General features: G+C 49.7%; 7 protein-coding genes across 7 annotated transcripts; all 7 read right to left on the bottom strand.

Annotated features, from left to right (window-relative positions):
* Nucleotides 1-15,544: 15,544 nt before the first annotated feature.
* LOC102444874 (olfactory receptor 6N1-like) lies at nucleotides 15,545-16,498 on the bottom strand. Its single transcript, XM_006112292.3, has one exon. It carries the CDS (start codon nucleotides 16,496-16,498, stop codon nucleotides 15,545-15,547), a length of 954 nt encoding a protein of 317 aa, XP_006112354.3.
* An 8,070-nt stretch (nucleotides 16,499-24,568) lies between these two features.
* Nucleotides 24,569-26,365, bottom strand: LOC102444643 (olfactory receptor 6N1-like). The gene has a single exon (XM_006112291.3). The coding sequence runs from the start codon at nucleotides 25,969-25,971 to the stop codon at nucleotides 25,021-25,023; it is 951 nt and encodes a 316-aa protein (XP_006112353.3). The 5' UTR covers nucleotides 25,972-26,365; the 3' UTR covers nucleotides 24,569-25,020.
* Nucleotides 26,366-30,233: 3,868 nt separating this feature from the next.
* Nucleotides 30,234-54,658, bottom strand: LOC112547289 (cytosolic phospholipase A2 gamma-like). The gene is made up of 17 exons (XM_089774430.1): nucleotides 54,211-54,658; nucleotides 53,760-53,873; nucleotides 51,796-51,938; nucleotides 49,363-49,561; nucleotides 47,251-47,368; nucleotides 45,913-46,053; nucleotides 43,885-43,938; nucleotides 43,329-43,391; nucleotides 42,553-42,591; nucleotides 41,795-41,965; nucleotides 41,254-41,379; nucleotides 38,922-39,041; nucleotides 38,402-38,527; nucleotides 35,798-35,893; nucleotides 33,038-33,192; nucleotides 32,461-32,629; nucleotides 30,234-31,317 (listed from the first exon to the last, which is right to left on the bottom strand). The coding sequence occupies exons 1-17, from the start codon at nucleotides 54,508-54,510 to the stop codon at nucleotides 31,148-31,150; spliced, it is 2,304 nt and encodes a 767-aa protein (XP_089630556.1). The 5' UTR covers nucleotides 54,511-54,658; the 3' UTR covers nucleotides 30,234-31,147.
* Nucleotides 54,659-62,067: 7,409 nt separating this feature from the next.
* On the bottom strand, nucleotides 62,068-85,720 carry LOC102444169 (cytosolic phospholipase A2 gamma-like). Its single transcript, XM_075911982.2, has 17 exons — nucleotides 85,056-85,720; nucleotides 82,369-82,473; nucleotides 81,919-82,032; nucleotides 80,046-80,188; nucleotides 78,402-78,600; nucleotides 76,487-76,604; nucleotides 73,075-73,215; nucleotides 71,902-71,955; nucleotides 71,311-71,373; nucleotides 70,102-70,221; nucleotides 69,541-69,666; nucleotides 68,422-68,541; nucleotides 67,907-68,029; nucleotides 66,233-66,328; nucleotides 65,102-65,256; nucleotides 64,304-64,472; nucleotides 62,068-62,747 (listed from the first exon to the last, which is right to left on the bottom strand). Exons 1-17 carry the CDS (start codon nucleotides 85,116-85,118, stop codon nucleotides 62,563-62,565), a joined length of 2,094 nt encoding a protein of 697 aa, XP_075768097.2. The 5' UTR covers nucleotides 85,119-85,720; the 3' UTR covers nucleotides 62,068-62,562.
* A 9,097-nt stretch (nucleotides 85,721-94,817) lies between these two features.
* Nucleotides 94,818-95,988, bottom strand: LOC142821313 (olfactory receptor 14I1-like). Its single transcript, XM_075912189.2, has one exon. The coding sequence runs from the start codon at nucleotides 95,799-95,801 to the stop codon at nucleotides 94,818-94,820; it is 984 nt and encodes a 327-aa protein (XP_075768304.1). The 5' UTR covers nucleotides 95,802-95,988.
* Nucleotides 95,989-102,033: 6,045 nt separating this feature from the next.
* LOC102443939 (olfactory receptor 14A16-like) lies at nucleotides 102,034-104,147 on the bottom strand. The gene has a single exon (XM_006112288.4). The coding sequence runs from the start codon at nucleotides 103,198-103,200 to the stop codon at nucleotides 102,256-102,258; it is 945 nt and encodes a 314-aa protein (XP_006112350.4). The 5' UTR covers nucleotides 103,201-104,147; the 3' UTR covers nucleotides 102,034-102,255.
* A 6,264-nt stretch (nucleotides 104,148-110,411) lies between these two features.
* On the bottom strand, nucleotides 110,412-111,380 carry LOC102443701 (olfactory receptor 10A4-like). The gene has a single exon (XM_006112287.3). The coding sequence runs from the start codon at nucleotides 111,378-111,380 to the stop codon at nucleotides 110,412-110,414; it is 969 nt and encodes a 322-aa protein (XP_006112349.2).
* Nucleotides 111,381-116,747: the final 5,367 nt, after the last annotated feature.

Here is a 116,747-nt window from a genome sequence, read left to right as displayed (position 1 = left end):
CTTCTGGAGCTCATCCCCAGACTTCAGTGGGCCCCCCCCCCCCGTGGCCTGCAGGTTGTGGAGGTCAAGGTGAGGCCAGAGTTCAGGCTTCAGGTGTTGCTGCCGGCCTCCAAAATGTCCTGCAGACTGTTGGGGAGAGGGTGGCTTTGGGGCTGACCTTCAATGGCCCCTCCATGGCCTGATGGTTGTCTGGTGGTCCTGAGGCTCTAGGGGCTGCCTCGTCCTCCAGCGGCCCCTCCTGTGGCCAACAGGCTGTGGGTCAAGGGGCCAGGATCCAGAGATGGCTCACACCTCCAGCTGCCTTGCAGGATGTCTGGGGAGGGTTCTCTGTGGAGGGACAGCACTGGGGCTGCCCCCACTCCAGTGCCTCCTCCCCCACGGCCTGCAGGCTCTGGGCTTGGGGCGGAGGGGGGCTCCCTACCAGTGTGCTGGCAAGTAAGATGGCAGAGCCCCAGCCTTGGTGGCCACCTTCTTGGTGCTGCAGCTGCCCCCAAAAGGGACTCACTGATGCGCAGCCTGACAGACGCGATCTAGTATAGACCTCATGACCTCCTCACATGGTTGGTGGGTCTCCCTGAGCCTCTTCTAGGGTCAGTCAAGGGAAGAGTCGCTCACTCAAGAAAATACATCCATACAATCACAGAACCACAGAAGATCAGGACTGGAAGAGACCTCAGGAGTCATTGAGTCCAGCCCCTTGCCCAAAACAGGACCAACCCCAATTCAATCAACCCAGCCAGGGCTTGGTCAAGCCGAGACTGAAACACCTCTAGGGATGGAGATTCCACCACCTCCCTAGGGAACCCATCCCAGTGCTTCCCCACCCGCCTAGGCAAAGAGTTTTTCCTAATATCCAACCTAGACCTCCCCCTCCAGAACTTGAGCCCATTGCTCCTTGTTCTGCCACCTGCCCCCACTGAGAACAGCCTCTCTCCAGCCTCTTTGGAACCCCCCTTCAGGGAGTTGCAGGCTGCTCTCAAATCCCCCCTCACTTTTTTCTTCTGCAGACTGAACAAACCCAAATCCCTCAGCCTCTCCTCGTAGGTCATGTGCTCCAGCCCCCTCATAATTTTTGTTGCCCTCTGCTGGACCCTCTCCAATGAATCCACATCCTTTCTATAGTGGGGGGGCCCAGAACTGGACACAATGCTCCAGATGTGTCCTCACCAGCACCAAATAAAGGAGAATAATCACTTCTGTAGATCTGCTGGCAACTCTCCTACTGCAGCCCAATGCAGCAGTCTGCCATTAAGGAACACGTATAGATATTCTTCCTTTCGGTTAATGGAAATTCCTGAGTTGTTCTGACATGTTGTTCTAAAGTTAATATCATAGGTCCATTGAGAGAGTGCAGGGGGAGGGAAAGCTAGAAGGAGAAAGCCCATAGTCACGCATCTCACGTGCTAATTGTCGCAAAGTTTGCAGATGACACCCAACTGGAAAGCATTGTCTGCCCCTGGGAGGTGAGATGAGTAACCCAGGAGTCACTGAGCCTCGGGCCAACTTGATCTGGGTCAGTTTCCGTTAGCTTCTTGACAACCATCCATTCCACACAGGACAGGACACGCACACACCTATGTCTGTTAGGCAGCCTTAAGAACATAAGAACGGCCATACTGGGTCAGAGCAAAGGTCCATCTAGCCCAGTAGCCTGTCTGCTGACAGTGGCCAGCACCAGGTGCCCCAGAGCGGGTGGACCAAAGACAATGATCAAGCATTTGTCTCCTGTCATCCTTCTCCAGCCTCTGACAAACAGAGGCCAGGGACACCACTTCTATCCCCTGGCTAATGGACCTAACCTCCATGACATTATTTAGCTTTTCTTTAAACTCTGTTATAGTCCTAGCCTTCACAGCCTCCTGTGCAAAGGAGTTCCACAGGCTGACTGTGCGCTGTGTGAAGAAGAACTTTCTTTTATTAGTTCTAAGCCTTGAGAGCAACCCCATCTCTTTTTCCCCAATGGATTGTCACAAAGCATGTAGGGAAACCTGAGGCAAACTTAGGCCTCAGAAAATATTTCAACAATCGCCATTAGGGCATTAACGTCTTCTCATATCCATTTGATGCGAGCTGGGAGGCAGATTGGTCTGCTCCAGTCTGGAGAGGAAGCAGATGGAACGGCCACATTTGGGTGCTATGAGTTGAAGAAGTGGACAACTTTGGCAGCAGTGAGTGGGAAGGACCAAGGACTGGCAGAAAATTAGTGCTAAGGACTCATCTTGCAGCAAATTATGATCGGTGAGGGGCAAAGGAGAGCAGAGAGAAGAAACCGGAAAGTAGGGAGAGGGTCCAGACTGACCTAGACACATTGGAGGGTTGGGCCAAAAGAAATCTGATGAGGTTCAACAAGGACAAGTGCAGAGTCCTGCCCTTGGGATGGAAGAATCCCAAACATTGGTACAGGCTGGGGACCGACTGGCTAAGCAGCAGTTCGGCAAAAAAATTCCCTGGGGATTGCAGTGGGTGAGAAGCTGGAGATGAGTCAACAGGGCGCCCTTGTAGCCAACAATGCTAATGGCACATTGGGCTGCATTAGGAGGAGCATTGCCAGCAGATCCAGAGAAGTGTCGGCTTCTTTGCCATGTTACCAAGATGGCTCAGGTTGCCTGGCAACGTTGACTGTAGGTTCTCTTTGGGAACTATCCCCAAAGCACCAAAGCATATAGAGGAGGTTGTGATGTGGCACCCGGGGAATGGAGCTGGGAGGGGAATAATCTCTGTGTGTGCAGGTGCATTGGGCAGGAATTTATATTGGGACATTACACAGAAGAAGACAACGACGACAAAGAAGGCAAAGACAAAGACAAAGATGACACCAACACACTTTCCCCAGTTTTCAAGCCATTCGCCTCTGTTGGCTTCAGTGCAGCGATTCCCGATTCATATGGTGGTAAGTCAGGGCAGAATTGTTTCCTAATGAACTTCTTAAAATGCATCTTTGTTTGATTTTTCATGTTAACTCAATGCAGTGTTCAGTGTTATATAATTTGTATTGTGGTGACTTTCCCAACGAAATAAAACTACTGCAACAATAGACAGAGAGAAAGAAATACTGAAAAGTCTGGATGGAAGGGCAAGAGAGAGAGGAAAAGGAGCAGGTGGGGGAAACCGAGGCACATCCCAGGTTCCATCCAGGAATGATTTATGGAGTGAATTGCTCAAAACTGGAGTGAGTTCCTTCCTCTTCTAAACGGGACCTGCTCTGTAGCTGCCCTGTCCACGGACTCACTCCAGTTCCTGTAGGCAACTGCCTGAGCCCTTCTCTGGGAGGTGAAAACCCGTGCTGTCTCAGAAGGGTCGTTTGTGCAAACGGGGGTGTGCACTTCTATGTGACGTGTCACTTGGTTGTAGAGCGAATTCTAAAATGTTGGATGTTGGCTGCATCTCTTGATTGTTTGAGGAGCTCAGATTATGAGCAGGGGCTGAGCATTATCAGAAGAGTCCCAAGAAAGTGAGGTTCAAATAACAAGCCGTCACAGCTGGGCTTTGAGCAGCAAATCGCTCCTGCTCAGCAGCAGAGATACGTATGACTTTAGGAGGTGACTTCTCAGGTGGCTTTGGAGATCAGAAGATCCTCTAAGAGTTTGGTTCGGTTTAAGAGTATTAGAAGGGCCACTTGGTTAGAGCAAGTCCTGCAGAAAAGGCCCTGGGGATTCCAGTGGAAGAGAAGCTGGAGATGAGTCACCCGGGCGCCCTTGCAGCCAAGAAGGCTAACGGCACATTGGGAGGCATTAGGAGGAACATTGCCAGCAGATCCAGAGAAGTGATTATTCCCCTTTATTCAGCTCTGGTGAGGCCACATCTGGAGTATTGTGTCCAGTTCTGGGCCCCCCCACTACAGAAAGGATGTGGACGTACTGGAAAGGGTCCAGTGAAAGGCAATGAAAATGATTCGGGGGCTGGAGCACATGACCTACGAGGAGAGGCTGAGGGATTTGGGCTTGTTCAGTCTGCAGAAGAGAAGAGTGAGGGGGGATTTGAGAACAGCCTGCAACTTCCTGCAGGGGGTTCCAAAGAGGCTGGAGAGAGGCTGTTCTCAGGGGTGGCAGAACGAGGAGTAATGGGCTCAAGTTGCAGTGGGGCAGGTCTAGGTTGGAAATTAGGAGAAACTCTTTCCCTAGGCGGGTGGGGAAGCGCTGGGCTGGGTTCCCTAGGGAGGGGGTGGAATCTCCATCCCTAGAGGTGTTCACGTCCCGGCTTGACCAAGCCCTGGCTGGGCTGATTGAGTTGGGTTGGTCCTGCCTTGGGCAGGGGGCTGGACTTGGTGACTCCTGAGGTCTCTTCTGGCTCCTGGGATCTATGATAACGAAGTGAACAGAACAATGATTCTAGCCCGGAGGGCTGGAACTTCTAGTTTTAACAGGATCACTTCTTGCCTCTAAGCCCGTCTTTGACTTGGTTGTTGAGTCACATCTTACGTGAGTTATCCTGTTACGGTGCTTTTTGAGTTGTTAATTTTTGGGTGTGCATTTAATTTGAACCTTTATTCCGATGTGTGTGTGTGTGTGTGTGTGTGTGTGTGTGTGTGTGTGTGTGTGTGTATGTGTATGAAATCCATTCAGCTTGCAGGCTCTCTGGGGACTATTCTTTTTAGTGTTTGACCCACCAGTGTCCTCCATTTGGTGCAGCCCCCCCTTTCTAAACTTAACGGCTGCTGCGGTGGCCTTTTTGGTGCCACACACGGACGTAACATTTCATTATCTTGGGGTCGCTATTCCCGAGTGCATGAGTCACCTTGACAGCCCCTACACCCCACTTAGGACTAAGCCCAGACCTGCCCCTCCTCATGCAGCTTCCAGGACTGGATGCTCCAAGGAGCTGTCCTGGTGCCAAGAAACTTTCTCTGTATCCGCCCGAGGGGACGTGTTGATATGAGGACAATGGGAATCCTCCACGTTCGTGGCATTTCCTAGGTGTATGGTCTCTCTAATCTCCCGGAGCTGTTCACAGTGTCTAGCACCATCCTGCTCGGATGGCCAGTGTCCCTAGGGGTGGGGAGCCACCGGACACTGCCCCCTCCCACTCTCATCCATGTGACCCTCAACTAGCTGGGAGCACAGAATGGTTATTAGATGATGGACACAGCGTAGAACAGACTTGTCAGCCCAGGGACAAGCCCAGACAGGCCCATCCATCTTGGGAAGAGGGGGGCCCAGAGCCAAGACCCAGGACCCTCCAGCTGCCCCAACCACCCAAGACTAACCCCCATGCCTAGCAGCCTCGCCCCAATCTCCTTTTCTGCCCTTTCTTCTCCATCGCAGGCAAAAGGTGTTGCCCCAGGACAGAAGAACTCACAGGGCAGATAACAAAGAGACTGCAATCCCCACCTCTTCGTGCTTCCGACACTGTTGCAAAAAGAGCAGACGTGATTCTGGGAGGCATGAACAGGAGTGCTGTGAGCAAGACACGAGAAGTCCTTCTTCCGCTCTACTCTGCACTGATTCAGCCTCAGTTGGAGTATTGTGTCCAGTTCTGGGCACCGCATTTCAAGAAAGATGTGGAGAAATTGGAGAGGGTCCAAAGAAGAGCAACAAGAATGATGAAAGGTCTAGAGAACATGACCCATGAGGGAAGGCTGAAGGAATTGGGTTTGTTTAGTTTAGAAAGGAGAAGATTGAGGGGGGACATGAAGCCGTTTTCAGGTATCTAAAAGGGTGTGACAAGAATGAGGAAGAAAAATTGTTCTCCTTGGCCTCTGAGGACAGGACAAGAAGCAATGGGCTTAAACTGCAGCAAGGGAGGTTTAGGTTGGACATTAGGAAAAAGTTCCTACCTGTCAGGGTGGTCAAACACTGGAATAAATTGCCCAGGGAGGTTGTGGAATCCCCATCTCTGGAGATATTTAAGAGTAGGTTAGATAAATGTCTATCAGGGATGGTCTAGACAGTATTTGGTCCTGTCATGAGGGCAGGGACTGGACTCGATGACCTCGCGAGGTCCCTTCCAGTCCTAGTGTTCTATGAAGTAGTGAAATCTACCATCACTAGGATGTAGCTCTTCCCTGACCATTTGACTTAATTGAAGGGTCCTGCTATTTCCCTAGCCACCTTCCAGAAAGGCTCCTCTGTTATTGTTAGCTGCCTCAAGGTGGCTTTCCTCTGCAGGACCTGCCGTACCATTGGACAGCATGAAAGACTCTGTTGCCCTTGTGGAACCAACTCAGATTTCTTTTGGTCCAATCCTCCAACATGTCTAGGTCACGCTGGACTCTATCCCTGCCCTCCAGTGTATCTACCTCTCTCCCTAGCTTAGTGTCATCTACCAACTTGCTGGGGGTGCAATCCATCCCGTTATCCGGGTCATTCATAAAGATGAAAAAATGTAATAAACCGCGAATAGTCCTGCAGCACCTTGGAGATTAACAAACATGTAGATGGCATCATGAGGTTTCATGGGCACAACCCACTTCTTCCAATGTATAGAGTTAAGGGGTCCTGGTACAAAACCGGCCCTAGAACCGACCTTTGGGGCACTCCGCTTAAAGCTGACTGCCAACCAGACATCGAGCCGTTGATCACGACCCTTTGAGTCCAGTGATCCACCCACCCGGTAGTCCATTTATCCTTTATGCTGGCAGGAATACTGTAGTATTGAGGGTGACGTGTTCAATTATAAGTAATTACATTCCAGTGTTAATGAACTTGAACCTTTTTCTGAAACATTTGCCCCAAATGCCTCCACTGTCTGGCGACTTGGCTCATCCATTGGGTTGGTGATGAACAGGTAGAAGTGTTGGAACTGAAAGTATTATTCTTTTTATATTTGTAGTTTAGGGTTAGTAATATAGCAATGTAAGGTAATATATAATCATACTTAATATTGTAATAAGTTACATTCTTTAGTTAAGTATATATCTCCTATATTTCCTTGTTTTAAAGTATAGTGAGTAAAGAGACAGAGTTCTGGGTATTGTGACTGTGTAAATGAGATTAGAAATATTGAAGGCCAGGGCCTTCGATGTGAATTGTTTTGATTTTGCTGTTTACCTTTGAAGGATTCTGTGAGAAAGACTGTTTGCATGAATGAGCTAGGATGTGAAGGTCGTTGTTAGAGCCAGATGGTCAAGAGAGAAGGGGGAGAATGTGGGGTGAAGACCAACTGTAAAAGACAGACTGGGAAGACATACCGGTGTCAGAGAAACCATCAGTGCGTAGGCTGAGAATTGATCAGATTGGCAAAATTGACGGCTCTAACGGTGAAGGGTGGACACCCCTGAAAACAACTGATTCAATCCAGGACAGTATGAGCTGTCAAGAGATGTTTGGGAATGATTGGCATCAACAAGATAGCATTCCGGTCACAAGCTCACAGAGCGGGATCCATGGATTTCAACAGAGAAAAGGATGATAAAAGCATGGTGCTTTGCTATGGAACTTTGGGTTCGTCTTGCCAAGACACCATCTCCAGAGGAGCATCGGATCGCGACCAACAAAGGTTCCCCCCTGTGTTCGATCTAGCTGGCCGCTAGATTGACACAGACTCTGGATTGGTAACTATGACATCATCTGGCAGGATTGTGTATGCATGGTGTGTGTGTGTGATTGAAAAGCATATGCAACTGTTGTATTCTCAATCAATGCGGCGTACTGCCGTTTCCCCTACAAAAGATCTCGTGTGCTTCGTTTAAGCATAACACAAGTTGGATTCTCAATTGTGAAATTTGTATTATTGCCCCTAGATGAAACCCACGACACACATACCCGAGGGCAATGGAACCACCATCATGGAATTCATCCTGCTGGGATTTCGAGACCTCCCTAAACTACATGGTCTCCTCCTCCTGGTGATCTACCTTGCAACAATGGCTGGAAACCTCCTCATCATTGCGCTGGTGGTGGCCGATCAGCACCTTCACACCCCCATGTACTTCTTCCTGGGGAACCTGTCTTTCCTGGAGACCTGCTACAGCTCCACTATCCTGCCCCGGCTGCTGGCCAGTCTTCTTCCTTGTAAAATGAGGTTTTCCGTGGTCCAAAAAACTGCCACGTTCTTTTGATTTATTTTCAAAAGAGTGTGGCTGCAGTCTAGATGCAGGTAAACATTTATCCAAAAAAGTCCAGTTTTTTCAAACAATCCCTGTTGTCTAGACACCCCCCCCAGTGGTTTTAAAACTGGACTAGAGTGTGCGCTTCACAATATCCGGGGCTATAGTTGCAGACAGTTGGTTTGAATGCAGCTCTATGGTAAGAAGAATTCAGTCGAATCTTGAGATTCGGAATACGTTGTACTTGGTCCTCCCCATTGGCCTACAAGTGCGTCTTCACATTTAAGTTAGTGGAGGCTGCTTTATTTGCTTGGTCATCTTTCTTCAGAGAGCTGGAATCTACCACACATCACCAGTGTATATTCACATAGAATCACAGAACACTAGAACTGACCTCGAGAGGTCGTCAAGTCCAGTCCCCGGCCCTCACGGCAGGACCAAGCATCATCTAGATCAGAGTTACTCAACTTTGGAAGCCCCAGAGGCCACACTGATACTCACAGCACATGTTGAAGGCCGCAGCTTAAGTGTAGTTGTATATACATGCAAATATACATGCAAATATATGCAAATTGATTCTTTCACATTGACAGGCATGCATACAAAGATTAAGACAAGACTACGCAGCACACAGGCCCCATGTAAGTCAATTCTACTGATATTAATACAATGCAATATTTACCCGATTTTCACCCAAATTACAGCACTTTGAATGAGCCATGACAGGTCAGGAATATAACTATTAAAACTCATATGAACACAAGACCATTATAATGACGATTATTTTGTTTTGGCTCCCACCTGTAGGCCGTGTGTTGAGCACCGTATAAACCCCAAACTGCATCGCAAATAAATTGGCCTTGGGCCACATACGGCCCATGGACCATATGTTGAGTAGCCCTGGTCAAGATCATCCCCGACAGGTGTCTGTCCAACCCGCTCTTCAATATCTCCAGCGATGGAGATTCCACAACCTCCCTGGGCAATTTATTCCAGTGCTTAACTGCCCTGACAAGTAGGAAGCTTTTCCTAATGTCCAACCTCAACCTCCCTTGCTGCAGTTTCAGCCCCTTGCTGGCCGTACATTGACAAAACAGTCCGGTGACTCACTTCTCCACCAAAGAGGAGAGCTGGGAGTCAGCATGGCTGGACCATGCTCAGAAATGCCAATTGCACTCAGCAGTAGGACAAGTTTCTAGAGCTGAGAGATGTTCTAGGAGTGCTATGAAACTTTTTTACAGTAATTTTGAGGGATAAGGGCTTAGGGCATAAGGTCTAAAACCAATCGTCTGTGAATCCTGGCACCTCATAAGAACATAAGAACGGCCATACTGGGTCAGACCAAAGGTCCATCTAGCCCAGTAGCCTGTCTGCCGACAGTGGCCACCACCTTGCGTCTCATCTGTACAGCTCACTTAACTTCCCTGGACATTTTCCTTTCTGAGAATTCAGTGAGTCCCTCAAAGTGCTCCATTTTCCAAAAGGTTGGGGGTTGCCAGACGTAGCTCACACCCACCGGAGAGGCTCAGAATTCAAGACGTGTGGTGGCTGGCCGACACATACATTGCACGGGAAAGGTCTGATGCCGATGTGCTGGAACATCTCCACACACGTCCCATGTTGTCCCTGCCTGCCACAGTGCACAGCATGGTATGAACCTTGCATTGTCATGGGAGATCACCCCCCAGGAGAGCAGGAGGAAATGAAGAGGGGGGACACACAGCCAGGAGGTTAAGGAGATTAAGGAAACGCCTGCCTCCTTTCCAGAGTGAGGGAAAGCCTGTAACAGAGAAAAGGAGGAACAGGGAAGAGTTGATGAAGGACTCACCCCATCAAAGCCGGGGAGGAATGAGAAACAAAAGACAGAATTATGTAGCGCTTTAAAGACTAACAAGATGGTTTATTAGGTGATGAGCTTTCGTGGGCCAGACCCACTTCCTCAGATCAATATGTGGAAGAAAATTGGCGCAACCATATATACCAAAGTGATACCATCAAAAAAATGAACGCATGTGAAATTGACAAATCAAATTTTAGAGCAGAGTGGAGGTGAGGGGGGAAGGTTAGTTTCTGTGTGGTAATGACATAGGGGTGATAATTGGGGAAGCTATCTTTGTAATGGGTGAGATAATTAGAGTCTTTGTTTAAACCCATACATAAAGGCTGTGTCTAGACTGGCCAGTTTTTCTGGAAAATCAGCCACTTTTCCGGAAAAACTTACCAGCTGTCTACACTGGCCGCTTGAATTTCTGCAAAAGCACTGACGACCTCATGTAAGATTGCCAGTGTTCTTGTGGAAATACTATGCTGCTCCCGTTCGGGCAAAAGTCCTTTTGTGCAAAACTTTTGCGCAAAAGGGCCAGTGTAGACAGCTCAGATTTGTTTTCTGCAAAAAAGCCCCGATAGTGAAAATGGCGATCGGGGCTTTTTTGCGGAAAAGCGCGTCTAGATTGGTACGGACACTTTTCTGCAAAAAGTGGTTTTGCGGAAAAGCGTCCTGCCAATCTAGACGCTCTGTTCCGAAAATGCTTTTAACAGAAAACTGTTCCGTTAAAAGCATTTCTGGAAAATCATGCCAGTCTAGACGTAGCCAAAGTGTCAAATTTAAGCATGAATGACAATTCTGAAGCTTCTCGTTGAAGTCTGGAGTTAAAGTCTCTTTGAAGCAATATGCACGTTTTAAGGTCATCGAAGGAATGGTCAGTCTGGCTGAAATGGCAAGCAATGGCTTTCTCTCTGTGAGAGAGTCTTATGTCTGTTTTGTGTGGGATTGTATTTGCTCTGTTCACTTGCTACGTTGCATGTGATTTCTACTGTCCTGTTATTACCCCCTGTGTGCCTCAGTTTCCCTGTGCAGTGCACCAGGGCGGGGGCAGGCTTCTGAATGAGCAAGGTAATCTTGCTGCCTGGGGATGCAGAGATGGGGAGCGGAGGCCTTAGATCTGAGCCCCCCTCACCATCTAATGGATTGTACTGACTGATTCTGGTGTCTGAGCTGACAAATCTGGGCAATGCTGTGTCCTTGTCGACTAATAAACTTTCCCTTCTACGTGCTGGTTGAGAGTCACATCCAACGGTGGATGGGGGTGAAGGGCCCAGTGACTCCCCAAACCTCCGTGACACTGGTGGCAGCAGTGGGATATATTGCACCCGGTGCATGGAGCATCGGGCAGTAAGTGACTCCCACCCACACCCAACTTCCTCTCCTGAGACTTCTATCCCATTCTGTGACTCCTACACCCCCACTCCCTGCCCCCAGCCTCCCACACACCCAACCCCCTGCCCTGAGCCCGCCACCCCTGCCATGAGCCTCCCAACTCCTGTCCTGACTCCTGCATCTTCCACCCCTTGACCTGACTCCTAAATGGCACTCCCTCCCCTAATCCTCCCACAACTCCCAGCCCCCTTCCCTGTGGCCTCTGCCCTCCGCCATGAATCCTGCACCCCCACTTCCTGCTCTGAGCCTCCCACAGAACAATCACCCTGCCCTGAGCACCCCAACCTCCGCCCTGGCTCCGGCAGCCTCCACCCCCTGCCCAGACTCCCCAACTCCTTCCCTGAACCCCAAAGAGCTCCCTGCCCTCACTCCTACCCCCCACAGCCTGCCCTAAGCACCCCTACACTCAAACCACTGCCCTGAGACCTCTACCCACTGCCTTTAACCCCCCAACACAGAACCCTGCCTTGAGCCCGACACCCCCTCATCTGACTATAGCAACCAGCCCCCTGCCCTGCTCCCCCTAGACCGCCGAGTCCCACGGCCTGACTCCATGTGCTGAGCCCACAGTTACATCTCTGATTCTCAGCCCCCTGTCCTGAACCATACAACCCCGCCCCTGTCCCAACTGCCAACCTCCACCCTCTGCACCAAGCCCCCCCAACATACAAAACTCTTCCCTGACTCCATCACCCCACCCCTGAACCTCCAAACTCACCTAACTTCCTGCCCTGAGTCACTGCTCCCTGACCTCACTCCTGCACCACCACACCCTTCCCTGAGACCCCTACCCCCTGCCTTGACTTCTCCACCCTGATCCCCCTGTCCTGAGCTGCTCACATCTCCCAAGCTTAGACCCTGATTCCTACAGCTCCACCTCCTGATACAAGCACCTTATACCCTGCCCGGAGAGGAAAAACAACTGAAGACAGTTGGCAGTTTTTCAAAGGGACATTATTAAGGGTACAATATTCCACTGTGTAGAAAAGACAGGAAAATCTGTCAAGAGACCACTCTGGCTTAACCGGCAGATGTTAGAATCATCTAAAACTCAAAAAGGAATCATATAAAAAGTGGAAACTAGTCAAATTACAAAGGATGAATCTAAGCAAGCAATGCAGGCATGCAGGGGCAATTGCACAGAACAAGCTCAAACTAACTACTGACATAAAGGGTAACGAGAAGACATTCTATAGATATACTAGAAGCAAGAGGGAGACCAAGGAGAGGGTAGGCCCACTGGTCAGTGAGGAGGGAGAAACAATTACAAAAAACAAGGAAATGGCAGACATGCTTAACGACTTCTTTGTGTCAGTTTTCACCAGGAAGGTGGGTGATGACTGTAATCCTAACATAGCGACGGCTAGTGAAAATAGGGTGGGTGCAAAATAAAAAATAGGAAAAGAACAAGTTAAAACTTACTTAGAAAACGTAGATGTCTTCAAGTCACCAGGGCCTGATGAAATGCATCCTAGAATATTGAAGAGGTATCTGAGCCATTAGCTATTATTTTTGAAAAGTCATGAAAAAATGGGAGAGATTTCAGAGGACTGGAAAAGGGAAAATCTAGTGCCCATCTATAAAAAAGGGAAATAAGAACAACCCAGGAAACTACAGACCAGTCAGTTTAAATTCTGTGCCAGGAAAATAATGGAGCAAATAATTAAGGGATCCATCTTCAAATATCTTAAAGATAATGAGGTGATAGGGAACAGCCAGCATGGATTTGTAAAGAACAAATCATGTCAAACCAATCTGATGGCTTTCTTTGATAGAATAACTAGTCTTGTGGATAAGGGACGAGTGGTGGACATGGTATATCTGGACTTTAGTAAGGCGTTTGATACTGTCTCACATGATATTCTTATCAATAAATGTTCTCTGATAGAACAACAAGTCTTGTGGATAAGGGAGAAGTGGTAGATGTGGTATACCTACATTTTAGTAAGGCAGTTGATGCGCTCCCTCATGAGACTGTATCAATCGTCAATAAACTAGGGAAATACAACCTAGAAGGGGCTGTTGTAAGGTGGTTGCATAACGGGCTGGATAACTGTACTCAGAGAGTAGTTATTAATGGTTCACAATCCTGCTGGAAGGGCATCTTACGTGGGGTTCTACAGGGGTCTGTTTTGGGACCGGTTCTGTTCAATATCTTCATCAGTGATTTAGATATTGGCATAGAGAGGACACTTATGAAGTTTGCAGATGATCCCAAGCTGGGAGGAGTTGTAAGTGATTTGGAGGAGAGGATTACTCAGGGAACTGCTGCAAAGTTTCTTCACACTCCATCTTCCTTTGCCTGGAACCTCTAATGAACACGGCCATCAATGTCACTGGCTGCTTTTCCCGCAGCTCGAGCGTCTGTTGATGGAGGGGATGAAACATTCAGGCTGGGCTGTGTTGATAGACTTGTCCTCATGGGTCCTCGAAGAAGCTGACAGAACGGGGACATTTATAGGTGTGCGTGTGGGCAGTAAATTGAAGATCAGCAGTGAAAGGGCACTGCAGGAGAGAGCTTTCCTATGTCTGAACTGGCTCTGTTTGCAACCCATGGGAGTATCCGCTCAGGTACAGCATGGATAGCTCAGAACGCAGCCTGCTCCTAGCTCAATGACTCCTCGTGCATCTCTGCACAGCTCTTCCTGCTCAGGTCTAAGGGTGGGAATTTCAAATGGCTCCTAATGGAATGAGGTGTTCAAGGGATTTGAGCACCTAACTCTCCTAAAGTCCTGTGAAACCCCAGCCTTGCTCCTTGTCTTGTGGCTGTGATACTTGGGGTCAAAAGTAACTGTCAGGGTGGTCAAACACTGGAATAAATTGCCTAGGGAGGTTGTGGAATCTCCATCTGTGGAGATATTTAAGAGTAGGTTACATAAATGTCTATCAGGGTGGATCTAGACAGTATTTGGTCCTGCCATGAGGGCAGGGGACTGAACTCGATGACCTCTCGAGGTCCCTTCTAGTCCTAGTATTCTATGATTCTATGAAAAACTGACACCAATGCATTGCATTTTCAGAAGTCAAAGCCCTTTGGTCAGCTGGGAGGTCAGCGAGTATCAGAATGTCCAAGGAACGGGTGGGGAAACTGAGGCACATGACATTAAGAGACTTGCCAAAAATTACAGAGGAATTCACTGCAATTAGGATCCGGGAGTCTCTGACTCCCTGACTCCTGCTAAAGGCATATGATCGTGTCTGTCTGGTAAAAATTGTGATGGCAGGTTCTGAAAAGCACAGCAGCTGGGCCAAAAATAGAAACATACACACATTCAAAGCAGGTCGATTTTTGTCCGTTTTGGGTAGAACTTTCTCTCTCACACACAAACACGCACACCTCCCGGGTCAGAGTGTGGAGACGAAGAGGAGACGAAGGGGGATATGACAGAGAATACAGTTATTGACTTGTCCCCATGACATAAAAACTAGAGGTCCCCAAATGAAATTAATAGGTGGCAGGTTTAAAACAAACACAAAGAAGTTTTTCTTCACACAGTGCACAGTCAATCTGTGGAACTCCTTGCCAGAGGATGTTGTGAAGGCCAGGACTTTAACAGCACCATCTCAGTTACATGGTGTCCAGCCACAGCCTGCTTCCTGAAGTCCTGTTCCAGTCCTCAACATCCCCTCATCCAAACTCCTCCCCAAGAACTGAGTCTCCCTGCACCCAAACTCCTTCCCAGAGTTTGCACCCTGAAGCCCCTCCTGGACTCTAATACCTCACCCTGGACTAAACTCAGAACCTCTCCCACACTCTAAACCCCTGGGCCTAAGACCAGAACCGGCATCCCAACCCCCTATTCCAGCCTGATGAAAGTGAGTAAGGATGGGGGAGGAAGAGGGATCGAATGAGCAGGGGGAGGCCTCGAAGAAGCAGCAGGAAGGAAGCTGGGCGAGGGTATTTGGGTTGGAGGTAGATCATACATTGCATTTAAATTGAAAAAGGGTCTTTGTGGTTATAAAGGTTGGAAACAACTGATCTAGGCTACATGAAAAGGCCTTGCCCACACTGTCCCCTGTGGGAATTCTGCAGAATAACATCCCTCCAATCGGCCCCCTCCCTTTCCATGTGATGGAAAACAATCCCATTCCAGGCACTTCCCGTTTTCCAGGAACAATCGATCCCTAGAAATAGTTTAATTGAGGGGACGAGGATACTTCATACCAAATCTGGTGGCTTTAGTTCTTACCATTCAGAAGTTCTGGAAAAGACAACGGACCCACACTTGGACAGACAGAGACGGATGCATATTTCTAAACTGTATAGGTAGATGTTTCGCAGAATCAGGACTTCCTGACGCCAACTGTAGGTTCTGCGTGTTGCTTACAATCCCTGCGTTTATTTAAAAGATGAAAAAACGAAGGAGAGCTTTTCTCAAGGCTTCCTTTACCTCCTTGTTTCTGAGGCTGTAGATGAGCGGGTTGACTAGGGGGGTCAGGACCCCATAGAAAACAGAGCACACTTTGTGTAAATCTCTCAGTGCATCAGAGTCCGAGAGGAGATAGACAACTATCAGGGTCCCGTAGAAAAGGGTTACCACGATGAGGTGGGAGGAGCAGGTGGAAAAGGCCTTTTGCCTCCCACTGGTGGACGGGATGCGCAGGATGGTGGCGATGATACACACGTAGGACGCCAGTGTCAAGAGAAACGGAGGGAATGTGAACACGGAGGAATGTACGACGGCCGCAACCTTCAACCAGTGGGTGTCATTGCAGGATAGCGTGAGGACTGGACTGAAATCACAAAAGAAATGGTCAATTTCATTTGGACCACAGAACCTTAATGTTGACATCAGAGATATTAAGAAGGCCACAGACACAAGGGCACCGAGCCACGACACAACCACCATCTGGAGGCACAACCGGCCGTTCATTAGCGCCATGTAGTGCAGCGGTTTGCAAATGGCGAGGTACCGGTCATAGGACATCACGGAGAGGAGCCAGCATTCTACGCCCGCCAGAGAGCCAAAGAAATATAACTGAGTGATGCACCCAGTAACTGAGATGGTTTTCTCCCCGGTCAGGAGACTGGCCAGCAGCCGGGGCAGCATGGTGGAGCTGTAGCAGGTCTCCAGGCAGGAGAGGTTCCCCAGGAAGAAATACATGGGAGTGTGGAGGCGCTGGTCGGCCACAACTAGCATGATGAGGAGGAGGTTCCCAGCCAGGGTCGCCATGTAGATCATGAGGAAGAGGAAGAAGAGAAAGGGCTGCAGTTGAGGGAGATCCCCAAAGCCCAGGAGGATGAACTCCGTGAAGGACGTTTGGTTCTGCTGGCCTTTCTTTGCCGTGGGTTTCATCTATGGGTAAGAAAAAGGAATTCTGCCCTTTAGAGTCCATCTGCATCCAAATGTGACCACAAACAATGAGAATTCTTTGAGGCATCGGCAGCCATGTCGACAAGTCTGCTCTACGCTGTGTCCCCTTTGGGCTAATAAACTCTCTGTGCTGGCTGACAGATACATCTGACGGCGGATGGAGGTGGAGAGGTCGGTGACTCCGCACACCTCAGTGACACCTCGGTGATCACCTCAGTTATAGCCTTTGGCCGTTATCTTTGAAAACTCGTGGAGATCAGGAGAGATTGTGGATGATTGCAAAAAGGCAAATGTAGTGCCCATCTTTAAAAAAAGGAAGACCGTCAGTCTAGGGAACTACAGAGCATTCAGCCTCACCTCAATCCCTGGAAAAATCAGGGAGCAGACCCTCAAGGAATTCATTTTGAAGCACTTGGAAAAGGGGAAAGTGATCAGGAATAGCCAACATAGATTCACTAAGGGCAAGTCATGCCTGACCAATCTGATTAGCTTCTATGATGAGGTCACTGGCTCTGTGGATATGGGAAAGCCAGCTGATGTGATAGACCTTGACTTTAGCAAAGATTTTGATACGGTCTATCACAATATTCTTGCCAGCAAGTTAGGGTATGTCTACACTAACCCCCTAATTCAACCTAGGGAGGCTAAAGTAGGCATTCAAAGTTGCAAATGAAGCCCAGGATTTAAATATCCCAGGCTTTATTTTCATCTTCCTGTCCGGGCGCCATTTTTAAATCTCCTTACTCGAAACTAACTGCCCGCAGCTACATGTGGCAGTCAAACGTTAACTTCAGCTAAGTCCTTAGTTTGAGTTAACTGTTACACCTAATTCCACGAGGTGGAACAGTTAACTCGAACTAAAGACTTAGTTCGAGTTAACGTTTGACTGCCGCGTGTAGCCGCGGGCAGTTAGTTCAGACTAAGGGGATTTTAAAATGTCACCCAGACGGGAAGATGCAAATAAAGCCTGGGATATTTAAATCCTGGGCATCATTTGCAACTTCGAATGCCTACATTAGCCTCCTTAGTTCGAACTAGGGGCTAGTGTAGACATACTCTTAAAGAAGTATGGATTGGATATATGTACTATAAGATGTATGGGAAGCTGCTAGACTGTCAGGACCAATGGGTAGTGATCAATGGCTCGATGTCAGGTTGGCGGTCGGTTTCTAGTGGAGTGCCCCAAGAATCTGTTCTAGGACCAGTTTTGTTCAACATTTTTATTAATGACCTGGCTGAGGGGATGGATAGCTCCCTCAGCAAGGTTGCAGATGACACTAAGCTAGGGGGAGAGGTAGATAGGTCGGAGGGCAGGGAGAGGGTCCAGAGTTACCAGGACAGACTAGAGGATTGGGTCAAAAGAAATCTGAGGAGGTTTAATGAGGGCAAGTGCAGAATCCTGCACTTGGGAGGGAAGAATCCCAAACACTGTTATAGGCTGGGGACCGACTGGCTAAGTAGCAGTTCTGCAGAAAAGGCCCTGGGGGTTACAGTGGATGAGAAGCTGGAGATGAGTCAACAGGGCGCCCTTGTAGCCAAGAAGGCTAATGACGTATTAGGCTGCATTAGGAGGAGCATTGCCAGCAGATCTGGGGAAGTGATCATTCCCCTTTATTCGGCACTGGTGAGGCCACATCTGGAGTGTTGTGTCCAGTTCTGGGCCCCCCACTATAGAAACAATGTAGACACATTGGAGAATGTCTAATGAAGGGTGATCAAACTGATGAGGGGGCTGGAGCACATGACCTATGAGGAGAGGCTGAGTGATTTGACTTTGTTCAGTCTGCAGAAGCGAAGAGGGAGGGGGGATTTAAGAGCTGCCTGCAACTTCCTGCAGGGGGGTTTCAAAGAGGCTGGACAGAGGCTGTTTGCAGTGGTGGCAGATGGCAGAACAAGGAGCAATGGTCTCAAGTTGCAGTGGGGAAGGTCTAGGTTTGATATTAGGAAAATCTATTTCCCGAGATGGGTGGTGAAGCACTGGGATGGGTTACCTAGGGAGCAGGTGGAATCTCCATCCTTAGAGGTTTTTAAGTCTCGGTTTTACCAAGCCCTGGCTGCATTGATTGAGTTGGGGTTGGTCCTGCTTTGGGCATGGGGCTGGACTTGATGACCTCATGAGGTCTCTTCCAGACCTAGGATTCTATGATTCTATGACCCTGGTGTCAGCGGTGGGATGTGCTGCACCCTGTGGACAGAGCATGTGGCAGTAAGTGTTTGAGATGCAGCTGAAGGAAGAGGGACTAGCTAGAGCCAGGCACGTTGAAGGCCAGTAAGGGTTCCAGGGGGTGGAGGAGCCTGTATCTTATAGCATCATAGAATCCTAGAGCTGGAAGAGACCTCACGAGGTCATCAAGTCCAGCCCCCTGCCCAAGACAGGACCAATCCAACTAAATCTGTAGCTTAACCCAAGAGAGTGTCATCTCAAGGAAATAGAGGGCTGTGAGGCTCAAGGAGGCTGAAGCATGGAAGGGGTTGTTCCTGGGAACCATGGGGCACTAGAATCACTCGCTGGGGAGTCCACAACCCATTGGAAAGAGCAGGGAAATTGCCTAGACCCATCTCCTTAAGAAGGACGTTGTTGGGGAATCCCGGAAAGGCGCTCCAGTCTAGAGGTGGCCATAGAAAATGCCACGAACGTGGAGGATTCCCATTCTCCTTATATCCACACGTCCCCTTGGGCGGGGTGCGGAGAGAAAGTTTCTTGGCACCAGGACAGCTTGGAGCGTCCAGTCCTGGAACCCACACGAGGAGAGGCAGGCCTGGGCTTAGTCCTAAGTGGAGGGCAGGAGCTGTGAACGTGACTCATGCACTCGAGAACAGCGACCCCATAATAAGAACATAAACATAAGAACATAAGAACGGCCGTACTGGGTCAGACCAAAGGTCCATCTAGCCCAGTATCCTGTCTGCCGACAGTGGCCAGCACCAGGTGCCCCAGAGAGGGTTGACCGAAGACAATGATCAAGCGATTTGTCTCCTGCCATCCCTCTCCAGCCTCTGACAAACAGAGGCCAAGGACACCATTTTATCCCCTGGCTAATAGCCTTTTATGGACCTAACCTCCATGAAATTATCTAGCTTTTCTTTAAACTCTGTTATAGTCCTAGCCTTCACAGCCTCCTCTGGCAAGGAGTTCCGCAGGTTGACTACACGCTGTGTGAAGAAGAACTTTCTTTTATTAGTTTAAAACCTGCTACCCATTAATTAATGAAATGTTACACCTGAGTGGGGCACTAGAGAGGCCACCACAGTGGCTTTTAGGTTTAGAAAGAGGGGCTGCATAAAACAGAGGATACTGGTGGGTCAAACACTAAAAGGAACAGTCCCCAGAGAGCCTGCAAGCTGCATGGATTTAACACACACACACACACACACACACACACGCGCGCGCGCGCGCGCACGCACGCACACACACCGGAATAATGGGTCAAATTAAATGCAAAATTTAAAAATTTTTAAAAAATCGAAAAGCCCCGTAACAAGATAACGAACGTAAGCCGTGGCTCAGCAACCAAGTCAAAGACGTGATTAGAAGCAGGAAGTGATCCTGTTAAAACTGGAAGTTACAGGCTTCCAGGTTGGATCATTGCTCTGTTCATGTCATTATCATAGAATCCAGGGTGGGCAGAGACCTCAAGAGTCATCATAGAATCCTAGAACCATCAAGCTAGAAGAGACCTCAGAAGGTCACCGAGTCCAGTCCCCTGCCCTAGGCAGGACCAATCCCAACTCAATCAACCCGGCCAGGGCTTGGTCAAGCCGGGACTTAAACACCTCTAGGGATGGAGACTCCACTACTTCCCTAGGGAACCCAGCCCAGCGCTTCCCCACCCTTCAACCTAGACATTCTCCACTGCAACTTGAGCCCATTGCTCCTCTTCCCCCACTGAGAACAGCCTCTCTCCAGCCTCTTGGGAACCCCCCTTCAGGTAGTTGCAGGCTGCTCTTAAATCCCCCCTCACTCTTCGCTTCTGCAGACTGAACAAGCCCCAATCCCTCAGCCTCTCCTTGTAGATCACGTGCTCCAGCCGCCAAATCATTTTGGTTGCCCTCTGCTTGACCCTCTTCAATGCGTCCACAACCTTACTGTAATGGGGGGCCCAGAACCGGCCACAATACTCCAGATGTGGCCTCTGGGGAATAATCACTTCCCTACTTCTGCCGGCAATGCTGCTCCTGATGCAGCCCAATATGCCGTTAGCCTTCTTGGCTCCAAGGATGCCCTGTCTCCAGCTTCTAACCCACTGCAATCCCCAGGGCCTTTTTTTCCCCAACTAAAATTTCCCCTTGGATAGATCAGGTCCCGGAAGACAGTCTCATGCTCTGGGCTAGATGGACCCTTGCTCTAACCAAGTGGCCCTTCTAATACTCTTAAACCGAACCAACCTACTACAGGATCTCCTGATCTCCAAAGCCACCTGAAAAGTCACCTCCTAACGTTATTAATCACCCTGCTGCTGAGCAGGAGCGATTTGCTGCTCAAAGCCCAGCTGTGTCGGCTTGTTATTTGAACCTCACTTCCTTGGGACTCTCCTGATAATGCCACAAAGCAGAGCTCGAGGTTGCATTTGACAACTTGATTTAGCAACCCAAGGACGTATGGAAGGAAGTTTTTCATCTAAGAACTGTTACAACGTGGCTCATCCCGTGCCCATAATCCGAACCCCTTAAACCGAGAAATGAAGCTAGCACCCAGCATGTAGGAATTCGCTCTACAACCAAGTGACACACTCACACAGAGGTACACACACCCATTTGCACAAGCGACCCTTGTGAGACACCACGGGATTTCAACTCCCAGAGAAGGGCTCAGAATTTCCTGCAGGGACTGGAGTGAGTCAGTGGATAAGGCAGCTAACTCGCAGAAGAGGAAGGAACTCTCCCCAGTTTTGAGCAATTCACTCCATGAATCATTCATGGATGGAACCTGGAATGTGCGTCGCTTTTCCCCTCTCCTGCTCCCTTTCCTCCCTGTCTTGCCCTCCCATCCAGACTGACCGACCAACCGACCGACTTACTTACTTTCTTTCAATTGTCCCACTAGTTTCATTTTGTAGGGAATATCTCCGCGATACAAATAATTTAACTAAATAGGCACATTGAAAATTGTTGGGAAAGTCACCACAATGCAAAAAATATAACATTGAAAATTGCATTGAGTTAACATAAAAAAATCAAACACAGATGCATTTTAAGGCGTTAATTAGGAAACAGTTGTGCTCTGACTTACCACCGTGTGAATCGGGAATAGCTGCACTGAAGCCAACAGAGATGCACGGCTTGAAAGCCGGGACAAGAGAGAGGAGAATAGCAACAAAAGGCAGGAGGTGTCGTCTTTTTCGTCTCCTTCTTCGTCTCCTCCTTTGTCTTCACTTTCTTCTTCTTCTTCTGTGCAATGTCCCAATGTAAATTCCTGCCCAGTGCACCTGCACGCACACAGATTATCACCCTCCTGGCTTCATTCTCCGGGCGCCGTGTTGCAATCTCCTCTATATGCTTTGGTGACCACATGGGGATGGTTCCCAAAGAGAACCTACAGTCAACGTTGCCAGGCAACCTCAGCCATCTTGATAACATAGCCAAGTCGACAACTCAAGGGGATTAATCACTTCTGTGGATCTGCTGGCGATGCTCCTTCTACTCCACCCCAATGTGCCATTAGCCTTCTTGGCTACAAGGGCGCCCTGTTGATTCATCTCCAGCTTCTCATCCACTGCAATCCCCAGGGCCTTTTCTATGAACCACAGTTTAGCCAGTCGGTCCCCAGCCTGTACCAATGCTTGGGATTCTTCTGTCCCTAGGGCTGGATTCTGTTTATCCTCCTCAGATTTCCTTTGGTCCAATCCTCCAATGTGTCCAGGTCACTCTGATCCACATCCCTCCTTTGCAGTTTCTTCTCTCTGCTCCCCCTTGTCTCCTTCCAGTCACAATCTGCTGCAGGACAAGTCCTTAGGAAAACATTTCTGCTACTCCTTGATCCTTCCCACACCCTACTGCCAAAGCAGTCCCCTTCTCAATCTGTGGCACCCAAATCTGGCTGCCTCCTCACAGTGCCAGAGCAGACCAATCCACCTCCCAGCTCGCATCAAATCCCTATGAGAAGATGCCAGTGGCCAAGTGGGGATTTCTGAAATATTTTCTGGGGCCTAAGTGTGTCTGAGGTTTCCCTACACGTATCCCGGTGGGGCAAAAGAGATGGAGTTGCTCTCAGGGCAGCGCATACAGAGAGCATGTGTGTTGCATCCTGTCTGGAAGAAGCTAACGGAAATGGACCCAGATTGAAATGGGCTGGAGACTCATTCACTCGTGGGTTCCTCATCTTGCCTTCCGGAGGCAGAACACCCTTTCCAGTTGGTGTCATCTGCAATCGTTACAACAATTAGCACGCTAGACACGTGAGCATGGATAGGCCTTCTCCCTCCCTCTTTAAACACCGTATGCTCCCTCAATGTCACTATGGAATTAACTTCAGAGTAACATGTCAGAACAAATCAGGCCTCTCCATGAACCTAAAGGTAGAACATCTGGACCTGTATGGGAGTGGTGGATTGCTCTATTAGACTGCATTAGGAGGAGCATTGCCAGCAGATCCAGAGAAGTGATTATTCCCCTTTATTTGGCTCTGGTGAGGCCACATCTGGAGTGTTGTGTCCAGTTCTGGGTCCCCCACTATAGAAAGGATGTGGATTCATTGGAGAGGGGCCAGTGGAGGGTGATGCAAATGATTCAATGGCTGGAGCATTTGACCTGTGATGAGAGGCTGAGGGATTTGGGATTTTTTAGTCTGAGAGCAGCCTTCAGCTCTCTGAAGGGGGGTTCCAGAGAGGCTGGAGAGAGGCTGTTCCCAGTGGTGGCAGGTGGCAGAACAAGGAGCAATGGGCTCAAGTTGCAGTGGGGCAGGTCTAGGTTGGACGTTAGGAAAAACTCTTTCCCTAGGCGGGTGGGGAAGCACTGGAATTGGTTCCCTAGGGAGGAGGTGGAATCTCCATCCCTAGAGGTGTTGAAGTCTCGGATTGACAAATCCATGCCTGGGATGATTGAGTTGGGGTTGGTCCCGCTTTGGGCATTGGGATGGATTCAGTGACTCACAAGGTCTCTTCTGGTCCTGATCATCTATGGTTCTGTGATTGGAGAGAACTTGCAGGCTGCTGGGGGCAGCGGGAAGGGGGCAACCCCAGAGCCTGGCCCCTCCCCAGATGGACTCCTCCCTGGAGCCAGAAGTTGTGGGGGGCAGCTGGAGATGGGGCAGCCCCTGGATCCTGGACCCTTGCCATAGAGCCTGTAGGCCATGGCCACTAAAGGATGAGGCAGCCCCGAACATCTCAACACCCCAGACAGCCTTCAGGCCATGCAGGGACCATTGACGGTCAGCCCCAAAGCCTCCTCCCTCCCAACAACCTGCAGGACAGATGGGATGGGGGGAGAGTTCAGAAGGCTGAGAGCAGCACCTGGATCCTTCCCCTCTGACTTCTTGCAGGTTGGCCTCACCTCCACAGCCTGCAGGTCACGGGGGGGGGGGGGCACTGGAGGCTGGGGGCAAGCTCCAGAAGCAACATGTCTCCCCAGATCACCTGTAGAGCCCCACCCCCCTGACAAGCTGCAGGCCATGGGGCAGCAGTTGCAGGCTGGGGCCAGCCTTTTGAGCCCCAACCTCAACTGGACAAGCGTACAGTCCTCTCTGGGGTGAGATACGGGCTGGGGAGCACAGCCCTAGACCCCAGTGGGAGAAGCCATCACCAGGGCAGCCCCACCCTCACCATCACAAGTGGCCCCCCCACCTCTCAGCCCCCTGGCATGAGGAATGCACCTCCCAACTCCTTCCCTATGAGCCCCACACACGTCCTTCCCCCTGCCCTTAAACCCCATTCACTACCTTGAACCCCCTACACCTCCTAACCCTCTATGCTAAGCCACCCACCCCCTGCCTCTCGTTACCCTTCAACCCCCTTGCTCCAGCCTCCATTTTCCTTCGTGTTTTCTTTCCTTTTTTTTAAAAAAAATAAAGGCACGGAAATAGCATGGACATTGTTCATTTATTCTTTAAAAAATGACTTCAGGTAACGATCTGAGCAATGCAGCTGATGCATGTGACATCCTGTCTTCTTGCTGGATATCTGCTCTGAGATATACAGAGTGCAGGCAACCCAGGATATAGTTGTCCCCAGCTCTCGCTGTCCCCTGCAGGAATTCTGCAGTATAACACCCCTTCAATCAGACCCCTCCCTTTCTGTGAGACGGAGACCAATCCCTTTCCAGGCATAACCTGTTATCCTGGCACAACCAAACCCTGACACTGATTTAATTGAGGGGAAGAAGAAACTTCATACCAAATGTGATGGTTCTAGTTCTACCATTCACGAGTTCTGGAAAAGACAACGGACCCACACATGGACAGACAGAGACTGATACATATTTCTAAACTGTATAGATAGATGATTCGCAGAATTACAACGTCCTGACGCCAACTGTAGGTTCTGCGTGTTGCTTACAATCCCTGCGTTTATTTAAAAGACGAAAAATCGAAGGAGAGCTTTTCTCAAGGCTTCCTTTACCTCCTTATTTCTGAGGCTGTAGATCAGCGGGTTGATCAGGGGGGTCAGGACCCCATAGAAAACGGAGCACACTTTGTGTAAATCTCTCAGCACATCAGAGTCCGGGAGGAGATAGACAATGACTAGGGACCCGTAGAAAAGGGTTACCACGATGAGGTGGGAGGAGCAGGTGGAAAAGGCCTTGTGCCTCCCACTGGTGGACGGGATGCGCAGGATGGTGGCTATGATACACACGTAGGACGCTAGGGTCAAGAGGAAAGGAGGGAATGTGAACACGGAGGAATGTACGATGGCCGCAACCTTCAACCAGTGGGTGTCACTGCAGGATAGTGTGAGAACTGGACTGAAATCACAAAAGAAATGGTCAATTTCATTTGGCACACAGAATGTTAATTGTGACAGAGATATTAAGAAGGCCACAGACACAAAGGCACCGAGCCATGACCCGACCACCATCTGGAGGCACAACCGGCCGTTCATTAGCGCCGTGTAGTGCAGCGGTTTGCAAATGGCGAGGTACCGGTCATAGGACATCACGGAGAGGAGACAGCATTCTAGGCTTCCCAGAGAGCTAAAGAAATACAACTGAGTGATGCACCCAGTCATTGAGATGGTTTTCTCCCCGGTCAGGAGACTGGCCAGCAGCCGGGGCAGGAGGGTGGAGCTGTAGCAGGTCTCCAGGCAGGAGAGATTCCCGAGAAAGAAATACATGGGGGTGTGGAGGTGCTGGTCAGCCACAACCAGCACGATGAGGAGGAGGTTCCCAGCCAGGGTCGCCATGTAGATCATGAGGAAGAAGAAGAAGAGAAAGGGCTGCAGCTGAAGGAGATCCCCAAACCCCAGGAGGATGAACTCCGTGAAGGTCGTTTGATTCCCCTGGACTTTTTTTGCCGTGGATTTCATCTATGGGAAAGAAAAACAAATTCTTCCCTGTAGAATCCAGCTTCCATTTCAAACAGTCAGCATTGCTGGTTCAACTTCTCTCTGTGGGTTGCCTCAGGCTGCACTTGGCCAGCAGAGGTTCATAAAAGCTGGGTTTCCCCTCGGTGAAGCTGCGGTGGCTGGAAATCAAATGAGAACTAAGGATGCAGGACCATGAGATGGAGTGGCAGGAATATGAGAGTGAACGCGAGGGCCGGGAGAGACAGCGGCAGCATGAGGAGGCCATGTCGGAGCTGAGAGGCAGAGATACCCCACTAAGGGCTATTGAGAGCTGCCACTGGGCTCTCATGCCAGGCCGAAATCGGCGTTCATCACCCCTGTGGGACTCTATGAGTTCCTGATCCTGCCTTTTGACTTCAAGCAAATTCTAGCTCCTGGTGGACCAGCGCTGAGGGGTGGATGGAGAGTTTCGCCCTCGCGTACATTGAATATATTCCTGTCTTTTGGTGGACCTAGCAGGACCAAGTGTCCCAGGACTAGCAAGTGCTGGGCCGGCTGCAGGGAGCTGGCCTGGCTATAAAGGCTGAGAAGTGCAAGGTGGGGATGGCGGAGGGGTCTTACATGGGCCATAAGGTGGGGAGCGGCTGCTTAAAACCCGAGCCAGCCAAGGCGGAGGGGATGACAGACTGGGCGGTTCCCCAGACTAAGAAGCAGGTCCAGTCTTGTATTGGGATGGTGGGGCCTTGCTGGAAGCTTGGGTCCCACATTAGCTGCATCACCGCCCCCATCACAGAGCTGTGTGAAAAAGGGGAACCTGGCGAGGTGGGCTGGACCGAGCCGGGCCAGGGGCTCTCTGTGCACTGAAGGAAGCCCTGACCAGAGCTCTGGTGCTGGTGAAGCCAGACTTTGACAAACCCTTCATGGTGCTCACCGACGGCTCGGACACGGGGCTGGGACCGGTGCTAATGGTGCATGTGAGTTCTGTCCTACACGAACCCCCCGTGTGTGCCACACGTTCCTGGGACACTGCACCAGTAACGATATGGTGATGGGACATTCGGGAGTGACGCTGAGGGAGCCCTACCGAGTACACATGGATGCAGGGCACGGGAGTTCATCTGGGGAGGGTGAGGGCGTTGGGTGCAAAGAGTGACACAAGGTACTGGCTTTGGGCCCTCCTTTCCCAAGATGGATTGTACTCACGGCTTCTGAGTTTCTGGACTGAAAAGTCTGCTCTGCGTTGTGTCCCAGTTAAATAATAATCCTCCTCTTCTACCAGCTGGCTGAGTCTCCTCTCACTGCGGAGGGGGGTGCAGGACCCGGTGACTTCAGTGATGCTGGTGGCAGCGGTGGGATGCACAGCGCCCCATGGATGGAGCATCCGGAAGGAAGTGACAATTGGTAACTGGACACAAAGGGTAGGAATAAATGGCCGGGTTTTGGAATAGAAAGAAGTAAATAGCGGTATCTCCCAGGACTCAATACTGGGACGAGGGCTTTTCAGCACACTCATGCATGATCAGGAGAAAGGGATTAACAGCAAAGTAGAAAAATATGTGGACAATAGAAAATTATTCCAGGTACTGAAGTTCAAAGCAGAATACAGAGGATAGAAAGAGCTATAACAACACCGGGTTGTGAGGCAACACAATGGCGGATGAAATTCAGTGTTGGAAAATGCAGAGTTATACACGTTGAAAAACATAATCCCAACTCTACTTGGACAATAATGGAGACGGAGATAGCTATCACCACGCAAGAGAGAGATCTTCGAGTCACCATGGACACTTCTCTGGAAACAGCCACTCAATGTGCGGCAGCTGTCAAACATGCAAATAGACTGTTGTGAGTCATTAAGAAAGAGATAGAGAATCAGACAGACAATATCATATTGCTTCTCTCCACATCCACGTTACGCCCACATCTTGGACACTGTGTTCAGGTGTGACAGCTCCTTCTCCAAAAAGATCTCTTGGCATTGGAAAAGGTTCAGAAAAGAGCAACAGAAATGATTAGGGGAGCAGGACGGCTACCTTGTGAGGAGAGGTTAGAAAGACTTGGACTTCTCAGCTTGGAAAAGAGACGATGAAGTGGGGGATATGGTAGAAGTCTATAAAACCATGACCAGTGTGAAGAAAGTGAAGGAAGTGTTATTTCCTCTTTCCCATAACACAAGAACTAGGGCTCACCTAATGGAATTAACAGACACTAACCCGTCAAGAAGATCATTAGCCCAGCTGAGAATTATGACCTCATACAGAGTGCAGCAGGTCAGGATTGTGACATGCTGACAGAAATTTCAAGGGGTGTATTTGCCGAATAGCCACAGAGAGAAACTTTCCATGGGAAAACCGGGGCAGGCTCGGTCGAAGTTCCAAACGGTGCCCAGGAGTGGCTAGGTGAAATTTACTCGAATACGATCCCAGGGTGGTGACTCCATGTGTCATTCCGCAGCTTCCAAACCCCGAAGGAATCCCGCGCAAGGTGGGACCTCAGGCAGAGCGGAGGAAGGGGACAGACGAACAGCTCAGCACATCAGGACCACACCCGAAAGGCTGAGGCACAGAGTGAAGGGCAAAAAATGAAGGACATCAAACCCAATGAGCCGAGGAATGACATTCGCTGCGGGCGTGAAAAAAGGGAACATCCAGAATGGTGACAAATCAACACAACCACCTCACAATAAAACAATTCTCACACACAAATACCAATAGTACAGCCCCCCCAAATCAACTTATATCAGTCAGTGTAAGACAACCCCCACCCAAATCATAACTACCTCTCGTGCTGCTCCTCTGTCAGCCCTCAGAATCCTTCCCAGCCCTTTCCAGTCTCCAAGCAGAACACACAACCCTTGTGCACCACACACAATTATCTGCACACATGTCCCAGCGTAGCACGATCCGCACAGAAACCAACATAAAGAAACAGACAATGGAGCTAGCACCCACAAGCCCCAGCCTGCACCCCAAGCACCAGAATGTCCATCGATAGTGAAAGCTCCTTCTCGTGAGCATGGCCCCTGTTTTCACAATCACCAGGATTCGCAGCCCGTTCCTGGCCAGTTTGTAAGTTGTTAGCTATTTTGGGTCTTTGTAACACCTCTAAGTTCCCAAACAGCCCTGGTCTTCTCTCTTTTCTCCACTTCCCCAAGATTAGAAAATTTACACACTTACTAACGACTTACAGTACCAGAGGTAACACGAGAAATGCAATGGAGATTTCCACATCTTGAGGAGTTAATTAGGAAACAATTCTGCTCCGACTTACTCCAGAAGAAATCAGGAATAGCCGGGCTGCAGCCAACAGTGATGCACAGCTTGAAAACTGGCTATGGGAGAAGAGAATGACACTTAAAGAGAGAGAGTGGTGTCGTTGTCTTCTTCGTCTTTGTTATCTTCTGTTTAATGTCCCAATATGAATTCCTGCCTAATACACAGATTACCCACCTCCCATCTCGGTTCCCCGGGTGCCGTGTCACAGTCACCTCTATATGTTTGGTAGCCCCATGGGATTGGTTCCCAAAGAGAACCTATAGTCAACGTTGCCAGGTAACCTCATCCACCGTGGTAACACATGGCAAAGAGGTCACCCTTCCAGACAACCCAAGGTGGCCTCCTACGTAGGGGAGAGGGATGGGTTGGGAGCAGACGGCTGCGACCTTCGGGGTGTGGGACAGTGGAGAGTGGGTTGGGCTGCTCTTGGCACAGAGTTGCTGAGAGGCCCCGTGTGTTGGCGGTCCCCCGGGTGTTGCTTTACCGGGGCAGAGAGGTAGCATGGAGGCCTAGCGCTGCCGTAGGAGGTGGACATGCGGCTGCAGCCTCCAAGTGCTGGTGTCAGGGTAGCCAGCCAAGGCCAGGGGTTAGAGGTGACTCTCCATCACCTTCACGTCCTGTTGTGGAGCACACTCATTCCCGCTGTACTTCCCCCGGCTTTGATGGGGTGAGACCTTCAGCGACTCTTTCCTGTTCCTCCTTTTCTCCAGTACAGGCTCTCCTTCACTCTGGAGAGGAGGCAGGTGAATCCTCACCCTTGTCCACCTCCTGGCTGTGTGTCCCCTCTTCGTTTCCTCCTGCTCTCCTAGGGGGTGACCCTCCTACCGCTGTACCTGAAGAGTTCACAATGTTCTGTGCACTGCGGCTGGCAGCGCCACTGAAAGGCCTTGTCATGTAAAACAGAAAGTCCGTGTGAGCAAGGGGATCCGAAACGGAGTGCAGTCCTTTGTGCTCTCGCTTACTGGGCAGCCCTCCGAAGGTGGTGGAGCAATGCTGGTCTATTGCTAGCGACAAGGCTCATGGAGTGAAAAATGACAGGGCATTCCAGTTTATTTATTGAGTATTCATCTCGCGTAAGAGGGTTGCCAAGGGCTATTGTTACACATGGCACAAAAAATAACTTGGAAATTAACAAGCAATAAAAAAACCTCAGGATTGTAAATAGCAGTCCAGAGTCTAACCTCCCTGTGAATCATAGAATCATAGAGCTGGAAGAGACCTCAGGGGTCATTAAGTCCAGCCCCCTGCCCAAGGCAGGACCAACCCAACTCAATCATCTCAGCCAGGGCTTGGTCAAGACAGGACTTGAACACCTCTAGGGATGGAGGAACATCATCAGCTGCAGTGAAGTTACTCCACATCTATCTAGGGTGTAAATGAGATTGTTAGATGCCTCACTGCTCACCACAAAACTCCTTTCTTATTTCCTTTCCTTCCCAAAACTGGGAGACACCACAGAGAGCTCTTGCAGACACACATACTTCCACACAGCTGCAATGTTAACATTTTGCACAGTGACAATGTTTGCGCGAAAGAGATGTAGGGTAACCAGATAGCAAGCGTGAAGGAGCTGAACTCTTTTTTGAGGTGTGGGGTGAGGGTAGATTTGAAGAAAAAGCCCTTCGTATCTGAATGATCTCGGGAGTATCACGATGTTGTCAACCAAGGAGGCTGGCACGTGAACATTGATGTACCAACATGTGTGAGTAAGTATCTTACAAATTCTATCTACATTTGTAATTTTTGCATAAGAATTTATCTATAAAATAATGAGTAGTCCTGTGGCACCTTAGAGACCAACAAATTCATGTATGTAGATATATAGTATCATGAGTTTTCCTGGGCAAAACCTGCCCGCCCGCCCGTCCGTCCATCCCCAAGTTTTCTGTCTTTCTTGAATAAAAAGAGACGTGGTTTTAAAATTATTTGGGGGTGGGCGAGGACATAATCTGCTTGATTTCCTTCAGAATCTTATCCAGGTTATTGGACACGTTCTTCTTCGCTTTGGTGAGGAGTTCTTCGATATCTTCCTTTGAGTAGCATGGACGTATGGTGGCAAACTTGTCTCTGCACTGCTGTATCTCGTTTGCTCCTAAAAGAGGTGGGGAAGTGCAGAAGAGAGGAGAACAGCGGTTTTGTTTATACACTTCTCCAGCACCCAACAGCACAGAACCCTGCACCTAAAGAGGCGGGGGAGCAACTCCTGACGTTTTCATAGAATCACAGAAATGTGGGGCTGAAAAGGAGCTTGGGAGACATCTCTTCCAGTGTCCTGTGCTGAGGCAGGACCAACTGAATCTAGCCCAACCCTGAAGGGTGGTTCTCCAACCTGTTCCTAAACCATCTCTTGGGGATTCCCCTACATCCCCTGGAAGGCATTCCACAGCAAAACTACCCGGGACGTTAAAAAGGTTTTCCTAATTTCCCCCCTCCACAAAAAACAAACAAACAAACAAAGATGTGACTGGAGAACTAGTGATGTTATCATCGTCTCTCTATGTATTTTAGAGAGTTTGTATATTTGTCTGTCTGTCTGTCTGTAAGTCCATCCAGCTGTCTGTGAGTGCAAGAATTCCTCCTAAATTTTAAGAGTTAGGACCCCAAAATTTGTTAGGCAGCTTCCTCTCACCCTAACTTATAGCAAGGGCAGGGTTTGGTTGTGCCGGGACAATGGGAAGTGCCTGGAATGGGGTTGTTTTCCCTAACACAGAAAGGGAGGGGCCTGAGAGCAGTGACAGGTTTTGACCACAGGGGGCAGAGAGTGCAGGGGAGAGCTACACTGCAGAGTGACCACAAGGCAGCAGCCGCACCAGGCACTGAGTGGCCAGCTGGGGTCGGTGCTCTCCATGCCGCAGGCCACCAGCCTGGGTAAGTGGCCTCCCGCCCCCAAATCCCTCCCCAGCTTTCGGCCACAGTGCCAGAAGGGGGGGGCGCACTGGCCAACAGCTCGTTCAAACAGTAGTCCTGTCCCCGTGACGGGCTGCTTAAGGAAGGGGGTGGCCAGCCCTGCCCCATCCCACCATGAGGAGTCTCCCCCGGGGGGACCAGCCAGCCCAGCCCAGCCCAGCCCCGCACCTTCCACTAACAAGGAAATGCCAAAGTAGCACAGTACTGGCCTCCGACAGGAGCCGCCATTCGAGAACCATCACCCTCAGTGCAACGGGCAGTCCTGGTAACCCTCCCCTGCTCTGAGACCTGTGGAGCCCACAGAGTTGCAGCAGAACGATTCTCTTACCAGGGCAGTTTTCTGTGTTGAAGAGTGGGAAGTGCATGACGGTGGGAGTATCCGTTCCACTGAAGATGTAGCAACTGGAGGGCTTGTCTTGGTCCTTAATCACCTGGGGATCTACTGGGGGAAATGGGATCCGATTTTCCTGGCAATACTCGGACGCTCTCCTGATGGTCTGGGGAGGAGGGAAAAGAGATTGTAAAATAAACTGTCAGCATTTCCACTCGCATCGTATGATCCCACTAATGTGGCCAGGCTAGAGCGTTAGAGGTGCACCTAATCTGAGAGACACAAGCATTCCAAGGAACCAAGGTTGGACATGAGGAAAAACTTCCTACCTGTCCAGGTGGTAAAACACTGGAATAAGTTGCCTGGGAAGGTTTCAGAATCTCCATCCCTGGAGAAATTTGAGAGCAGGTTGGACAGACACCTGTCAGGGATGGTCTAGATGGTGCTTGGTCCTGCCACGAGGGAAGGGGACTGGACTCGATGACCTCTCGAGGTCCCTGCCAGTTCTATGATTTGTGCCCTGCTCTATCTCAGTTCAGGCTTTGGGCGACATCACATAAATTACAGACGTTACCTCGAAGGGATCCCCCGAGCTGAAGTCGAAGGAGAGGATCAGTTTCACATTCCTTGCTGGACGCAGCACCAGGGGGTAGGCAGAATTGATTGCAATGCCGGCATCGATCAAGGAGATTAATTCTTCGTTGGCCAAGCCAGTGTTTTGGGCATCATCTGCATAAAATGCATCCAGGTCTTGTTTTCAAGTGAGGATTAAACTCCTCGTGGAATTTCCTAAGGCCCTGTCAGGAATAAGGACCAGCAACTAGCCTGCTTCTGGGCTAGCTTAATAGTCTAAGGCCTTGTCTACGCTGGCATGTTTGTCACCAAAAACTGCCTTTTGTTGAGAAAACAGTGAGAGCGTTTACATGGCCATGCGACTTTTGTTGGGAAAAACACCCAGTTTTGCAACAAAAATCTTCCACGCCGTGAAAGACTTTTGTGTCCCTCCCTTTATTGCTGACAAACAGCCAGTGTGGACTCTGCTGTTTGTTTTGTCAAAAGAACTGGCTTCCACCAGTATCCCACAGTATTTGCTGTGATGGCTCTGCTTGGCGTTCTGTGATCTCCGCTGCCCTGCAGGCCAGCGCCCCTCCCCCTTCAAAGCTCTGGAAAGTGTCTGACAGCAGAGTGAGTGGCTCTCTTTGGGGAACAAACAAAGAGCAAATCATTGGGATGCTTCTGTTCTGCCCAGCTAGAAACCCAGCGATGGGGCAGCTGCTGCAGCCGGGGGCGGGCTGGAGAGGCGGCCGTGTTCCTTGGACATTCCTCAGCACCAAGCGCTCCTAGAGCCACCAGGGAATCTCAAGAAGTGCACGGATCAGTTCGGCCTTCCCATCACACTGCCCTGTGGGATTCTTACCCACACTGCTTTGCTCTCTCTCTCCCCAGAGAAGCTAGCCACGTGGCCAGGAAATGCCGACAATGGGAGGCAGAAAAACCAGTTTGACCAGTTTTCACTTTTGCCTGTGGACAGCATCTTTGTCGCCAAACATTCTCCGTGACGATACAGCCTAAGAGCCGCAGCCTGGCAGTCATCCTGCCCTGCTCCAGGTCACCGGCTCTGATGGCTGGCCTCTGATGCTGCTTTCAACCCTCAACACCGGCCCCGGGCTTTTCACACCAGCTCAGACTAGGCATGACTCCTGCTCCAACCACTAGGTATTAGGGTTGCCAGATGGCTTAACAAAAAATACCAAACAACCTCCCCCTCAAAAAAAACCCGTGGCAGAAAAAAATTCTGTTGAGCAAAAAAAAAAAAAAAGTCGCTGCACTTTTAAATTCCCACGCTCCTCACTCCCCCCACCCTCACCAGATGCAGCAGGACAAAAATGTCCCCACCGGCCTTCTGTCTGAGGAAAACAGAAAACACCCAAGATTCTACATGTCTGGTATTTTCCGGGTTTTTTTACCAGATGGAAGGTGCAATTACCAAACGGTCTGGGTGAAAACCGGACACCTGGCAACCCTATGTAGACAGGGCTGCCCCATAGTGGTCACTGACAGGCCCTCATTCCAAGTGAAATGAATGGAAATTAGGTGCCATACCTGCTTGGATGCAGCGCCTAAATACCTTTAACAATCTGGGCGCAGGTGTCTAACTCCCATTAACCCTACGTGTCTATTGATATCTGTAGGCACCAGAACCATGCCTGGAAGTTTCTTGAAAACCCTCAGCTCTAAAATCGAGAAATTAGCCTCCAAACTGGCTCAGCGGCTTGTGGGCATTGTCCATAAATAGGGATTCCAACCAGGGGTTGGTCAGTTTCCATCCTCGCAGAACCCGGCTGCCTTATTTGGAAGATCCGACCCAGGGCAAATTCCGACTCGTATTAACGCTCAGCGTTGACCCTGGCTCCCAGCTGCCAATCGCCTGTCCACATAACCCCCGCCCCATGTTCCTTTCAGTTTCCACATGGAGTCCCTTTTATTTACATCTCAGAAACACTCAGAAAGGCAACGGGAGCTGGTCAAAAAAGAAAAATACCTGCTCTACCGCCAAAAAAATGAGTTGAGATTTCAAAGTTGTTTCAATTGCACCATTCATTTACTGTTTCTCGTGAGCGCGATTTCATTGCAAGACTTTGCTGGAAAATCATGACAGAGTTTTGGTTTGGTTTGGGGTTTTTTTTGTGTGTGTGAAAATGTTGATTTTCAAAAACAATCTTTTCCCGCTGAAAATAAAACTATTTTTGACAATCATGGACCAGCCTTAAAGAGGATGGGGAATGCTTTGAAATTTCGTTCTAATAAAACCAGGCAAATAACATTTCCACCCCAGCTTCCCAGCTCTCAGGAGAATGCAAAACAAAGAAAACCAAATATTCAGAGAAGTTTGTTGGACCCCAAAGCAGAAATTCTCTTTTTACCACCCTTCTCTTCTCCCTCTTGAGCACAAGAATATTCAGACTGCTGTAGCCCTCACCAACCTTGCTCTGTGACCTAGACACGATCGTTTTGTAGTTTGGCATCTCAGTTCACCTTCAGTTACACGGAAATAAAAACATTGGTCGGCCTTGCGGGCTGTTCATAGCTGTCAACAGGCCCTTGGATCGTATGGCCACAGAAATGGGGCGATCGGTAGGTTACAAGAGACAGAATTTGTGAGATGTTCCATGATGTTATCTTCACAGAGCTTTTGGGGCTATAAGAATGCTGCCCCTCCTCCAGGCCTTCCCTAGAGGTCTCCCTCCGCACCCCACTCTCTGCTCCCCATAGTGATGGTGCCACGGGGGTAGGGCCCCGCGTGGAAAGGGCCAGTCCAAAGGAGGTTGCTCACCGCTTCCGTAGAGGAAGTTGTGGGTGGTGCCCCACGTCCAGAAGCAAAGGCAGCATGCGATTTTCCACAAGAGTTTCGCCACGCTCCATATGAATCCTGGGAAGGCAAGAGCAAGAGGAAGGGGACCCGAAGGAGAACGTCAATTCAAACAAAAAGCTGGGAGGAATCTGTGGACAGGTTCGGCCTTTCCCCCCATGGACAGTAGTCAATGGGTGGGCAGAGACGGGTTTTATTGATCCAAAGGCCCCCAGGTAGCTTAGTGCCCCTAGCTGAGTAACTGCTATGAACCCAGCACTATGGAGTCCTCACCCAGGCTCAACAAGAGGCGTTTCTTTGCGTTCCCATGGCTACAGGAGGGTGAGCGGAGTTGAGGAAAGAGCAGCATTCGGGAGTGGGTGAGCAGTGACCAGACAGGGCCAAAAACTCCTTGGGGTCAGGGGGAACTCGCGGGGAGAGGGTCTTTTCCCACAGAAACTGGACAGTTAAATTCCCTTCCCCAAGAAACACAATCACCTCTGGCCAGCTGCAGCCCAAGTGAGGTGGGTCAGAACAAACGGTGATGGGACTTTTCAGGTTAGAAAAGAGAATCCTAGAATCCCAGGGCTGGCAGAGGCCTTGGGAGCCATTGAGTCCAGCCCCTGTCCAAGGCAGGACCAACCCAACTCAACCATCCCATGCAGGGCTTGGTCAAGCCGGGTCTGAAACACCTCTAGGGATGGAGATTCCACCCCCTCCCTAGGGAACCCAGCCAAGTGCTTCCCCACCCGCCTAGGGAAATGGTTTTTCCTAGGAGATAATAGAGGTCTGTAAAATCAGGACATGTATGGAGAAAATGAGTAAGGAAAAGTTATTTACTTGTTTCCGTAACTTAAGAACTAGAGATCACAAACTGAAAATAATAGGTAGCGGGTTTAAAAGAAGCAAAAGAAGCTTTTCTTCATGCAGCACACAGACAACCTGTGGAACTCCTTGCCTAGGGTGATCGTGGAATTTCCATAATTGGAGATATTTAAGAGCAGGCTAAATAAACATCTGTCAGGCATGATCTAGACCAGGGGTGGCCAACCTGCGGCTTATGAGCCACATGCAGCTCTTCTCCCCCAAAAATGCAGCTTGAGAAGCCCCTCCTGGGACCCCCCACGGCCTCTGCCTCCCCCCCACGCCGTGTTCACTGGGGCAGTGATTCAAGATGGTGCCCAAGATGGTGGCCATTGAACAAAAAGCCTAAGCTTGCTTCTTAAAGGGTCATAGAATCATAGAACCACAGAGCTGGAAGAGACCTCAGAAGGTCGTCAAGTTCAGCCCCCTGCTCTAGGCAGGACCAATCCCAACTAAACCAACCCGGCCAGGGCTTTGTCAAGCCGAGACATAAACACCTCTAGGGATGGAGACTCCACTACTCCCCTAGGGAACCCATTCCAGTGCTTCACCACCCTCCTAGTGAAATAGTTTTTCCTAATATTCAACCTGGACCTCTCCCACCACAACTTGAGACCATTGCTCCTTGTTCTGCCATCTGTCACCACTGAGAACAGCCTCTCGCCAGCCTCTTTGGAACCTCCCTTCAGATAGTTGAAGGCTGCTCTCAAATCCCTCTCCCCGCTCTTCTCTTCTGCAGACTAAATAGACCCAACTCCCTCAGCCTCTCCTCATAGGTCATGTGCTCCAGCCCCCTAATCATTTTGGTCGCCCTCCGCTGGACCCTCTCCAATGCGCCCACGTCCTTTCTGTAGTGGGGGGCCCAGAACTGGACACAACACTCCAGATGTGGCCTCATCAGTTCCGAATAAAGGGGAATAATGACATCTCTGGATCTGCTGGCAATACTCCTCTTAATGCAACCTAATATGCCATTAGCCTTCTTGGCTACAAGGGAGCCCTGGTGACTCGTCACCAGCTTCTCATCCGCTGTAACCCCCAGGGCCTTTTCTGCAGAACTGCTACTTAACTGGTTGGTCCCCACCCTGTACCAATGTTTGGGATTCTTCCGTCCCAAGTGCAGGACTCTGCACTTGTCCTTGTTGAACCTCATCAGATTTCTAGTGGCCCAATCCTCCAATTTGTCTAAGTCACTCTGGACCCTCTCCCTGCCCTCCAGCGTATCTGCCTCTCCCCCCAGCTTAGTGTCATCCGCAAACTTGCTGAGGGTGCAATCCATCCCTGGGTCAGCCTTCTTTTTTTTCCTCAACAATTCTGATGCAGCTCTTTGCAGTTTTTCCACAGTTGTTCCTGCTCTCTCTGTTAAGTGCGTTGGCCACCCCTGATCTAGACGGTGCTTGGTCCTGCTGCGAGGGCAGGGGACTGGACTTGATGACCTCTCAAGAGCCCTTCCGGTGCTCGTGTTCTGTGATTCTATGAATCTTTGTTTCCTACCCTTTAACCAGATCGTGGTGATTTTAACTTTTTATTTTTACCGCTTAATCTGAAGGGGAAACCAGTGGAAGAAAGAAGTGAAATGCCTGAAATGCTGAATTACACAGGGATATAGTGAAACGATCAATTTTCTCCCTATTAGGCACATCTGGTTCTTTGCTTCCGCATGTGAAGCAGGAATTTGAACATCTGGAAGCCCGTCTACATGACCAATGTTTCTAGAAGACTTGCCTGCAACTGCCAGTTCACATTCCCAGATGAATTCAATGATCTCCCCACATCCTTCTGCCACGATTGTCCAATACTGGAACAAATCTTTATCATCGCACCTCGGGTAAGAAATTCTGATACCTTCTTCTGCATAAATAAAGGACAAAATGAGCTTAGATGGGAGATAAGTCAGAGAAGGCTCATTGGATCCGTTTCGGGGCACAGGGATGTTCAAAGGGGGCTAAGGCAGGTGTGGCAGCCACTAGAAAGCAATAGGTTTTAGGGTCTAATTTCCTCGGGCCCTTTTGAAAACCTGAGCCTGTGTGTACTGGACCAGCCACGGGAATTTGTGGAACTACTGGCAAACACACAGATATTATCAGCATGGAGCAATTCATTCATTCATTCTGCAATTTATTCATTCAGCAGTTCATGACATTGGACATTACCTACGGCACCACAGCCGGTAGGTTTTGAGACTCCCGGCTTACATGGTTAGACAAGGAACAGGCAGTAAATCTAGTCCCGCCGATCCACTTGCCTCTCTGGATTTCTATTAGCTTCCTCACAATTCCCTCGCAGTCTTTCCCAGCTGAGACTTGCATGTGAAGCTCCAGGAAGAGGACGATGCCTCGGCAGTGGCCACAGGAACAATCAGTACCTGGATGGAACAGGAACATGATGTGGCCTGCAGCCTGCTGTTAATCCTGGTGGCCCCACAAGCGCAGAGGGGAAAGTCTGATGTTGCCAGACCCCAAAGTCCCCTGGACACAAGGATGCAACAGCCTGTGGAGGTCAGAGCCGTGGTTGCTGAGTGTGTCTGTACGTGGTACATCAGGCACACCCGTGGGAGGAGCACTGATTTCAGACAGTAGGAAGACAGTGTTCTTGCGGAAATTCAAGTGGCCAGTGTAGACAGCAGGCTGCTTTTGCGGAAAAACTTGCCAGTCTAGACACAGTCCACGGGTTCCCCCAAAGACCACAGACTCTGATAAAAAACCGAGTCAGGTTTCTTGTCATACAAAGTGCATTACTAGTCATCAGTAGCCAGACAGCCTCTGAGCCCCGATGCGTTTGAACCCATGCCAATGGACTTGGCTTGGTCCCTAGTATGGGTTTCACTATTGCACCCTAGGCTGGCCAAAGAGCTAAGATGAATGGCCCCCACATTGCTAGATGATTGCAAAGGGGCTCAGACTCCTTTTTCCTAACAGGAATCAAAATAAATAAATGAAGAATACGTGCATATTAAAAACATATTCTGAGAAGATACAAAATAAACATAAGAACATAAGAACGGCTGTACTGGGTCAGACCAAAAGTCCATCTAGCCCAGTAGCCTGTCTGCCGACAGTGGCCAACACCAGGTGCCCCAGAGGGAGTGGGCCGAAGACAATGATCAAGCGATTTGTCTCCTGCCATCTCTCTCCAGCCTCTGACAAACAGAGGCCAAGGACACCATTTTATCCCCCGGCTAATCGCCTTTTATGGACCTAACCTCCATGAAATTATCTAGCTTCCCTTTAAACTCTATTATAGTCCTAGCCTTCACAGCCTCCTCTGGCAAGGAGTTCCGCAGGTTGACTACACGCTCTGTGAAGAAGAACTTTCTTTTATTAGTTTTAAACCTGCTACCCATTAATTTCATTTGGTGTCCTCTAGTTCTTCTATTTGGGAAACTAATAAATAGCTTTTCTTTATCGGCCCTCTTCACACCACTCATGATTTTATAGACCTCTATCATATCCCCCCTCAGACCGCTATCCTGACATCGAGCCGTTGATCACTACCCTCTGGGCCTGGCCTTCTAGCCATCTTACCATCCATTTATCCAATCCACATTCCCTTAACTTGCTGGCAAGAATATTGTGGAAGACCGTATCAAAAGCCTTGCTAAAGTCAAGGTCTATCACATCCACTGACTTCCCCATGTCCACCGAGCCAGTTACCTCATCATAGAAGCTAATCAGATTGGTCAGGCACGACTTGCCCTTTGTGAATCCATGCTGACTATTCCTAATCACTTTTCTCTCTTCCAAATGCCTCAAAATGGATTCTTTAAGCATCCCTTTCATGATTTTTCCAGGGACTGAGATAACACTGAGTGGTCTATAGTTCCCTGGATCATCCTTCTTCCCTTTTCTGAAGATGGGCGCTACGTTTGCCTTTTTCCAATTATCCAGGATCTCTCCCGATCTCCACAACTTTTCAAAGATAATGGCCAAAGGCTCCTCAATGACATTTGCCAACTCCCTCAGTACCCTCGGATGCACTAAGTCCGGACCCATGGATTTATGTACGTTTAGCTTTTCTAAATAGTTCCTAACCTGTTCTTTACCCACCACGGGCTGTCCAGCTTCATCCCATCTTGCGTCACTTAGCGCATTAGTCCGGGAGCTGACCTTGTCCGTGAATACAGAGGCAAAGAAAGCATTGAGTACTTCAGCTTTCCCCACATCATCTGTCACTAGGTTACCTCCTTCATCCAGTAGGGGCCGCACACCCTCTCTGATCACCTTCTTCTTGCTGACATGCCTGTAGAAACCTTTCTTGTATCCTTCACATCCTTAGCCAGTCGCAATTCCATTTGCGCTTTCGCCTTCCTGATAACCCCCCGGAATTCTCGAGCTAGACCTTTAAACTCCTCCCTGGTCATTTGTCCAAGTTTCCACTTTTTGTAAGCTTCCTTTTTGTGCTGAAGTTCACCAAGGATTAATTATGCAGGGAAACAGTGAAATGACCATTTTTTTCCTCCATCGTGGGACACATCTGGTGCTTTGGCTCCCACATCTGGAGGAATAATTTGGAAAGTCTAGACACCATCTCTCTTTGGAACACCTCGTCTAAGAGACAGCAGAGTCTGTAAGACTCACCTTGAAATTCAATTTTAAAAACCACGATGAGTTGAGTGAACTCTGTCTTTCTTTCTTCCCACGTCTTTGAAGTCCAGGCCTCATGCACCTCACAGCACTTCAGGTAGGAATTCTTGCTTTTCTCACCTGCTCAGAGCACGGGAAAAATTAGGTTAGATTTGAGACGACCAATGGGAGACTCATTCAATATGTTCTGGAACTCAGGGATGTTCAACGGGTGCAAATGCAATAATGGTGTCCTCTAAAAAGCAATAGGATTTAGGGGTCAAATTTTCTCAGGCCCTTTTGCAAACCTGAGCCTGTGTGCATCTGAATGGCCATGGGAATTTGTGGAAATACTGGCAAACACCAGGATATTGTTAGCATGCAGCAATTCATTCATTCACTCATTCAGCAATTCATTCATTCATTCATTCATTCACTCACTCACTTCATTCATTCGTTCATTCAGCAACTCATTCAAAACAATTCATGCCATCTGACATTACCTAATGCGCCAAAGGAAGGAGACTTTGGATCCCGTTTGAAATTCCCAGCTTACGTGATAAGACACAGGGACAGAGGATAAATCTAGCCCCGTTGATCCACTTGCCTTTCAGCGCTTCCTTTAGCTGCCTGAAGACTCCCTCGCAGTCTTTCCCGGCTGAGCCTTGCATGTAAAGCTCCAGGAAGAAGACAACGCCTTGACAGTAGCCACAAGAACAATGAGTAGCTGGAAGGAACGAGGACATGATGTGGCCACCAGGCTGCTGTTAATCCTGGTAGCCCCATGGGCACAGAGGGAAAAGTCTGATGTCGCCAGACCCCAAAGTCTCTTGGGTGCCAGGATGCAACAGCCCGTGTAGGGTCAGAGCCCTGGTTGCTGAGTGTGTCTGTACGTGGTACATCAGGCACACCTGTGGGAGGAGGCATGGAATGGTCAACTCTCCCCCTGACACCTGGCTTCTGGCATCAGGTGTTCGGCCGGATCTGGGCCGGTGCTGCTTGATGGGGTCTGAGCTTTGAAGAGGTTGTGTGGGCAGCCTGGGGTAAATGCAGCCACCACGACTAGCCACACCCCCGTCTGGTCCTGGATCCTCAGCTCTACAGGAAATGTCCCCTCCCTCGGCCAGGCGGCAGCGGGGGAGACATAACCACAGCCCCGCTGCCCGACCTGCCATCGCTGGGTTTCCCAGAGCTCCCAGTGGTGACGGGAAGGGAGGGATTCCCCGCACAGGCTCAGCTGTGAGCTCAGTTGGGTTCGGCAGCTGAGCCCGCTCTAGGGAGGGAATTTGTGCACGGTGGGATCAATCCACGTACCTCTGAGAACCACGGAACCTGAGAGACCTCGCAGGCCTTCTGCAAGACACAAACAGCTCATTAGAACCATCTAATTGCCCTGCCTGCCAAAATATTCATCCTCCTCACCTGTCTGCCTCATTATTCAACACCCTGTTTGGTTTCCCCCCAGCTCTCACTTGCATCGGGTTAAAATTTCTCTTCATCGCCCATAACTCCACCCCCGGCAGATGCTCAGGGTCTCCGTGTCAGAAACTCCACCTGGCGTTGGACAGCAATGGTGGGTAGATAACTTGCAGCTCACTCTACCCTGCCAATGCGCAGTGGCTGGATCTCCCCAGAGAAAGGCTCTTCCCCCTGTGGACACTCGGTGCATCTTGGGAATTCTCTTCCATTGAAACAAGTTGTGTGGCGGGCAGGTGTTAATAACTGAAATTTGGGATTTGGGCTGGTCATGACTTCCCAGCAGGCCTGGCGATACTTTCCTAACAGCACTTCCTGCATTAAAAACTGCCAGCTGGTCATCCTTTAAACTTTCCACAAGAAACAGATAATTTTGACAAGCTTTTGGAATGGATGAGTGCTGATTTTAAGGACATTTATCTAACCTGCCCACAAATATCTCTAATGATGGAGATGCCACAACCTCCCAAAGAGCAGCCCCTCCTGAGAATTGAACTCACAACCCCTAGTTTGACAGGGCTATGGAGTCTACCTCACCATAGCACCCTAGAACTGGAAAGGACTTGAGAAGTCCTCAGGCTAAAGAAAAACCAGCCAGAAATGCAATGACTCACCTGCTATAGACTGTGCATATTGCCGTTCTCTACACAGTCTTTGGTATTTGTCCTTAATAAGATCTCAGAAAAGGAAAACAAAACACAGGCATTAGGAGTCATTTCTTATAGCTAATGTGAGTGAGTGAACCGTGTAATCTAGGAAATCTCGTCCAGGGTCTGAAATGTGAGGCGGAGTCATTTTTTTTTTCATTAAATTTGGGGTTGTGTTCGATCTAGGTGTCAAGGACCTGATTTTGATCTGGCTTCCGCTGGTGTAACTCGGGAGGAGAGTGGCCAAGAAAACAGAATTTCTACCGCGTGGGAAATTTTGGACATTTGAAAGTCAAAATTTCAAAAGATCTTGGTGAACTGAAATATAAATATTCCATCTCCGAATGCTCATAATCATGCTGCTGCCAATGCAATGACTGGTGGCAGGGGATAATGTCACTGGGATGAATGGTAAGGAACTGGGACCATTGCTACAGAATGGTGGGGTGGCTCTTCCATGAGGGACCTGTTCCAACTCAACAGATGGCCCAACCCTACCTTCAATAAGCAGAAATGTCAGTACCTAATAAATATTTTATGTTTTCCTTCATGCTTCCAGGGGCACTTCCCCAGAGACCTGAAAATGAAAAGGAAAAGACCTGATTTGCCTCAGTGGAGTGACGATGGCATCAAGGCCCTCTCTAGATGGCAGACCATTGGTAGAAAAGTCCAGTGGGCGCTGGCAGATCAACTTCCGATGGGCTATGTCCTTTTGCAGCTTGGTTCAATCATTGGTCCTGGCTGAAATCAGTTATTTTAAGTAGAGGTGGGCAAACGTTTTCCCATGTAGTGACAGGTGGCAGAACAAGGAGCAGTGGTCTCAAGTTATAGTGGGGGAGGTCTAGGTTGGAGATTAGGAAAAACTCTTTCCCTAGGTGGGTGGGAAAGCACTGAGATGGGTTCTCTAGAGAGGGGGTGGAATCTCCATCCCTAGGGGTGTTTCAGTCCTGGCTTGACCAAGCCCTGCCTGGGATGGTTGAGTTGGGTTGGTCCTGCTTTGGGCGGGGGGCGGACCATGGGAAACAGAGGAGACAGCAGTGTGATGGGGTCACGTTATTGGATTTTAAAGATCACTGTTTGCCCCAACGTCTATCCCAAGGGGGCCATGGGAGGTGTTAAATGAAAGCTCATGATCTACTGGTTCTGTATATGCTTGTCATGTACTTGTATAGTTTCTGTCTGTGGAGTTATAAATATGGACTCTGTGTTGATACTGGAAAATTCTCTGTCTGAGGCAGAGCAATGGGCAAAGTATGTTCAGCCAGTGACTGTGCTAATTAGCAAGGCTCCCGGGACAATGAATCTCCAGGTGCCAACACACACCTGAGGAATGTGTCTGGAACTTGCAGACCAGCCAGAATAGTGATTGCTGACTTAGGACAGAAGGATAGGCCACTGGGCCATGTCACCTGCTCCAACTTGGAAGAGACCAAGGATGGATATAAAATGCCATGTGGCAATCTCTATCTTGTCTTCAGTTCAGCTCCTGATCCCAGATGCAGCCTTGCGAGGAACAGCGGGTCAGAAAGAACCGTGGACCCATCCTGACATCGGATGTACACCAGAGACTTTTAAGCCAGCAGTTATAACTGCTCTGCGAAGAGCCTGTATCGAGAACTGGGGGATTCGATGGCTGTAATGTATTCTCCTTCACAACCTCACTCTCATGCATTTCTTTCTCTTCTTAATAAACCTTTAGATGTTAGATTCTAAAGGACTGCCTCAGCATGATCTTGTGGGTAAGATCCAAAGTGAAATTGACTGGTGGCTGGTCTTTTGGGAGCTGGCTGGTCTTTTGGTCTTACGTGTGGCTGGTCTTTTGGGAGCTGGTCTTTTGGGGTAGGTGAGATCGGGTTCTATAACCCCTCACCTGTGGTCAGACCTGGGGCTTTTTGGGGCATGGAGAAAGCTGGGATGTCCGAGGGGTTTTGCTCTGTGGGACTGCTTTGTGCCCTGTTTGGAATGGTCTCCAGTCTGGGGCTGTAAGGAGCCCCGAATTTGACCAATTCGCCCGGAGTGGATGCCCTCAGCCGTGCCCAGATCCGGCCCGGTCCGTCACAGATGAAGTGAACACGGCTTGGCGTTTTCCTTCTGACCCTTCTCAAGAAGAGGGGAACTTGTACGGATGCGCCTCTGAAGTCTGGGTCTCTGCTGGCCATGGGCAGGAGCTGTGAGTGGGGTGCGGAGGAAGAGGAGGGAGGGGTGCGTTAGAGGGACATCGGTCTGTGGGACAGGGTGGGGATCGGTGCCCGAAGAAACCCCATAGACTTTGTTGGGGGGAGTTTCACTTGTGGTCAGATGTGCTCGAATCCCAACAGTGGAGTTTTTTCTGCTCGACACCAGCTGGGTGCATGGGAGGGGGGACGTTTTGCCTCTGAGCTGCACCCAGGGGTGCTGTGTAATGTTCAGGGTAAAGACTGGAGCTGGTTCTCTGTCGTACTGTGAAACAGGAGCCCCAGGTATTGCACCGAGCCCTTCCCACTGCCAGCCCCCCCCCTGGCAGAACAGTTATATCTCGCCCAGCTGGGAATCAAGGGACTTTGCAGCTCACCTTGCAAGTATCCGATGTGTTTCTCTTCCCTCTGTTCTTTCAAAGTCCCACCCTGGAACTTGCTTCCCAAGGCCTTAGTGCTCACGAATGCCCCCAGGCCAGGGAAACCAGACTCGTGGGGGGTGAATTCAAACCAGGTCCCTAGGAAATATAGACAGGGAAAGAGCATGAGAAAGTGAGAACGGCCAGGTGGATCAGGCCAAAGGTCCATCCAGCCCAGGGTCCTGTCGGCCCACAGTGGTCAGTTCCAGGTGCCCCAGAGGGAATGAACAGAGCAGGGACCATCACATGACCCCTCCCCTGTTGCCCATTCCCAGCCCCTGATAAACAGAGGCCAGGGACCCCTCCCTGCCCATCCTGGGTAATAGCCATTGATGGACCTGTCCTCTGGGAATTTATCTAGCTATTTTTTGAACCCTGCTAAAGTCCTGGTCTTCACAACATCCTCTGGCAAGGAGTTCCACGGGTTGGCTGCGTGCTGCATGAAGAAAAACTTCCTTTGGTTTGTTTTAAACCTGCTGCCTACTAATTTCATTGGGTGACCCCTAGTTGTGACGTTACAGGAACAAACAAATACCTTTTCCTTATTCACTTTGTCCACACCAGCTCTCTCATATCCCCCTTAGTCTCCTCTTCTCTAAGCTGAAAAGTCCAAGTCTTTTTAATCTCTCTTCACACGGCTCCCGTTCCAAATTCCTAACCATTTTGGTTGCCCTTTTCTGAAACTTCTCCAAGTGGTGTGTAAAATGGCCCCTTTGAAGTGCTAACTTTTTGTTCCCTTTTTATCTGAGGGCAATCAGTTCTCAATCCAACCTCTCCTCCAATCTATTGGCTCCATTCAATTTTTCAGTCTCTTCTTTCATCCAAGGTCATTTTCATTCCGTTTTCTCCTGTGACCACCTCCTCCTAGTGTTTCCCTCCTAAGCCATCATGTGCTGTCCTTGCATATCCAGCCCCCCCCCCCTTCACCAACCCATCCCTCAAGCCAAAGAAAGGTAGAAAGGGAAAACGTGTCATAACGAGTCAAATCTAAAAATGATACATTTAATGGTAGAGCCTATCAAAAAAGGGAAAACAATGAGACGTTCTGAAGTTTCTCACCTTCTTTTCCTTTTCCAGAAAGGATTCTTTTCTTAAACACATTGAGTCATTTATCAAAAATGTATGTAATAGATATTTGCTTTGTTTTCAAAGTCACTGTTGAAATAATCATGGGAAATTTTTTTTTAAATATTTTTTGGACAATGAAGAACATCAATAACCATTTTGGTAAAGGAGGTAATGAAACTTAAGGAGAGACACAGGAGAGGTGTATGAAAAAAATCCACATTTCTTTACCTGGGCTTGTTTCATGTTCTTTATTAAATTTGCTCTTTTCTATTCCTGCATAAATGGGGTAAGGGTTAGTCCCTTTTGTGGAGGCATCCGTGTGTTGAGATAACTTGGTCGGATCATGCTGAAAAGGTGAGAATTAATTAGTTCTGAAAGAGAAGAGTTTTGGTGAAGTTCCCAGAAATTCTGTCCCTTGCTATAGATTGAACCTCTCCAGTCTGGCACACGTGGTTCTGAACCAGAGAATTTTCCTGACCATGGAAGCTCAATATTATCTAACAGCATCACCAACACTTCCTCTGCTTGCTGGGCTCTTAGAAGACAGTTTGGGGTAAATTAGAGCTAAATAACAGCACAGAACACTGAGAGCCAGGCTTGGTAGCTGCAAACAAAGTTGATGAGACCTTTGGAAACTTGGCCCCACCCATGATAAGTGGACATCCAGCTAGGGGTTCTGGACTGGCGAGGGTCAGCCTGTACTTAGGTCAGGCTGCCAGTTAAACCCTTTTCACCGAAACTACCATCGTCATCATCATTGTCCCCTCCTTCTAGCATGCACTGTGCAGACAAACAAGCAAGTCTGTATAGACCATTGTGGAGATTTTCAAATGGGCCTGTGGGAATTGGACCCAGAGTTTTGAAAATATTTGGCACCTAACGATGCAAAGCAGCATCTAAAGGGCTTTTCAAAAGAATCTAAGCAAGGTCAGTGCCTTAGGACAGTGTTTCTCAACCGTTTTTTTATCAAAAATAAAAATAAAAATAAAAAGAAGTACCCCTGTACCTATATTTTCAGACACAAAACTGTTTCTACCATTGCAACACATTGTTTAAACAACTTAATCGTAGCCAGATGGGTGATTAAATTTTGGGTGTAAAAAGTACAAAAATAATCACGTGCTGTAAAACTTAAAACAAAAAATCGGTTTTCTCCATATTTCAGTTGTGTTGACATGCCCCCAGACATCTGTCAAGTACCCCAAGGGTACTCGTACCCCTGGTTGAGAAACACTGCCTTAAGACATGTCTATGCTGGAGAAAAAGTTTGCTTATCTCTTTGAGGAAATAGCATGTGTTAAGACGATAAGAATATCAGTGTAGCTGGAGTGGCAGAGGGGAGAGGCTCAAACCTCACATAGGTGAGTCTCCTCCATATAAGAACTACACTTCTAGCACCATTACTTAAATTAAATTCAAATTACTAGGAATTAGGGAGTGGTCAATCCTGGCGAAACATTTTTTGTGAGTAGTAAATTCAACCAAAACAAATATTTTTGGAGTTCTGAATTTACTTGTAAATTTGAGTCAAATGTGGTGAATTCTTTCACCTGAGTCAAAATGCAAATAAAAAGTCGAAATTCTTTGTTGGGCCTGTTTGAAATGAAACATTCCAACTTGTGTTGAAATGGAATTTTGTTGGGAAGTTTAGCTAATGGGGAAAAAAAATCTCAACTCCAAAAATGACCTGAAATATATCAAAATAGTTTTGAGTTAAATAATCTTTTGGAAAAAATTCAATAATGATTTAAAAATGGTCAGTGCTGAAGAATCCACCATAAAATTTGATAAATTGTTCCAATAGTCAATTACTCTCACTGTCAGTAATAGATGTTTTAGAGTCTGAATTTCTCTAACTTCAACTTCCAGACACTGGACTGTGTGAAGCCTTTTTTTCCCTGCAAGATAGAAGAGCCCACTGTTAAAAATTCAAGAGTATGACAGAATTTTATTCCTTCTAGCTCTTTTTTACATCAGTTTACAGTCCAGAAAGCCAAGGATTTGGGGAACAGACGCTAGGGTGAGATTGTCACCAACAACCAACGGGATTCAGTAGTCAATTTCCCAATATGTTTAATGGGAAATGTGTCTCCATATCCCATAAACAGCCTGGAAGACCGCACTTTGGAAATGTTGAAATACCACAGTGATCTTTGGTAGCTTCAGGGAAGAGGCTGAGACCTACAAAATTACCAGGAGGGGTCAGAAAGCTTTAAAATGTGAGCAGGAGTTATTCATCCTTCCACTCTTTTATTCTTGAATCCCAAGTACTGGGGGGAAGGGGAAGGGGAAGGGGGGGAAAGAGAGAGACACACACTCTGGATTTACATGCAAACCTACCAGTTTCAATACACTATAGACAAAGAAAATTTCCCACACATTGGTCAGAGAGAAGAGTTCATCTTCAGCTGCCTGTATTGCCAAATTCAACTTTTTTATAATATCACAGAAATTCTTGGAAAGTTGGTCTCGCAGGCGTCCTTCCAAGCCCTCTATGTTCTCTGCCCAGTCCTTCTCCTTGTAGAGAGTTGACATGCACCTTGGAATGAACCAGAGAGGGGTGCGGCTGAGACTAAGGATGTAGAAGAGGGCACCTCCCTCCTCCTTTTAATCTTCAACCTTCTGTTTCCCATGCAGAACGATCGTCCGGGCAAGTTCTAACACCACTGAGACTTCACAAGAAATTCATCCATGGATGCCTGTCACCATGGCCACTGGGAAGTTCATGCCAGTCAGAGGGAGAGAGCCAAGACCCTCTGCTGAAAGCCAAGGCTAGGGGGAGAGATAGATACATTGGAAGGTAGGGATCAGAGTGACCTAGAGAAATTGGAGGGTTGGGCCAAAAGAAATCTGACGACGTTCAACAAGGACAAGTGCAGAGTCTTGCCCTGGGTATGGAAGAATCCCAAACATTGGTACAGGCTGGGAACCGACTGGCTAAGAAGCAGTTCTACAGAAAAAGGCTCTGGGGGTTACAATTGATGAGAAGCTGGACATGAGTCAACAGGGCTCCCTTGTAGCCAAGAAGGCTAATGGCACATTGGGGTGCATTAAGAGGAGCATTGCCAGCAGATCCAGAGGTGTCATCATTCCCCTTTATTCGGCTTTGGTGAGGCCACATCTGGAGTATTCTGTCCAGTTCTGGGCCCCCCACTACAGAAAGGATGCGGATGCAGTGGAGATGGTCCAGCAGAGGGCAACCAAACTGATGTCTGCTGTCGATGACCAAAGCTACTAAGGTTAAAGATTATTCAGATGGAGAATCATCAGTGCTTCTATATCGTGTTGCCAACTTTTCCCAGGCCAGTGCTAAAAATTTCCCAAATCTGATGAAAAATTCCCAGATTATTTTTTATATGTAATAAAGGCTATTTTATGTATAGTTAAGTCATTGGTTTTATTACTTTTATTTTGACATATATAACTATTAACTCGAAATATATGACAATAATTTTAATGATTACATGATGCTCCCTATAATTAAAAATATAATTTTATTAAAGCTGAACTTTTCAGACAAAATGACAGAGGGTAAAAGTCACGTGACAACGTTGACCAATTGAGAGCATATTTAGATGAATTTGACTTGTCCGCAAATGTTTATTCCAAAGGAACGACAAAATGAACCAAAAATTTAATTTCATTGAAAATTTCCCAGGATTTAACAGATTTCAAGAAAATTCTCAATTTCCCATTTTGACACATTTTACTCAAAAACTCCCCAAATTCGGGAAATTTCCCAGGATATAGAAGCACTGAAAATCATAGAATCAGAGAACCCCAGGGTTGGCAGAGCCCTCAGGAGTCATCGAGTCCAACTCCCTGCCCAAGGCAGGACCAACCCAACTCAATCATCCCAGCCAGAGCTTTGTCAATCCGAGACTTAAACACCTTTAGGGTGTGTCTAGACTACAGAGTTTTGTCGACAAAAGTCCACTTTTGTCGACAAAACTATACCTGCGTCTACACTACCGCCGAGTTCTGTCGATATAACGTCGACAGAACTCAGCAGTTTTGTCGACGCTGGTAAACCTCATTTTACGAAGCATAACGCCTTCTGTCAACAGAGTTCTGTCGACAGAAGGTGTTATTGCATCTAGGGTTGTGTCTAGACTACAGGGTTTTGTCGACAAAGCAGCTTGCTTTGTCGACAGAACTGAATGTAGTCTAGATGCTCTTTGTCGACAGAAGCTTTGTCGACAGTATCTGTCGACAAAATTTCTGTCGACAAAACCCTGTAGTCTAGACGTACCCTTAGGGATAGAGATTCCACCCCCTCTCTAGGAAATCCATCCCAGTGCTTCCCCACCCGTCTAGGGAAATCCATCCTAGACCTCCCCCACTGCAATTTGAGCCCATTGCTCCTTGTTCTGCCATCTGCCCCCACTGAGTACAGCATCTCGCCAGCCTCTTTGGAACCCCCCTTCAGGGAGTTGAAGGCTGCTCTCAAATCCCCCCTCACTCTTCTCTTCTGCAGACTAAACAAGGCCAGATCCCTCAGCCCCTCCTTGTAGGTCATGAGCTCCAGCCCCCTCTTCACTTCTGTTGTCCTCTGCTGGACTCTCTCCAATGCCCCCACATCCTTTCTGTAGTGGGGGGCCAGAATTGGATGCATTACCCCATGCTCCCTGAGTGTGGAGTGGACACACCCCTAGGTGCTTCTGAAGACGTAACTCACAACGCATGGAAAATGTTCAGGATTGAATCATCATAAGAATGCTCCAACTCTTCAGGAAAAGTTGTTCATTCTCCCTTCTACAGACATGCACCTACCAGGTGGATCCCGACACCCCGCACAGGTACATGGCAGCATCCAGCAGGCTCTGCTTCTTCATCTCCACCAAGGTTCCCAGAAGGGCAATCGTGGCCCGCAGGCCCCCGCCCGATCCTAGCACGGCAATATTGGGCATGGTCTCCTGGGAAAGGAGAAGAGAAAATGACAAATGAAAGAAGAACGCCGAGACCTCTCTGGTGCCCAGCTCTGGTTACAGACCCGTTCGAGAAAGGGATGCATGTGAGGGCCTACAGGGCACTTGAAACCCCCTCAGCAATGCAGGTTCCTAACTCCCTTTGGTTTCCATTGGACATGGAATGTGGCTCAAACTTACTAGAACTTTTTACTGTTCTCCGTGTCTATGACCCTTGGTCTCCATGATTCACAGGAGCCATAACTGTTTGTATCTTGGAACAAATTGTTTGGATTAGTCCTGCCTAGCGCAGGGGGCTGGACTTGATGACCTTCTAAGGTCTCTTCCAGCTCTATGGTTCTATGAGTCTATGAAATGTGTCATGTAGAAGGACTCGTCTCTGTGCCCTCAAAATGTAGGAAAGGCAGCTGCTCAGGAAATGATTTTTATTCCTATAAAATGTGGCTCTTTCTTTCTTGGAGGAACCAAACTGTTCATCAAACAGTTAGGGAGTGGCCACCTCCAAAACCCAAAAATGATACTCCTGTTGCCTACCTACCCCCTTAATATCAAAATTTTAAGGTTGAAATTTTAATTTTTTGTCCGTAATGGACATTTTTTCACAAAATCGAAAGGTTTCATCCAAGAGGCATTGAATGCAAAATCAGCCCGTTGTGGAAATAATGCGCTAACAGGGTCAGTGAGCACTAGAGAGACTGACCCTTGAGCACCAAAAAAACTAAGGTCACTCTCCCTTGAGAAGACGGCTGTAAGGAGGAAGCAGGAAAAGTTTCTTAAGCTGGATCTGCAAGGCCCAAAGAGAGGAGACGTCCCTCAGGTGTGTTGGGTGTGTAGAGCTCCCTTCCTTCCAGGATTACCACTTTTTAATGCTAGGTAACTCTCCTGGGGGGTTCCCCACAGCTCCACCATGTCAGTAAGGGTGTGTCTAGACTACAGGGTTTTGTCGACAAAAGTGGACTTTTGTCGACAAAACTAAACCTGCGTCCACACTACCGCTGAGTTCTGTCGACATAACGTTGACAGAACTCAGCAGTTTTGTCGACGCTGGTAAACCTCATTTTACGAGGCATAACGCCTTCTGTCAACAGAAGGTGTTATTGCATGTAAACTGTCCTTTGCGTCCACACTACCATGTCGACAAAGCAGCTTCCTTTGTCGACAGAACTGAATGTAGTGTAGACGCTCTTTGTCGACAGAAGTTTTGTTGACAGTATCTGTCGACAAAACTTCTGTCGACAGAAGCCTGTAGTCTAGACGTACCCTTAGAGAGGCACCACAGCAGGTAGGCAGCAGTAGTTGGCTTTTACCCTGTGTGCAGTTCAACCAGCAGAGGGCGCTGTGATGCATGTAGGAAGCATGTTACGCAATCCCCATCCATTACGGTATTAGCAATCTGTCAGTCAAGGATCAATAGTGCACTCCACCCAGCTCTCTCTCGCTCTAATGGCCCCTTTCCATCTGTCCTCTGCTGCAGACATGGTCAAGCTTCACAATCACACAGTAGAAAGTTTTCAATGAGCACTCACTGAATACATGTGCACCTGAAGCCCTCAGCCGCAGACAGCCCCTTCTCCCTCCCCTGCACAGAAAGCAGGAGGCTCCTGAGGGCAGCTCCAAGGCAAAGGGCAGGAGACGCACAGCAGAGCGGGAGAGGCATCTGAAGTATTGGTACTTGACAGCCTCTTGGCTAAACCAGCCAGGATCCCCAGTCAGAGGCTCCAAGATCTACTGGTAGATCCCGATCGACTGGTTGGTGACCACTGTACTGGAGCGTTCTCCTTAGCACTGTAGGGCATGACGGAGGCCTACCTCATTACAGGCAATACCAAGGCTCTGGAGACAGCTCTGGACTTTCCCCTTTCTGTTCCCACTGGCTTCCTTCTCGCCCTCTGAGAGCTCCTGGGAGAACCGGACAGCGTCATCCTGCCAAAAATAAAAAGCCAAAAAAATCCCCCAATTGATCTCTTCAAAGGCTGCCGGGAAGTGGAGATACAGGGGATGGGTGCAGCTAGCACAGGACCCTCTGAAATTACCTCTTAATATTCGTCTCATGCCTAGAGATCTCAGCCAAGATCCCAGGCAGAGCTGGGCAAAAGATCAATTTTTGTGTTCACTGGACGTTCTGAGAAATTGCGGGAGGAGGGGAGATGGAACCAGTTTGAGTTGAACCCGATTCAAACATGGTAAAAAGTTTGGTCAAATGGAAAGAAAGCGACTCTGGGCTGAACACAACACACTTCTCGTCGAACAAATACTTTACCATCCTTGACTCGGACATTTTCACCGCTTCTTCCAGGTTTACTTGCAGAGCTTGTGGGGAGATGGATTTCTTCCGGCAGCACATACAAGTGTTCATACTCTTTAAGGAGTGTCTAGATGGGAGGGACAGGGCAAAATCAGACAGCTGTTTTCTTCTTTCTGTAATTGTTTCATAGAAAAGGAACATTGAATATAGTAGCATTGGGATATTGAGCAGAAATTGAAAAAGTAAATAAAGAAGGTAGGAGCCCAAATCCCACTGAACCTCAAGCTGGAAAAGTAAAAGAAAACAAACTAACATTGAGCTTAGTTAGTTTAGAGGTTCCACTTTCCAAATGTAAAGGTAGTACGTAGCTTGACAGCATGCGTCATGTTACAGCTTTTGAAAGGTTTTAATGCCCCCTTATGTTCTGCCCTCCCTCGACAGAAGAAAGGGACATTTAAAATATTTAACGAAGTGGAGATTGTTTAGAAAGTGCACGACAGAAAACTTCATCGGGGAGTCTTATGTCAAGGCAGGTAGAGAGAGAAACACGTCGAAAACTTTCACTCGTCCGTATGAGGAAAGGTAAAGAAGAGAGTTCTTTTGAAATATTAAAAGAGCACGAGACATTTAAAAAGGGCCTCAAAAGAGAGGGACAAAGAGCTAACTTACCCTCGAGGCCGTCCGGGGAAAGACAGAGGCTCACAGCACCACGGGGGTAGTTATCCCACCTGTGTGCTGGACCAATCTGTGTCACAATACCCACGTCTTTTTTTAAAACCAGAACTGTCTCCCTCTACTCCGCCTCCTCCCCTCCCTTGAACCATCTTGTTCTTATCTAAAAAAAATAGTCCCCAGGTATTTCCCCATGATTTAGCTCTTTTACATCTGCGTTTCAGTGAAAAACCTGCACAGACAGACCATGGTCAAAACCTCAGTAACAAACCATTTATGAACAACGAGGAGTCTTGTGGCACTTTATGCACTAACAGATGTATTGGAGCATAAGCTTTCGTGGGCAAAGACCCACGTCGTCGGATGCATGAGGTGGAAATTCCAGAGGCAGGTATAAATATACAGGCACATGAAAAGAAGGGCCTACCAATCAAACCATGTCTAGAAATGTTTCTCTCTATTTCTTAGGGAGGGGAACTGGAAGCTGCGCGCTTTTGCAGCAATGTGGGTGTTTGCAGAAATAAAATCTGTGCATGTGTGGGCCAGAAATAAGAAGGTTGCATCTTCCTCATGGTTTAACAAATTCAGGTGAAAGCTAGGTGACATTTTGCACAGGGATGAGTACTTAAAAGACAAGCCCATCTGAAGATACATGCACTGAAAACATTTCCAGAGTGGTTTCAATATTAACTTGCAGAAACACCTCCAATGGTGAGTAACCGCCGGTTTATATTCCCCTTATTCTGTACACCAGTGGCTCAGAGAGAAGTTTACTTCTTCCTCCTGTGTTTTAACAAACACATGAAAAATTCTATTAAGCTTCGTAAAGGAACAAACCTTTTAAAAGCTATTTCGGAGGATTTCTTCCAGAAGATTTCATTACAAAATTAGCCTGCAGTGTAAACACACCCGAGTGATTCTCTGATTCTACGATTCTCAGTGCTTCTATATACTGTATAATATATATAATGGGCACTAGGGGGCAGCAGAGGGTGGGCGGGGAAGGGGCAGCTATACTGTATAATGGGCACTAGGGGGCAGCAGAGGATGGGGTGGGGAAGCGGCGGCTATACTGTATAATGGGCACTAGGGGGCAGCAGAGGGTGGGTGGGGAAGGGGCGGCTATACTGTATAATGGGCACTAGGGGGCAGCAGAGGATGGGGTGGGGAAGCGGCGGCTATACTGTATAATGGGCACTAGGGGGCAGCAGAGGGTGGGTGGGGAAGGGGCGGCTATACTGTATAATGGGCACTAGAGGACAGCAGAGGGTGGGGGTGGGAAGGGGCGGCTATACTGTATAATGGGCACTAGGGGCAGCAGAGGGTGGGTGGGGAAGGGGCGGCTATACTGTATAATGGGCACTAGAGGACAGCAGAGGGTGGGGCGGGGGAAGGGGCGGCTATACTGTATAATGGGCACTAGGGGCAGCAGAGGGTGGGTGGGGAAGGGGCGGCTATACTGTATAATGGGCACTAGGGGGCAGCAGAGGGTGGGTGGGGAAGGGGCGGCTATACTGTATAATGGGCACTAGGGGGCAGCAGAGGGTGGGTGGGGAAGGGGCGGCTATACTGTATAATGGGCACTAGGGTGCAGCAGAGGTTGGGCGGGGAAGGGGCGGCTATACTGTATAATGGGCACTAGGGGGCAGAGGGTGGGTGGGGAAGGGGCGGCTATACTGTATAATGGGCACTAGGGGGCAGCAGAGGGTGGGTGGGGAAGGGGCGGCTATACTGTATAATGGGCACTAGGGGGCAGCAGAGGGTGGGGGGAAGGGGCGGCTATACTGTATAACGGGCACTAGGGGGCAGCAGAGGGTGGGGGGAAGGGGCGGCTATACTGTATAATGGGCACTAGGGGGCAGCAGAGGGTCGGGGAAGGGGCAGCTGTTGTATAGAAATGTCAATGACCCCCAGTGATGGGTCCCCCTCGGTTTGAATCCTTCCCTGTTGCTGCTTCCCCTCCCCGTCCGGCCCCCAGACAATGCCTGGAGTTTTCGAAGTCGGTAGCTGGGCTCTGAGCTGGCATTCGAAGGGGCTTCCAGAGGAAGGTGCCCAAATCCCAGAGGGTCCCTAACTCCCCCGGTCCCGTGGCAGCCCAGCCAGTGGCCCCCAGCCGGCGCAGCCCAGGCGCTGGGCTCCGGGGGGTCTGTGTGTCCCCCAGCGACCCAGGGAGCTCTGGGGGGAGTCGCTCCAGCTCTGCCCATCTTGGGAGGCTGAGTCGCCCTGAGACCATCCCTGCCGAGCCATGTGCCGGTGTCCCGAGCTGGGAGTCTCCCTCCCATAGGGCCTGGCCCAGCCTGCCCCTTTCCCCGCCCTCCAGTGCCGAGAGCATCGGCAGCCGGCAGGTAAGAGCCCAACAGTTGGGAACTCCTGCCCCAGGACTCAGCTGAGTCCTCAACTCCCACTTCCGGCGTCATGGGCTGTTATGATTCCCAGCTCCTGCTCTAACCACTAGATCCTGCTGCTCTCCCAGGCTGGGTCTAGATTTCGGAGTTTTTCGGGGATACCAGAACTCCACCGCGTCCAGGGAAGGCATCTGCTCTTCTGCTTTGTTTTTTTTGAGGAAGAGCGGACTCACTCTTTTGGAAGCCCCCGTCTTCCTCGCTGCGCAGGGGAGAAGGGCTCTTCCGACAGAGGAGGCTGTTCCAAAACTCGGCCCCGTGGAGACGGGTGAAAGTTCGGAAAAGCCTCGTCCGACAAAACGATGAGAAAAAGGCGCAAGATGCAGAGCCATTTGGCAAATGTTTCCCTGTAGAACTGTGTGGTCTAGGGGTCCCCTCCGAGAGAGCCCAGGACTCTCGGTCCCTCACTGCTCTGCCTTGAGCCTTGAACTTCAGGCGACCCTCAGACCAACCATTGGGAATTCCTCCTGCCCCCCTGGCAGGGTCGTTCACTCACCGTGTGCTGGGGTGAGACGTCAGCGGGAGAGACGGACGGGGATCCCTGCAGAGGTGGAAGCAGCCGAGCCTCGTCCTGCGCCGTGGTCAGTTATATGGGGTTGGCTGGGCAGGCAGCCAGAGGGATACAGGATGTGGCACACGGCCAACAAAGCCAGTCACGGGGTTTCTAAGAGCTGGGAGTGAAAGGAGATCACCTGCCAGGGGTGGTGGAGAGCGGAGATGGAACCGGCTATGAAGTGCTGCTCGGCAGGGGCAAGCCAGCCACAGCGCTCCTGGAAGGTGACCTTCTGCATGGGGAAGTTTTGCACCCATTGCTGGTCGTCCCACCGCTCCAGGACCAGCCCGTCCCACCACGCCGAGCTAGTCTCCAGCCTCCAGATTCTTCTGGGTATGGTGGGCCGGGACACTACATAAGAACATAAGAACGGCCATACTGGGTCAGACCAAAGGTCCATCTAGCCCAGTATCCTGTCTGCCGACAGTGGCCAGCACCAGGTGCCCCAGAGGAGGTGGACCGAAGACAATAATCAAGCGATTTGTCTCCTGCCATCCCTCTCCAGCCTCTGACAAACAGAGGTCAAGGACACCATTTTACCCCCTGGCTAATAGCCTTTTATGGACCTAACCTCCATGAAATTATCTAGCTTCTCTTTAAACTCTGTTATAGTCCCAGCCTTCACAGCCTCCTCTGGCAAGGAGTTCCACAGGTTGACTACACGCTGAGTTGGGAAAACACCCCACCCAGGGCTCATAACCAAAGCCACAAGTAAACATCTCAGCTCATGTCGGTTGGGCACTGTCCTTTGCCCCTCAGGTTCTTACATCCTAACTAACAACATCCTAACAAAGGCTAACAACACATGTCGATGGGAAAACGAGCTTTCATGGGCCCAGCCCACGTCTTCAGATGCCCGGAGGGTTCATCTGAGTGTCCACGAAAGCTCACGATCCCATCTACAAGTGTTCTTATTCTTTGGGGTGCTACAGGACTATTTGACAATTCACATAAGACAGAGGCACCTAAGGAAGCCTTCTTAGCTCCACTCTTTGAACAGTGGAGCAGGGGGAGAAACAGGTCAGACCAGTCCAGGCAGAGGAGCGAGCAAGATTTCAAAGGGCTGGTCATTCAATCAACTAAGGGCTCATCAGATCATCATGAAAACATGGCCAGGTCCCCCACTTGAAAGATGGGGGGAGGGTAGGAAGAACTAGTGGAGCGAGGTAACTAGTGGTGGGTTCCAGGGATCTGTAGTGGAACCAGAGCTGCTCAACGAATCATAAATGGTCTTGAATAAAGAGTAAACAGAGAGTTGGCAAAGTTTGCAGATGAAACAAAATTACTTAAAATAGTTAAAAGTTGCCTGGGCAGAGTTTACAAAGGGACCTCGCAAAACTGGGTGATTGGGCAACACAAGGGCAGATGGAAATCAGTGTTGATAAATGCAAAGTAACGCACGTGGGGAAATACAATCCTTGCTGTACAAACAAAAAAGATAAGGTTCAAATTAGCTGCCACCACTCGAGCGAGAGATCTTGGAACCGCTATGGTTAGTTCCCTGAAAACACGTGTGCATTGGCAGTCTGAAAGCAAACAGAAAATTGGGAATCCTTAGCGGACCACAAGCTAAATAGGAGCTAACACTGGGATGCTGTTGCAAAAAAAGCAAACCTGATTCTGGGCAGCATGAACAGGAGTGTTGTGAGCAAGACACGAGAAGTCATTGTTCCGCTCTGCTCTGCGCTGGTTAGGCCTCAGCTGGAGTATTGTGTCCAGTTCTGGGCACCGCGTTTCAAGAAAGCTGTGGAGAAACTGGAGAAGGTCCAGAGAAGAGCGACAAGAATGATTCAAGGTCTAGAGAACATGAGCTAGAAGGGAAGCCTGAAAGAACTGGGCTTGGTTAGTTTGGAAAGGAGAAGACTGAGAGGGGACATGAGAGCGGCTTTCAAGTTTCTGAAAGGGTGTCACAAGGAGGAGAGAGAAAACTTGTTCTCCTTGGCCTCTGAGGACAGGACAAGCAGCAATGGGCTTAAACTGCAGCAAGGGAGGTTGAGGTTGGACATTAGGAAAAACGTCCTACCTGTCCGGGTGGTGAAACACTGGAATAAGTTGCCTGGGGAGGTTGTGGACTCTCCATCCTAGAGATATTGTTGAAGAGCAGGTTGGACAGACACTGTCAGGGATGGTGTAGACGGTGCTTGGTCCTGCCGTACAGACAGGGGACTGGAGTCGATGGCTCTCGAGTCCCTCCCAGTTCTCGTGTTCTAGGATTCTGTGATTAGGAAAGGAATAGATAATAAGACAGAAAATATTAAATTTCCTCTCTGTAAAGTCACGGCGCCCACATACCGTGTACAGACACGCTCACCCCATTTAAAAAGTTAAAAATTGGATTTGGAAAAGGTGCAGGAAGGGCCACTGAAATGAGGAGGGGTGAGGAACAGCTTCCATCGGAGGAGAAACTAACAAGACTGGGACTGTTCAGCTAGGACAAGAAATGACGAAAGGGCGGGATGGGGGGTGGGGGAAGGATTTGTTAGAGGGCTAGAAAATCAGGAATGGTGTGGGGGAAAAGAGACCAAGGAAATGTTATTCATTCCAGCACTAATGGAGCACAGGAAAGCACACACAGATGTGTACGGGCTGCAGGTGTTAAACAAACAAAAGGAACGATTACTTTATAGTCAACCTTTGGACTTTTTTTCGAGGAGCTGGGGAAAGGCCCAAACTATACAATTAGAGCAGGGTTCCAGTAAGAAGTAGATGCAGCCACGGACTTACCCACTAGATCGGCCCATCAATACTTATTAGTCGGGCTGGGCAGGGAGGGTCCCTGGCCTTTGTGTGTCAGGGGCTGGGAATGGGCGACAGGGAGTCACTGGATGGTCCCCTGTTCTGTTCCCTCCCTCCGGGCACCTGGCTCTGGCCTCTGTGTCCAGACAGGACACTGGGCTGGATGGACCTTTGGTCTGACCCCATCTGGCCGCTCTGATGTTCTGACATAGAACCCAGACGTATCTGCCCCTGCCCCACTTCGCTGTAACCATTAGACCCTGCTGCCCTTCCTGACAGGGTCTCTCTCTCTCTCTCTCTCTCTCTCTCTCCAAAAAGTAAGAATTCCCATTACAATTTTAAGCCTAACCAGTGCCCCTGAAGTGACTGGCCACAGGCCGTCAGAGCACGTCGGGGGTAGAGCTGAGTGGGTCTCATGTTTATTTCCTTTCCTCTCTGTGATAACGGAATGAGATAACGTGCTCCTGCCAGCCAGTTGCCGTGCTACCTGCATTCTCAAGGGCCGTAGCGACCCCTGGGAAGAGATGTGGAGGGGGATGCATGGACGGGGTTATATGGACACATCATCCCTCCCCCACCAAAACCTGAAATGACACCCGGGCCAAGCGGCTGGTGCATTCTGGTCCCGTTCACAGCGCAGAATGGCCCCGATGAGATTTCATGTTACAACGTCTCTCAAGGACCCGGCTCCAATTTGCCATCTCTGTCCCCTCTGCCCTGGGCTCTGCCCGTCCTCTCGTGCACGTCGGAGACAAGCTCCGGAACTGGCTCCCAGAAAAGCTGGTGTCCAGATATCCCCCCCGGCCATGGTCCTGTGCTGGCTGCAAGAGACCCCCAGAGCTGTGGGGCAGGCTCCCGACGCCCGTGGTTCGCTCACGGCTGCCATGGCATTTGGGTTCCACGACAGACTGATGTCTCTGCGAGCTTCCTGTGGGATCTGGACATCATGGTTCTACTCAGCAGCCTGGGCACAGGTGTTGGGCGCAGAGGGGCAGGGGCCAGGGCCTTGCGCAGGAATCTGAATTTGGCGTTGGAAGAGCACTTTCTCTGCCTTCTGTAGCCAGAGGATGTGGGTTCTCCCAGCTACGTCCCAGGGCCATAGAAAGGGATGTCTTCTCAGTGCTGCCCTGGGGCCGTTGGCGCTGGACTCTCTCCCTCTCCTCCTACAGCCCATGGTCCGACACGTTCACGCTCCCTTCCCTGGTCCTGCAGGAATTCTTGCTCCTGCTGATCCAGTCCAGCTCCCTGCCCCAAGCAGGACCAACCCAACTCAACCATCCCAGCCAGGGCTTGGTCAAGCTGGGACTTGAACACCTCTGGGGATGGAGGAACATCGTGAGCTGCCGTGAAGTTACTCCGCATCTACCCAGGGTGTAAATGAGATTGTTAGATGCCTCACCACTCACCACAAAACTCCTTTCTTATTTCCTTCTGTAAACTATGAGAAACCACAGAGAGATCTTGCAGAGACATGTACTTGCCAGGCAGCTGCAATGTTAACATTGTGCACAGTGACAGTGTCTGCGTGAAAGGGATGTAGGGTGACCAGATAGCAAGCGTGAAGGAGCTGAACTCTTTTTTGGAGTGTGGGGTGAGGATACATTTGAAGAAAAAGCCCTTCATATCTGAATGGTCTCGGCAGCATCACGATGTGTCTGGCGTGTGAACATTGACAAACCAACATGTAAATTCTATCTACGTTTCATAGCTTTTGCATATGAATTTATTTAGAAAATAACAAATAGTTCTGTAACAAAATACAGAACTTTTGTTTCAGCTACACCAGAGTAACATGGCTACATTTCTATCAAGTAGTTCTGTTGCACCTTAGAGAATATCAAATTCATGTACGTAGATATATAGTATCATGAGCTTTCCTGGGCAAAACCTACTTCTTCAAGTGGGATGATCTTGAGATGATCCGTTTATGTTACCGTTAACTACTATTGATATATTTATTCACCTAATAATCATCATTCTCTCTCTCTCTCTCTCTCTCTCTCTCTAAGTTTCCTGTCTTTCTTTAGAGGGAGGCAAGGACACAATCTTCTTGATTTCCTCCAGAATCGTCTTCTGGTTGTAGGATACGTTATTCTTCGCTTTGGCGAGGAGTTCTTTGATATCGTTTTCTTTGTAAGACATATGTATGGTGGCAAACTTCTGTCTGGACTGCTCTATCTCGTTTTCTCCTAAAAGAGGTGGGAAAGTGCAGAAGAGAGGAGAACAGCGGTTTTTTTTATATACTTTACTGGCACCCAACAGCATAGAACCACGCACCTGAAGAGGCGGGGGAGCAACTCCTGATATTTTCGTAAAATCACAGAAATGTGGGGCTGAAAAGGAGCTTGGGAGACATCTCTTCCAGCATCCTGCGCTGAGGCAGGACCAACTGAATCTAGACCAACCCTGAAGGGTGGTTTCTCCAACCTGTTCCTAAACCAGCTCTTGGGGATTCTCCTACATCCCATGGAAGACATTCCACAGTAAAACTACCAGGATGTTAAAAAGGTTTTTCCTAATTCCCCTCCTCCCCACACACATACACACAAAAAACAAACAAAGAAAGAAACATGTGACTGGAGAACTAGTGACATTATCATCTCTCTATGTATTTTAGAGAGTTTGTATATTTGTCCGTCTGTCTGTGACTCCAGCTGTCTGTGAGTCTGTGTGTTCAGGAATTCCTCCTAAATTATAAGAGTTAGGATCCCCAAATGTGGTTGGCAGTTTACTCTCATCCTACTGTACAGCAAGGGCAGGGTTTGGTTGTGCCAGGACAATGGGAAGTGCCTGGAATGGGGTTGTTTTCCCCAACACAGAAAGGGAGGGGCCTGAGAGCAGTGACAGGTTTTGACCACAGGGGGCAGCGAGCGCAGGGGAGAGCTACGCTGCAGAGTGACCACAGGGCAGCGGCCGCACCAGGCACTGAGTGGCCAGCTGGGGTCGGTGCTCTCCATGCTGCAGGCCACCAGCCTGGGTAAGTGGCGTCCTGCCCCCAAACCCCTCCCCCAGCTTTCGGCCACAGTGCCAGAAAGGGGGGGGGCCACTGGCCAACAGCCCCCTCAAGCAGCAGACCCTTCCCTCCAGGAGCTGCTGATTGGAGGGGGCGGCCAGCCCAGCCCCATCCCACCATGGGGAGTCACCCAAGGGGACCAGCCAGCCCAGCCCTGCACCTTCCGCTAACAAAGACCTGCCAAGGTAGCACAGTGCTGGCCTCCAAGAGAAGGCACCATGGGCATCCCCAGTAACCCTTCCCCCACCACCCCATGACGTCTCAGCCACCCAACCTGACATCTCCCTTCTCTGTCCTGGATCTTGCCCTCTGCCCTCCCCCCCGCCCTGACGCCTGCACGCCCACCCTCTGCCCTGAGCCTCCCCACATCTCGTGGACTCCTGCCCTGAGCCCACCCACCCTGCCCTGATTCCTGCACCCCCACAGCCCTAGCCCTCTGCCCTGAAGTACCCAGCAACGCCGGGAAATCTTCCAGCATTTGTCTGACAACAGGCCCGGGGCCGATCCTCCTGGCCTCCACTCAGCACATCCTCCTGCAGCCAGGGGAGGCAGAGGACTGTCTCCCTTCCCCCGCTCACACCTCTGGAAGCCTGGGATGGGACAGCAGAGTCTGGTGGCCCCTCTGAGCAGGGATTCTGTCCTGGCGGTGGCTAACCCAGAAATGAGCCACCTAGCCCCTGGGGGGAATCCAGCCCGCAGAGTGGCAGAAGAACACGAGCATGACTCACTTACCAGGGCAGTTTTCTGTGTTGAAGAGCGGGAAGTGCATGACGGTGGGACCGTCCGTTCCCTTGAAGACGTAGCAACTGGAGGGCTTGTCTTTGTCCTTAATCACCTGGGGATCTACCGGGGGAAATGGGATCCCATTTGCCTGGCAATACTCGGACGCTCTCCTGATGGTCTGGGGAGGAGGGAAAAGAGATTGTAAAATAAACCATCAGCATTTCCACTCGCATCGTATGATCCCGCTGATGTGGCCAGGCTAGAGCGTTAGAGGTGCACCTAACCTGAGAGACACAAGCATTCCAAGGAACCTCTATGGAACTGACTGACAGGACCTCCCCAGGCACGACCCGATTGCCACATCCCTGCAGCCAGAATCGTTGTGTAACAGCACTTACACTATGGCTGTGGGATTCAAAACCTCCCAGGCTGGTGTCACAAAGAGGAGGGAGAAACATTGTTCCCCTTGGCCTCTGCGGATAGAACAAGAAGCAATGGGCTTAAACTGCAGCAAAGGAGGTTGAGGTTGGACATGAGGAAAAGCTTCCTACCTCTCAGGGTGGTGAAACACTGGAATAAATTGCCTGGGGAGGTTGTGGATGGAGATATTTAAGAGCAGGTTGGACAGACACCTGTCAGGGATGGTCTAGACAGTGCTTGGTGCTGCTGTGAGGGCAGGGGACTGGACTCAATGACCTCTCAAGGTCCCTTCCAGCTCTAGTGTTGCAGGATTCTATGATTCTATGGCTTGTGCTCTACTGTATCGCAGTTCAGGCTTTGGGCGACATCACAAACTATAGACGTTACCTCAAAGGGATCCCCCGAGCTGAAGTCAAAGGAGAGGATCAGTTTCACATTCCTCTTTTGGCGCAGCACCAGAGGGTAGGCAGAATTGTTACAAAGGCCGGCATCGATCAAGTAGATTAATTCTTTGTTGGTCAAGCCAGTGACATGGGCCTTATCTGCGAAAAATGCATCCAGGTCTTGTTTTCATGTAAGGATTAAACTCCTTTGAAAACATGCAACTTTTGTTGGGAAAAACACCCAGTTTTGCAACAAAAAACTTCCATCCCCATGAGAGATGTCTGTCTCCTTCCCTTTATCATCATCAAAGAGCCAGTGTGGACTCTGCTGTTTGTTTTGTCAAGAGAACTGGCTTCCGCCAGTATCCCACAATGCTACCCTGCTGGCTCTGCTCAGTGTTCTGTGATCTCTGCTGCCCTGCAGGCCTGTGCCCCTCCCCTTTCAAAGCTCCAGGAAGTGTCTGGAAGCTGAGTGAGTGTCTCCTTTGGGGAATAAACAGAGAGCAAATCACTGGGATGCTCCTGTTCTGCCCACCTTGTAACTCATGGACCAGTGCTCTCCTGCCTTAAAGAGGATGGGGGACACTTTGAAATTTTATTCTAATAAAACCAGGAAAATAACATTTCCACCCCAGCTCTCAGGAGAATGCAAACCAAACCAGACCCAATATTCAGAAAAGTTCGCTGGCACCAAAAGCAGAAATTCCCTTTTTACCACCCTTCTCTTCCCTCTATGGAGCTCAGGGACGTCCAGACATCTGTGATACCTGCTGTAGCCCTCACCCAACTTGTTCTGTGACCTAGACACGATCGTTTTGTGGTTTGGCACCTCAGTTCACCTTCAGTAACACGGAAATAAAAACATTGCTTGGCCTTGCTGGCTGTTCATAGCTGTCAACAGGCCCTCGGATCGTATGGCCACAGAAATGGGGCGATAGGTAGGTTACAAGACAAAATTTGAGAGACGTTTCATGACCTTATCTTCATAGAGTTTTCGGGGCTATAAGATTGTTGCCCCTCCCCCAGGCCTTTCCCAGCACTCTCCCCCCGCACCCCACTCTCTGCTGCCCACAGTCATGGTGCCACAGGGGTAGGGCCCCGCGTGGAAAGGGCCAGTCCAATGGAGGTTTCTCACCGCTTCCGTAGAGGAAGTTGGGGGTGGTGCCCCACGTCCAGGTGCAGAGGCAGCGTGCGATTTTCCACAAGAGATTCGCCATGCTCTTTATGAATCCTGGAAAGTCAAGAACAAGGGGAAAGAGTCCCAAAGGGGAACGTCAATTCAAACAAAAAGCTGGAAGGAATCTGTGGACACATTTGGCTTTCCCCCACATGGACGCTAGTTGGTGGGAGGGGCAAAGTCAGAGGCATTTCTTTGTATTTCCACTGGTATCACTGAGGGCCAGTTTTGAGATGAGCGGCTGTGGGATGGGGAGCAGGTTTGAGGAAAGAGCAGCATTTAGGAGAGGGGATCGCTGGGTGAGCAGTGACCAGACAGGGCCGAAATCTGTTTGGGGTCAGGGGGAGTTTGAGGGGGCAGGGTCTTTTCCCAAGAAATTGGACATTTAAATTCCCTTCCCCCAGGAAACACAATCACCTCTGCTCAGCTGCAGCCCCATGGGGGGAAGTGAGGTGGGTCAGAACAAACGGTGATGGGACTTGTCAGCTTAGAAAGGACAGGGTTGGCAGAGACCTCGGGAGTCATCGAGAGTGGGGAAAGAGAGAGGTGGTAACATTTCATAGAACGATAGAGTCTGAGGGTTGGAGGAGCCATCGAGTCCAGCCCCCTGCCCAAAGCAGGACCAACCCAGCTCAATCATCCCAGCCAGGGCTTGGTCCAGCCGGGACTTAAACACCTCTAGGGATGGAGATTCCAGCCCCTCCCTTGGGAACCCAGACCAGCGCTTCCCCACCCGCCTAGGGAAATAGCTTTTCCTGGGGGATATAATAGAGGTCTGTAAAATCAGGACATGTATGGAGAAAATGAGTAAGGAAAAGTTATTTACTTGTTTCCATAACATAAGAACTAGGGATCACAAATTGAAAATAAGAGGTAGCAGGTGTAAAACAAATGAAAAGAAATGTTTCTTCATACAGCGCACAGTCAACCTGTGGAACTCCTTGCCAGAATAAATTGCCGAGGGAGGTTGTGGAATTTCCATGATTGCAGATATTTAAGAGCAGGTTAGACAAACATCTGTCAGGCATGATGTAGACCAAAGGTGGCCAACCCGCAGCTCATGATCCACATGCGGCTCTTCTCCCTCAAACCTGTGACTCGCAAAGCCTCTTCTGCCCCCTCCCCCAGCTTTTGTATTCACTGGGGCGTCAATTCAAAATGGCGCCTGAGTTTGTTTCTTAAAGGGGCAGTCTCCTGTTTTTTGGGGTTTTTTTGCTCAACAATTCTGATGCGGCTCTTTGCATTTTTTCCACAGCTGTTTCAGCTCTCTGTTAAGTGGGTTGGCCACCTCTGATCTAGACGGTGCTTGGTCCTGCTGTGAGGGCAGGGGACTGGACTTGATGACCTCTCAAGATCCCTTCCAGTGCTCGTGTTCTGTGATTCTATGAATCTTTGTATCCTACCCTTTAACCAGATCGTGGTGATTTTAGCATTTTATTTTTACCCCTTAATATGAGGGGGAAACCAGTGGAAGAAAACTGAAATGCCTGAAATGCTGAATTACACAGGGAAATAGTGAAACCATCAATTTTCTCCCTTTTAGACACCTCTGGTTCTTTGCTCCTGCATGTGAAGCAGGAATTTGGAAATTTGGAAGCCCGTCTAAGTGACCAACGTTTGTACAAGACTTGCCTGCAGCTTCCTGTTCACATTCCCAGATGAAGTGAGCTATCTCCCAAAATCCTTCTGTCACGATCTTCCAGTATGGGAATGAAGCCAGGTCACAGCTCATCAGGTGATGATTTCTGATACCTTCTGCATAAATAATGGGTGAAATGAGCTTAGATGGGAGCTAAGTCATAGAAGGCTCATTGGATCCGTTTCGGGGCACAGGGATGTTCAAAGGGGGCTAAGGCAGGTGTGGCAGCCATTAGAAAGCAATAGGTTTTAGGGTTCTAATTTCCTCAGGCCCTTTTGAAAACCTGAGCCTGTGTGTACTGGACCAGCCACGGGAATTTGTGGAAATACTGGCAAACACACAGATATTGTCAGCATGGAGCAATTCATTCTGCGGTTCATTCATTCATTCTGCAATTCATGACTTTGGACATTACTTATGACGCTACAGCCAGTAGGCTTTGAGAATCCCGTCCTACATGATTAGACAAAGGAACAGGCAGTAAATCTAGTCCCGCCGATCCACTTGCCTCTGTGGGTTTCCATTAGCTCCCTGAAGACTCCCTCGCAGTCTTTCCCAGCGGAGTCTTGCATGTGAAGCTCCAGGAAGAGGACGACACCCCAGCAGTGGCCAGAAGAACTGTGAGTAGCTGGAAGGAACGAGGACGTGATGTGGCCACCAGGCTGCTGTTAATTCTGGTAGCCCCATGGGTGCAGAGGGGAAAGTCTGATGTTCCCAGACCCCGAAGTCCCCTGGATGCCAGGATGCAACAGCCCGTGGAGGTCAGAGCCCTGGTTGCTGAGTGTGTCTGTACGTGGTACTTCAGGCACACCCGTACGAGGAGTGTAATGGTTAGAGCTCCCCTCTCCCAACACTTGGTGCCAGCCACCTGGGACTGACCAGGGCAGTAGGTTGGGACAGGGATGTACTAAATTCAGGCTAATCCTGCTCAATCATGGATGATAAACGTTCGGCTGTGTGCATTTTTGTAGGCTTCCTCAGTAACTCATGCTGGCTCAGCGCAGGGAGCTAGCACAATAGATGTCATGGGAGCCCCCAAAGAGCACAGGCTGCGATAAAAAACTGAACCAGGTGTATTGTAAAACAAAGTGTATTAATAGTCGTCAGTAGCCAGACAGCCCAGAGCCCCGATGCGTTTGAACCCATGACAATGGACTTGGCTCGGTCACTAGTATGGGTTTCACTATCGCCCCCCAGGCCGGCCAAAGAGCTGGGCTGAATGGCCCCCACATTGCTAGATGATTGCAAAGGTGCTCAGACTCCTGTTTCCTAACAGAAATCAAAATAAATAAATGCAGAATAAATGCTTTTTAAAATCGTATTCCTAGAAGATGCAAAATGATTTACTTTCCTCTTCATGGCCGGGCACAATGTTGAAAGGCCGCTATTTTACTGGACGAATGAGCATCGCTTTTTGCCTTTACCTCTTAAAGTTGGGGGGAGGAAGAGAAGAAGTAAGAACTGAAACACTCAGAAAGATGAAATAGTGAAATGACCATTTTTTTCTCCCACGTGGGACACATCTGGTGCTTTGGCTCCCACATCTGGAGGAATAATTTGCAAAGTCCAGATGCTGTCTGTCTTTGGAGTGCCCCGTCTAAGGGACAGCAGAGTCTGTAAAACTCACCTTGAAGATCAGTTTTAAAATCCTTGATGAGTGCAGTGAACTCTGCCTTTCTTTCTTCCCACGTCTTAAATTTCCAGGCCTCATGCACCTGACTGCACTTCAGGTAGGAATTCTTGGTTTTCTTAACTGCTCAGAGAACGGGAAAAATTAGGTTAGATTTGAAATGAGCAATGGGAGGCTCATTCAATATGTTCTAGAGCTCAACAGGATGTTCAATGGGTGCAAATGCAGTTTTGGGGGTCACTAAAAAGCAATAGAATTTAGGGGTCAAATTTTCTCAGGCCCTTTTGCAAACCTGAACCTGTGTGTATCCAAGTGGCCATGGGAATTTTTGGAAATATGGGCAAACAGGGATATTGTCAGCATGTAGCAATTCAATCATTCATTCAGCAATCCATTCATTCAGCATTTAATTCATTCATTCATTCATTCAAAGTAATTCATGCTATCTGACATTACCTAAGGCGTCAAAGGAAAGAGACTTTCAACCTGATTTGAAAATCCCATCTACATGATTAGACACAGGAACGGGGATCAATCTAGCCCTGTCGATCCACTTGCCTTTCAGCACTTGCTTTAGCTCCCCGAAGACTTCCTCGCAGTTTTCCCCGGCTGAGCCTTGTTTGTAAAGCTCCAGGAGGAGGCCAGCGCCCTCGCAATGGTCAGAAGGAGAGTGAGGAGCTGGAAGGATCAAGGACATGATGTGGCCACCAGGCTGCTGTTAATCCTGGTGGTCCCAGAGGTGCAGAGGGGAAAGTCTGATGCCGCCAGACCCCAAAGTCCCCTGGGCGCCAGGATGCAACAGCCCGTGGAGGGTCAGAGCCCTGGTTGCTGAGTGTGTCTGTACGTGGTACATCAGGCACACCCAGGGAAGCTCTCCTGTCCCTGACCCCTGGCTTACAGCGCCAGCCACCTGGGGCTGACCAGAGCAGCTCCCAATTGCATTTATTGTATGAAAAAAGGGAGTTCGGACGGATCGGGGCCGGTGCTGCTTGATGGGGTCTGAGCTTTGAAGAGGTTGTGTGGGCAGCCTGGAGTAAATGCAGCCACCACGACTAGCCACACCCCCGTCTGGTCCTGGACCCTCAGCTCTACAGGAAATGCCCCCTCCCTCGGCCAGGCGGCGGCGGGGGAGACATAACCACAGCCCCGCTGCCCGACTTGCCGTTGCTGGGTTTCCCAGAGCTCCCAGCGGTGACGGGAAGGGAGGGATTCCCCGCACAGGCTCAGCTGTGAGCTCGGTTGGGTTCGGCAGCTGAGCCCGCTCTAGGGAGGGAATTTGTGCACGGTGGGATCAATCCACGTATCCAGCTGCAGTGGCTGGATCTCGCCAAGGAAAGGATTTTCATCTTGCAGACTCTCAGTGCGCCTGAAGAATTCGGTTCCATTGGGTACAAGTTGTGTGGCGGGCAGACGTTAATAACTGGACTTCGGGATTAGGGCTGGTCATGACTTCCCAGTAGGCCTGACGATACTTTCCTTACTGCCAGTTGATCACTATTTAAACTGTTGACAAGCTTTTGGAATGGATGAATTTTGACGGTAATTTGGAACATGCTGAGTGAGGACATTTATCTAATCTGTTCTTAAATATCAATAACGATGGAGATGACACAACCTCCCAAAGAGCAGCCCCTAGTGAGATTTGAACTCACAACCCCTAGTTTGACAGGGCTAAGGAGTCTATCTCACCATAGCGCCCTCGAACTAGAAAGGACCTTGAGCAGTCCTCAGGCTAAAGAAAAACCTGCCAGAAATGCAATGACCTACCTGCTGCAAAATGTGCATGTTTCCGGGTTTTTTTCAGACTTTGGAATTTTTTCTTAATAAGATCTCAGAAAAACAAAACAAAACACACGCGTTAGGAGTTGTTTCTCACAACTACCGTGAGTTACTGAACCGTGTAATCTAGGAAATCTCATTAGGGGTTTGAAATGCAGCACGGAGTTGTGCTTGTGTTCAATCTAGGTGTCAAGGACCTGATTTTGATCTGGCTTCTGCTGGTGTAACTGAATACCATTGGTTCCATTGGAAACAAGGAGAGCAGCCAAGAGAACAGAACTTTCATGGGAAATTTTGGACATTCTGAAATTTGTTTTCATCTCAAACGGGAGTTCAAAAAAAGTCAAGATTTCAAAATATCTGAGGGAACTGAAATGGAAATATTCCAGCTCTGAATGCTCATAATCATGCTGCTACCAATGCAGTGACTGGTGGCAGCGGACGGGGTCACTGGGGTGAATGGTAAGGAACTGGGACCATTGCTACAGAATGGTGGGGTGGCTCTTCCATGAGGGACCTGTTCCAACTCAACGGATGGCCCGGCCCAACCCTACCTTCAATAGGCAGAAATGTCAGTACCTACTAAAAAGTGTATGTTTTCCTTCATGTTTCCAGGGGCACTTCCCCAGAGACCTGAAAATAAAAAGGAAAAGTCCTGATTTTGCCTCTGTGGAGTCACGATAGCATCAAGGCATAAGAACATAGGGCTCTCCTGAGATGGTGGACCATTGGTATAAAAGCCCAGTGGGCGCTGGCAGATCAACCTCCGATGGGCTATGTGCTTTTGCAACTTGGTTCACTCATTGGTCCTGACTGAAATCGGTTATTTTAAGTAGAGGTTGGCAAACGTTTTCCTGTGTAGTGGCAGGTGGCAGAACAAGGAGCAATGGTGTCAAGTTGCAGCGGGGGAGGGCTAGGCTGGAGATTAGGAAAAACTCTTTCATTTTCTTCATACAGGTCATGACTTTATTATATCCCCTAGGAAAACTATTTCCCGAGGATGGTAGTAAAGCACTGGGCTGAGTTCCCTAGGGAGGGGGTGGAGTCTCCATCCCTGGAGGTGGTTAAGTCCTGGCGTGACCAAGCCCTGGCTGGGATGGTTGAGTTGGGTTGGTCCTGCCTTGGGCAGGGGGCCGGACTTGATGACTCCTGAGGTCTCTGCCAGCCCTAGGATTCTGGGATTCTTTGCATCCACAAATACTTTTTCCCCCTCAAAATTGATTCTATGAAAAGGACCATTGGAAAGAGGAGGTGACAGCAGTGCGATGGGGTGAACGTGGCCTGGCATTTTCCTCCTGCCCCTTCTCAGGGGGAGGGGAACTCGTGCGGGTGCACCACTGAACTCTGGGTCTCCGATGGCCACGGGCAGTGGCTGTGAGCGGGGTGCGGAGGAAGAGGAGGGAGGGGTGCATTAGAGGGACATCATTCTGTGGGACAGGGTGGGGATCGGTGCCCGAGGACCCCCCGTGGACTTTGGAGGGAGAGTTTCGCTTGTGGTCAGATGCGCTCGAATCCCGACAGTGGGGCTCTCTCTGCTCGACACCGGCTGGGTGCATGGGAGAGGGGACGTTTTGCCTCTGAGCTGCACCCAGGGGTGCTGTGTAACGTTCAGGGTAAAGACTCGAGCTGGTTCTCTGTCCCACTGTGAAACAGGAGCCCCAGGTATTGCACCGAGCCCTTCCCACTGCCAACTCCACCTGCCAGGACGGTTACACCTCGCCCAGCTGGGAATCAAGGGACTTCGCGACTCACCTTGCAAGTAGCCGATGTGTTTCTCTTCCCTCTGTTCTTTCAAAGTCCCACCCTGGAATTTGCTTCCCAAGGCCTTAGTGCTCACGAATGCCCCCAGGCCAGAGAGGCCAGACTCATGGGGGGTGAATTCAAACCAGGGCCCTAGGAAATAGAGACAGGGAAAGAGCATGAGAAAGTAAGAACAGCCAGGGAGGGGTCAGACCAAAGGCCCATCCAGCCCAGTGTCCTGTCTGCCCACAGTGGCCAGCGCCAGGTGCCCCAGAGGGAGTGAACAGGGACCCATCCAGTGACCCCCTCCCCTGTCACCCATTCCCAGCCCCTGTCAAACAGAGGCCCTGCCTGTCCTGGCTAATAGCCATTGATGGACCCAACCTCCATGAATCTATCTATGGGTCTGTCTACACTACAGCGCTAATTCGAACTAACTTAGTTCAAATTAGTTAATTCGAACTAAGCTAATTCGAACTAACGGATCTAGACTTAAAAACTAGTTCGAATGAGCGTTTTGCTAATTTGAACTAGCATGTCCACACTGAGTGGACCCTGAACCGAGGTTAAGGATGGCCGGAAGCAGTGCCTGCAGGCATCAGAGGAGGACTCAGAGCGTGGAGATGCTGTCTCAGGCTAGCCGAGGGCTGTGCTTAAAGGGACCCGACCCCCACGCTGGACAGACAGTTCTCAGGGGTGCCCCGCTTGCAAAGCAGTCCTGGCTTGGAGTGCCCTGAGTGCCCACACTCGGCACATCACAGCACTCGGCCATCAGACCGGCTGCACTTGCCGCAGGCTGCCATCCGGATGGGGGGGGTCAATCAAGGGGCTTCAGAAGAGCTTCCACCCCCAGAAGCCCGCAGAGCCAGCCCAGTCCTCCCCATCGGGGGCTCGTACCCCATTCCCCCCTCACCTCCTTCCACTTACCCCTCCCTAGCCCCCCTTCCTGATGTACAAAATAAAGGACAATTGTGTTCAAAAATAGAAACTCTTTTTATGGAACAAAACTGGGGGAGACTGGGAAAAGGAGATGGGAGGGGGGAAGAGAGAGGGTGGGAGAGGGGAGGGCAACTAAAATGATCAGGGGTTTGGAACAGGTCCCATATGAAGAGAGGCTAAACAGACTGGGACTTCTCAGCTTAGAAAAGAGGAGACTGAAGGGGGATATGATAGAGGTCTATAAAAGCACGAGTGGTGTGGAGAGGGTGCATAAAGAAAAGTTCTTCATTAGTTCCCATAATAGAAGGACTAAAGGACACCAAAGGAAAGGAATGGGTAGCAGGCTTCAAACTAATAACAGAAAGTTCTTCTTCACAAAGCAAATAGTCAACCTGTGGAACTCCTTGCTGCAGGAGGCTATGAAGGCTAGAACTAGAACAGAGTTTAAAGAGAAGTGAGATCAAGTCATGGACGTTGGGTCCATGGTGTGGTATTAGCCAGGGGGTAGAAATGGTGTCCCTGGCCTCTGTTTGTGAAAGGCTGGAGAGGGATGGCACGAGACAAATGGCTTGGTCACTGTCTTCAGTCCACCCCCTCCAGGGTCCCTAGGGATGGCCGCTGTCGGCAGACAGGCTACTGGGCTAGATGGACCTTTGGTCTGACCCAGTACGGCCGTTCTAAGCTCAGGGCTCAGGGTCGGGGGTCTCAGTGGACCACCCTGATTTTCATGCCAACCTGCTCCTGGATGGCCAGGCTGGCAGCTATCCTGCCCTAGACGGCCGCTTTCCTGTGCCTAGTGCGGAGGTCATGGATGAGGTCCATGATGTCCGCACTAGCCCAGGCGGGCTCCGACCTCTTGCAGACCTGGGCAGGCTCTCGGGAGCCGCCAGCCTTGTCCTGGGAAGAGGCGGAGGGCTGGGTGGCAGCGGGTGGCTGGCTCATCCCGTGCCAGATGCAGGGTCTGCTGGCTGGGTGCTGGCAGGCTTGCACCTGGCACGGGCACCGTAGCCAGCCCGTGCCCCTTTAAGGGCTCCGGGGCTGGGAGGGGGGCAGAAGAATTTCCCTGGTGGTGCCCAGAGTGGCCACCAGGGAAAGCTGGGGAGGGCTAGCCTCCCACTAGTTCGAATTAAGTGGCTACACAGCCCTTAATTCGAACTACTTAATTTGAACTAGGCTTTAGTCCTTGTAGAATGAGGTTTACCTAGTTCGAATTAAGCGCTCTGCTAGTTCGAATTAAGTTCGAACTAGCAGTTTGCATGTGTAGTGCCTAGCAAAGTTAATTCGAACTAACGTCTGTTAGTTCGAATTAACTTTGTAGTGTAGACAGACCCTAGCTCTTTATTTGACCCCTGGTCTTCACAACCTCCTCTGGCAAGGGGTTCCGCAGATTAATTTTGTGCTGCATGAAGAAAAACTTCCTTTGGTTTGTTTTAAACCTGCTATTAATTTCATTTGGTGACCCCTAGTTCTTATGTAATGGGAACAAGTAAATAATTATTCACTTTCCCCTCAGCAGTCATGACTTTATAGACCTCCCCTATAGTCTCCTCTTCTCTAAGCTGAAAAGGCCCCATCTCTTTAATTTCTCTTCATATGGCTCCCGTTCCAAATTCCTAAGTATTTTGGTTGCCCTTTTCTGAAACTTCTCCAAGTGCGACGAGGAGTCCTGTGGCACCTTATAGACTAACTGAAGTGTAGAAGCATAAGCTTTCGTGGGCAAAGACCCACTTCGTCAGTCATGCATCTGACGAAGTGGGTCTTTGCCCACGAAAGCTTATGCTTCTACACTTCAGTTAGTCTATAAGGTGCCACAGGACTCCTCGTCGCTTTTGCAGATTCAGACTAACACGGCTACCCCTAGGATACTTTTCTCCAAGTGGTGTGTAAAATGGCCCCTTTGAAGGGCCAATTTTCTGTTCCCTTTTTGTTTGAGGGCAATAAGTTCTCAATCCCCCTTCCTCTCTGATCTATGTGCTCCATTCCATTTTTCAGTCTCTTCTTTCGTCCATGGTCATTTTCTCCTGTGACCTCCTCCTCCTAGTGTTTCCCTCCTAAGCCATCATGTCCTGTCCTTGCACATCCCAGAATCCTTCTTGCTGTGGGGCCCCTTCACCAACCCATCCCTCACTCCATAGAAAGGTGGAAAGGGAAAACGCATCATAACGAGTCAAATCTAAAAACGATACGTTTAACGGTAGAGCCCATCGAAAAGGGGAAAACAATGTCACATTTTCTGAAGTTTCCCAACTTCTTTTCCTTTTCCAGATTCTTTTCTTAAACACATTGGGCCATTTATAAAAAGTGTATTTAATAGACATTTGCTTTGTTTTCAACGTCACTGTTGAAATAATCATGGGAAATTTCCATTTTTTTGACTTATTGAAGAACATCAATAACCATTCTGGCAATGGGGGTAATAAAAATGTGATTGAAACTTAGGGAGAGAGACCGGAGAGGTGTATGAAAAAAATCCACATTTCTTTACCTGGGCTTGTTTTACCTTCTTTACTCAATTTGCTATATTCTACTGCTGCATAGATGGGGTAAGGGTTAGTTCCTTTTGTGGAGGCATCATTGTGTTGAGATAACTTGGTCGGATCATGCTGGAAAGGTGAGAATTGATTAGTGCCGAAAAAGAAAAGTTTTGGTGAAGTTGCTAGAAATTCTGTTCCTTGCTATAGATTGAGCCTCTGTAGTCTGGCGCTTGGTTCCGAACCAGAGAATTTTCCTTACCATGGGAGGTCAATATGGTCTAGCAGCATGAACAACACTTCCTCTGCTTGCTAAGCTCTTAGAAAACATTTTGAGGTAAATTAGAGCTAAATAACAGCACAGAACACTGAGAGCCAGGGCTGGTGGCTATAAACAAAGTTGATAAGACCATTGGAAACTTGGCCCCACCCATGATAAGTGGACATCCAGCTAGGGGTTCTGGACTGGCGAGGGTCAACCTGTAATTAGTTCAGGCTGCCAATTAAACCCTTTTCACCAAGACTACCATTGTCTTCATTTTTCCCTCCTTCTAACATGCACTGTGCAGATAAACAAGCAAGGCTGTATAGACCATAGTGGAGATTTTCAAATGGGCCTAACTGAATTAGATCCAGAGTTTGGAAAGTATTTGGCACCTAACGATGCAAAGCAGCGTCTAAAGGGCTTTTCAAAAGCAGCTAAGCAAGGTCAGTGCCTTAGGACAGTGTTTCTCAACCTTTTTATATATAAAGTACCCTTAAAAAAAAAGTACCCCCTGTACCTATAGTTTTCAGACAAATACAAAAAATTTCTACCATTGCAACACATTTGTTTGAACAACTTAATCGTAGCTGGGGGAGCGATGAAATTTTTGAGTGTAAAAAATACAAAAATAATCAAGCGCTGTAAAACTTAAAACAAAAATTCAGTTTTCTCCAAATGTCAGTTATGTTGATTTACTCCCCAGACATCTGTCAAGTACTCCTAAGGGTACTCAGACCCCTGGTTGAGAAACACTGCTTTAGGACATGACTACACTGGAAAAAAACAGTTTGCTTATCTCTTTGAGGAAATACCAAGTGTTAAGACTATAGGTATATCAGTGTAGCTGGCGTGGCAAAGGGGAGAGGCTCAAACCTCACATAGGTGAGTCTCCTCCATATAAGAACTACACTTCTAGCACCATTACTTAAATTAAATTCAAATTACTAGGAATTAGGGAGTGGAAAATCCAGCCGCAACATTTTTTTGTGAGTAGTAAATTCAACCAACACTAAATATTTTTGGAGTTCTGAAATTACTCAAAAATTCGGGTCCAATGTGGCAAATTCTTTGATCTGAGGTAAAAAAAAGCAAATAAAAAGTTGAAATGCTTTGTTTGGGCCTGTTTGAACTGAAACATTTCAACTTGTTGTTTTGCAATGGGATTTTGTTGGGAAGTTTAGCTAATGGGGAAAAAAATCCCATCTCCAAAAAGTGACCTGAAATTTAAGCATTTTTTTCCCTGCAAGATAGAAGAACCCTTTGTTCAAAATTCAAGAGTATGATTGAGAATTTTATTCCTTCTAGCTCTTTTTTATATCAATTTACATTCTAGAAAGCCACGGATTTGGGGATCAGATGCCAGGGTGAGATTCTCACAAACAACCAAAGGGCCAAATTCCCAAGAGTTTTACTGGGAAATGGGTCTCCAAATCCCTTAAACAGACTGGAAGGTCTCATTTTAGAAATGGAAATACCACAGTGATCTTTGGCAGCTCCAGGGAAGAGGCTGAGACCTACAAAATTACCAGGAGGGGTCAGAAAAATTTAAAATGTGAGCAGGAGTTATTCATCCTTCCACTCTTTTATTCCTGAATCCCAAGTACTGCCAAGAGAGAGAGAGAGAGAGAGAGAGAGAGACACTCTGGATTTACATGCAAACCTACCAGTTTCAATACACTATAGACAAAGAAAGTGTCCCACACATCGGTCAGAGAGAAAAGTTCATCTTCAGCTGCCTGTTTCAACAAACGAAACTCTTCCCTAATATGACAGGTATCCTTGGAAAGTTTTTCACACAGCTCTTTTTCCAAGCCCTCTATGTTCTTTGCCCAGTTGTTCTCGTTGTAGAGAGTGGACATGCACCTTGGAATGAACCAGAGAGGGGTGTGGCTGAGACTAAGGACGTAGAAGAGGGCACCTCCCTCCCCCTTTTCATCTCCAACCTTCTGTTTCCCAGGCAGAACGATCATCCGGACAAGTTCTAACACCACTGAGACTTCACAAGAAATCCATCCGTGGCTGCCTGTCACCATGGCCACTAGGAAATTCATGCCAGTCACAGGGAGAGAGCCAAGACCCTCTGCTGAAAGCCAAGGCTGGGGGGAGAGGTAGATACGCTGGAGGGAAGGGATCAGAGTGACCTAGACACATTGGAGGGTTGGGCCAAAAAAAATCTGATGAGCTTCAACAAGGACATGGGCAGAGTCCTGCCCTTGGGACAGAACAATCTCAGGCATTGGTACAGGGTGGACAATGACTGGCTAAGCAGCAATTTGGCAGAAAAAGGCCCTGGGAGGGACAGAGGAGGAGAAGCTGAGGATGAGTCAAGAGGGCGCCCGTGTAGCCAAGAAGACTAATGTCATATCGAGGTGCATTAGGAGGAGCGTTGCCAGCAGATCCAGAGAAGTGATTATTCCCCTTTATTCAGCTGTGGTGAGGCCACATCTGGAGTGTTGTGTCCAGTTCTCCCCCCCCCCCCACCCCACTAGAGAAAGGATGTGGGTGCATTTGGAGAGGGTCCAGTGGAGGGCGACCAAAATGATTGCTGCTGTCGATGACCTAGCTACTAAAAGTAAAGCGTGCTCAGATGGAGAATCATGGAATCCCAGGGTGGGCAGAGACCTCGGGAGTCACCGAGTCCGGCCCCCTGCCCAAAGCAGGAACAATCGCAACTCAACCATCCCAGCCAGGGCTTGGTCAAGCCGGGACTTAAACACCTCTAGGGATGGAGATTCCACCCCCTCCCTAGGGGACCCATCCCAGTGCTTCCCCACCTACCTAGTTTTTCCTACTATCCAACCTAGACCTCCCCCTGTGCAAGTTGAGCCCATTGCTCCTTGTTCTGCCATCTGCCCCCACTGAGACCAGCCTCTCTCCAGCCTCTCTGGAACCCCCCTGCGGGAAGTTGAAGGCTGCTTTCAAATCCCCCCTCACTCTTCTCTTCTGCAGACTAAAGAAGGCCAGATCTTTTAGCTTCTCCTCGTAGGTCTTGTGCTCCAGCCCACAAATCATTTCTGCATTTCTCTGTTCCACCCTCTCCAGTGCACCCACATCCTTTCTGTAATGTGGAGCTCAAAACTGGACACGATACTCCAGATCTGCCCCCCCCCCACATCCTTTCTGTAGGGTGGGGGCCGGAATTGGATGCATTACCCCCATGCTCCCGGAGTATAGGATAGACACACCCCAGGTGCTTCTGAAGACGTCACTCACAACACATGGAAAACGTTCAGGGCTAAATCATCATAAGAATGCTCCAACTCTTCAGGAAGAGTGGTTCCTTCACCCTTCTACAGACCGGCACCTACCAGGTGGATCCCGACACCCCGCACAGGTACATGACGGCGTCCAGCAGGCCTTGTTTCTGCATCTCCGCCAAGGTTCCCAGAAGGGCGATCATGGCCCGCAGGCCTCCGCCCGATCCTAGCACGGCGATATTGGGCATGGTCTCCTGGGAAAGGGGAAGAGAAAACGACAAATGAAGGAAGAACGCTGGGCCTCTCTGGTGCCCAGCTCTGGTTACAGACCCGTTCGAGAAAGGGATGCATGTGAGGGCTTGGAGGGCGCTTGAAAACCCCTCAGCAATGCGGGTTCCTAACTCCCTTTGGTTTCCATTAGACATAGAATCTGGCTCAGATTTACTAGAGCTTTTTAGTGTCCTCTGTGGCTATGACCTTTGGTCCCCATGATTTACAGGCGCCATAGCTGTCTGTCTGTTTGAAACAAATGTGTCATGTAGAAGGACTCGTCTCTGTGCCCCCAAAATGGAGGAAGGGCAGCTGCTCAGGAAATGATTTTTGTTGCTCTAAATTTGGCTCTTTCTTTCTTGGAGGGACTGAACTATTCATCCAAAAGTTAGGAGGTATCCACCTTCAAACCCTCCCTCCCTCCGAAATGATTCCCCCGTTGCCTGCCTATCCCCCTCAATTTCAAAATGTTTGTGTTGAAATTAATTTTTTGTGCATGATGGACATTTTTTCACAACACAGAAATTGTTCATCCAAGAGGCATTGAATGCAAAGTCAGCCCGTTGCGACACTAATGCGCTAACGGGACAATGAGCACTAGAGAGAGACCGACTCTTCAGCACCAAAAAAACTCCAGGTCACTCTCCCTTGAGAAGACGGCTGTGAGGAGGAAGCAGGGAAAGTTTCTTAAGCTGGATCTGCAAGGCCCAAAGAGAGGAGACGTCCCTCAAGTATGTCGGGTGTGTAGAGCTCCCTTCCTTCCAGGGCCTCCACTTTGCAATGCTAGGTAACTCTCCTGGGGGGTTCCCCACAGCTCCACCATGTCAGTAAGAGAGGCACCACAGCTGGTAGGCAGCAGTAGTTGGCTTTTACCCTCCATGCAGTTCAACCAGCAGAGGGCGCTGTGATGCATGCAGGAAGCATGTTACACAATCCCCATCCATTACTGATCTGAGCAATCAGTCAGGGAGCAATAGCGCACTCAACCCAACTCTCCCTCCCTCTATGCTCCCCGGGGATGGCTCTAATGGCCCCTTTCCATCTGTCCTCTGCTGCAGGCATGGTCTGGCTTCACAGCCACATGGCAGGGCCTGGTGATTCCAAGGGGCCCAGTGTTTCTGGCTGCTGTTGCTGATACCGTGACAGCAGGGTGGCCGGAGCCCTGGGACCTTTAAAGCGCCACCGGAGCCCTGGGTAGCGCTTAGGGCTGCCTGGAGAGACAGAGCTGCTGAAGCTTCATGGGGGAGGGAGGTCAAGGGCAGGGGAGCATGAATGGCCCTCTGGGTGGAACAATGCATTCTGGGAGGTCCTGAGTGGAGGTTGCCCCTGCCCCTTCAGCCAAAAGCTCCGCCCCTTCTGAGGGGTCAGAGCCAGCTCCACCCCATCCCAGTTTGCCAAGGGCCCTGCAGAGGCTGTTGTCTCCCCTGGTTTCCCAAAAGCCCGATATGGCACTTACAAGCATGTGACCCCTCTGGCGGCGTGTGTCAGGGCTTGTGCCTCTAGCAGTGAAGGCCAAAGGATAGAAGCGGTGGATGTCTGTGGCCACGGGCTGCCCCCCTGCGGTTCGGGAGTGTCACGCTGGACGGGGAGCCCCTCCGTGGGGCCCGATTTGTGAGGGATTTCCTGCCACTGAACCAGGCACCTCAATCACCACAGCCCTGCCTGACGGGCTAGACCATTCTCCTTAGCGCTGCAGGGCATGACGGAGGCCTACCTCATTACAGGCAGTACCAAGGCTCTGGAGACAGCTCCGGACTTGCCCCTTTCTGTTCCCACTGGCTTCCCTCTCGCCCGCTGACAGCTCCAGGGAGAACCGGACAGCGTCATCCTGCCAAAAATAAAAAGACAAAAAAAATCCCCCAACTATCTCTTCAAAGGCTGCCAGAGAGTAGAGATATGGGGGATGGGTGCAGCTGGCACAGGTGCTTCTGAAATTCCCTCTTAATGTTCGTCTCATGCCTAGAGACCTCACCAAGATCCCAGGCAGGGCTGGGCAAAGGATCGATTTTCCCATTCACTGGACATTGTGAGAAGTTGCGGGGAGGAGGGGAGAGGGAACCAGTTTGAGTTGAACCCAGTCTAAAAACTGTAAAAATTTTGTCAAATAGAACAAAAGCAACTCTGGGCTGAACACAACACATTTCTCATCAGACAAATAATTTACCTTCCCTGACTCAGACATTTTCACTGCTTCTTCTAGGTTTCCTTGAGGACCCTGAGGGGAGGTGGAATTCTTCTGGAAGAGACAAACGGTCTCTTTAAGGAGCGTCTAGAAGAAAGGGCTGAGGACAAATCAGAAAGCTGTTTTCTTCTGTCTGTAACTATTTCATAGAAAAGGAATGTTGAATATAGGAACATTGGGATATTGAGCGGGAATTGAAAAGGGGAAATAAAAGAGCTAGGAGCCCAAATCCTACTGAACCTCAAACTGGAAAGCAAGCCCCAACCACGGTTAGTTTAGAGGTTCCACTTTCCAAATAAAAACGTAGTATGTGGGAAATAGGAGAACAAGAGTGAGAGGCGGGGAAGGGGCGGCTATACTGTATAATGGGCACTAGGGGGCAGCAGAGGGTGGGGGAAGGGGCGGCTATACTGTATAATGGGCTCTAGGGGGCAGCAGAGGGTGGGTGCGGAAGGGGCAGCTATACTGTATAATGGGCACTAGGGGGCAGCAGAGGGTGGGCGGGGAAGGGGCGGCTATACTGTATAATGGGCACTAGGGGGCAGCAGAGGGTGGGGGAAGGGGCGGCTATACTGTATAATGGGCTCTAGGGGGCAGCAGAGGGTGGGTGCGGAAGGGGCAGCTATACTGTATAATGGGCACTAGGGGGCAGCAGAGGGTGGGCGGGGAAGGGGCGGCTATACTGTATAATGGGCACTAGGGGGCAGCAGAGGGTGGGGGAAGGGGCGGCTATACTGTATAATGGGCACTAGGGGGCAGCAGAGGGTGGGCGGGGAAGGGGCGGCTATACTGTATAATGGGCTCTAGGGGGCAGCAGAGGGTGGGTGCGGAAGGGGCGGCTATACTGTATAATGGGCACTAGGGGGCAGCAGAGGGTGGGCGGGGAAGGGGCGGCTATACTGTATAATGGGCACTAGGGGGCAGCAGAGGGTGGGGGAAGGGGCGGCTATACTGTATAATGGGCACTAGGGGGCAGCAGAGGGTGGGCGGGGAAGGGGCGGCTATACTGTATAATGGGCACTAGGGGGCAGCAGAGGGTGGGTGCGGAAGGGGCGGCTATACTGTATAATGGGCACTAGGGGGCAGCAGAGGGTGGGCGGGGAAGGGGCGGCTATACTGTATAATGGGCACTAGGGGGCAGCAGAGGGTGGGTGCGGAAGGGGCGGCTATACTGTATAATGGGCACTAGGGGGCAGCAGAGGGTGGGGGAAGGGGCGGCTATACAGTATAATGGGCACTAGGGGGCAGCAGAGGGTGGGCGGGGAAGGGGCGGCTATACTGTATAATGGGCTCTAGGGGGCAGCAGAGGGTGGGTGGGGAAGGGGCGGCTATACTGTATAATGGGCTCTAGGGGGCAGCAGAGGGTGGGTGCGGAAGGGGCGGCTATACTGTATAATGGGCACTAGGGGGCAGCAGAGGGTGGGGGAAGGGGCGGCTATACTGTATAATGGGCACTAGGGGGCAGCAGAGGGTGGGGGAAGGGGCGGCTATACAGTATAATGGGCACTAGGGGGCAGCAGAGGGTGGGTGGGAAGTCCCCTCCCCTGCCCGCCCGCCTGCCCTCCCGCGGGGTCACTTTTTCCCTCCCACCCGTATCACCTGCACCCACTGCCCGTCCACTGCCCCAGCCCCACAGCCATCTGTATAAAGGGCACTGAGGGGCGGAGTGGAGGAGGGGCTGCTTTTTGGCCCCAGTGACGGGTCCCCCTCAACCCTGAGTACCTGCGTTTGAATCTTTCCCTGTTGCTGCTGCCTTTCCCCGCAGCCCCTGCCTGGAGTTTTCGAAGTCGGTAGCTGGGCTCGGATCTAGGATTCGAAGGGGCTTCCAGAGGAAGGTGCCCAAATCCCAGAGGGGTTCCTACCTCCCCCGGTCCTGTGGCAAGCCCAGCCAGCGGCCCCCAGCCGGCGCAGCCCAGGTGTCTGTGTGTCCCCCAGCGGCCCAGGGAGCTCTGGGGGGAGTCGCTCCAGCTCTGCCCAGCTCGGGAGGCTGAGAGTCGCCCTGAGACCATCCCTGCTGAGTCTGGCTCCGTCCCCGGTACGGTGGCACTTTGCCATGAGCCGGCGTCTCCCTCCCATGTGGCCTGGGCCAGCCGCCCGCGCCCAGTGCTGAGAGTCCCTGAGCCCGCAGGTTAGAGCCCAACCACTGGGAACTCCTGCCCCAGGGCTCAGCTGAGCCCTCTACTCCCACTGCCAGTGTCATGGTCTGTCCTCATTCCCATCCCCTGCTCTAACCACTCGAGCCTGCTCCTCTCCCAGGCTGGGTCTAGATTACGCAGTTTTTCCGGGATACCAGAGGCATCCCAGAAAAACTCCACCACGTCCAGAAAAAAGCATCTGCTCTTCCTCTTTTTTTGGGGGGGAGAGGAAGCCCCTATTTTCTTCATTCCTTCCGACAGAGGAGGCTGTTCCCAAACTCGGCCCCGTGTGGACGGGTGAAATTTCAGAAAAGCCTCGTCCGACAAAACTATGAGAAAAAGGCGCAAGATGCAGAGCCATTTGGCAAATGTTTTTCCTGTAGTCTGGGTCGTCTAGGGGCCCCCTGCGAGAGAGCCCAGGACTCTCGGTTCCTTGCCGCTTTACCTTGAGCCTCTAGAATTCAGAACTTCAGGCGACACTCAGGCCGACCATTGGGAATTCCTCCTGGCCCCCCGGCAGGGTCGTTCACTCACCGTGTGCTGGGCTGGGACTCCGGTGGAAGAGACGGACGGGGATCCCTGCAGGGATGGAAGCATCTGAGCCTCGTCTTACTCTGGGACCAGTTATATTTGGTTTGGTCGGGCAGGTGGGACACAGGATCTGGCACTCAGCCCACTGAGCCAGTCACGAGCAATTCCTAGGAACTGGGAGTGAAGAGAGATAATCAGCCAGGGTCGTGGGGAGTGGAGATGCAAGGAGCTGTAAAGTGCTGCTCCTTTTCTGTTATCACAAGTTGGAAGAATGGGTCGGCTTTTTGCACAGATGGGAGGGGGAGGTGTGGGTGCCCACGTCTCGCTAGACAAGAGCTGCCAAAGAGCAAGGTACAGGAGAAGGATGTTTCCCTGTAGACTAGAGCTTCAGGGGGTGGCCGAGTTAGTCTGTGACTAGAACAGGAAAACGTCACAACCAATGGGCTGGTAGCACATTAAAGATAAAAAGAACATGGAGCTGGGACCATGAGCTTTCGTGGGCACAGCCCACTTCTCCAGATGAGCGGCGTGATGGACGCCCAGCATCCGTCCGATCTGACTCCCATCCTGAGGGGGCTGGACAACTCCAGGAGAGTGGGGAAGAGACCCCAGGAGAAAATTGGTGTTTGTTGAAATTTGCCAGTGAATTTCAGTGGTGGGTAGGGTTTGGCTCTGGACGTCATTGAATTCCATTTTGTGGGTTCAGACATTTCAGGAAAGAGGGGGAGAAATTGGAGAGGATCCAGAGAAGAGCAACAAGAATGATGAAAGGTCTAGATATTGTGTTTGCCTTTTTCATTGTGAGGTTTTCCCCTTCTTTCCTTTCCCTTTCCAGAAGAAAGAAAGAAAGAAATACAGAAAGCTTTAAAACATGCCACGTGATTGGGGAAATTGGAGAGGGTCCAGAGAAGAGCAACAAGAATGATGAAAGGTCTGGAGAACATGAGCTATGAAGGAAGGTTGAAAGAACTGGGCTTGTTTAGTTTGGAAAGGAGAAGACTGAGGGGGGACATGAGCGTGGTTTTCAGGTATCTAAAAGGGTGTCACAAGGAGGAGGGAGAAAACTTGTTCATCTTGGTCCCTGAGGATAGAACAAGAAGCAATGGGCTTAAACTGCAGCAAGAGAGGTTTAGGTTGGACATTCGGAAAAAGTTCCTGCCTGTCAGGGTGGTGAAACACTGGAATAAATTGCCCAGGGAGGTTGTGAAATCTCTATCCCTGGAGATATTGAAGAGCAGGTTAGATAAATGTCTATCGGGGATGGTCTAGACAGTGCTGGGTCCTGCCATGAGGACAGGGACTGGACTTGATGACTCTCGAAGTCCCTTCTAGTCCTAGTCTTCTATGATTTTCTGAGAGAGGTTTTTTTCTTCTCTTGAAACACACTCTGGCTACGTCTACACCACAAAGGTTTTGCGCAAACACGGCCGTCTTCGCGCGAAAACCGGTGGAGCGTCCGCACCTCAAGCACGATGTGCACGATCCAATGTACCATAGAACAGCAGACGAGGGGGCTTTTGCCGGTGGAGCTGTTCCTCTCCCCACCAGGGCGCTACAGCTCTTGCGCCAAGGGGCAAGTCTGGACACTCCGCAGGGTTTTTGTGCAAGAACCGGCCTCCCGGAAGGAACACCGGTGGCCGCTTGGACGCTCCACAGCATCAGTCACAACGCCCTTGTCCCGGTCTGCTGGCCCCTCTTACAGCGGCAGGCCCCCTGCACAGCCATTGTGGCAGGAAGCTTGCCCACAGCCAGCGGCCTTGTTGTGTGTCTCTGTCGGCACAGATGGCCGAGCAAGCAGATGCCAGGGAGCAGCCACAGGGCTCCCACGACCTCCCCAAGAGCAGCAGGTGCCGTTCCCCAGCCTGGTCATCGGCTGAAATTGGGACCCTCCTAGAACTGGGCAGGGAGGGAGGAGTCGCTCCAGGAACCCCGGGCAAAGCACTGGAATGCGGAAATCCATTCCCGCGTGGCCACGTCCCTGATGGAGCGAGGTCTCCCTGCCCAGAGCATGGGGCAGGTCCGAGCCAAGGTGCAGTAACTCCAGCAGGGACATGTCAGGGCGACGGAGCAGTGCGGGCCCTCCAGGCAGGACCACAAGCCTACCCCTACTATAGGCAGCTCCACCACATCCTTGGGCCACATCCTCTTCCTGCTCCATCGTGGTCCACTCCAGCCTGGCACACACACACCAGCCCCTGCACATGCCCAGGAGCCTGCTGCCAGCCTTGTGCCTGGCTACACGCATCCTGCCCCGGGGGGAGAGGGAGAGCGCAGCCAGCTGCAAGCAGGCTGGCCACCGGGGCGCAGACACCCCCCCCCCCCCCCACATGCCCTGGGGTGTTGCACACAGGACACAGGCAGGCCGGCACGTGTGAGGTGGCAGCTGCTCCCACTGCTAGCCCAGGGAGCCGCAGCTGTGTGCGCACCCCCAGGGAGGGGCAGGCTGCTCATGGCTCCTCAGCTGCCCGAGGGGAGCCTGTGACGGACCGGGCCATGTCTGGGCACAGCTGAGGGCGTCCGCTCAAGGCGAATTGCTCGAATCCGGGGCTCCTTACAGCCCCCAGACTGGTGACCTCTCCAAACAGGCCACAAACCAGTCCCACAGAGCGCTTCAGCTGCCTGCCTGAAGCCTCCCGAGCAAAACCCCTCCGACACCCCAGCAATATCCGTGCCCCAGATGGCCCCGGGCCTCATACACAGGTGGGGGGTCCTAGCACCCAATCCCACCTACCCCGAACAAGTTCTGTCCGGTTCCAGGAAACCAGCCACAGATCCCTGGTCAATTTACCCTCTGGACCTTACCCACAAATCACGCTGGGCCAATCCTTTAGAATCTATATCTAAAGGTTTATTACTACAAGGAAGAAAAGCATGAGAGTAAGGTTATTAAAGTACAGTACGTTACATGCACCGAATCTCCCAGTTCTCGATGCAGGCTCTAGCAGAGATGTTACAGCTGCTGGTTTAAAAGTTCTTATTGCACATCCTACGATCAGGATGGGTTCACAGGTCTTCCAGGCTCTTCAATCCCTGCACTGCTGCCTCTGGGATGAAGTGCTGAGCTGAGAACAAAATGGCATCGACCTCATGGCCTCTTTATACCCCCTTCCTGGCCTCTTCTGGTCTCAGCCGGTCACCTGGTCCTCAGCCTCTCTCTGCTGGCCACTCTTAGGTGTCCGCCCTCCTGCTTTAGGTGTGTCGTTAGCCCATTGAGAGCCATTGTCCCACAGGGCCTCGCTAATTAGCATGTCCACAGGCCCGGGCTCTGCCCAATGCTCAGCCACATGCAGAGAAGTATTCAGTATCCACACAGATTACAGATTCCTAACTACACACACAGGTATTATACAACCACATAAATAGCTTACATAGGTTTATCAGATAATAAGCTTCTATTCAGCACCCCACATGGCCCCCTTTTATACCATTGTTGGGGCCAGCATCCCCACCTATGGGTGCAGCCATGATCTGGCTGCTTCCCTCCAATTCGGTAATGTGACAGAGCCGCTGTGGCTGGACACATCCCGCGCCTGCCTGGCTGTGGTGTGTGCATGCAGGGAAGGTGTGGGGTGGGTAGCACGGCTCTCTGGCCACCTCGGGGCCCGTGACACAGGGCGGGCTGGGCTGGCCACACACGGCCTTCCACCGGGACATCCCCTCCTGCGGGCTGTGGACGGGTGCGGTGGCTGCTCACATAGGAGGCCACGGCCACGGGGTATGTGCATGCAGGGAGGACTGAGCGCCGCTCTCTGTGTCTTCTCCACAGCCGGACCAGCCAGGACGGAGGTCCGCACCACGCCGCGGCAGCCACCTTCCACAGTCCAAGGGATCCGCAGACGAGCCAGGCCTGGGGAGGAGCTGATGCGCCAGCACATCGGGGTGACGCGCGACATCCATGCCACCCTGGCCCGCCGGCTGAACACAAACCTGGAGTGACCTGGTGAGGGAACAGCCGCCTCCTGCCTTTCACCCCTTTACCCCCCTCCAATACCCACGGCCCACCCATCTGCCCACCCTGTCATCCGCCGGCTCCCTCCCTTCCCCACGGCCATGCCTATGGCCCCTTACGGCCACTCCTCATGCCCCCCCGCTGACCCTGACCCCGGCTCCAGCTGCCCCTCCTGCTCACCCCTATGGGGTCCCTAGCCACACCCCACCCGCCCCCAATGGGGCTCAGCAAGCTGCCCCACCACTCCTCCCAGTCCTAATCCCCCATCCCAGTTCAGCCTCCCTCCCCCGACTACCTTTGTTAATGTTTAATAACAAAAGAGTCGTTTTGTTGTAAAAACAAATAAAGGAAGTATGTTCATAGGAAGGTCAGAGTCAGGACGGCCAGTTCTCAGGAACCGAGTTTACTCCCTGTTCTTAGGAGGCTTTGTGTAACCCTTCTGCCAGGCAGCACCAGCAGCAGCCAGAGCTGGGTCCAATATTTAGGGGTTCCTCTCCATCCATCCAACACAGAGCTGGCACAAGCCCCACCAAGTAACCTGGGAAATTCACACGCAGTCCCGGGCACGTCCGAGAGGCAATGCCTCCCCACCTGCAAGCAGGAAGTCTGAGCAGAGAAAAACCCTTAACAAAAGGGGAAGGAAGTTGCGTGGCATTGAGTTGGGAAAACACCCCACACAATGCTCCTAAACAAAGCCACAAGTGACCCTCCCTTCTCACGTCGGTTGGGCAATTTCCTTTGCATCTCAGGTTCTCAAGTCCAGCAAGGTAAATGCTTCCTCCACATGGCCAGCCCCAACTCGCAGTTTTAACTCTTAGCAAGCAGGGTAGAAGAAATCCAGCCCTAGCACAATTAGCAGACGCTTCAGAGGGGGAGCTAGTCAGTAACTGGAACAACTCACAAAAAAAAAACAAATAGTCCAGCAGCACCTTAGAGTCTAAGGGTATGTCTACACTAGCCCCCTAGTTCGAACTAAGGAGGCTAATGGAGGCATTTGAAGTTGCAAATGAAGCCCGGGATTTAAATATCCCGGGGTATGTCTACACTACAGCACTATTTCGAATTAACTTAATTAAGCTCATTCAAAATAACACATCTACACACAGAAACTATTTCAAAATAGCGCGTCCACACTGAGCGGACCCTGAACCGGGGTTAAGGCTGGCCAGAACCAGTGCCGGCAGGGCATCAGGTTGGGACTTAGTGTGTGGAGCTGCTGCCTGAGGCTAACTGAGCTCCGTGCTTAAAGGGACCCGACCCCCACCCCGGACAGACAGTTCTCAGGGTTCCCCGCTTGCTTGTCTACCTCGATGAGGGACAGCAAAGCAGTCCTGGCTTGGAGTGCCCTGAGCGCCCGCACTCGGGACACCACAGGACTCGGCCACATGGAGCCAGAGCTGCTCCTGGGTATGCCGGTGCGTCTCGTGCGGTCGTTGTCATCAGCCCCGCTGCACTTGCTGCAGGCTGCCGTCCGGGGGGTCCATCGAGGGGCTGTCAGGGTCCAGGAGGCCCTGAGGGAGAGTCTCCCCAGTCCTCCCAATCAGGGGATGGTGCCCCATTCCTCCCTCACATCCTTCCACTTACCCCTCCCTAACCCCCCTTCCTGATGTCAAATAAAAGACACGTATGTTCAAAAATAGAAACTGGGTTTATTGAACAAAACTGGGGGGCGGGTGGACCTCTGGGGAGACTGGGGAAAGGAGGTGGGAGAGGGGAAGAGAGAGGGTGGGAGAGGGGAGGGGGAAACCTGGGAGGAGAGAGCTGGAAGGGGGAAGCAAGGGAAAGATGGGGGAGGGGAAGCTCAGGGTTGGGGGTCTCAGCGGACCAACCTGACTTTCATGCAAACCTGCTTCTGGGTTTGCATGTGGCCTTTGGTGGCCAGGCTGGCAGCTCTCCTGCCATAGACGGCCACGTTCCTCCATCTAGTGCGGAGATCATGGACATTGGGGGCATCCCCCCCAAACCTGAATAAGGTCCATGATCTCCACCCTGCACCAGGAAGGCACCCACCTTCTCCAACCCCTGGCAGGCTCCTGGGAGCTGGCAGACTGCTCCTGGGGAGCGGTGGAGGGCTGGCTGCCAGGGGCTTGCTGGCTCCTGTTTTGGGGCCACTGGGCCCCGTTGGTCACTGCTGGCTCTGGGCTGGCAGGCTTGGAGCTGGCACAGGCACTGTGGCCAGGGTCTACCCCTTTAATGGCTCCGGGGCTGGGGGAGAGGAGAGGAAGTTTTCGTGGTTGTGCCCAGAGTGGCCACCAGGGCTCCCTGGGAAGGGCTGGAGGCCCCCTATTTCGAATGAAGTGTCTATACAACACTTAATTCGAAATAGCTATTTCCAATTTGGTGTTGCTCCTCGCAGAATGAGGTTTACCAAATTCGAAATAAGGGCTCCACTATTTCGAATTTATTTCGAAATAGCAGTTTGCCTGTGTAGATGCTATTAAAGTGAATTCGAAATAACTGCTGTTATTTCGACTTGAGTTTGTAGTGTAGACATACCCCGGGCTTTATTTGCATCTTCCCGTCCGAGCGTCATTTTTAAATCCCCTTAGACCGAACTAACAGCCCACGGCTACAGGCGGCAGTCAAACGTTAACTCGAACTAAGTCCTGAGTTCAAGTTAACGGTTACACTGCATTCCACAATGGTAGGAATAACTAGTGGAGCGAGGTAACTAGTGGTGGGTTCCAGGGATCTGTAGTGGAACCAGAGCTGCTCAACGAATCATAAATGGTCTTGAAAAAGGAGTAAACAGAGAGTTGGCAAAGTTTGCAGATGAAACAAAATTACTTAAAATAGTTAAAAGTTGCCTGGGCAGAGTTTACAAAGGGACCTCGCAAAACTGGGTGATTGGGCAACACAAGGGCAGATGGAAATCAGTGTTGATAAATGCAAATTAATGCACTTGGGGAAATACAATCCTTGCTGTACAAACAAAAAAGATAAGGTTCAAATTAGCTGCCATGACTCAATCTAGAGAGCTTAGAATCACTGTAGTTAGTTCCCTGAAAACATCTGCTCCGTGTGCAGTGGCAGTCAGAAAGCAAACAGAATATTGGGGGTCCTTAGCGGACCACAAGCTAAATTTGAGCCAACAGTGGGATGCTGTTGCAAAAAAAGCAAACCTGATTCTGGGCGGCATAAACAGGAGTGGGGTGAGCAAGACACGAGAAGTCATTCTTCCGCTCTGCTCTGCGCTGGTTAGGCCTCGGTTGGAGGATTGTGTCCAATTCTGGGCACCGCATTTCAAGAAAGAGGTGGAGAAATTGGAGAAGGTCCAGAGAAGAGCAACAAAAATGATGAAAGGTCTGGAGAACATGAGCTAGGAGGGAAGACTGAAAGAACTGGGCTTGGTTAGTTTACAAAAGAGAAGACAGAGGGGACATGAGAGCGCTTTTCAGGTATCTAAAAGGGTGTTACAAGGAGGAGGGAGAAAACTTGTTCTCCTTGGCCTCTGAGGACAGGACAAGGAACAATTGACTTAAGCTGCAGCAAGAGAGATTGAGGTTGGACATTTGGAAAAACTTCCTGCCTGTGCTGGTGGTTAATCACTGGAATAAATTGCCCAGGGAGGTTGTGGAATCTCCCCTGAAGAGCAGGTTGGACAGACACCTGTCAGGGATGGTCTAGACGGTGCTTGGTCCTGCCGTGCAGACAGGGGACTGGAGTCGATGGCTCTCGAGTCCCTCCCAGTTCTCGTGTTCTAGGATTCTGTGATTAGGAAAGGAATAGATAATAAGACAGAAAATATCAAACTGCCTCTCTGTAAAGTCACGGCGCCCACATACCGTGTACAGACACGCTCACCCCATTTAAAAGTATAAAAGTTGGATTTGGAAAAGATGCAGAAAGGGCCACCGAAACGAGGAGGGGTGAGGAACAGCTTCCATCGGAGGAGAAACTAACAAGACTGGGACTGTTCAGCTAGGACAAGAAATGACGAAAGGGCGGGATGGGGGGGTGGGGGAAGGATTTGTTAGAGGGCTAGAAAATCAGGAATGGTGTGGGGGAAAAGAGACCAAGGAAATGTTATTCATTCCAGCACTAATGGAGCACAGGAAAGCACACACAGAGGCTGATAGGCTGCAGGTTTTAAACAAGCAAACGGGATGATTTCTTTGCAATCAACCTTTGGACCTTTTTCTGAGGAGATGGGCGAAGGGCCCAAACTATAAAACTAGAACAGGATTCCACTGAGAACTAGGTAAATCCATGGACTTCTTCACTAGATCCGCCCATCAATACTTATTAGCCAGGCTGGGCAGGGAAGGGTCCCTGGCTTTTGTGTGTCAGGGGCTGGGAATGGGCGACAGGGGAGGGGTCACTGGACTGTGGGTATAAGGGGGGCAGTAACTATCTAAGGATATGGCTTGGTGTCTTAATTTTGATTTCCAAAATGAGTCAGAGGTTCCCAGGTAGAAACAGCCAGACACTACATTTGGATTCAGGAAAACTTAATTTTGAATATCTATCTTCGCCAAAGGATTAATGCCCACACAACAGATATTAGACAGGATCACAAAGAAAAAACAGTTTCTTGCCATTTCAACCAGAAAGGACATTGACTCAACGACTTGATTACCTGCATCCTGCTTCAAAGGCCTTTTAAGACTACACTTGAAAGAGAATCCTCTGAACTGTCATTCATGCTTAAGTTCTCCACTTTATACCTAAGTTTGAATAAAGATTCTAACTATCTTACCCATTACAAAGATAGCTTCCCCAATTATCACCTCTAATATCATTAGCTCACAGACATTTACCTCCCCCCATCCCCTTTCTGTTCTGAAATTTGATTTGTCCTTTTCATATGTGTTCATTTTTTTAAAATTGTATCCTTTGGTATATATGGTTGTGGCAATTTTCTTCCACTATTTGATCTGAGGAAGTGGGTCTGGCCCACGAAAGCTCATCATCTAATAAACCATCTTGTTAGTCTTTAAAGTGCTACATAGTCCTATTTTTTGTTTTATTTATCCCCACACATGCCCTCTTATCTATCTATCCATCCATCCACACGCACCCCCTCCATCTATCTCTTTCAGAGGCTGGGAATGGGATACAGGGGAGGGATCACTGGATGATTCCCTGTTCTATTCACACCCTCTGGGCACCTGGCATTGGCCACTGTGAGCAGACAGGACACTGGTCTGGATGGGCCTTTGGTCTGACCCACTTTCTCATGTTCTTATTAAAATCATCATTCCAGCTGGAATTCAACCATTCCTACACCTGCAGATTCCCTTTCCTGTCCCTTGGTCAGTATGGGAAAAATTGAGCTCTCATGGAAAGTCCTATCAAAGTGTTTACATCTCAACACCCTCTAGTCGATGGCAAGAACAAACATTTTTTTCTAAGCAAACATACCCCACGCTTCTCAATTCACCCCAAACAGCTCCACCAGCAAAACAAAAAAGCAGAGACAATCAAGGAAAGAAAACATCACAGATTCCAAACAAAAACATTAAACTTTCCACTCCCGGAAAGAGAAAAGCAAACACTCAACAAAGGTGACTCAAGACATTGCGTTAGCTACCAATTTAATGTGCAAGGGGCTCTCACAACATGATGATGGTACCAATACAACCCTCACAATGGATTAATGGATCTGTCCTGACTTTATTTACCCTGCTGGAACCCGACAAACTTTGTTGATTTAAGTGGAGTTGAACTGGAGTGCTACTATCGCATACGCACTAGTGGAACTCAACAGAGAGTCCATTGACTTAATCGGAGTTGGACTGGAGTTTCGCGATCATGTACGCTCCTTGCATGTGATTTTCCCAGAGAATGAATGTTCTCATACTTGAATGCTGCTATTACAAAAGCCAGAATAAAGTCACGGGCATGGGAGAAAGCCAGAGCATGTTATTTCTGGTGAATAATGTCCATACTGTTAGCCTTCTCAATGCCGCTTTGATCTCCTTGTTCCTCATGCTGTAGATGACTGGATTCATCATGGGCGGCACCACGGCGTAGACCACAGCCACCGCCAGATCCAGTCCTGGGGCTGAGCTGGAGCGGGGCTTGAGGTGGGCAAAGGTGCCAGTGCAGATGAACAAGGAGATGACGATGAGGTGGGGGAGGCAGGTGGAGAAGGCCTTGTGCCGGCCCTGCCCGGAAGGGATTCGCAGCACCGCGGAGAAGATGTGCGCGTACGACACGACGATGAAAGCGAAGCAGCCTAATAGCAAGCAGGCGCTAAAGCCCAGCACGCCAACTTCGCTGCGGTACGCGCCGGGGCACAAGAGCTTGAGGAGCTGGGGGAGTTCACAGAAGAACTGGTCAATGACGTTGGACTGGCAGAGGGGCAACCAGAAGGTGTTCCCGGTGTGCAGAGCAGAGTAGACCAGACCAGTGAGCCAGGCGCCGGCGGCCAAGCGGACACACGCTGTCCGGTTCATCACGCGCTCGTAGTGCAGCGGTTGGCAGATGGCCACGTACCGGTCGTAGGCCATGACGGTGAGCAAGCCAAAGTTGGCTGCAGCAAAGAAGACGAAGAGAAAGACTTGGGCAACGCATCCCACATAGGAAATGGAGCGGATGTCCAGGAGGGAGTTGGCCATGGACTTAGGGACGGTGACGGAGATGGAGCCGAGGTCAAGGAGGGACAGGTTCCCCAGGAAGAAGTACATAGGGGTGTGGAGCTGGCGGTTGACGGCAATGGCTGAGATGATGAGAAGGTTCCCCACCAGGGTGGCCAGGTAAAGAACCAGGAACAGCACGAAGTGCAGAATCTGCAGTTCCCGGATGTCGGAGAACCCCAGGAGCAGGAACTCAGCCATGGAGCTTTGGTTGGACATTTTCTCCCTCAGCACATGGTGGGATGACTGCGGAGGGAAAAAACAAAGACTGGGATCCAGGGTCCCGTCTTACCCGAGGTGACGGCACCTCTCCTCTGACAACCAGGCCATTAGTCAGGCGTGTTAGCCCATCAACGCACATGGCCGTCGCTCCCAACGTTTCTGGGTGGTTTTACACCGTCTGAGGATCTGGCCCAGGGATTGGCTTGAGGAAATCTACTCTACATTTGAGTCTGTCTGTGTCACCAAAGTGCGGGGGTGTCCACAGGCCCTGTCCGTCCATCTGTAGCCAGACGGGACTCTCAGCTGGCTGGGAGCACAGGAGGGTAATTAGTCGACAGGGACACGGCATAGAACAGACTTGTCAGCACAGGAACCAGGAGCATCCTGGACCATCCATCTTGGGAAGAGGGGGGCTGAGAACTAGGGGCCCTGCCCCTGCCCCACAAGCCAGCCAAGAGTGGCATCCATGCAGCTCCTGGTCCCAGCCCTGCCCTTCCTCCAGGCAGGGCTGGATTAAGGAGGGGGACTAGCCGGGCAGCTGCCCAGGGTGCCAACCTATGGGGGGAGCCCGATGGCAGCTATAAGGTGTGCAATGCACCGGGGGGTGGGGCCGCACATGTGCTGTGCGCCCAGGGGTGGAGCTGTGCAAGCATAGCACACCTGCTGCCCGGGTCGCAGGAATGGCTCGAGCTGGCCCTGGCCCCAGGCTTTTGTCCTGCTTCCAGGGCAAAGGATACTACCCGATCGCCCCCCCTCCCAGGCTCCAGTTAGAAAGGTGTTGCCCATTTTGTCCGTGAGAGAATCTGTCCAACTGACATTCCCACCACCATCTAGATATTAGTAAAGCACTCAGGGAAACTGAGGCACGCCCCCGGGGTTACCACAGGACAGTAACACTCACATGCGACAGAACTGAGTGAATGAAATCCCCACGTCATCACAGCCTGTCTGGGTGTCCCACTACGCCCCCATCCCCACGATGGTATGAGCGAGGGCTACCCACACTTGATACGCATCTTCGCTCGCATCGAAACGTAAAGCCAGGGTGAGGATTGTGCCGGGGCATTGGGAGGTGCCTGGAATGGGACGGCGTCTCCTAAAACCATACAGAAAAAAGATGTCGGGAGGGCAGGGGACGGGGCATGGTGACCTCTCGAGGTCCCTTCCAGTTCTTGCATTCTACAGTTCTATGACAATCCCCAGAGCGCGCGCCGTCCTCAAAACCGGCAGAACTGAGTCAGGGTTGGAGGGAGGGCAGGGGCGCAGCATGGGTTCCACCTCTGCCCCCTCCCCTCACTGCGTCTTCTCCATGCTAGGACACCAGGAGGGGATGCCTCCTGTCCCAGCCATGGCACCCAACCAGAGCTGCCCCAGAAATGGTGCTGGGGGACAAGCAGTCCTTCCGTGTCCCCATCCAGCCTAACCTAGGCCTGCCCCAGCTGGGGGCATGCCCCCCTGCCCAAGTGGTGCCCGCTGGAGCTGCGGTAGCCATGGAGAGGTACTTCTCTCCCCCCGGCCCCGAGTTGCTGCCATGAGTGGCCGGGGTGGTCGTCTCTCGTCTGCGTCCCGCATCCTTCCTCCCCAGCCCTGCCCCAGAGCAGTCATTCAAAGGAAGCCAAGACATTTGCATTTTGTTTTCCCTCCAAAAAACCCAACAGGATTTGAGGCCAGGACCTGAGCCATGCCAGGTAAGTCTTCCAGCGTTGTATAACGGATGGAGCAAATTACCATCCCAACCTAACCCAGTCCCTGGTGGACAACAGGGGCAGGAAACAGAAGCACTAAAATACACCCACATCGCCCGATCCCCACCCTTCGAGACAATGCTTCTTGGACCCACCCAGTGTCCATATCACTGGCTTCTTCCCCCCGCTTCCCTCCCCCCAAAGAGCCTGCTCCTCAGCTACAAACAGATTCACGGTACCCAGGACCCGCCGTGTTTCCATCTGCCTCGGCTAACTGTGGATTTGGAATCCTGTCTTGACTCTCTCCCTGACCTGCTTGATTTCCTTAGGCCGGTCTCACCCACCCTTCCAGGATCTGGGACCCCTCGCAACATTTCAACTTGGACCACTCTTGCTTTGACACAGAACTGGGCTTGGTGGCGGTCAGAAGACGCCCATTGAAAAGGTGTTCTAGTTAGGTGGTGCCCATATCCTCCCCGCTGCCTTGCATGTTTCAGGCTTATCATGACATTTTGTTGATGATGTGTAGAGAGCTCTGGCTGTTTCCGCTACAGAGTTTGGGTCTCACCAGGTGCCTGCTTCCCTACTAACACCTAAGAGGCACCGACACATGTGCGGCTTTCAGCGGAAGAACTTGACTTGTCCCCAACGGGTTTCAAAACTCAGCATTTCCCAGAAGGCCGGAAATCTTCTGGTCGAGCCATTTGATTAAACTCAAGACAAAGACCTCAGATCATAATTCATATTGAGGTTCATACATTTTTCTTCTACATTAATACCCAAGCAGATGTAATTGGAATAGCAAACTTACTGGGCAGGAAGTCTTCTTCTTTCCAGTTGTGATGCATTCCGTCTTCCAATGCTAGCCAGCCAGCCTATCTTCCTATCCCATATCCTCTATCTATCTACATACACCCCATCTATCTATCTATCTATCTATCTATCCCCACACCCCCCCCTCTATCCATCCCCACACACATCCCCTCTATCTATCTATCTATCTATCTATCTATCCATCCCCACACACATCCCCTCTATCTATCTATCTATCCGCACACATCCCCTCTATCTATCTATCTATCCATCTGCACACATCCCCTCTATCTATCTATCTATCTGCACACATCCCCTCTATCTATCTATCTATCTATCTATCTATCTATCTATCTATCTATCTATCTATCTATCTATCTATCTATCTATCTCCATCATTGTTGTATTGTGATGCCAAAGGCCCAGCTGTCTCAGTTCCCCTCTCCAGGCTGTAAGATCCCCACCCTGCCGGAGTGGCCTCACCGAGGTGTGTCTCCCACCGATGCAGCTGCAGTAAGATGACTTGGAGATACCTGTCAGGGCTTGGAACCCCTCTTCTGCCACTGCAGCTGAGCCTGCTCCGCAGGACGGCTCTGGTGTGTGGGCACCATGTTGGAGGGCCCCACTGGCTGTTCTTTGCTGCTGGGCTGTGTGCCGCTGGCTTTCAGCACCACGGGCTGGGCTGGGGATTTATCCTCGGCTAATTGTTCAGGGCAGGAGGGACTCCCTCGCTCGGAAGCAGGGGCCCAGAGGTGAAACCCCACCTGTGAATCCAAAACACACCATTGTCTCAACAAGGCCTGGCAGGCCCAGGGCCCAACTGGGCATTTGAAAGGGCAAGAGGACACAATTCACACCCTGGTCTCATGAGCAGATGAATCACCAGGGTGCCCTGGTAGCCAAGCAAGCTAATGGCATATCGAGGTGCATTAGGAGGAGCGTTGCCAGCAGATCTAGGGATGCAATTGTTCCCCTTTATTCAGCACTGGGGAGGCCACCCCTGGAGTATTGTGTCCAGTTCTGGGCCCCCCACTACAGGAAGGATGTGGATGCTTTGGAGAGGGTCCAGCGGAGGCGACCAAAATGATTGGGGGGGCTGGAGCACACGACCTACGAGGAGAGGCTGAGGGATTGGGGCTTGTTCAGTCTGCAGAGCAGAGTGAGGGGGGATTTGAGAGCAGCCTGCAACTCCCTGCAGGGGGGTTCCAAAGAGGCTGGAGAGAGGCTGTTCTCAGTGGGGGCAGAACAAGGAGCAATGGGCTCACGTTGCAATGGGGGGAAGTCTAGGATGGAGATTCGGACAAACTATTTCCCACACAATTGGTTCTCAGCCCACTGTGTAGTTTACACTGGGCATACTCTCAGCCCGGGGATTCATGGTCTGAGAGCACCCAAAGCAAACAGGCCGAGAGGGGACTCTCACTCGCATGTGGGGTGGCCGTATTTCCCTACCCTGAATACAGGACGCCTGATTAAATGACTCGTTTTGAGCAGCAGGACCCTGCCTTCAGGGCATCCAAGAGCCCGGCCAGAGAGCTGGCTCCGCAGAGGAAGTTGAGTAGGGGGCAGAACTGCTCCGTACATCTCCCAGAAAAGATCTAGGATGGGGGCAGCATGTGAAGAGGATGCTCAGCACCGCTGCTTGGGGCGCTGTGGGGAGGGGGGCACAAACAGGCTGGGAATAGCTCCCCCTCACCACTGCAGAGCTTAGCTGAGGGGCAGAGACTCTTCCCCAGGCCAGAGCTGTGCGGGACTTTGACACATGCAGGGCATGGCTCCTCCAGGCCAGAGGGTTTTGTGCTTTCCCTGGGGGCCAGCCCATGCAGAGACAGAGAGGGGAAGGAAGGAACCGGGCAGCCGAAGCCAGATGCAGCTCAAAACAGTTTTTTCCACCATGCTCCCCTGGCCAATGGGAGCTGCAGTGATTGGCCAGGGGGTGGGGCCTGCATGCAGAGTCTCCCTCCCCTCCTTCCAGGGGTATGTGGAGCCCAGCAGCACATGGAGGGAGCCCCCAGCTGTTTTGGCTGGCACCCACCTCCTCCAGCTACCCAACTCCTTACCCCAGGGCACCGCCCAAACCCTCTGCACCCCTCCTCCCCTAGGTCACAGCTCCCTCCCAGAACCTGTGCCCCCCCCATCACAATCCACATCTGCACCCTGCCCCTTCCCAGACCCTACACCACAATCCCCTGTCCTAGATCACAGCTCGGCTCCTTCTCACCAATTCCCTCTCGGAGCCCACTCCCTCTCCTGCATCCCAGTCTCCTACCCTGAGCTCCCTGCTGCACCCACCCTCTGTCCCAGAAAAGCGCCATCCTTGTCCACCTACAAAATCCTTGGAGTGCCCCCCGCCCTGAAAATGATTGCCCACCCCTGTCCTAAACTCAACCTCATCCTTCCCTGTGAAAAGTCACAGACAAGTCACCCTGTTAATCTGTGTCTGGAAAAAAAACCCAACAAGGAACCTTGTAGCCCCTTAGAGACTCACAGATTTATTCAGCCAAAGCTTTCGTGGAAAATCCCACTTCATCAGATGAATTGGAGTGGAGGATACATATCAGGGGTTTCTATAAGGAAGAGGTTTCTTGCGTGAATGAGGCTAATGAAGTCAAGATTTGGAAGTGGGTCATTCCTTTCATTTGGCATGGAGATGTGAATATTCAGAGAGGGAAAATGGCCTTTGTAGTGTGTTGACCAGTCGAGAGCCTTATTCAATCTGGCAATGATAGTGTTGGATTGGCAAAGGATTTCCACTTCAGCTGTCGCCTTTTGGGTTTTGAAATTCTTTTTGTAGCAGGGTAGCTACTTTCAAATCCATCACAGAGGGTATGTCTACACTGCACATCAATTTCAAAATAAGCTATTTTGGAATAGTTATTCTGAAAGGGTGTGTCTAGACTACAGGGTTTTGTCGACAAAAGTGGACTTTTGTCGACAAAACTATACCTGCATCCACACTGCCTTTGAGTTATGTCGACAACTTTGGATTTGCAGTTTTGTCGACGTATGTAAACCTCATTCTACGAGGAATAACGCCTTTTGTCAACAGAGTTCTGTAGATAGAAGGCATTATTGCATCTACACTGTCCATTGCATCCACACTGTCATGTCAACAAAGCGGCTTGCTGTGTCGACAGAACTGGATGTAGTCTAGACGCTCTTTGTTGACAGAAGCTTTGTCGACAGTATGTGTCGACAAAACTTCTGTCGACAAAACCCTGTAGTCTAGACATACCCAAATAGCTTATTTAGAAATAGCACGTCCACACTACAGGGAAGCCTCAAAATCAGTCCGATGCAGGTTCCCTTAATGTAGATGTGCTACCTCAATTTAAAGCCCCAGAAGGCACTGGAGAGGAATAACTTAGCCCCTCACCAGTGCCATTCTATTTCGAAATAGTCGCAGCTAAGTGTCTACACACACCTTATTTTGAAATAGCTATTTTGAAAACGGCATTATTCCTGGTAGAATGAGGTTTACAGATTTTGGAATAAGTCGGCCATTATTTCGAAATTATTTCAAAATAATGGAATGGCTGTGTAGACGCTTGCATTGTTATTTCCAAACAACGCTAGTTCTCTCGAAATAACGGTGCAGCGTAGATGCACTCTGAGTGTCCAGATAGCTTAAAAGGTTCCTCTCCAGGTTTCTGGGTGTTACCATTTCTGATGTCCGATTTGTGTGTGTCCCTTTCTCCTTGGCGCAGAGATTGTCCAGTCTGGTTGCTATCCATGGCCGAGGGGCATTGCTGCTGCTTGATGGCACAGATCACATGGGCGGATGTGCCATTCCATGAGCCCTGACGTGGTGGCTGACATGGGTTGGTCCTGTGCAGGTGTTGCTTGTGTAGATGTGTGGGCAGAGTTGGCAAGGGGGCTTAGAGCAGGGTGCATGTGTCCGCTATAGTATCTGGTTCCCTTCTGCGATGCTTTTCTGAATTTTTTGGAGCAGGTTACCGGAAATGTGCAGCTAGATCCCATCCCCGTCTTTTCACGTTTCTCAGTGCAGCCTTGATCTCCTTGTTCCTGAAGCTGTAGATAACAGGGTTGAGGACTGGTGGGACGACAGCATAGAGCACAGGAACCAACATGTCCTGAACGGAAGGGGAGCTAGAGTTTGGCTTCATGTACATGAAGAATCCAGCACCAACGAACAAGGAGACCACTGACAGGTGGGGCAGGCAGGTGGAGAAGGCTTTGGACCTGCCCTCCAAAGAGGGGATTCTCAGGACAGTGTTGAAAATATGAACATAGGACACCAGGATAAAGGCGACACAGATAAAGCCATAACAGAGGGCCAGGACAATGTTGTGAGCTTTGTTGGGTTGTGTGTCAGAGCAAGAGAGCTCCAGGAGGGGTGGGATGTCACAGAAGAACTGATGGACAATATTGGGCCCACAAAAGGGTAAGTGGAACGTGTTACCCACATGCAACACTGAATACAATGCCCCACTAAGCCAAGACCCAGCAACCATCTGGGCACATGCTCTGTTGTTCATGACTATCCTGTATCTCAGTGGGCTGCAGATGGCCAAGTAGCGGTCATATGCCATGACTGTCAGCAAAGCCAACTCTGCTGTCCCGAACGTGATGAAGAAAAACAACTGTAGGAAGCAACCGTGGAAAGAAATGGAGTGACGCTGCATGACGGCATTGGCCATGGACTTGGGAACGGTGGCGGAGATGTAGCAGAGGTCGAGGAAGGACATGTTCTTGAGGAAGAAGTACATGGGGCTGTGGAGATGGTGGTCGAGGGTCACAATGACGATGATGAGGAAGTTCCCCACGAGTGCTGCTACGTACACAAGCAGGAAGAAAAGGAAGTGTAAAATCTGCAGCTGGTGGATGTTGGAAAATCCCAGGAGAAGGAACTCTGTCACAGAGGTTTGGTTGGCCATGTCTGATCTGGTGAGAAAAGGTGAGATGAGGAAAAGCCATCAGGAAAGTGCAGGTAGAAGGAAAAGTGTTGATGTTTGTTTCAACATCCCAATGTAGATGAAGTATGTCCTAGAACCTGACTTTTATGGGGTACTTTGCCAACAAAGGTCATAACCTGGCTGTCTGTTATCTTCATGGACTGCTCATAAGGAAGTTAAATGAAAAAGAAACTTAAAATATTCCCACTGCTATACCCACGAAAGCTCATGATACCATCTACGTGTTTTGTTTGTCTATAAAGTGCTATCAGACCATTTGTTGTTGTTTTTCTGTACAGACTAACTGGGCTACTGAAGCTTCTGTACAGAAAAATGGCTCAATTAGTTTGGAAAAGAGACAACTGAGAGGGGACGTGATAGCAGCATTCAAGTATCCAAAAGCGTATTACAAGGTCTGCTTGAACTCTGATGATAGAACAAGAAGCAATGGGCTTAAATTGCAGCAAGGGAGGTTGAGGTTGGACATTCGGAAAAACTCCCTACCTCTCCGCGTGGTTAAACACTGGAATAAATTGCCCAGGGAGGTTGTGGAATCTCCATCACTGGAGATGTTTAAGAGCAGGTTAGATAGAAACCTGTCACGGATGATCTAGATGGTGCTTGGTCCTGCCGTGAGGGCAGAGAACAGGACTTGATGCCCTCTTGAGGTCCCTTCCAGTTCTCTGTGGAAGTATTCTATGAGTCCACGATTCAATAAGAATAATTCATGATACTTTATGATGGTCCACTGAGATCCAAGCTCACAGCTAGGTTTAGAAGAGCCACTGAATCTCAAAAAAATATTCTATATCTGATTTACAAAAAAGATGAGCATCTGATATCTCCTGTTTAGATACTTAAAGGATGAAGCCATAAGAATGGCCAGACTCGGTCAGATCAATAGTCCATCAAGTCCAGTGTCCTGTCTGCCGACAGTGGCCAATACCAGTGGACCCAGAGGGAGCGAGCAGATTGTCTACATTTTTTTGACAATGCTGGACTGGTCGGTTCATGGGAGTTTTTATTCTCTGAAAACACAGCCTTGCTTCAAGCTGATCGGTAGGAGAGGTAAAAAATTCCCACCCTGCATTTTTTGAATAAACCTTTATTTTATTTTTATTTGTAAATTTGTTATGTGTGTATTGTGTTACTAGCAGATTTATTCAGCATTGCTCGGGTCTTTAACTCACTTACGTATTTTTTGGGGAAAACGCACACGCGTTATTTCAATGATTGCATTGTTCAAAAATACGGTGTTCTTTTGATGACATTAATTTTTATTTTCGATTTCTTGAAAAAGAGACTGTTAAAATTTGTACTTTTTTTAGTAAATTATTTAAAATGGGAATTCCATCAAGTTTTTTTTTCTTTCTGTTTGCTATATTTTGACAAAAAAGGAGCTAAAGTCAATTTGGTTTCCAATAACATTGATTTCTCATTTTCAAATCTCAGGTATTCATTTAGCTGTAACGGAGCCCCCCTCTAAATTTCTCCACTTTATCTCTTTTCTGGAAGGTTTAATGAAAAGCAATCCTATTCCAGCGTCATCCTATTTTCCTGGCTCATCTTCATTCAAGTCTCTTTCAACATTCGCTCAGTTCTCTCAGTTTTGAGGACTGTGCCTGGTGATTCTGTCTTTTCTGTTTGGCTTTCTGACAAGCAATCCCATTCTAGGCACGCCCTGTATTCCTGGCACAACCAAACCTTGACCTTGCTATAAGTTAGTGTCAGAGGAAGCTGTGTGCTGAATTTCGTGCTCTTACCACTCAAGAAGAGTTCTTGATGAACCAGACAAACCCTCCAAAATATTTAGTAGATGTCATCGCTTTATGAGGATGGGTGGGTTATTGACCTCTTAACTTTTTAAACAATTTTGAATTTTTGCTTTTTCCTTGAAAGTCAAAATTTAGTAATAACCCCACTGTCTGGCACAAAACTAGTGAGTTAACAAACAATACCCTTAGTTTCAGAGAGGTAGATCGTAGCTACGAAAAGCTCATGATCCCATCTACATGTTTCGTTAGTCTTTAGGGTGCTACTGGACTAGTGGTTGTTTTTAAAGTTTCTCCATACCCTTAGGCTACGTCTAGACTGGCATGATTTTCCGCAAATGCTTTTAACTGAAAAGTTTTTCTGTTAAAAGCATTTGCAGAAAAGAGCGTCTAGATTGGCATGGATGCTTTTGCGCAAAAGCACTTTTTGCAGAAAAGCGTCCGTGCCAATTTAGACGCGGTTTTGCGCAAGAAAGCACCATTTGTGCAAAAGGGCTTTTTCCCGAATGGGAGCAGCATAGTATTTGCACAAGAACACTGACAATCTTACATTAGATCATCAGTGTTCTTGCACAAATTCAAGTAGCCAGTGTAGACAGCTGGCAAGCTTTTCTGCAAAAGCGCCTGCTTTTGCAGAAAAACTTGCCAGTCTAGATGCAGCCTTAGTGTTAGTCACTAAGGAGGTTTACACCTGGGATGAATCAGGCTCTGTATTTCCCTTCCACTTCGAAAACTTAAGCATGAGGCCCAAATTTCTGTATTTATTGCTGGGTTCTACTGATCACTGAACAATAAAGTACTGCGGCAAAAGCCAGTTCACACAGAGCTACCCACATGAGCAAGAAACCCTTGAGATATGGTACATGAAGAACACATTGTAGGAAATCAAATTAATTGTAATTATGGCATTTTTAACAGTAGTTTTTATTCTTTTCTCTCTCTAAAAAACACTGTCTTTCTCCATACACCCCCATCTCTCTCTCTCTCCATCCATCCATCCCCACACCTCCCCCTCTATCTATCTATCCCCATACACCCCATCTATCTATCTATCCCCATACACCCCATCTATCTATCTATCTATCCATCCATCCATCCATCCATCTATCTATCTATCTATCCATCCATCCATCCATCCATCCATCCCCATGCACTTCCTCTATCTATCATACACCCCCCTCCAATCCCACTTTGAAAATCCCCCATCCCATAATGAATATGAAATCGTACCAGGAAAAATAAGCGACTTTTGGGTGCCGTGATGTTCCGCAGGATGCCTGTCCCACCTTGCAACCCATGAATTTTTATCAAGTACATAAACAAAATATGCAGTCCATGAACGGATTCACTTGCATCTTTATTTGCTTCTGACAAAGGAGTGACATCAGAGAGAGAGGCTGAGGTGAGAAGAGGGATATATTGTCTTTGCTCCTCTGCAAGGCCCTGTAGTAATGCTCCGTCACAGTCCTTTGGGATGCAGGTCCCATGAAGCATCTCTTAATTTTATCTGGAATGAATATTTCTGTGGTGTGGCTTTCTTTGTGGTTAATACTCAGCATAAGAGGGAAGGTTGCCTGCCCTTTCCTGGCAGACCACATGGTGGAGAATGTGGGCAAAAGATAATAATTCCTGACCACTACACAAAATTAGGCAGTGAGGTCACAGTGTCCTTTCGAAGAATGGCTCCGCTCAATCTTAGACTCTCTCACCTGTGCCAAGTAGGTGTGAAAAGCTATTGGGTCACAAGGGGAGCCTTTGATACCCCTTTTACAGATAATTTTACACCAATACAAGCAATTCCCTGAGATGCCAGGCAATGGAAAATGAAACCCATCATGTGTGGGACAAGGAGCTATACGTGACACGTTGGAACGTGGAAATACATTGGTTTGATTTTGATCTCACTGATATGGTACCAAACAGGAGTAACTCCATTAAAGTCAAGTCATTCACACCCAGGAGGATCAGGTGAAAACACTTAAGGGAAGCTTTAATGAATGGGCCTAGGTCTGATCCCTCAATGGCGCAGACCATTAGGAGCTGGTCACTGGTTCCCCTGTGGGAAGAGGCAGGCCTGACATGAGACCCCAGGCATCTGCGTACCAAAGACAGACCACATTGGAGAAATCTGGCTGCTGACAGCCCTGGGGAGGGAGATTGGTCTCTTCTGTGCCCCCAGGGAGAAAGAAGTATCTAGCTTCCCATTCCCCCCCATCCGGTCCGTTCTGCCTCCATCTCGTTTTCCCATCCACCTTCCCTGAGGTCTCTGAGATTGATGGGTGCCATGGCCAATCGAAAGCCCCCATGATCTGGTTTTAATGCCATCCCATGACCAGCTATTGACTAGTTACATTCTGGAGTGAGAACCAGTGTTCCCTGTAGGCTGGGAACTTGTGAGACCAGTCACAGATATTGCTGGACTTGAGGGCCCCAGCACAGAGGTTGCTGGGAGCAAAACCAGCTGGCGGGATCGGCAGAGCAGTAGAGCCCAAAGGGCACCAGAGCACACAGCCAGCAGGGCCAGGAAGAGGGTGGCTGCAGAGCTCACAGCTGGTGAGGCCGCAAACATCCACAGGGCTACTCCTGGATCTTCTTGGGCTGGTGGGGCTGCCAGAGCTCATGGGGCTGCAGTGAGGAGCCCAGTGGAGAGGTGCCTCCTCTCCCAGGTCTTCCCTGGTCCGGAAAACTCCCTCATCTAGGACTGGCCAGGTCCTGAGTGAGACGGACCAGGGAGGTCCAACTTGTAGCTCATTGCGTTCGGCTTTGAGGTGATGACTGAGGCCAACTTTTCTGAGCTGAATTTCTGGAAGGGCCAAGCACAGATGGAGATCAAAGTTATGAGTATTAAGCTCACAACTACGACCTGAGCTCCTCTGTCTGGAACAGCCTTGTGCTTCCCTTCTGTGACGCGTGTGCTTATTTTGACTAAGATGATGGTACAGGGAATGAAAAAGAGGATAGCGATTACTGTGTCTGACACCCCGCCACCGGAGATCACCAGCCACTCAACCATGTGACTATTGGTGCAGGCCAGTTTGATAACTTGAGGGACTTCACAGTAAAAATTGCCCAGGACTTTTGGACTACAGAATGCTAACGAGAGGATCAATCCAATCTGAGCAAAAGAGTGAGTTAATCCACCCAACCATGCCCTGATCACCAGCCCCGGGCACACCCTGCTTCATAAAAATTGAGTTTTGTAATCGCTTAAAGATGTCTATGTACCAATCAGCAGCCATTACCAAGAGGAGACCAACTAGAGCGCTGGCGATGAAGAACATCTGGAGGATGCATTCATAGAATGAGATAGTTCTGCTTGGGGAGAGGAAACGAAACAGCAAGAGTCGCTGCCGTCTATTTTGTGTCCTTCCATTTTTCCTGCAAATTTAATAAATGACAGCAATAAAAAGCATAAACAAGTTCTGGAGGGGTCACAGTGTTAGTTTGTTTTGAGAAAAACAAGGAGGAGTCCAGTGGCACCTTAGGGTGTGTCTAGACTACAGGGTTTTGTTGACAGAAGTTTTGTCAACAGATACTGTCGACAAAGCTTCTGTCGACAAAGAGCGTCTAGACTACATCCAGTTCTGTCGACAAAGCAAGCTGCTTTGTCAACATGACAGTGTAGATGCAAAGGACAGTGTAGATGCAATAATGCCTTCTAGCGACAGAACTCTGTCGATAAAAGGCATTATTCCTCGTAGAATGAGGTTTACATACGTTGACAAAACTGCTGAGTTTTATCGACGTTATGTCGACATAACTCAAAGGCAGTGTGGACGCAGGTATAGTTTTGTCGACAAAAGTCCACTTTTGTCGACAAAACCCTGTAGTCTAGACACACCCTTATAGACTAGCAAATTTCTTTGGGCACCAGTTTTCATGGGCTGGAACTCACTTAATCAGACAACCCAGGTTCCAATGCACAAAAGCTGTTACCCAAATACATTTGTTAGTCTATAAGGAACCACGGGACTCAGTGTTGTTGGGTTTTTTTACGTTCTTGTTTTCTTCTCCCTTTTGTATTATGGTAAACAATCCCTCATTCTCTCAGGCCTTGGGAGACAGGCCAATCCTCACCTCAGACAATCCCCTGACCTGAAACAAGTCTTTCCAGCAGCCACACACCATAGGTCAGACACACTCGCCCAGGAACCTACCCCTGAAACAAACCCCACTGCCAACTCTGTGCACACATCTACACAAGCGACACCATCAGAGGACCCAACCCCATCAGAGGCTCATACAACTGCACACCCTCAAATGTGATCTACACTATCAAGCACCAGCAATGCCCCTCTGCCATGGATACTGGCCAAACCGGACAGTCTGCGCAGCAAACGATAAATGGACATACATCAGACATCAGGAATGGTCACACAGAGAAACCCGGACGGGAACATTGTAACTTGGCTGGGCATTGAAACATGGATTGAAATGGAGTCATTCGTCTACAAAGGAATTTCACCAGCCAATGACACACAGAGAGAGAACACAGAATTTACATTCATCTGCAAATTGGGCACTGTTTCCCTGGGCTTGAACAAAGACTTTAACTGAATGTCACATTACAAAGCCAATCTCCCCTGCTTTTAACACTTCATTTTTACATCAAACGTTAAGAATGGGACATTTCCAGCCCTCTTAATTAGCCTCATTAGCACCAGCCCTACAATTGACAGGCACTTTTTACTTCTTTCTTATCTGTTATAAAATACCCAGTTCTGTTATTTTTACTCCAGTTCATCTGAAGAAGTGGGTTTTGCCCATGAAAGTTCATGATACTATATACTTTTGTTAGTCTCTAAGGGTGTATCTAGACTACAGGGTTTTGTTGAAAAAAGTGAACTTTTGTCGATAAAACTATACCTGTGTCTACACTGCCGCAGACAAACTGAAGAAATGATCTGAGGTAAATAGGATGAAATACAATAAGGACCAAGTAACTGTAATGGACAAATTCCATGTAGGAAGGAAAAGTCAGTTGCACACATATGAAATGGGAAGTGACTTTCTATAAAGGAGTACCGCGGAAAGAAATCCGGGGGGTTAGGGGTCGAGTGTAACACTGTTGCACAAAAATAAAAATATTTTAAGCATTTTTCCTCTGATATTTCAATTTTTGAAGATGCAAAATCAGAGCACTACTTGGACTAAATATTCCAATGTGAATTTTCAATTAAGTTGAAATATGATCAAACGATTCTATCAAATGTCCATGAAAATTTAGACATGTAAAATTAGGGCTAGTTTATTTAACAAAAGTTTATCTTCCCATTTTCTGGACAGGTTTACAACAAGCCAAAGTGTTTCAAATGGCAAACAATTCAATTTAAAGTAATGGTTATCAAGCAAAACTCAGCAAAATGTTTATACGCTTCCGTCATTCCCTTGTTTTAAATGGGAGAATTTAAATTTCATTCTCTAATTTCTCCAATTGTGTGAAAAGAGGCTCTTCTCTAAGATTTTTCTCAAGGCTCTCTTCACCTCTTTGTTCCTCAGAGTGTATATAATGGGGTTTGACAATGATATCACAATTGTCTTTATGAGGGAAATCATTAGATCATTCTCTAGGCTGGAGCTAGATTTGGGCTCCAGGTATGTAAAAAGGGCCGTTCCATAGAAGAAAGTCACCACCATGAGGTGGGAGGAGCAGGTGGAGAAGGCTTTACGCCTCCCCTCCACCGACGGCAGCCGGAGGATGGTGGAGATGATGAGGATGTAGGACAGGAGTATCAACAAGAAAGGGCCCATGATGAACAGCACTGACACGGTCAAGAGCATGATCTCGTTTTTGGATGTGTCGGAGCAGGCCAGCTTCAACAGGGGTGGGACGTCACAGAAGAAGTGGTGGATGCAGTGGGATCCGCAGAAAGGCAGGCTGAAGAGCCACGTGGTCTGAGCTACCTCCACCGAGATGCTGATGAGCCATGAAGCTCCCATGAGCCATGCACACACCTGGCTGCTCATCATGGTCGTGTAGTGCAAGGGGTGGCAGATGGCCACGTAGCGGTCGTAGGCCATAGCTGCAAGCTGGCAGGATTCCGTGAGGCCCATTATATGGATTATGAACATCTGGGCCATACAGCCAACTAAGGAGATGGACTTTTCCTCCACCAGGAGGTGAACTAGCAGCTGAGGGAAGACACTGGTGGTGTAGCACATTTCCAGGAAGGACAGGTTGACCAGGAAGAAATACATGGGTGTATGGAGAGAGGGGTTCAGTTTTATCAGGAGGATAATGAGCAGGTTCCCCAACAGAATGACCAGGTAGGTGACCAGAAGCACCAGAAACAGAAGGATTTGCAGCTTGTGAAGATAGGAAAACCCCACTAGGATGAACCCACCGGAGATGGTCTGGTTCTCGCCAGGGTCGCTCTCGGAACGGGCCATATGTAGGTGTGGCAAAGACAGAGTCTGAATCTTTGGAATACCAACCATCTGGATGCAAATCCAACCATCCAGACTGGTTTCCAGTTCGGTTCAGATGCTTCAAACCAAAACAGGCTGTGAATGTACATAGAAATATGTTACGGAGCCCAATTGTCATCAAGCAAAAACCAGCCGAGCAGTTTTTATGTCAGTCAAGCGAGGCCAGTGTGCATGAGTTGGAGAAATGACCATTTTGATACCAGTGGAATTACAGTTGATTTAGAACAGATGGGAATCAGATACATTGACTTTAAAGCTACAGTAGTTTATCCCAGTAGTAGAGATATAATAGTTCACCATTTCAGGACTTCTATTTTTTCATTTTCAAACACATTTTCTTTCTATTTCCAGGAACATTCAGAAAGGAAAAAATTAGTTAGTTGTTTAATTAGTTTAATTAGACAGCCAACTAAACAGCCTACTAAGTAACTGATTAACTCCCCCCCCTTTCTTACTCCCTCAGGGAATATTTACAGCCATGTTCCCCAAATATAATTTCACAAACGACGGCACAGTCTGATCTCACTTGTACTAATCACCACAGTAGTTCCACTAATGCAAGTATTCTCACTGCAGTTACCAATCACTTTACAACGGTACTACCAACTATTATCCATCCCTAAATAGTGAAGAAACATTTAAACTGTTCCTTCCTTTTTCATATCATCATCTTAAATGAATTGTTTTCACTCAGTCTACCAAAAAGACCTAGCGGCCTTAGCTTTTGCAAATCCAAACAATTCCATCGTCACAGAAAAAGCTGTGACCAGTTGTTGGTCATTGATCTATGACCTTTCTTGAAAGAATTTCACAGGAAGGAAGGTCCTCGAAAGTAAGAGTTGGATATTAGGAAAAACTATTTCCCTAGGAGGGTGGTGAAGCACTGGAATGGGTTCCCTAGGGAAGTAGTGGAGTCTCCATCTCTAGAGGTGTTTAAGTCTTGGCTCGACAAAGCCTTGGCTGGGTTGATTTAGTTGGGATTGGTCCTGCCTAGAGCAGGGGGCTGGACTTGATGGCCTTCTGAGGTCTCTTCCAGTTCTATGGTTAAAAAAAGGCATTTGTGATTTGTTAGCAAGGGACTTCATAGGAACTGGCATGACAGTGAAGTGGAACTCCTTGCCAGAGGAGGTTGTGAAGACCAAGTCTTTAACAGGGTTCAGAAAAGAGCTAGATAAATTAATCGATGATAGGTCCATCAATGGCAATTAGGATGGGCAGAGATGGTGTCCCTGGCCTCTGTTTGCCAGAAGCAGGGAATGGGTAACAGAGGAGGGGTTACTGGATGGTTCCCTGTTCTGTTCCCTCCCTCTGGGGTACCCGGCATTGGCCACTGTGGGCCGACAGGACACTGGGCGGGATAGACGTTGGGTCTGACCAGTCTGGGTGCTCAGATGTTCTTAAGTGACAGAGTTGAAACAAAACAGAGCAAAGCCATAGATAATATTTTGCACACCTTACGCGCCTTCAAAATGGAGCCCTCAATGTGATGTGTCAAATAATCATGGGAAAGTGGGAATGACTGAGAGAAGAGACTGTGTTTACACACTGAATCAGCCTCTCTAGAAATGGGAACGGAGATCTCCCGATCCCCGAACTTCTGTCATAACCATAGGACCATTTTCTGGCAGATTAAACACACAGCTCCTGTGGACGGACGGATGGACGCACACACACAGAGGAAAGGGTTCATCCCCTCAAAATGGGTGCAGCAGACACCCCCCACCCCTGCGAAAATAAAATCGAACCACCAAAGCCAAACGGGGCAGTACACTTTGCAAAGGGCACAGCACGTAAAATAAAAGGCAGTGACATTCTCCAAGCAGGGAGACCTGGAGAAGAGGTGGGAATTCTTTGGTCTCTCGTAAGAGCTAATTTGGGGAAGCAACATTGATGTTGGCCAATGCCTCGCTTGACGCAACCACTGGGGTGAATGCAAAGCTGGCTGGGAAATAGAATTCCCACCTGATGGGAACTTCCCATAGTCTGAGATTTGGTTTCCGCCTGAATTGTCTGGAAAAAGTTGCCACACCGAGAGCCCTCGTTTCGATTCAGAAGAGGGAATACGAAATGGAACAGAACATTGAAAAATGCCGTCCACATCCGTGTTTTCTCGTAGCAACCAGTGCTATAGAGGCAATCATTGATTGGGAAGGGACTTGGATTGATTGATTTACTAGAAGATTGAATTTAATTTAATTTAACTCAATTCATTTTTGGTGGATTTTTTTTTAAATAAAATGAAAAGTTACACGCTGCGTGGCTCTGGGGTGGGGATGGGGAGGAGGGGTTCAGGATGCAGGCTGCCCCATGGAAAGAGAACCACTCCAGCCTTCTCTCACTGCAGCAGCTTGGGGACAGGTGAGAAGCGCCTCTCCAGGGCCACTGCAGCAGGCAAAGCCAGGGGAGTGGTGCACTTTCCCCAGCTGGAGCAGGTCTAGGTTCCTCTGCCTCTTAGGCTCCTGAGCTAGCATGAGGAATGCAGCAAACTGGGCACTTTCCCCTCGTTCCCTGAAAGGGAACAGCCAGTAATGTCCCATACGAATTGGTGGGGAAAGGTTGGCGTTTTAGCCCCCTGTTCTCTTCAAGAAGGTAGCATAGGGGGTGGGAGGCTAGGTTAGTCCTGGGGGGGTTGGGGGGAGACACGTCCCAGGCAGCCCCTTTCGCCTGCTTGGTGGTTCTGTCTCTTTTCTGTAGGGTTCTCGGAGACACAGTCCCATTCCAGCCACATCCCTTTGTCCTGGCACAACCAAGCCCTGACCGCGCTGTACGTTACAATATGAGAAAGCTGCCTACCGAATTTGGCGGTCCCAGCTCTTCCCATTTAGAAGCAGTTCTTGACCAATCAGACACAGACGGACACACAGACGGACACACAGACAGACTCCCCCAATTATATAGTTGATTTGTTGGTGGACATTGGGACCAGCCCTAAATAGATGGAGTCATTTACTCACCTTTAGGCATGAGGTCTCTCTATATGTTCTTGCCACCGGCAATGGACTGATATCTTCCAGAGCTCTTCAAGGCATCTAGACACTCGGTTCATAAACAGGAGAACATGAAGGCAGTTAGAGAAGCACACATTACAGTAAATTCGGGTAAAAGAGACCAGAGACTACATCTTGACCAGATGCATACACCATGGTCAGATCTGAGGTGTGGCCGCAAGAGCAGACCAGTGAAAACCCACCCCACCGACCGTACTGTGATCGGAACACTAGACCCATCTCAAGAAACAACACTTCCACTTTGATTCAGTGGAGGAAGAGGAGGATTGGGGAAGAGAGGAGAGAAGGGAGAAGCAAGAACACTGCCAGCAACAAAAGTAATGAACAGAGTCACGGCATGGAGATGGGCAAGTTTAGCACTCGTCTACCGCTCGGGTGGGCACAGTAGAATTAGGCATGTCCCCTAGGACAGTTAGCCCAGCAAACCCATGGCCTGAGACATGATTGTGAAATTAGTAGAATGCACAATGATAGATTCAGAGAACAAGACATAAATGGAGATAGATAGCTAGATAGGATGTGTGGCGATGGATGGATGGATGGATGGATGGACAGAGGGGTGTGTGGGGACAGATAGACAGATGCATGTGAACACACACACAACCCGTGTGCTCAGACACACAACGTGGTTCTCTATTCAAGCACCGAGGGTGGCAATGAAGAACCTACCGACATGATTTTCATGCCATTGCAAGCTTGGGGCTTCGGTCACTCATTGATCGCCCACCTTGCTGGGGAAAAGCCGTGCAACCTTCCCGCTGCAGGCGCTGGACGTACTGAGGGGACTGAAGGGTTTTTATTGCACTCGCTGGCTGCTGGGACCCAGTCCCTGGAGGGCATTGGCTATGATAGTCCTCAGAGGAAGAGCAATGCTGCCTCACACTGCAGCTCTAGCAAATTAACGAGGCAAGTCACTTCCTAGGAAGTTGGGCGGTCATCCTGTTGTGTGCTTTCCAGAGGAACATAGCAGCCAGCTTTGCTAACGGTGGGAAGGTCTGCGACACCCGCTTGTCTAGTGGACAAGCAGGCTTTGTCGACAGATACTGGAGACAAAGAGCGTCTAGACTACATCCAGTTCTGTTGACAAAGCAAGCTGCTCCCACATGCAGCCGCCCCCTGCCCGTTCCCCCCCTCCCCCCCCCCGGGTGTGTCTGCACTACAAGGGTATTTCAAAATAAGTTATTTAGGAACAATAACGCCCAAAAAAGATATTTCGAAATAGCACGGCCACACTACAGGGAAGCCTCAAAATGAGTCCAAGGCAGGCTCCCCAAATGTGGACGCACTACCTCGATTTAGAGACCCAGGTGGCACTGGGAAGTAATTACTTTGAGAGGCCCCAGAGAGGAGCGATTTCAAAATAGCAGCAATGGAGTGTCCATACTGCCGTTATTGTGAAATTGCTGTTATTCCTCGTGGAATGAGGGTTTATTGTTCTGGAATAAGAAACCCGTTCTTTCAAAATAATGTTGAAATAACAGGTTTGCTGTGTGGACACTCCCCTTATTGTTTCAGAATAACGAAGTAGTGTAGATGTACCCACAGGTACCTCCAAAACCCATCATATAGTATAGCCCCTTCCCCGCCCCACCCTCTGCTGCCCCCTAGTGCCCATTATACAGTATAGCCGCCTTTTTCCACCCACCCTGTGCTGCCCCCTAGTGCCCATTAACAGTATAGCCGCCACTTCCCCATCCCACCCTCTGCTGCCCCCTAGTGCCCATTATACAGTATAGCGGCTTGCTTTGTCGACAGAACTGGATGTAGTTTAGATGCTTTTTGTCGACAAAACTTCTGTTGACAAAACCCTGTAGTCTAGACATACCCTATGAGAACAGACACATTTTTACCCTGCCTCTCTACTGAAAAATATTCAAGGCGGGTGACAACATTTTTTAAAACACAATAAATAACTATAGATAAAGTAAAATACAGGGCCCCAAAGGAGGTGGGAGGACATAAAACCTGCTAACATCTGGGTAAAACCTTGTTTTCAGAAGGGATTTTTATTTTTATTTGGTGGCTGTGTGGACTGGCTCTAAATAACGGGAGAAATTGACTTACCTTTAGGAATAAAGTCGCTATTGATTCATGCCACGGGCAGTGATAGGTTACTTAGAGTGCTCTTCACGGCATGTGGACACACCGTCTGTGCAGAGGAGGACAGGAAAGCAGCTAAGAATACGTTCTGTGGAGAGAGGTTCGGGGTAAACTCAGCTATAAGAGCCACCTTTAAACTTGCGAGGACTGGGTGCAGAGTGTGGGTCATGCTGGGATCCTGACCCGAAACCCCCTCATTAGAAGAGGTTCCACTGACTCC

This window comes from Pelodiscus sinensis, chromosome 30, assembly GCF_052426305.1.
Source record: "Pelodiscus sinensis isolate ZL-2025 chromosome 30, ASM5242630v1, whole genome shotgun sequence".
Lineage (NCBI taxonomy): Eukaryota > Metazoa > Chordata > Testudines > Trionychidae > Pelodiscus > Pelodiscus sinensis.
This window is presented reverse-complemented; position numbering and strand designations above follow the sequence as displayed.

What these genes read in the sequence shown, in the direction of transcription:
- LOC102444874 (XM_006112292.3), bottom strand. Translation starts at nt 16,498, where the DNA reads ATGAAACCCACGGCAAAGAAAGGCCAGCAGAACCAAACGTCCTTCACG.
- LOC102444643 (XM_006112291.3), bottom strand. Translation starts at nt 25,971, where the DNA reads ATGAAATCCACGGCAAAAAAAGTCCAGGGGAATCAAACGACCTTCACG.
- LOC112547289 (XM_089774430.1), bottom strand. Translation starts at nt 54,510, where the DNA reads ATGTTAGTTTGTTTTCTTTTACTTTTCCAGCTTGAGGTTCAGTGGGAT. An exon ending in GGGGTGTCGGGATCCACCTG is followed by an intron (nt 49,562 to 51,795) that starts GTAGGTGCATGT and finishes GTTCATTCCAAG; the next exon opens with GTGCATGTCAACTCTCTACA. An exon ending in ATATGCACAGTCTATAGCAG is followed by an intron (nt 42,592 to 43,328) that starts GTGAGTCATTGC and finishes TGTGTCTTGCAG; the next exon opens with AAGGCCTGCGAGGTCTCTCA.
- LOC102444169 (XM_075911982.2), bottom strand. Translation starts at nt 85,118, where the DNA reads ATGCTTCCATCCCTGCAGGGATCCCCGTCCGTCTCTTCCACCGGAGTC. An exon ending in AAATGTCTGAGTCAGGGAAG is followed by an intron (nt 82,033 to 82,368) that starts GTAAATTATTTG and finishes TATTTTTGGCAG; the next exon opens with GATGACGCTGTCCGGTTCTC. An exon ending in ATGTGAACAGGAAGCTGCAG is followed by an intron (nt 66,329 to 67,906) that starts GCAAGTCTTGTA and finishes TTGACTTTCCAG; the next exon opens with GATTCATAAAGAGCATGGCG.
- LOC142821313 (XM_075912189.2), bottom strand. Translation starts at nt 95,801, where the DNA reads ATGTCCAACCAAAGCTCCATGGCTGAGTTCCTGCTCCTGGGGTTCTCC.
- LOC102443939 (XM_006112288.4), bottom strand. Translation starts at nt 103,200, where the DNA reads ATGGCCAACCAAACCTCTGTGACAGAGTTCCTTCTCCTGGGATTTTCC.
- LOC102443701 (XM_006112287.3), bottom strand. Translation starts at nt 111,380, where the DNA reads ATGGCCCGTTCCGAGAGCGACCCTGGCGAGAACCAGACCATCTCCGGT.